A 123,391-nucleotide genomic window follows, 5' to 3' on the forward strand; every position below is an offset into this window, starting at 1 on the left:
AGAGACAGGGTGAGAAGTGGAATAGTCCAGATAGCTGTGAGAGTCAGTAGGCTTATAGTAGACATCAGTAGATAAGCTGTCTCCAGAGACAGAGACAGAAAGATCTAGAAAGGGGAGCGAGGTGTTGGAAATGGACCAGGTAAACTTGAGGGCAGGGTGAAAGTTGGAGGCAAAGTTAATAAAGTCAACGAGCTCAGCATGCGTGCAGGAAGCAGCGTCAATGCAGTCGTCGATGTAGCGAAGGAAAAGTGGGGGACAGATACCAGAATAGGCACGGAACATAGATTGTTCCACAAAGCCAACAAAAAGGCAGGCATAGCTAGGACCCATACAGGTGCCCATAGCTACACCTTTAGTTTGGAGGAAGTGGGAGGAGCCAAAGGAGAAATTATTAAGAGGAAGGACTAATTCCGCTAGACGGAGCAGAGTGGTGGTAGAGGGGAACTGATTAGGTCTGGAATCCAATCACCTGTCCAGCTCTTGGCTCCATCCCTCCCCCTCCTGTCTTCTCCTATCATTTTGGATCTCCCCCTCCCCCTCCCACTTTCAAATCTCTTATTAACTCTTCCTTCAGTTAGTCCTGATGAAGGGTCTCGGCCTGAAACGTCGACTGTACCTCTTCCTAGAGATGCTACCTGGCCTGCTGCGTTCACCAGCAACTTTGATGTGTGTTGCTTGAATTTCCAGCATCTGCAGAATTTCTGTTGTTTGCGACACTAAACACTCGGTAACACTTCAAACTCAACAGGTACCTCATTAAATCTCCCCAAATTAAACCTTCAACAAACAGATACTTAGCTAAGTGTGAGCGTGTGCCCTCCTATATCTGCAGAGCTCTTTCCCAATGGTTCTTCAGCACTTCTGGCGATCTCAGTGTGAAGGTGAATGCCTGGAGACAAGGGAAACCCCTGAGGCCCCAGGAGCCAGACGCTGGTGAGGTGGCACACAAGGCAACCAATGGGAAAGAGCTGCTGCATCCTTCAAAGGGCCAGTCCGTGACCGACACCATAGCAGCACCTTTCGATGAGTAAACTAAGCCTTCACATCCTTAACTTGTATGCCAAACGACTCCTGTGCTCTGCTGTGCAAAAGCCTTTCTTGCCTGGGTTGACTGCACACACTATCTGTAAACTTATCTGGACACTCTCTTAACCCTTACCTCAGAATCAGAATCAGATTTATTATCATCGGCATGAGACGTGAAATCTGTTAACTTTGCAGCAACAGTTCAATGCAATACGTAATATAGAAGAAAATATAAATAAATAAATAAATAGATAGATAGATAGATAGATAGATAGATAGATAAATAAATAGATAAGTCAATTACAGTATATATCTATTGAATAGATTAAATATCGTGCAAAAAACAGAAAAACTGTTTATTAAAAAAAGTGAGGTAGTGTCCAAGGGTTCAATGTCCATTTAGGAATCAGATGGCAGAGGGGAAGGAGCTGTTCCTGAATCGCTGAGTGTGTGCCTTCAGGCTTCTGTATCTCCTACCTGATGGTAACAGTGAGAAAAGGGCATGTCCTGGGTGCAGGAGATCCTTAATAATGGATGCTTCCTTTCTGAGACACCACTCCCTAAAGATGTCCTGGGTACTTTGTAGGCTAATACCCAAGATGGAGCTGACTAGATTTACAACCTTCTGCAGCTTCTTTCGGTCCTGTGCAGTAGCCCCCCCATACCAGACAGTGATGCACCCTGTCAGAATGCTCTCCACAGTACATCTATAGAAGTTTTTGAGTGTATCTGTTGACAAACCAAATCTCTTCAAACTCCTAATGAAGTATAGACGCTATCTTGCCTTCTTTATAATACATCGATATGTTGGGACCAGGTTAGATCCTCAGAGATCTTGTCACCCAGGAACTTGAAGCTGTTCACTCTCTCCACTTCTCATCCCCCTCTGAGGATTGATATGTGTTCCTTCATCTTACCCTTCCTGAAGGCCACCATCAGCTCTTTCGTCTTACTGACATCCAGTGCCAGGTTGTTGCTGTGACATCACTCAACTAGTTGGCATATCTCGCTCCTGTACGCCCTCTCGTCACCTTGCTGACACCTTGACAAATTGCTTGGTATGTGAAGGTTCAGTCGGTGTGGTGCTGAGCTGGGTGTATCTGGGAGGTTGTGGTTCACCCTAGGGTCTACTGACGCAACTGATAGTGAGCAAACTTTCAATAGGCAGCCTGTCGTTTGTGTCACAACCCACAGCTCCAACGACCCTGGTTCAGCCCTGACCTCCTCTGCTGCCTGGGTGCTCCGCTTTCCTCCCACATCCCAAAGAGGGATTAGCTTTATTTGTCGCAGGTACATCGATATGAAGTGTGTCTTTTGCTTCGGGAATGTGCTGCGGGCAGTTCGCGAGTGTCGCCATGCTTCCGGTGCCAAAATAGCATGCCCGCAGATCAAACCCGTACGTTTGGGAACGCAGGAGGGAAATGGAGCATCCGGAGTGGTCATGGGGAGAATGTATAAACCCTTTACAGACAGCCGCAGGATCTGAACCCTGATCTTAGAGTTGGCACTGTAATAGCATAATGGTAACTGGTAGGGTGCTATTCTGCCCCCAAAGGCGTGCGGCTTGGTCAGATAATCTGGTCGCCTTGCTTTGGAATGAATGAATGAATTGACTTTATTACCTACATCCTTCATATACATGAGTAGTAAAAATCTTTACGTTAACATCTCTGTCTGAATGTGCAATGTGCAATTTATAATAAATAGTATATACAGCAGGATAGTCACTATAACATAGAAATACCATTGTATCAGCGTGAATTAATCAGTCTGATGGCCTGGTGGAAGAAGATGTCCCAGAGCCTGTTGGTCCTGGCTTTTATGCTGAGGTACTGTTTCCTGGATGGTAGCAGCTGGAACAGTTTGTGGTTGGGGTGACTCAGGTCCCCAGTGATCCTTCAGGCCCTTTTTACACACCTGTCTCTGTAAATGTCCTGACCAGTGGGAAGTTCACATCTACAGATGTGCTGGGCTGTCCGCACCACTCTCTGCAGAGACCTGCAATTGAGGGAAGTACAGTTCCCATACCAGGCAGTGATGCAGCCAGTCAGGATGCTCTCAATTGTGCTCCTGTAGAAGGATGTTGTTCAACTGAAAAGGGTGTAAATAAATTCACATGGGTGTCAGCAGGTCGGAAATGTCTGAGCTATAAGGAGAAGCTGAAAAGCTGGGACCCTCTCCCCTGGAATGAAGGATGACTTTACAGAGGTATATAACAGCATGAGGGAGTAGAGATGGTCAATCAGTTTCCCAGGATAGGGGAATCTAAAACTAAAGGGTATAAATTTGATGTGAAAGGCAAAAGGGGACCTTAGGGGAAGTTTCGCATACTGAGGGTGGTGGAATGAACTGCCAAAAGAAAGTGGTAGAAGCGGGTGGAACTGCAACACTTAAAATTCACATGGGCAGGTTTGTGGATAAGGAACGTCTGGTGGGATATGGGCCAATTGTGGGGGAAACGGGACTGGCTCAGGTAGATGAGTTGGGCTGAATACATTGGCACTCTGGGACCCCCTGAAGTTGTGGAAAGTCCCTCTTGTGCAACATTAGGATTGGGGTTGGAAACTTTGCATCTTCTCACTTCTCTTCGACAGGAGGTAACATTAAATAAATCTGCTGAAACATGGAACTTATTTAAACTCTAACTAATTATTGGCATTGGTTTATTATTGTCACGTGTACTGAGATACGGTGAAAAGCCTAGTGTAACAGCTACAGGGAAAGTGCAGGTGGAGATGAAGTGCAGGATCATAACGAGGTCGACTGTGAGATCAAGAGTCTTTCTAATAGTACAAGAGGCCCACTCAACAGACTGATAACAGCTGTCCTTGAGCCTGGTAGTACGTGCGTTCAGGCTTTCTTATCTTCTGCCTGATGGGAGAGGGGAGAAGCGGGAACGTCCAGAGGGAATGGGTAGCTTTACTGAGGCAGCGAGAAGGACAGACAGAGCCCATAGAGGAGAGGCCGGTTTCCCTGATACGCTGAGCTGTGTCCACAACTAACAATAAATTTGTGAGCCGCAGATGCCTTGTGGGGAAATTTCCACTGAGGTCCCCTTGTGGTATTGACTCATCTCAGTACTTCGGCTGGAAGAGTATCACATTGCATGAGGGACACAGGAGCAACTCCCCCCCCCCCCAGCTCTTTGCTCCTCACCGTGATGATTACTATAGGTACCGCAGTTACTGGAACTAGGGGACCTAGCCTCAAGATTTGGAGGAGTAGATTTAAGACGAAGATGAGGAGGAATAGTTTTTCCCCAGAGAGTGGTGAATCTGTAGAATTCTCTGCCCAATGAAGCCGTGGAAGCTACCTCAGTAAATATATTTAAGACAAGGTTGGATAGATTTTTTGCATAGTGGGGGAATTAAGGGTTATGGGGAAAAGGCAGGTAGGTGGAGATGAGTCCATGGCCAGATCAGCCATGACCTTATCGAATGGCGGAGCAGGGTCGACGGGCCAGATGGCCGACTCCTGCTCCTGTTTCTTGCGTTCTTATACTTTCTGCACCTCCATTTGAAGTTGGCGTGACCGAGAACGTTACTAACGCTCCCTGTTCCTTGCAGCCCTGATGGACATTCAGTTCACCAACACCGGCATCCTGATTAAAGGAAGAAAGAGTGCTCGCTTCCTGTGCTCACACACCAACAACACCCTGTACAGCACGGTGAGTGGCGGGCCATGCATCTCCTTTCGGTTGGGAAGTGCAGAATCTCATTGGTGCTTGTTTGATGGTCAGGTTATGTACTATATGAGGATGGTCCAACCTCAGTCTATTAATGGTTAACATGCAGTCTGGTTAATCAGTTTTATTAACTAATTATTAACAGGCTTTGACTGCAAAGGCATTGACAGAGTGCATGTGGAGAGAGTAGGGGAGCCTAGGACCAAAGGGTATAGCCTCAGAATACAAGGCTATCCCCTTAGAACAGAGATGAGGAGGAATCTCTTTTGCCAGAGGGTGGTGAGCCTGTGGAATGCATTGCCGCAGACGGCTGTGGTGGCCAAGTCATTGGGTATGTTTAAAGCAGAGATTGATAGGCTCTTGAGTAGTAAGGCCTTCAAAGGTTATGAGGAGAAGGCAGGGGAATGGGGCTGAGGAGGATGATAAGTTAGACAATAGACAATAAGCAATAGGTGCAAGAGTAGGCCATTCGGCCCTTCGAGCCATCGCCGCCATTCACTGTGATCATGGCTGATCATCCACAATCAGTTAGCCACAATGGAATGGCAGAGCAGACTCGATGGGCCGAACAGCCTAATTCTGCTCCTATGTCTAATGGTTTTAGAGAATGTTGGGTCCTCCCGCCTCAGTGCATGGAAGCACCTCAGTTCCTACACCCACTCTGCTGACAGCCATCTCTCCATCCCAATTCATCTCCCTTATTCGCCTCTACGTCCAAGAGGCTACAGAAATGAGACACGTCCCCTTTGACCCTCCCCGACTTTTACTGATGCGCCACAAAGAGCATCCTGTCCATGGCTTGGAACTGTTCGGCCCGCGACCGGGAGAAACCGCAGAGAGCTGTAAACCCAGCTCAGCGCATCACAGAAACCACGGACTCTGTCTACACTTCTCACGGCCTTGGTAAAGCAGCCAGCCTAATGATTACCACTACCCTGGATAGCCTTTCTTCTCCTTCTCCCACTGGGAAGAGGATAGAACAGCCTGAATGCGCACACCCAGCAGGCTCAAGGACAACTTCTGGCCGGCTGTTTTAAGCCCTCTCGCACTATAAGATAGACTCTTGACCTCACAATCTACTTCTACACTTTCTCCGTAACTGAAACATTATATTCTGTATTCTATTCTTGTTTCCCTTGAACTATCTTATGTGTGGATGGCATGCAAAACAAAGTTCCAAAGTTCTTCACTGTATCTCAGAACATGTACATAAACCAGTTCATCCTATTCTATTTCATCTGGATTTCTAGTAGCAATGGATGAGTAGATATCTCTTCTGATTAAACCTTTGTCTTTGCTTTCTGCCGAATTCTCCATTCCCGAATGCTGCCTTCATCCTTTGCCCAATCTAGGCATTCCACCTCTGACCTCTGACCCACTGTATCACCAAGGTGAGTGACTGTACTTGCACACCGCAGCCAACAGAGCCACAGCCTCACAGCTTCAGAGAACTTGGTTCGGTTCTGATCCCGGGCGCCATCTGGGTGGAATTCGCACTTGATCCCCATAGCCACACATTTCCCCTGGGAGCCCCTGTTTCCTAACCCATCCTGAAGTTTGGTGGGGTTGGTAGGCTAGTTGGCCACTGCAAATTGCCCCCAAGTGTGTGGGTGAGCAGTGGAGTCTGGAGAGAAGGTCAATGAAAATGCTCGGAGAACAATAAAACAGATTATTGTAGGATAAATCTAAATGTATTGATGGTCAGCACAGACTTAATGGGCTGAATAGCCTGTTTCAGTGGAGTATATCTCTCAATGATCTTTCAGTCTTTTCAGTACGGTGGCCTGTGAAGGCTTGATCTGCTCGGATGTGACATCTCCACTGATCGGTTGGAAACACACTTTTTCTTCAGAAACTCATCCAAAATGCTATTGTCCACCCTCACACTGCCACCAAGCCCCTTTCATCTGTTACTCCTCTGGTTTGGTCTTTCAAACTCTTGGATTTAAGATTCCAGTGACTTCAGATCTCCATGGGCCTTTTGTATAAACAAACTTTTCACCCATTAGAATCTACCTGCTTTTCCTGTTCTAGTCTCTCGATCTCCACAGGTCAGTCTAGACTAGAGTCTGAGTTTGGAGCCTTCTGCCTCTCAACCTCTCCGTCTTTAAAACGCCCCAACAAATCTGATTTCATCCAAACCGCTGGCCACTCGTCCAACTGCTTCCTTTCTGTGTCAGTTCTGCGTTGATTTTTTCCCCCTCTATTTCACTCCTGTAGAATGCTTAGGAATTTTATTGGCATCAAGGGCACAATTGGAATGCAGGTTGGTGATGTTGGCAAGATAAAAATAAAACAAAATACTGCACGTTTCCTGGTTTACGGTTTTGGCTCAGCATCACCAGAAGCAGGGAAAATCAAGATAAAATCTAGACTATGTAGCTGAGAAGCTCCACAGTATCATAGGGGCGGGGAGCTCTGTGACAGCCAGGCCATGTTTTTAAGACATTTTTATAAAACAATCTTAACAATATTAAGGTTTAATGTTCTTAACATGTTTTCTTTAAACCAGTTTCCTTTATGTGTTGAAAGCAAGGTGGCATTTTAGAAGCCTGACAGAAAGGATACCAGTCAGATTTTCCCAGTGGTTAGGGATTGGGGTATGTTGTCTGGTTAATATACAGGTACTTTGGCACAGCTGGTAAAACTACTGTCTCACGGCTCCAACAACCAGTTCAATCTGCACCTCGGGTGCTGGCTGTGTGGAGTTTCCACGTTCTTCTTGCGACCAGCTTCCGACTGATGCTCCCAATTTCCTTTCACTGAACGTGGCTGCGCAAGTGACCGTGGTAGTAAAGACGGCAGAAGGCACGCTTGCCTTCGTTGGTAGGGCTGTTGAGCACAGGAGCAAGGAATTTGTGCTGCAGCTGCAGAAAACGTTATTCAGGGCCTTGGAGTATTGTGTTCAGTGCTCGTCACGTAATTATAGGATGGGTATGCAGATTGTGGAGAGAGTGCAGATGTTTACCAGGATGCTGTCTGGCTTAGAAAATATGAGCCATAAGAAGCTGGACAATTCACAGTAGCGTAACAGTTAGCATGACTTGGGGCGTCGGAGTTCAGAGTTCAATTCCAACGTCACAAGGTACAAAGTAAATGGCAGGATACTTGGTAGTGTGGAGGAGCAGAGGGATCTCGGGGTACATGTCCACAGATCCCTGAGAGTTGCCTCACAGGTGGATAGGGTAGTTAAGAAAGCTTATGGGGTGTTGGCTTTCATAAGTCGAGGGATAGAGTTTAAGAGTCACGATGTAATGATGCAGCTCTATAAAACTCTGATTAGGCCACAATTGGAGTACTGTGTCCAGTTCTGGTCACCTCACTATAGGAAGGATGTGGAAGCATTGGGAAGGGTACAGAGGAGATTTATCAGGATGCTGCCTGGTTTAGAGAGTATGCATTATGATCAGAGATTAAGGGAGCTCGGGCTTTACTCTTTGGAGAGAAGGAGGATGAGAGGAGACATGATAGAGGTGTACAAGATAATAAGAGGAATAGATAGAGTGGATAGCCAGCGCCTCTTCCCCAGAGCACCACTGCTCAATACAAGAGGACATGGCTTTAAGGTAAGGGGTGGGAAGCTCAAGGGGGATATTAGAGGAAGGTTTTTTACTCAGAGAGTGGTTGGTGCGTGGAATGCACTGCCTGAGTTAGTGGTGGAGGCAGATACACTAGTGAAGTTTAAGAGACTACTGGACAAATATATGGAGGATTTTAAGGTGGGGGATTATATGGGAGGCAGGGTTTGAGGGTTGGCACAACCATGCTGTACTATTCTATGTTCTATGTTCTATGTTCTATGTCACCTGTAAGTAGTCTGCACGTCCTCTCTGAGAATGTGTAGGTTTCCCCCCGGTGCTCTGAATTCCTCCCACAGTCCAAAGATTCACAGTACATCTATTGTCAAAGTGGTTGGTTGGCATCCGTCTGTCTCAAAGGACAATAGGTGATGATGATCATCACAAGCCTGGGTGGAAGGTGTGGAGATCCTGAGATGCCCAGTCATCAAGATCCCCCTCTTGGCCTCACCAGTGCAGTCCAAAGGAAAGCTTATGAAGCCATACATCTGGCACCAGCTTGGCTGCAGGAGCTGCTGGAAGGAAGTTCAATGACGTCCGGCCGCTTTAGGGGCTCCACTCCGGATTTGCCATCTGGGCTTACTCCCGTAACCTTTGTCTCTCCTGAGGCTGCCCACAAGGCAGTGGGGCACTGGGGATCTGATTCACAAGCACCAGGGGTGTGTCCACACGTAGGTGGGCCTGGGCAAGGGCATGTGTGCAAGGGCCAGACCTCCTCCCCACACTCTGTGGTTCAGCCCAATTCCAAAAGGAGTTCGTTTATTGCCAGCAAGGAGGCACTACATGAGGCTTCCTGTTGGAGAGGGTATGCACTATATTATCAACGTATGTATGCGGTGTACAACCCTGAAATTCATCTTCCCCACAGACAGTCATGAAACAAAGAAGAACAATGGAAACAACCAAATATCAAACATCAATCCCCCCTTCTCACCCCTCGTGCAAAAAAAAGGGCAAACGGCAACAACAAAAAAGAGCGAAAGACACAGAATGTGAAACTCAAAATCAAAAGGCTTATTTCAGCTCAGTGTTTGTGGCCTGTAGGTCGTCCTGATTCAAAAATCGCCCAAACGCAGTAACAATACAGAAGCAGCCAGAACTAGAACTAGAACACGTTATAAACCTGAATTAGAGTCCAAACCTACATCCACACTGATCAAACCTCGCTCCGGCACCATCCCCTGACAGCATTGAGGGTTAAAAGGTTAATTGTCCCATGATTAGTCTCGTATTGCTTTTGTGGGTTGCTGGCAGCGGGGCTCAAAGGGCTGGAAGCGACTATTCTGTGTGGTATCTCTAACTAAATAAAATCTGGGTTGCTGTCCCTCAGAAGCTGAGTGGAGACCTGATGGAGGTTTTTAAGATTTACCATGCCCATGGTCTGCTCTTTATCAAATTATGGCATTGCTTTGCACTGTTGTAACTATATGTTATAATTATGTGGGTCTGTCAGTGTTAGTCTTTGGTTTGTCCTCTTTTTCTGTGATATCACTCTGGAGGAACATTGTATCATTTCTTAATGCATGCATGCATTTCTAAATGACAATAAACGAGGACTGAGTGTCCTCATAATCTAATCGAAAAAGATTATGAGGCATAGATAGGGTAGACAGTCAGAAACTTTTCCCCAGGGTAGAAATGGCAGATCACAATCAGAATCAGGTTTACTATCACCGGCGTGTGTCGTGAAATTTAACTTAGCAGCAGCAGTTAAATGCAGTACATAATACAGAAGAAGAAGAAATAATAATGATAAATAAGTAAATCAATTACAGTATATATATATATAGAATTGATTAAAAATTGTGCAGAAACAAAAATAAATATTAGAAAAGTGAGGTGGTGTCCATTCAACGTTCATTTAGGAATCGGATGGCAGAGGGGAAGAAGATATCAGAGGATATGCTGTTAAGGTTGAGGGGGTGAGGTGTTTAAAGGCAAGTTTTTTTACGCAGAGAGGGGAAGATGTCTGGAATAGGTTACCAAGAGTGGCCGTGGAAACAGGCAGTTTGGTGGGGATTTAGGGGTGTTCAGATGGTCATGAATACAAAGAGAACGGAGGTTTATGGATGATAGGAGGACATTTAGTATAAATTGGCATCGAGATCAACACACCATGGGCCAAGTGGCCAGTCCAGTGTTTAACTGCTCTAAGCAGATCCTGAAGACGCGTGGGTTGGTGGTTAATTGGCTGTTGTCAGTAGGTGGTGGGAGGCTCAGAGGTGTGTTGGTGGGATGTGAGAGAGACTAGCTTGCAGAGGAATGGAATAGCAATGGGTCTGCTGTTGTAAGGCGAAACGTGGAGGAGGTGGGAGACTACTACTTACATCAGAACTGATAAAGAGACACGGAAGCCGTGGTAGTAGGGTCACGGTTAGCGCGTCACTGTTACAGCTGTGGGGCAACGGGAGTTCAGAGTTCAGAGTTCAGTCCCTGCGGTTTTCCCCGGGTGCCCTGGTTTCTTCCCACAGTCCAAAGACGTACCGGGTAGGTTAACTGGTCATTGTTAAATTGTCCCATGATTGGGTTAGGGTCAAATCGGGGTTGCTGAGCAGTGCAGCTCGAAGGGCCTATTCCGCACTGTATAAATTGAAGCCGGTTGATCCCGAGTAGCACACGTAATAATAATAATAGGCATCCATTAGTCTCGTGAGACCATGGATTTGGAAGATTTCCAGGCCTGGGCAAGGTTGTATGGAAGACCAGCAGTTGCCCATGCTGCAAGTCTCCCCTCTCCACACCACCAATGTTGTCCAAGGGAGGGGCATTAGGACCCATACGGCTTGGCACCAGTGTCGTTGCAGAGCAATGTGTGGTTAAGTGCCTTGCTCAAGGACACAACACGTTCCCTCAGCTGGGGCTCGAACTCACGACCTTCAGGTCACTAGACTGACGCCTTAACCACCTGGCCACGCGCCAACACAGTAGCACACAAAATGCTGGAGAAACTCACTAGATTGGGCAGCATCTCTGAGGGGGAATGGACAGTCGGTGTTTTGGCTCGAGGCCTCTCATCGGGACTGGAGAGAGAGAGTGGGGGAGGGGAAGGAGATCGCCAGTGTGCAAGCGAAAAGGTGGAGGGAAGGGGCGGTGAGCAGGGAAGTGAGAGTGGGAATGGTCTCAGGTAGGTAGAAGTGACTATGGGTCAAAGATGACAGGACAGTGGAGCACGGGACAGAGCGAGGTGAAGATCAGAACAGGTGGGGGAAGTTTGCAGATGATGGACAGACGGAGGGGAGGAGAGGGGAGACAGACAGGTAATGGGGGCCGTTTGGATCAGGTGGGGGAGTTTGCAGGTGATGGACAGACGGAAGGCAGGGGAGAGGAGACAGGTAATGGGGGCCGTTTGGATCAGGTGGGGGGAGTTTGCAGGTGATGGACAGACAGAGGGAGGGGAGACAGGTAATGAGGGCCGTTTGGATCAGGTGGGGGGAGTTTGCAGGTGATGGACAGATGGAGGGGAGGGGAAACAGGTAATGGGGGCCATTTGGATGAGGAGCAGAGTGAAAAGAGACATTGGGGAGAGAAAGGGACGTTGGGGGGGGGGGGACTTTGTGAATTCGAGGTTGGAAACCTGAGCACTCATTGCAGTTTTACGATCTTCACAACTCTGAACCCTATGTCTGCTTTCAGCCCGAGCCAACAGAGAACTGCAAATTTACGGAGGGCACCGCCGGCAACCCGTTAAGTAACGACGACGACCTTCAACCACGCAGCCCTCCACAGGCGGAGAAGGACCGCGAATGCATGCAACCCGGAAGGCTCAATCCCAATTCAGCAGATCCGCTGGGAATGCTGGTGTGTTGAGATAGATACACATCACGGCTCTGAAGTTCAGCAATAGCCTCAGATATTATTTATTTAAACAGTTATCCATCACTATGAATGAATTGTTTTATTTATGCTAAGGTTATCTACATACTGTGAAAGGCTGACGCTGGTTTATTTTGGTAACCCTTTTTATATAAATGGTTGTTCGATATTTGCAAGGCGTCTCTGACTTCTCAGTTTCTTCTGGCACAAAATAGGGGACATCTCCCCGTGTTGGCTGCTGGGGTGGGGTGGGGAGAGGATTGGTTTAGTCACTGATATGGAAATTTGGACTGGGCTCCTGGTTAATCCGACTACTAAACCAGGACTAGTCAACCTCGTCACTGGTGAGAGGTGTAGAGTAATCCGGTAACAACGCCCTCCACCCCAAAAAAAAACAAGGGCTCAAGTTCCAAAAATAATTTTAAATCGGGTAAGAACCTCTCTAATCTACTGCCCATTACGCCACCGGAGTTGAGGGCAGCAGTGAAGATCCCCAGATCCCCATCGCTGGCGATGTTGGTTTTCACCACCGTCAATCATGCAAATCCCGGTTGGAGACTCAGGAATACCGTCGCACTCAGATGTAGAAGGCTTCATTCGCTAGTTCCGTAACGATTTTGTTTGACCAGTCAGGGTTGTTGGACTAGATTTGAACCCCCGAACTTGGAGGACTGGTGGACCACTCCTAGTCGGGCCTCTACCCTTTGACCTGTTTGGCATGGGTGACCCTACCAAGTCCCAAAGCGTAAATCCCTGACTCCAGCCAACATAGCTCTCCGGGTCACTCTGAGGCACGCATGCCTCCAACCCAACACAAGGCTGTGGTGCTCTTGGAGGAGTTAACAATATAAAACCTAGAATCTAGCTAACAAAAATACTGAACAAGATTTGATATCACCCACAAATGTTGTGAAATTTGTTAACATAGTGATTAATAACCACAAAACTGTGCAATTTTTGGCTCTAATGCTCTTTAGAGAAGACCAGGTTCAGCCTAACCGGAGACTGCCCCTGAAATGACATAATGAGGCATTCAGTCATATGATTGCATGGCCTCAATCTGAAACATTGACCTCCACAGATGCTGCCTGACCTGCTGAGTTCTTCCAGCAGTTTAGTTTTTGCTCCAGATTCCAGCACCTGCAGCCTCTTGTGTCTCCACAGAATGACCTACCACTGCATTCCTTCCATACGTTTAAGAAGTTCTGATTGGCCAGGTCATCAAGGGATATGGTGAGAGGGCAGGTGTATGGGGTTGAATGGGATCCGGGATCAGCCATGATGTAATGATGGAGCGGACTCAAAGGCGTAACTTCATGACTAAGTGATGAGGAAAATGCCAGTGTTTTCAAATAACTTTGTCAAGAGCGGACACTGGCATTACAGATAAGAACTGCACGTAGTAGCCACTTTACTAGGTACAAGAGGAAAACCTGGCATGGTCCTCCACTTTTGTAGCCCATCCACTTCAAGGTTTGGCGTGTTGCGCATTTAGAGATGCTCTTTTGCACACCACCGTTGTAATGTGTGGTTATTACAGTCGCCCTCCTATCAGTTTGAAATGGTCTGGCCATTCTCCTCTGACCTCTCTTAACAAGATGTTTTCACCCTCAGAACGGCCACTCAGTGGGTGCTTATTCCCCCCCCACCCACCCCCGCGCATCATTCTCTGTAAATTCTTGGTGATTGTTGTGTATGAAAATCCCAGGAGAGCCACAGTTTCTGAGATACTCAAACCACCCTGTCTGGCACCAACTGTCAAAGTTACTTAGATCACATTTCTTCCCCCATTCTGATGTTTGGTCAGAATGATGACTGAACCTCTTGACCATGTCAGCATGCTTTTATGCACCGAATTGCTGCCACGTGATTGGCTGGTTACCAGACAAGTTAACAGTACAGGGGTGTATCCAATAAAGTGACCACTGCATGTAGTTCCTAAGAACAATGTACACCAGCAACCAAGGGCTTGTCTGCACCCAGAGGACGGTACAGTAACTGACCTCTACTCAGTTACAATCACCAAAACTTCCTCAATAAGCAAAGCACAAAGCACATTTTAATACTTTTATTTGAGATTGAAGGAATATGGTGGATGTGATACTGGTGCAAGGATGCACGACAACCTTTGGAAATTAAGAGACGGTTATAAACCGCACTTGAAAGAAAAGGGCAACACTCAGAAAGGTGGTGCACAAATATTGTGTCAGATGAACAAAAATGCAATATGCAAGTAATGATCAGCCCCAAGTGACCATGGCAGTCACATTAATTAGGAAGCGGCCGACATCCACTAGCAAGAAATCAGGATAACATCAGGTGTAGCTTTGGCAGGGTTTACTGAAAGCCATGCTACTTTTAAATAGCTGTATTTCTGATTAAGCTCCCAAGGTACATGCTTTGGAGATGTTTTTTTTGTGTCATTTACTGACATTTTGTGGAGAATTAGAGCACAGCCCAGTCAGTTCCAAGTCAACAGCAGCACTGACAAGGCATTTTGTGAGTTAAAGGTACTGAAACAAGGATGCAAGCCCTTGGTAAAGACAAACACAACGTCACAATCTTTCAAGTAACACCGATGATGATATCAGGACTGGCAGAGGTTTTGAATTTGATTTGTGTGGGACGGACTGGGGGTGCTTGGTGTGTGTGGGCTGAACTGGGGGTGTTTGGTGCATGTGGGATGGGACTGGGGTGTTTGGTGTGTAGGGGATGGGATAGAGGGTGTTTGGTGTGCAGGGGATGGGACAGAGGGTGTTTGGTGTGTAGGGGATGGGACAGAGGGTGTTTGGTGTGTAGGGAATGGGACTGGGGTGTTTGGTGTGTAGGGGATGGGATAGAGGGTGTTTGGTGTGTAGGGGATGGGACAGAGGGTGTTTGGTGTGTAGGGGATGGGACAGAGGGTGTTTGGTGTGTAGGGAATGGGACTGGGGTGTTTGGTGTGTAGGGGGTGGGATAGAGGGTGTTTGGTGTGTAGGGGATGGGACAGAGGGTGTTTGGTGTGTAGGGGATGGGACAGAGGGCGTTTGGTGTGTAGGGGGTGGGACAGAGGGTGTTTGGTGTGTAGGGGATGGGATAGAGGGTGTTTGGTGTGTAGGGGATGGGATAGAGGCTGTTTGGTGTGTAGGGGGTGGGACAGAGGGTGTTTGGTGTGTAGGGGATGGGATAGAGGGTGTTTGGTGTGTAGGGGATGGGATAGAGGGTGTTTGGTGTGTAGGGGGTGGTTCAGAGAGTGTTTGGTGTGTAGGGGATGGGATAGAGGGTGTTTGGTGTGTAGGGGGTGGGTCAGAGAGTGTTTGGTGTGTAGGGGATGGGATAGAGGGTGTTTGGTGTGTAGGGGATGGGACAGAGGGTGTTTGGTGTGTAGGGGATGGGACAGAGGGCGTTTGGTGTGTAGGGGATGGGACAGAGGGCGTTTGGTGTGTAGGGGGTGGGACAGAGGGTGTTTGGTGTGTAGGGGATAGGATAGAGGGTGTTTGGTGTGTAGGGGATGGGATAGAGGGTGTTTGGTGTGGAGGGGGTGGGACAGAGAGTGTTTGGTGTGTAGGGGCTGGGTCAGAGAGTGTTTGGTGTGCAGGGGATGGGATAGAGGGTGTTTGGTGTGTAGGGGCTGGGTCAGAGAGTGTTTGGTGTGTAGGGGATGGGATAGAGGGTGTTTGGTGTGTAGGGACTGGGTCAGAGAGTGTTTGGTGTGTAGGGGATGGCATAGAGGGTGTTCGGTGTGTGTGGAATGGGACTGGGGGTGAGTCAAATGCCTCATTTTTTTGGGATATTTTACAGTAGAACAAGACAGTAAAGACATGGGCTAGACACTGTCTATCCAGGGTATCATCCCACGTGCCAAAGACGTACGGGTTAGCAGTTTAATTGGACATTTGGGTGTAACTGGGTGTCGCGGGCGGGGTCGCAGGGCCAGAGGACCTGTTACCGTGCTGTATCTCTACATAAAAAATAAAAAGGTCAGGGGGTGATCTAGTGGAAGTGCAGAAGGTGAAACAGTGTTTGTCTTTTTATAACTATCACCGGGTTAGTGCTGAGATTAATTAAGGAATATGTTTATTTAAAAAGAACTCCTAGATGATGTAAGTGGGACAGTTATTTCCGAACTGACCCAGTTCAACTTTAAAGCAACTCCAATCACAAACCCAGTTTGAATACCATGTGAAGACAGGGGCAGAGAGCAGCTGGAATTGGTTAAACCGACAGGTCCCACATCTAAAGGTTAAACTAAAATGCCGTGCTGCTATACAGCCCATGATGTCAGCTTGTTGTAATACCCAGACAGGCATACAAAGCCGTAACCATCTGAACGGAGAAATGCACCGACGCATCCTGTTCCAGATGCATGGATTCACAAGTCTCACACTAGATACATGCAAATACATACACACACAGACCGAGGAAGTGTAACCAAATATAGATAAACATGGACTTAATGAAATATTTGGGTCAGACAAGCAGATACATATGGATCAATAGTGAAGTTGATCCAAACTTTCTGAATCAAATATATCCCTGCACAGCATACAGTCCATGAACCACCACAGAATGAGGTTGAAGGGTAATCTTAAGAGTTTATTTGATACAAAGCTTCTGGATGGAGTTGGCTGCATTACATTATGAAGCACTGTCTTAGTAACTGGTCAGTTGGGGCAGTGTGACCTCAGTCCTATTCTTCTCAATCAATGGACGACAACACAAACAGAGAAAGTACTGAAAGTGGCTTTGTCGCAGGAAGGTCCAGGTTCTAGACTGGGAGAAGACTCCACATTGACCATGTATCCTTTCATGCCATCCTTGTTGGCCTCCTTCAGCACTGACTGCACGGATTCCCAGCCGCTCGTGTGCGTTTTCCTTATTCCCCTCTCCTCCCTCCTTGGAGCAGTCACTGCACCAGTCCCGAAAACAGAGATATCATTGTTATTACAGGCTGCAACTTTAAATTTGTTCACTGTGCACAGGAGGACGAGGTCTTCAGTACAATGGAAACCGTTTTGAGGAAAAAATTCACAACAGAAATCAATGAGAGATGTAGTGTCAATCTCCTTGCACCTTTAAGTTGAATGATAAACCGTTAGCACTGCCACAAGTCACAAATATATGCAAATGTTAAGTATTAAAACAAATGCAATAAATTAAAAAAGAAAAACTACCATATAATGCAGCAATACTTCCATTGTGCGTATAAACACTGATTTGTTCCGATTTTGAACCATTCAAAATATACGTGACTTCGTCTTGTGCATTCAGACAGCCAAAAAATGTAACACATTGATTAGAACAATTGACCTGGACTGGTAAAACAGAGATCTGGACCAACCTGACAGGGACCCAAGTTCAAATCCCACTAGGAGGAATTGAAATACTTTGCAGTGATGACCACATAGCCAATGGATTATTGTAGAAACTGATCTGGTTCACTAGCAACCTTTGGGGAAGGGAATCTGTTCACCATTAGCCAGCCTAGTTTGTGTGGGACTCCAGCCTGTAGCAATGTGGCTGACTTAGAAATGACCTAACGAGCAACATTGTTCAGGGGAGTTGATGCTGCAATGTCCACATCCCGTAAATGAATATATATTTAAAAAAAAATTGTCACAGTGACATTCTGGCAATGATGATCTTTGAGGTAATGGGACTTTAGTGAAGTGCAGTCAGGCTGACCGACTCACCAGAGCTGGGACAATGGGCCATCAAAGTGCCTGAGCCCCTACATCCATCCCCAAGTTACTTAGGACTCTGATCAAGCAGAGCCAAGAGATTTGTAAAGTGTCATAATACATGGAAACAAGTTCTCAGGCTCACTGGGTCCATGCTGACCTTTAATCACCCAACTACACTACTCCTATATTAATCTAATTTTTTATTCTTCTCATATTTTCATCAGCTTCCCTCCAGATCAGGGGTTCCCAACCTGTTTTATGCCTTTGACCCCTAACCATTAACCGAGGAGTCCACCGCAGACCCCAGGTTGGGAACTGCACTCCAGATTCTACCACTCATCTACACACTGTGGCAATTAACCCACCGACCCGAACATGTTTAGGATGCTGGGGGGAAACCAGGTCACCCAGAGGAAACCCAGGTGGTCACAGGGAGAACACACTGACAGGATTGAATCCAGACCTCTGGTGTCATGAGACAGCAGCTCAGCCAGCTCTGCCGCCTTTCGATTCAGACAGTTCCAGTTGACGCCTTTTGAGAAAAGTAAGATAAGAAACTGTAATGTCTCAACAGGGCAGAAAACGCTCAGCAGCTGATAGAAAGACTACGTTAACCGGTCAGTTCAACAGCACAGGTCAAGGCCATCGATTCATCTTTTACTGCTGCAGGTTCCGAGCATTTTCTGTTTCCATTTGCGACAGGAGCTGAGGATTAAACACTTCGGTTCTTCCTCCAACATCATCAGCTTCTCAAGTCAAAGTAATAACCAATTCCAGGGACTATGGGTCTCAACCGCATTTGGAGACTCACTGCTATCAACTACTATTCAAGTTGCAACCAGGAACATCCCATAAGGAGCAGCAACCTACTTGATAAGAACTTAAAGGCAGACCAGAGAACCTAAGAGACTACCGCAGAATCTACTTTCTGGACTAATCCTACAACCGTACAAGATTAATAAAGTTTCCAAGATACTTCCTTGAGAAGCAGCACAAAAAATTGAACGTATCCCCAGTGCAGACAGAGTAGTTTCTAGCTTAGTCCTGTGTGGACGGGAACCTGTTTTCCATTGTTCAGATGACCAACTTTGTCCACTCGCTGGATTTCCGACCATACTGAAATTAGAACAGAATTATATCTTTATAATGCCTTTTAGTGTTAGTCATAGTCATACTTTATTGATACTGGGGGAAATTAGTTTTTGTTACAGTTGCACCATAAATAATTAAATAGTAATAAAAACCATAAGTAGTTAAATAGTAATATGTAAATTATGCCAGGAAATAAGTCCAGGACCTGCCTATTGGCTCAGGGTGTCTGACCCTCCAAGGGAGGAGTTGCAAAGTTTGATGGCCACAGGCAGGAATGACTTCCTATGACACTCTGTGTTGCATCTCGGTGGAATGAGTCTCTGGCTGAATGTACTCCTGTGCCCAACCAGTCCATTAGGTAGTGGATGGGAGACATTGTCCAAGATGGCATGCAACTTAGACAGCATCCTCTTTTCAGACAGCACCGTCAGAGAGTCCAGTTCCATCCCCACAACATCACCAGCCTTACAAATGAGTTTGTTGATTCTGTTGGTGTCTGCTACCCTCAGCCTGCTGTCCCAGCACACACCAGCAAACATGATCGCACTGATGCACGTTAGAGCTCCTCCTCACCCTCTATCGCTCTCCTTAGTTATAGTGCTGACACAGTAAAGGACTACGTGTCAGTCCATGGCCTCCTCTACTGCCGTGATGAGGCCACACTCAGGCTGGAGGAGCAACAACTTATATTCCATCTGGGTAGTCTCCAACCTGATGGCATGAACATCGATTTCTCAAACTTCCGGTAAATGCACACCCCTCCCAACTTCTCCTTCACCATTCCCCATTTCCCTCTTACCTACCCATCACCTCCCTCTGGAGCTCCTTCCCCTTCCCTTTCTTGCATGGCCTTTTGTCCTCTCCTGTAAGATTCCCCCTTCTCCAGCCCTCCATCTCTTTCACCAGCTCTTCACTCTTCTCCCCTCTCCCGTTTCACCTCACACCTTCTACCTTGTACTTCTTCCACTCCTCCCCACCTTCTCACTCCGACTTCTCATCTTTCTCTCCCCAACCTGATGTAGGTCTCGGCCCGAAACGTCGACTGTTTACTCTTTTCCATAGATGCTGCCTGGCCTGCTGAGTTCCTCCAGCATTTTGTGTGTGTTACTTTGATTTCCAGCATCTGCAGAATTTTTCTTGTTTGTGAAAGGACTATTCTGTTGTTTATCTGAACTGCACTTTCTCTGTAGCCATCACCACTTTATTCTTCATTTTTATTGTTTTACCTTGTTCTACCTCGGTGAACTGTGTAATGATCTGATCTGTACGAACAGTAAGCAACATAAGATCACCACATGTTCACCTAAATTTGCATGAATAGAGTCCCAACCTACCCTGCCTTGCTCCATAACTCCTTGAGTTCTGGCAATATCCTTCTAAATAATGCACACAAAGTGCTGGGGGAAGTCAGCAGGCCAGGCAGCATCTATGGAAGAGTACACAGTCTATGTTTTGGGCTGAGATCCTTCATCAGGACTGGAAAAAAAGAGAAGAAAATTCAGAGTAAGAAGGTGGGGGGGGGGGAAGGGGAAGAAGAAGTACAAAGTGTTAGGTGAAATCGGGAGGAGGAGGAGGGACAAAATAAAGAGTCAGGAAGTCGATTGGTGAAAGAGATAAAGGGCTGGAGAAGGGGGAAATCTGACAACATAGGCCATGGGAGAAAGGAAAGGGGGAGGAGCATCAGGAGATAAGGTGAGGGGGGAAATGGGAATGGAGAATGGTTGTGGGGGGCAATTACCAGAAGTTTGAAAAATTGAAGTTCGTTCCAGCAGGTTAGAGGCTACCTTGTGTGTATTACTTTAATTTCCAGCATCTGCAGATCTTCTCTTGTTTTTGATATCCTTCTAAATCTTCCCTGCACCTCTGTTTTCACATGGGATAATAACAAACCAATTCCATTCCAAACTCAAACAACAGGAATTCTGCAGATGCTGGAAATTCAAGCAACACACATAAAAGTTGCTGGTGAATGCAGCAGGCCAGGCAGCGTCTCTAGGAAGAGGTGCAGTCAACGTTTCAGGCCGAGACCCTTCATCAGGACTAACTGAAGGAAGAGTGAGTAAGGGATCCCTTACTTCAGTTAGTCCTGACGAAGGGTCTCGGCCTGAAACGTCGACTGCACCTCTTCCTACAGATGCTGCCTGGCCTGCTGCGTTCACCAGCAACTTTTATGTGTGTTGCTCCATTCCAAGCTCCCCATTTTCCAGCCGTGTGTGTGAATTGATCCACTGTTATCCCAGGTCACAGACAGTACAGTCCTCTCTGGTCAGAGAGTCACAGAGTCATCATTCAGCCCAAATGATCCACGCCATCTAAACTGGTCCTGTTTGCTCACGGTTGGCCCATTTCCCTCTAAATCGCCCCTATCCACATATCTAGCCAAGTGTCTTTTAAATGTTGTTAATGTATCTGCCTCAACCACTTCCTTTGGCAGCTTGTTCCATGTACGCACCACCCCCTGGGTGGAAAAGTTGCCCCTCAGGTTCCTTTTAAATCTCTCCCCTCTCATCCTAAACCCATCTCCTCTAGTTCTTGATTCCCCAACACTTGGGAAAAGACTGTGCGTGTTCCCCCTATCTACTGTATACCCCACATGATTGTGTACACTGTAAGATTATACCCTAATCTCCTACACTCCAATCAATAATGTCCCAACTTTCCCTGCCTCTCTCCATAAGTCAGTCCCTTGAGTCCTGGCGATATCCTTGTAAATCTTCCCTGCATTCTTCCCAGCTTAATGTCAACTTTCCTACAGCAGACTAACTAAAACAGAGCATAATTGTATTGATGTTCAAAGCAAGGGAGACCGGTATTGGCTGCTGTGTATCCTAGTAGGTACCCTAATGGTGACTCCAATTCAAAGAAATTCTTCATCTGCTGTTCATCCTGAGGTTGTGAAGACACCATGGGTGTTCAGGTCTTACTTAGGTGGAGGCAGAGGAAGAAAGTGAAAAATCCCATCTCCACGAAGTAGCAACACACACAAAAGGCTGGAGGAACTCAGCAGGCCAGGCAGCATCTAGAAAAAGAGCGCAGTCGACACTTCGGGCCGAGACCCTTTGGCAGGACTGGAGGGAAAAAGGCTGAGCAGCAGGTTTAGAAGGTGAGGGAGGTGAGAGAGAAAAACACAAAGGAGATAGGTGAAATCTGAAGGTGGAGGGGATGAAATAAAGAGCTGGGAAGTAATTTAGTGAAAGAGACAGAAGGCCATGGAAGGAAGAAAAGTGGGGAGGAGCACCCGAGGGAGGTGACGGGTAAGCAAGGAGATAAGGTGAGAGGGGAGAAGAGGGATGGGAAATGGTGAAGGAGAGGAGTGGTGGGGGCGCTACTGGAAGTTCGAGAAATCCACGTTCATGCAATCAGGTTGGAGGCTACCCAGACGGAATATAAGGTGTTGTTCCTCCAACCTGAGTGTGGCTACATCACGACAGTGAAGGAGGCCGTGGATAGACATATCAGAATGGGAACGGGAAGTGGGATTAAAATGGGTGGCCACTGGGAGATCCTGCTTTTTCTGGCAGATGGAGCATAAGTGCTCGGTGAAGCAGTCTCCCAATCTATGTTGGGTCTCACCGATATCCAGGAAGCCACACCCGGAGCACCGGACACAGTATGTGACACCAACAGACTCACAGGTGAAGGGCCGCCTCACCTGGAAGGACTGTTTAGGGCCCTGAATGGCAGTGAGGGGGGAGGTGTAGGGGCAGGTGTAGCACTTGTTCCACTTGCAAGGATAAGTGCCAGGAGGGAGATCAGTGGGAAGGGATGGGAGGGACGAATGGACAAGGAAGTTGTGTAGGGAGCGATCCCTGCGGAAAGCAGAAAATGGGGGGTGGGGAGAGAAAGATGTGCTTGGTGGTGGGATCCTGTTGGAGATGGTAGAAGTTTTGGAGAATTATGTGCTGAACACGGAGGCTAGGGGGGGTGGTAGGTTGGAGGAACAACACCTTATATTCTGTTTGGGTAGCCTCCAACCTGATGGAATGAACACTGATTTTTCAAACTCCAGTAGTGCCCCCCACCCTCCCTCACCTTATCTGATTGCCTGCCCAACACCTCCCTCTGGTGCTCCTCCCCCATTTTCTTCCTTCCCCGGCCTTCTGTCTCTTTTACCAATTTACTTCCCAGCTCTTTACTTCATCCCCTCCCCCTTCAGGTTTCACCTATCACCATGTGTTGTTCTCTTTTCCCTCCTGGCCCCCCATCTTTTAAATCTACTCCTCAGTTTTTTCCCTCCAGTCCTGCCAAAGGGTTTTGGCCCAAAACAGCGACTGTACTCTTTTGTCCATAGACGCTGCCTGGCCTGCTGAGTTCCTCCAGCATTTTGTGCGTGTTGCTCGGATTTCCAGCATCTGCAGATTTTCTCCTGTTTATGATCTCCATGAATTGCACTTTTCCCTCGACAGAATTCCAGAGAGACTAATATCTCTGGTTATTAATCCTACAACCTGCTTGTCACTTTTTCTTCAGGTATCACCCACTACACACTGTCCTCTGTCTCTCAGCAAAGGGACTGACAGCCCAATCTCACACTGAATACCTTGCCCCTTGTGCTTCCTTATTAAAGACCCACTGTTCTGGGACTGAGATCCTGCCTGAGCCTTGACACCATCTGCCCTGTGTAACTTGATATCAGGACCAGATGGTGGCAGTCAGCTGTGTTCCTCAGTCACGTCCACAGGCTCTGAATCAGCCACTTAGTCTGAATGTGCATGAAGGAATGTTCTAATCCCACAGCTCTCTGCAGTAACATTCCACACATAGAACCCTTAATTCTATGCAATGTGGATCAGAATCAAAGTGTGACTTTAGACATGTGGAGTTACAGATATTAAAAACAACTGGTGCAGCAATGTCGTTTCAAGAAGTAAGCCTCGTGCCACTAAAAGGATAAATGGTTTGAAAACTAGCTTTGACTTGTTTCTGGTTGTCTGCCCTGCATGCCCACGAGATGGCTTCGGAGGATCATGGTGTGTAGAATTGACTGGTGCATTGACACTGTTCTGGCTGATCTGAAATGACTCACCGAGGAGTGTCGGACGCTCCCTCGGCAAATAATTGAGGAAGTGCAAGCAACCAGATGCAATTTTTAGAATGATGTCTATTTACGGATAATACATAGCCTAATATTCTCCTCTTTCTGGAAACACTTCATAAAATGCTGTGGGGTATATGATAGGAAATTGTGCCAAGAATTGGTGCGAAGATATGTGCAGTCACTAACTTCAGTTTATATGTGCCAGCATGATTCATTACAAGCTACTGTACACAGTCTTCTAATACCCCAAAACTTTACCTGAATATCCGTCAATTCTTTCAGGAATCTTTTAGCTATCTCAGGGCCATTCTCCATGGTGGGAATGTGGTAGTTCTAAAGAAAGAATAAAGGTCAGAATCAAAATCAGGTTTATTATCACCGGCATGAGTTTTAGAACTGCTTTCTCTACAACATTCAACCACCAAAGTCAAAGGTCAAAGTAAATTTTATTATCAAAGTACATATTTGTCACCATATGCAACCTTGAGGTTCATTTCCCTGTGGGCATACTCAGCAAATCTATAGAATAGTAACTATAACAGGATCAATGAAAGGTCAACCAGAGTGCAGAAGACAACAAACTGTGCAAACACAAATATAAATAAGTAGCAATAAATAACGAGAACACGAGATGAAGAGTCAATGACATCAGCGCCGGACTCCGGTACGAAGGTTCCCGGGTTCAAATCCAGTCGGGGCCACTCCCGAGTACGCTTTCCATCCGTGCTGGGTTGAGTGTCGAGATTGCAACTCGACCTCGTAAAATAAAGGGGAAAAATACTGCGAAATGTCTGTGAGGAGTAGCACACCACACAGTCTCTCTCTCTCTCGATCCGCGCCTTGTAAAGAATGAAAAAGACATCGTCCTGCCAACATCGCACACACACGCACGGACGCATGCACGCACACGCCAAAAATAAAGTCCTTAAAGTGAGATCACTGGTTGTGGGAAACATCTCAACGATGGGGCAAGTGAGTCTAGCTGTTCCCTTTTAATTTAAGAGCCTGATGGTTGAGGAGTAGAAACTGTTCTTGAACCTGGTGCTGCGAGTCCTGAGGCTTTCGTACCTTTTACCTGATGGCAGCAGTGAGAAAAGAGCACGGCCTGGGCGGTGGGGATCGCTGATGATGGATGCTGCTTTCCTGTGATAACGTTTCACGTAGATGCGCTCAATGGCTGGGGGGGGGGGTGCTTTACCCGTGCTGTGCTGGGCCGAATTCACTGACTTTTGTAGCATTTTCCATTCATAGGTATTGATGTTCCCACACTAGTCAATACACTCTCCATACGTTCAGTAGTGTGACTTCAAACTTCTAATGCTTGATTCTTTCATTGCATTTATTTGATTTCTAGTCATTGTTATTTGGGTCTTTGACTTCCTAGCACCAGTTGATTAATTTTTGTGCCTTTTTTCACCACATGATAACAAATCTACTGAGTGAAAAAGCCAACAAATGTCCTGTACTTTTCCGCCCAGCAATGAGACTCTGGTTACATTCAATCAGCTGCATTAGGGCAGGTCAAACCATTCACGTGTTTGACATAGACTCCAGAAATAGAAACATCATTCCAGGCTGTTACGGGGAGAGGTTACCAGGCAGAAGGAGAAAAGGATGCCAAGCCTCCACAAAGAAGTGCAAACATTCCCCACACACTCCTCGGATTCCCTGCACATGATTGCTCAATATAAACACAAGAGATTCTGCAGATGCTGGAGATCCAGATTAACACACACACACACACAAAATGCTGGAGGAACTCAGCAGGTCAGGCATCATCTCTGGAGAGGAATAAACAGTCAACATTTCAGGCCGACACAATGATCAGTCCCTTCTCCATCCATGGTCCACTCTCCTCTCCTATGTTTACGTTTTCTCCCTGTCACCTCCCAGCACTGAACTCTTCCCAGAACCTATGGAGTCACTTTCAAGGACTCTTCATCTCATGTTCTTGATAATTATTGCCTGCTTAGTTGTTTCTTTCTTTATTTATTTATTCATTCATTCTTTCTTCCTTCCTGTATTTGCAAAGCTAGTTGTCTTTGGCACATTGGTTGTCTGTCTGTCCTGTTGGGGTGGTCTTTCATTGTATTTACTGTGAATGCCCGCTAGTAAATGAATCTCAGGTTTGTAGATGGTGACACATACATACTTGATAATAAAAATAAAAATAAAAATAAACTTTCACTGCCTCCATTGCTTCCTTTCTTATCAATCATAGGATGGTGGTAAAGGCAGATACGCACATTAGGGGCATTTAAGAAACTCTTAGATAGGCACATCAATGATCGAAAGAATGGAGAGTTATGTAGGAATGAAGGATTAAATTGATCTTGGAGTAGGTTAAGGTTAAAGGTCGAAGAGCCTGTACTGTGCTGTAGTGTCCAATGCTCACAGATAAGAAACACAAAGAAGAGACAGGCAGATAGGATGGAATGAGCAGGAGGGAAAGGAAGAAACGACTAGCGGGAGAAAGAACCAGGAACACAAACACAGAAAGTCAGAGCATAGTCATAGTCATACTTTATTGATCCCGGGGGAAATTGGTTTTCGTTACAGTTGCACCATAAATAATAAATAGTAATAAAACCATAAATAGTTAAATAGTAATATGTAAATTATGCCAGTTAATAAGTCCAGGACCAGCCTATTGGCTCAGGGTGTCTGACCCTCCAAGGGAGGAGTTGTAAAGTTTGATGGCCACAGGCAGGAATGGCTTCCTATGACGCTCTGTGTTGCATCTCGGTGGAATGAGTCTCTGGCTGAATGTACTCCTGTGCCCAACCAGTACATTATGTAGTGGATGGGAGACATTGTCCAAGATGGCATGCAACTTAGACAGCATCCTCTTTTCAGACACCACCGTCAGAGAGTCCAGTTCCATCCCCACATCACTGGCCTTACGAATGAGTTTGTTGATTCTGTTGGTGTCTGCTACCCTCAGCCTGCTGCCCCAGCACACAACAGCAAACATGATCGCATTGGCTACCACAGACTTGTAGAACATCCTCAGCATCGTCCGGCAGATGTTAAAGGACCTCAGTCTCCTCAGGAAATAGAGACGGCTCTGACCCTTCTTGTAGACAGCCTCAGTGAGGCACGAAGCAAGTCCGAAGTAATGGAACACAGAAAATCGTCCAGCAGGAAAAGCATAAAGTCTCTCCATCGATAGTAGCTAACCTCAGCTGTGCCAGCACTGGTTCTCTCAGTGCTTTGAGCACTTTGAACAGAGAGCACTTTGTTCTCTCAGTGTAACAAAGCAGTACTCTGCCTTGTTACACTGAGAGAAGTTTACAATTTGACGATCTCTACTGGAGGTACCACTGTACATTCACGCAAAAGGAATCTCAGATAGTTTGTGATGACATCGACCATTCAGTATTTTGCAATCACTCATCAAACTCACATTTAAAGCGCAGCCACTTGCATAAGAACTCTGGACACACACAGAACACTATTTAGCACCCTCAGCTGGGGACGGTCAGACTGTACTTAGAGTATTGTGAGCAGTTTTGGGCCACCTAATCTAAGCAAGTTAAGTGTTGGTATTGCAGAGGGTTCAGAGCATGTTTACAAGAATGATCCCTGGATTGAAAGGGTTATTGTATGAGGAGTGTTTGATAGTTCTCGGCTTGTACTCACTGGAGTTTAGAATAATGGGGGTGGAATCTCATTGAAACTTAGTGAATATTAAAAATCCTGAACAGAGTGGACTTGGAGAGGACGTTTCCAATCGTGGGGAAGTCTAGGACCAGAGGGTACAACCTCACCTCATTACAGGAAAGATGTGGAAACTACAGAACGGGTGCCGAGGAGATTTACAAGGATGTTGCCTGTTTTGGGGAGCATGCCTTATGAGAATAGGTTGAGTAAACTTGGCCTTTTCTCCTTGCAGTGACGGAGGATGAGAAGTGACCTGATATGTATAAGACGATGAGAGGCATTGACCGTGTGGATAGTCAGAGACTTTTTCTAGGGCTGAAATGGCTAACACGAGAGGGCACAGTTTTAAGGTGCTTGGAAGTAGGTACAGAGGAGATGTCAGGGGTAAGTTTTTTTTACGCAGAGAGTGGTGAGGGCGTGGAATGGGCTGCCAGCGATGGTGGTGGAGGCGGATACGATAGGGTCTTTTAAGAGACTCCTGGATAGATACGTAGAGCTTAGAAAAATAGAGGCTATGGGTAAACAGAGGTCATTTCTGGTAAGTTCATGTTTAGCACAGCATTGTGGGCCAAAGGGCCTGTATTGTGCTGTAGGTTTTCTATGTTTCTAACCTCAGAAAAGAAGGATGCCTCTTTAGAATAGAGATGAGGAATTTCTTTTGCCAGAGGGTGGTGAATCTGTGGAAATTATTGCCACTGTCAGCTGTGGAGGCCAAGTCACTGGGTATATTTAAAGCTAAGGTTGATAGACTATTAATTTGTAAAAGCATCAAGGTTGTAGGGAGAAGGAAGGAGAATGGAATTGAAAGGGATAATAAATCAGCCAAGATCAAATAGCAGAACAGACTTGATGGGCTGAATGGTCTAATTCTGCTTGTATATCTTATGGCATAAAACTCCTTACAGCAATTTCCAACTACACGGAAATGTGACGTTAGTACGTATAAACCATTTAAGTTGGGGGGGGGGAACGTACAATGATACTGTGGGTTTATCATAAGGGATCAGGACGTTGACGGAAGAGAGTGTTAGGTTCAGTGACAGCCCACACCAGGGGAGTAGATTAATGAAACATTATCACAAAGTATACTTCTGTTGGGATTAATGTCAGGGCAGCCTGCCCTTGCTCACGTCCACATTTGGCTTAAGATATCGTTGTGTATTTAGGATATTCATCACCTCCCACAGCATTGAATCCTACTGAAATACAGCCTGTGTGGAGTATCGGTCGGAGGTTCAGTTTCCTGCTCTCCCTTGCAACCTGCTACTTGTAATGATGTCTGCAAAAACCACGGTAAGTTCAGAGAATATGACTCATCAGCTACACTCACCTGGCCCAGATAAAGGATTCGACTGACTGGACACACAACGCAGGCTGTACCGGAACCGAAAATTTCCTTTATTCGATTCTCCTGCAGTCCTTTGACCAGCTCATTCATTGTCATCCCTCGCTCCGAAACTTTAAACTCACCCTGGAAATATACAGTTGTTAATAAAGCAGAACTGCCTGATGACTGCTTGTTAATCTGCACGTATCCCCCTCTATCAGGGCAACGGTAATCACAGAATTCCACACCTTACTAGTGGAACTGGAGAGGATGGTTCCTATGGTGGGGCAGTCTAGGACCAGATGGCAGAGCCTGAGAATAGAAGTACTTTCCCTTTAGAACAGAGATGAGGAGGAATTTCTTTAGCTAGAGGGTGGCAAATTCATGATTTGAATGACTGTACAGGCCAATTCATTGGGTATATTTAAAGCCAAGGGGTTCCCAATCTAGCGTCCGTGGACCCCTCGGATAATGGTAGGGATAAAAACGATTGGGAACCCCTGTTTAAAGCAGACGTTGATAGTCCTTGATTAGTAAGGGGATCAAAGGTTACAGGGTGAAGGGGTTAAGAGGGACAATAAATGAGTCATGACGGAATGATGGAGCAGATTTGATGGGCTGAATAACCTAATTCTACACCCATGTCTTATAGTCTCATGGCCTTGTATCACTGTTTTAGCTTCCTCATCCAAAAAACCACCAGCACTGTCCCTGCTGCGTCCACCAGCAATTTTTATGAGCACTGTGTCAGGTTAAGTAGGGCTCACAGCATCTCCAATGTCCACAACTAAAGCTAAAGGTTCCTATCTTTGAAAAGGAATTAATGCCATCCCATCATCTACAGAGAGCAGATGGAGGGAGAGGAGGAGGATTTTCATCTCCCATCTCCCTGGATAAGAAATGAAATGTTCAACAGGTATAATTTTCGAATGGTAATGACACTGTTCAGTCAGTGTGATACATTGGCGTAAAGTCAGTAACTTCTATTTTGAAAATGTCTATTTTTTGCAAAGCTGGTGCTGTTCATTGATATTCCCAACAAAATAACCCGGTTTGTCAAGTTACAGCCGCACACAATGCCTCACTGAAATGTTTATCAGACAGTGGGTGGTGCCCATGAGCTAACAGCACTAGTGTGTAACATGAGGCCCAGATCACAACTTAACACCAGTGTGCACCACTGCACCCAGTGCAAAACTTTGGAGAAGACAGGGGAATGAGGTTGAGAGGGATAATAAATCAGCCATGATGGAATGGTGGAGCAGACTGGATGGGTCAATTGGCCTAATTCTGCTCCCATGGACTTACTGCCCATTATACTGCTGGTGTTTAGGGCAGCAATGACGGTCCTCCACCTCTGGTGGTGCTCAGGGTTTCCTTCATCACGTCAGTTTTCACTACTGTCAGTCGTAGTCTCTGGTGGAGACTCAGGAATACCGTCACACTCAGATGTAGGATTCTTCATTGATGTTTCCATAACAATTTTGTTTGACCAGTCAGGGTTGTCAACCTTGAGCTGAATCCCCAAACCTGGAGGACCGGTGGACCACTCTTAGTCTGGCCTCTGACCTTTGACCTGTTTGGTGTGGGTCACCCTACCAAGAGCCAAAGCATAAAGCCCCAACTCCAGCCAACATAGCTCTCCGGGTCACTGAAGCACGCAAGCCGCCAAACCCCATGACGAGGTTGTGGTCCTCTTGGAGGTCTGCTCCTATGTACTGTGGTCTCAATACAACTGGTATCTAATATGACACCTAGTGCACAATCAGGCTTTCAGTACACACAAGTGATCTCCCTCTTATGACTTATGAATCGGATAGGGTAAGAGTTCGGCACGGACTAGAAGGGCCAAGATGGCCTTTTTCCGTGCTGTAATTGTTATATGGTTATATGACTCGGGCACCGCACAATTGCTGAATCAGACATCAGGCAGGAAATCACAGTGGATACAAAGCTTGCTTTCTGGACTGACTGGTGATGCCTGACCAGAAATAATATCTAAAACACGCTGATTAGAAATTGATTCTTCCAACTTGCGACTAGCAGCTTGAATCCAACTGGCAGCAGCACCCCATACCCAGTCTGTCAAGCTCCAAGCAGAACCACACAGAACTAGCTCATGTGGAAGAGTGATAGTCTATCATTAAAGGAATCCCACCCAATGCAGAAGCGAGTGAGAGTGTCTAAGAGTCAGCGAAGAAGCACATGAAGATTTATTGATGAAATGCCATCGTACCCATTGTCGAGCCAGATCCAGCAAGCTCTGCCTAGTGACACCCGGAAGGATCGTCCCATCAAGTGGAGGAGTGAGCAATTCCAGTTCTAAAGAAGAAAATGTAAAACTATTCAAAAAGCATCAACATGTAAACATCAGCATTTCGAGCTAGGCAGTCCTCCCCAAGCATCTTCTGAACAGGGATTAAAGGTTTGGGAGCTCAGGGGATTTTGCAAGTGCTGGAAATCGAGAGTATCACAGACAAAATGCTGGAGGAACCCAGCAGGTCAGGCAGCATCTATGGAGAGGAACAAACGGTCACCATTTTGGGACAAGACCCTTCATCATGACTGAAGAAATGCGTTGAAAGTTTGCGAATTCCCTGTCACTAACACACTTAAAATCCACAACCCATCGTCAACAGATGTAGCTGAAAAGGCATGTAGTCTGAGAAAGTTGGGCAAAATGGTCTGGCCTTACTATGGAGGACAGGTAGGCAGGTCAAGCAAGAGGCAGAGGGAGAGAGTGAGAGCAAAAGCAAGAGACAGGGAGAAGGGGAGAAGTGTGTATATACACACACACACACACACACACACACATATGAAATTATAAAAGGGCAGCCTTGAGTCTTGTGGGTGATTTGGACCTGATACTGTATTGATGCCAATGAGCTGGGTGTGGCATTGGTGTTGCCCGTGATACGTACCACCCTGCTCGTTCTTCCAGTAGATGAAGATGTTCATGGTCCCCACCTCTGTGATCTCATGCTTGTCTCCGTAGAGCCACAGCACCTGCTGGCAGCCATGCTTCAGAGCTTCGTACTGTACATAAACTGTGGGGCCGTAATTACTGGGCAGTGAGGAAGCGAGAGGAGAATTCTGTCAGATATTGTGTAACATAACCTGATGGTTTTGCACGTGCGTTCACCTTGCACATCATTCCGCGTGGCGAGGGCCTTTCACTAGGGTATTCCAAGCTGGAATAGTCCAAGCCTGAGCATTTTAATTAAAGTTAAGATGTTAGAATTGCCTCGCTTCATCATGTCAGTCTGTCCCAACAAAACTCTGGCCTACAAGGAGGCTGCTACGCTCTGTGCTAGGAGCAATAGAACTGGTTTGAAAGGTTGTGAATACACGGCGTGGCACGGTAGCACAGTGGTTACTGCAATTGTTCTACAGTGCCAGTGATCAGGGTTCGATTCCCATCACTGTCTGTAAGAAGTTTGTACGTTCTCCCCATGATCATTCGGTTTCCTCTGGGTGCTCTGTTCTCCTTCCACATTCCAAAGACTTAGGGTTAGGGTAGAGTTAGTGAGTCTGGGCATATTATGTTGGTGCTGGAAGCACGGCAACACCCACAGGCTGCTCCCAGAACAATCCTCACACTGTGTCGGTCACTGACACAAAATGATTTATTTCACTGTATGTTTTGATGAAATAAAGCTAATAAAGCAAATAAAGCAAATAAAGCTAATCTTTAACATTTAAACTCTTTACACTTTCCAAGTTGGTAACTGGATATAAAAGTAGGGCTGGTTGAATTTTAACCTCCTCCCAGCACCAACAGTTCTTTGGAGTATGATCCTACTGACACAGATTTCCTACTCGTTGTCCACACACAAGTCCGGTATGTTGCAACAAAAAGATTATTAGTCCACAGCAGAATGCATTAACAATCAGCAACAGGAGACCATGCTAACGTTCACCCTCCTGAGTCCGTGGCTGATAGGAGCCGTGAACAGTGCTGGGCACTCCTTGTCGCTGTGGCCCACTGCTGGGAAGTCCACGACCCTTTAGCCCAGGGGTCCCCAACCTTTTTTGCACTGCAGACCGGTTTATTATTGACAATATTCTTGTGGACCGGCTAACCGGGGGGGGGGGGGGGGGGGGAGGGTTGGAGGGTTGCCAATGGACAAGAGTAGCAGTCAAATACATTGTGTTTACCCCAAGAAAGACTACCATGACCACGAAGCCTTGCGCCGGCACCTGTGTGCGTATGCATGGCGCGTACGTGCCGATTTTTTTCTACAAATCGTTTTTGGCGATTCTGTTCAGTGAAACTACACTGTACATACATTAATATCTACTTTATATAGGCTGTGTGTTTATCATATCATTCCTGCTTTTACTATATTACTGTTATTTTAGGTTTTATGTGTTACTTGGTATGATTTGGTAGGTTATTTTTTGGGTCTGGGAATGCTCAAAAATTTTTCCCATATAAATTAATGGTTACTGCTGCTTCGCTTTACACCATTTCGGCACGTAAGGTTTCATAGGAACGCTCTACCTTAGCAGGGGAAATACGGGACAAGGACAGTCTCGTATGGGACAAACCAATTTAGCCCCATGTCCTGGCTAATATGGGACAGTTGGCAACCCTGGGGGGTGGGGTGGAGTGTTAATCACAACCGGAATATAGGTGATAAGTCAACTATAAGTCACTTATAACTGGCTAATACACTCAATTTCGTTTCTAAAAGGTTTTATCTAACAAATTTAATATTAAAAACACAGCGCATATTTTCCTCGCATGAATATAGTGATAAGTCAATAGCATCATAACATTTTAAGTAACGTTTGGATATTAAACACACAACACATATTTTCCCCGTATGAACATATAAAATCATTGCAACACACCAATATCGCTGAATCAGTGGGAGCCCTGGGCTTGTTTCCCTGCAACAAGACAGTCCCATCGAGGGGTGATGGGAGACAGCGATACTCGAAGGGGGTTCCTTACGTCCAGTCTATTCTGCAATTTAGTTTTCGTTGCATTCATTGCAGAGATATGTTGGAAATGGAAGCAACGTTTTCAGTGCTTTCGTGGCTATCTCAGGATATTTAGTCTTGACCTTGATCCAGAATGCCGGCAGAGATGTTATGTCAAACATACGTTTCAGCCCGCCGTCATTTGCAAGCTCGAGGAGTTGATCTTCTTCCCGCGCTGATATGGATGACGCGTGGGTAATGACCTCGCGTGCGTTCAAGTTCAACAGTGCGTGACAGGGAATGAGGAAAGGTGCAGCTGACTCATATCGTTTCATATCGCCAAATCATATCGTTTCCTCGCGGCCCGGTAGCGCATACCTTGCGGCCCGGTGGTTGGGGACCACTGCTTTAGCCAATGCTGGGAACTCCTGGTCTCCACAAGCCCAGTGCTGTGAACTCCTTGTCCGCACAGCCCAAAGTTGGGAGATCCTGGTCTCCGCAACTCAGCGCCAGGGGTTTCCAAGTCTGGAATTCCTGGTCTCTACGGCCAAATGATTCTCTCCATTAAATTATATTTTTACCACTCGTATCTACGTGTCTACTTCATTCGCTTGAGCTCACTTACCCTCCCAACTTGCAGTCGCCCACACCTCCTTTCCAAGCACGCACAAACTGGGGGTCAGCGAGCAATGAGACAGGGTTGAAGCTTCCAGTAGCAAAGTAGGGTCCAACGGGCCCAATGATAACGAAGAGCAAGGCATGATTGGCTCGAGCCACCCCAAGTGAAGGCTGCGGAGAGATAAGAAACGCGCGATGATGAAAGTGTGCTCCCTTCTTATGAAATATTTAACTTGTGCAGCTTGCTGAGAAGCCAAATGAAGAAAATCAAGAGCAGGATGATATCGAGGTATGAAGACTTAGCAGTTGTGCTGCATAGAAGGATCAAATTTGTTCACCGTATATAGTTACGTGTATCAGGAATTTGCTGTGTCTGTTGGTCTGTGTAGGTCATACCACAAAATGCAACGATATTCAACAATACCTTGCAGGGGAAGCATGGTGCATAGCGGTAAGAGTCACGTAATTACAGTGCCAGCGACCCAAGTTTGATTCCCGCCACTGTCTGTAAGGAGTTTGCACGTTCTCTCTGCATAGGTTTCCTCTGGGTGCTCTGGTTTCCTCCCACATTCCAAAAATGTGCGGGTTAGCAAGTTAAATGGTCACGTGGGTGTAATTGGGGAGCGTGGGATTATTGTGCCAGAAAGGCCTGTATCTCTAATAAAATAATCTTCTAAAAATTCATTTATGGGATGTGGGCATCACCAGCTAAACCGGCATTCTAAAATAAAATGATAAGACTAAAGAATAAAGTTAGAGGTTAAAGTACGGATATGGAATAAAATGTTTTAAACTGTTTACAGTGCAGTGACAGGGGTAATAGAGAGGGGCAGAGGGGTAACTAGATCAGATTAACCATTGGAGTCAGAAGATGGTTAGAGAAGTGTGGAAAATGGGATCACAGTGAGTCTATCAGTAACAAAGGAACACATGGTTAAGGTTGATATTGAAAGCATATGAGGTAAAATCAAAGGGAATAAGTTTTACACAAAGAAACAGTGGGCAGCAATCGTTTTATGAAGGTGTGTAAATCACAGCACTGGAAAATAACAATTTGGCTTTATTTCATATAACAAGCAGCTCCAGATTCACATTCCATAAGGCTGATCATGTTGAAGAACATGGGCAAGGACTGAAGATGTACCCAAAAAGTGCATTTTTTTTCTATGTTTTATTCTTCAACTTCTACAACTCTGTCAGGCCAGTCTGTTAAAACTCACAGCATTAACCAGCATAACAAAGGTCTCTTACCTCTGTGCCAACGAAGGTGGGTCGGATATAGAGACTTGCTGCATCAGAATATGGAACCCATTCTCTGTCAACTTCGATAAGTTTCCGAATACATTCCAACAGCTCCCCCTTGTCAAATTCCTAATAAATACAGATAGGCATAGTCCTTGGAAGCTCTGGTAGAGAAGATTTCAATTTCCAAAGGGTAGCATGCAGAAAGGGTGTTGCATTGCAATAACATGTACAATTGTAACATTACCAACACCAAGCAAGCAGGATCAAAGAGGTTAAAAAGATGCAGTGTGCTAGGAATGGAAGTTCAAAAGTAGGGTAGCAATATTACCATATTCAGATAAAGTATCTGAGATTAGAATTAATAGGCACTGTCACAATGGAGCTTGTGTAGTTGATCCACGTTGGATTTGGCTTGAAATACCAAACAAGAAATTTTAATGTTCTATTCAAATAGTGACATCCCTGGGCATTGCATTGAATATTTGCAAGCCCTAGCGTGGAATGCTGGAAAGTGGCTGTCCACATTTGGCAATTTAACAAATAAAGCATTCCGAGCTTTCCTTTAGCTCTCTTTCATGCATTCAGCAGAGAATGTAATCAAGCGTGCTACGTACAGGCAGGCAAGTTCTGATCGCTGACCGGTGCATCCGCACCATGTTCAAGTCCGGTCGGAACATGCGAATCTTGTTGTCCACGCCACGGAAAGCCTTCATACCTTCAAACAGCTGTCGGTGAAAACAGGAGGGGAAGAAAAGAAACACATTTGACTTCAAATTGTCCCACACATTCAAGGGCAAAGAGACAGTTTCATCCGCTATAATTTTCATCCTCCGCACCCCTTCCACCAGCATCAACATCCTAAATGGGATTTGACTAATAGGTTGAATCGAACTGACGTCAGGCATTTGATATTCACGTACAAAGGTTCACAAGGTAACAGTGGGTCTGGTGCCAAATTTTCAACTAATATTATACAATAACTTCATCAGGATTAATGGACAACGCATCTGGCATAATCAACAAAACAAAGTCTCAGAGAATTCACACAAATTCCATTGGAGTCTATACTGTCATCTATTAATTTCAAATACAAACCTGGTGCTGGTAAAAACACCAGAAGTACTTACTCACTGCCCATTGCCCCAGTGTGTTTGGGGCAGCAATGAAGGTCCTCCATCTCTGGCGGTGTTCAGGGCTTCCTTCATCGTGTCAGTAGCTTCCTCTCGGTTTTCACTACCATGCAAGTCCCAGGTGGAGACTCAGGAATACTGTCACACTCAGGTGTAGAAGGCTTCTTCAAAGCTGTTTCCAGAACAATTTTGTTCCGACCAGTCAGGATTGTCAGCCCCAAACCTGGAGGGCTGGTGGACCACTCTTAACCTGGCCTCTACCCTCTGAGCTGTTTGGCATGGGTGACCCTAGCAAGAGTTAAAGCACAAGGCCCTGACTCCAGACAACATAGCTCTCCAGGCCACTTAGGTGAGTAAGCCTCCAAGCCCAATGACAAGTTTGCAGTCCTCCTGGAGGATAACACCAGAAAAAATCGGCCAATAATGCAGTTGTTTCTGTACTTTGGAATCTGATACATTCACCGTGTCTTTAGCCACATCCAAGCAAGAACACTGATAGAGGTAGCACAGTCACCTTTTAAATAAAATATTTATGTCCTTGCTCCTTCTGTTACATAGAATTTCTAGCACAGATACTCAGCCCAAGTAGTTCATGATGCTACACAGAAGACTCCTCCAAATTTCCATCTCATCCTGTCACCATACCCTCATTTTCAAATTTATATTTTACATGTTTTCTTACAACATAGGAGTCCATGCAGTCCATCGAGTTTAAGTCAACTTTTAAAGCAATCCCAACAAAAACGCCCCATTTACATCCCTGTAACCTATTCTTCCAGCTGGCCGGTGGTATAGTGCTATCAGTGCCGGACTTCAGGTCCCGAGTTTCAATCCAGCCAGTCCCTTTCACGCTTTCCATCTGTGCTGGGTTAAACATCGAGCTAACTACTTGGCCTGGTAAAAAGAAAGTCAAATGCCAAGGAAACGGCAGAAATGCCGCCCGATGCACCACAGGGCGCGGAAAGGAACAACAACCACCTATTCTTTGCACATTCCCATTAACACTCCCCAGATCTCCCACCAGCCACCCTCACCAGGGGTCATTAACGGTAGCCAACTAACCTTACAACTGGAATGTCTTTGGGAAGCGGAAGGAAACGGGAGTAACAAGGAGGAAATCCAGGTTCAGGGTGAACGTGCACACAGCTGGTGAGGATCGTAGCCAGGTGACGGAGACCGTGAGGTGGCAGTAGTACCTGCAATGCCAATGTGCTGCCACCCATGACTGCCCCATTACATCATCCTCTCCTTAAACTCACTCCGAATGTTCAAATTCCACATTGTAAACAACCTCTGAGTGAAGAATTGTTCCTCAGTCTCCCTGTTCATTACCCAAGACTGATGAAGTTCACGGTTACAGAGTCATTCAACAGTGGTGCCTGATGTTTAAAAGGAGCACTTCTTAGATCATCTAAGTCAAGTACAATGAAAAACTTGCTTTGTCTTTAGAAATTGGTTACCTCTATAGAATAATGCAGAGCCGAAGATGCCGGGTGAAATGACAGGTTCTGCAGAGGTTTAATGTGGGGTTTGCCCCAGCCATTCTCTGCGTCCCATTCCACCGTTAACATGTGGTCTGTGAACGACTTGCCAAACACCAGTTTGTTGCTGTCAGGCTTCTCCTTGGGCTGTTTAGTGAGTTCAATCTGCAAATCAGCGGCCTGTTTGAAGCAGAGAGACAAGGAGTCTGAGTGATGTGTTTCTGAAGACAAGGCAACCGCACGTCATAATGACTAATGTAGGACTAACCCTGCGTGACTTCCTGGGGTGCCCTTTCCTCTGCTGATGAACAGTCATCGAGCTGGAACAGTGACACTGCCCAACCTGCTGAATATGACTACCATTTTCTGTTTATATTCTCAGTATCTCAGTGCTTGGGTTTTGTATATTCATTTGGTAAGCATTTTCTGCTCCATCCTGTTTCACACCCTATTTTAGAGCATAGAACATAGGAGCAGAAATGTGACCGTTTGGCCCAGAGTCTGCACCGCCATTCTATCATGGCTGATCTATTGTCCCCCTCAACCCCATTCTCCCGCCTTCTCCTGTAACCTTTGACACCATTGCTAATCAAGAACTTATCAACCTCTGCTTTAAATACAGTGGATTCTGGTTAATTGGGCCATCAGTAGTCAGGGCAGATGCTTACTTGGGAAAACTCTTAAAGAACAAAAACTAATCAAGAAAATAGCCAGGATTCCTTTTGTTTACTTGGTACATTGTGCCACTTAATTGGGACAGGAGACTGTTGCCAAAGCTTCAAACAAGTGTCAGTTGCATTCTCTTGTGTGGCCGTTAAACACTAAACTGTCCTTAGACTGAACAGCTTTTTAAATAGTATCAGTTGTGTGTGTTTTATGACCAAAAAGCAGAGATTTTTGTCACTGATAGTTAGTGAGAAATAAGCAGTAAGACAATTCAGAACTGTTTTGCTCACTGCGGTTTCAAGCATTCAGGCTTAAAGATGCCAGAAACGGCTGGGAGTTAAAACAAAACCATTTCACAACATCAACAAGTTAGAAACTACAAATAATTTGAGGTATCAACAATCATCTTGAATATTACATTCAAAATGAAGATGAAGGTTCGAAGGATGCAATCATCAAAAACATTGTCTGAAGGCAATCCATTATCTATGCTTGGTGTCTGCGCTGATCTTGTTTATTTACAGTCAATCAAAAGAATGCAGCCATGTACACTGGATGAATTGCTCCATCGATGACTATTAGGAACTACAGTATTGTAGAGGTACTGTTAAGTGTTTTAATATGTACTGTATTTCATTTAACTACATAATTTGTTACTCAGGTAAATGGTACTTTGTCTTTTTTATAAGTTCAACAATTTAAACTATTTGCATAAAACTTCGTGTAATTGGGGCAACTGTTTAATTGGGCCAAAACGTACTGGTCCCGATGTTCCTCAATTAACCAGAGTCCATTGTATACCCAATGACTTTGGATCCACAGCTGTCTGTGGCAATGAATTCCACAAATTCAACACCTTCTGGCTAATGAAATTCCTCCTCATCCCTGTTCTAAAAGGATGTCCTTGTATCCTGAGATTGTGCCCTCGTCACCAAGTCCACGCTATCCAGGGCTTTCAATATTTGATAGATTTCAATGAGATCTGCCTATTATTTTGTAAATGACAGTATGAACCATCATCCTCTCTGAAATGTTTTCATTTTTCTACTAACCTCCTTCTGCACTCCCATAAATAACTCCGAAAATTCTTCCCATTCACTCCTTCCCAGTATGAAGCAACTATGAAATTGGCGTCCTGGTCTTTGCTTCTTCCCACAGGTTTCTAGCTATACAAATCGTTCCTGCCTGATTTGCTGCCTCCCCCTATGGACCTGTGACCAGCCACCAAAGGTGAGAAAGGTATTCCTGTTTTCTTCCATTCTTTCTCAATTGGACTCTGACTGCCAGGCACTCAAACCAACCTTAGCTCCCCAACTGAGTCAGAACCTCCTTTATCTGTTCTGCATCCATCCTCAGTGATTTTATAATCATATTATCCCCATCCTATGTGTGAAGTGAGACAACGTACTTATTCTGTTCTGTTGTATTGCTTTTGTATTAACGTTCTCCACATTACCTCCTCTATCTCTTTGTCCACCTTATTATGGACACTATAAACATTCTTTCATTAACTTATGCTGCTTTTTTTACCTTCCTACAAGTTAATTTTGGGTGGTGGGGTGGAGATACATCTCTACAAAAGGAGGGGTAATGCACTCCTTCCCCCTGCTAGCCTGCAGGTCACCCTTGGGCAATGTGTAGCACCAACCACCCCCCCCCCCGCCCCAATCAGGGTCACATGAAGCCATGGGAACAAGTTGTATGAGCATCTGGCTATGCGATCACTGACGCCAGGCAGACAATCTCTAAAGGGTATTGATAATGGCTGGGGTCACCCATCTTGTAAAGACACTGCCCAGAAGGCAGCAATGGCAAACCAGTTCTTCAGTTGAAGATCATGATCACCCATGTTATTGACAGGACACATAATGGTGATGACGACAAGTTCTTTGTCCTTGTAATCTTTACACCGTGTTTTCCAGTTCGCTGGCCTTGCTATGGCTTTCTTGTCCCAGTCAAGTTACATCCCTCCACCCAAAACCCGATCCAGCCTATGGCATGGACCATGTTCATTCAAAAAGCCACACTGAGATTCCAGAAGATGCTTGGTCATGTTCAGGATGAACCTGATTCTCTGTAAATGCAGCATCCTCCAGCAGGAAGCTGGGTGAGCTGGAGTGCGGACCCTGGGTCACCACACTACTCTGGCACTCCAAGATCCTTGCTGCTGTCCAGGATGTTATTGGTAAATACTACCCCAAGCAGAGCCACAGCCTGGTGTGCTGCTCCCAGCTGAACTATCGGGAGACTCTGGCACTGTGTATATTACTGCATGGAGGCCATATGCTTATATCTACACTATGTTAGAAAGGAGCTGTAGGTGCACCCAAGCTACATGAACCTGTCACAAGGTACTGCAGGACAGTACTGTATTTTATAGGCATCCGTTAGTCTTGTGAGACCATGGATTTGTGCCTTGGAAGGTTTCCAGAGCAAGGTTGTATGGAAGATCGGCAGTTGCCCATGCTGCAAGTCTCCCCTCTCCACGCCACCGACGTTGTCCAAGGGAAGGGCACTAAGGCCGATACAGCTTGGCACCGGTGTCGTCGCAGAGCAATATGTGGTTAAGTGCCTTGCTCAAGGACACAACACGCTGCCTCAGCTGAGGCTCGAACTCACAACTTCAGATCACTAGACCAACGCCTTAATCACTTGGCCACGCACCAACACTGTATTTTACCTCACCTTAAATGCTGTGCAAATTGATCTGCGGGATCCATTGGAAAAGCCATGAGGGTGGGTCAACTGCTTCCGTAAAACCTGCAAAACACAACATTAGCGTCAGGTGAAATGAGTGCTGAAGGGTAAAGCTGCACTCACTGCTGGGGCAGTTAGGGTGGGGGGGTGTGGAGGGGTGGTGGAATGGATATATATGCTTGGAGCAAGACTATAAGACTATCATGAGCTCTGGCGCAGACTGGTCTTGGCAAAACCCAAACTGGTCATTGGGGAGCTGATTATGCTGCTTTATCGCACTGTCGACCGTGCCTTCCATCTCTTCGCTGACGATTGAGAGTAGAGTGATTCAGCAGCAAGTGGCCAGACTGGATTTATCCCGATTTTTGCAAACGGGATATGCCCAGACTATGTTCCACACTGTCTGGTAGATTCCAGTGTTATATTTGTGCTGTAACACCTTGGCTAGAGGCAAAGGGTAGTTCTGGAGCCCAGATTTTCAGTACAGATGCCTGTGGAGGCCAAGCCATTGGGTATATTTAAAGCCGAAGTTGATAGGTTCTTGATTACTAAGGGTGCCAAATGGAAGACAGCAGTTGAATTAGGTTGGGAGGGATAATAAAACATGATGGAATGGTGGAACAGAATCAATGGGCCGAATGGCCTGATTCTACTCCTGTGTCTTATGGCCTACTACAAATGAGATATTATTTGCTCCCTGATGTCATGAAATAAACCAAAAAGGCACAATGTGGATATCAGTCCCAGATTCAGTGAAGCTCAATTGCGATTTGTCGGACTTTCCTTTCATTTCCCCAGGAAATATGAAATCCTGGTGAATAGACTGACTTGACTATCGGTCCACACAAGGTGCAAACTGATTCACCTACACAAAGACCGAAATCCTCAGATCCGGGGCGATACACTCTCTGACCAAAGGTTCTTCAATCTGAAATGTTAACTCTGCTTCCCTTCCCTCAGACATGGCCTGACCTGCAGAATATTTCCAATATTTTCTGTTTTTATACTCTGTTTTGTACTGTGCAAACCTTGATTGAATTAACTTGTCATTCATGTCAAGTATTGTTAACCTTGCACTACATACATATGGTGACAGTGTGCTCATTTGCCAAATATTTAGTTGCAGTCTTAGAATCAAAAGCTAAAGGTCAACCTGAAGAGCTGACTCGAAGACCAGTATCCCAGTCAACATTTCTCTTTCAAATATTTTCTTCTTCTTCCTTAATTTTTTTTTTGTGGGACAAATCTGTAGCTTCTACATTTACACAAGAGATTCTGCAGACGCTGGAAATCCAGAGCCACACACACACACACACACACACACACAAAATGCTGGAGGACCTCAGAAGGCCAGGCAGCACTTATGGAGAGGAATAAACAGTCGACGTTTCAGGCAGAGACCCTTCACTGGAACAGGAAAGGACAGGATAGGAAGCCCCCTGCACCCCCCCCACCTTTTTTATTGTTTATTGACATACTGTGTGGAATATACCCTCCCAACCCTTTCAGCTTCGCCACCCAACAATCCCCCAATTTAGTCCTAGCTTAATCACGGGACAATTTACAATGACCAATTAACCTACCAGCCAGTACGTCTTTGGACTGTGGGAGGAAACCAGAGCACCCGGAGGAAACCTATGCAGTCACAGGTACAAGGTACAAACACCTTACAGGCAGCGGAGGGATTATTTGGGCTTCTTTCCCCCTTCCTTTCTAGTCCCGATGAAGGGTCGCAGCCCGAAACATCAACTGCTTATTCCTCTCCATAGATGCTGCCTGACTTTCTGAGCTCTCACACTTATCTACACAACAAGTAATCATACTTAAAAGGAATTCATTCATTCACAAACAAGAGAAAAATCTGCGGATGCTAGAAATCTGAGCAACACACACAAAAATGCTGGAGGGACTCAGCAGGCCAGGCAGCATCCATGGAAAAAAACACAGTCAACATTTCGGGCCGAAACCCTTCGGCAGGACTTTCATTCAGTCATATGCATTGTAGGACAATTCCTGAGCCGACAACATCAGCTTTTTTAAAAAATAAGAACCTCCACAGGGTGCAAAAGTTTCAGAACCCAATCTGAACACTGAAGAAGTAAACTAACAGCATAAAACAGGAAAATACTGCAGAGATGAATCCTACACTAGATTGATTTTAGACGATGATCCAGGCACAACAATGCCGGTGAAAGCAGAATGCATTACTTTGAATTCCAACCTCCGCACAACACAGACTTTCAACAATCATTTATTGCTTGGGCACATTTGCATTTTGTTAGCTCAGCGACTCAAAGGTTAGAAGACGGGATCCTTTCTGATAATAAGCCTCCCAGGCCGGTTCAAAGTACATTGCTTTTGTTCACATTAAGAGAAACACTCACAGAAAGGGGAACTAGACTCGACTTGCTCTGCTTGAAGCTCTGTTACGTTCTACATTTTATTCTTGGGAATTCTTCACGAAAAGATCAAGGTAAGAAAATGAATGAGAAAGAAATGTTTTCCCTCAAGTTAAGGGGGTCCATGGACCCTCTTGGTTGATGGTACAGGTCTATGGCAGAAAAGAGGTTGGGAACTCCTGGTATAGTGTCATAAAGTGGAGGTTTGCGTGTAAGGTTCTGTTAGAGAAGGAAGCTTGTTCACTCTGCTCAATTTAGAGGTTGTAGTACATTGTCGCTACTGGAATTGCACATTGTTTCTTCAAAGTAAGACACAGCAACATAACTAAGGCGGACATGTTGGTGTGCTGTATTCCCCTCTCCTGGCACTTGAAAAGGTTCAGGCTGCTCCCTCCTGGGTAAACACAGAAATCTGAAGCCATGCCCGCTACCCCCACACATTCCTAGTCACAATCAGAGGCCCGATAAGGCCGTCTCAAGCTTTTCTGTGCTTCTCTCAATCCGCTAATTCTTTATCCCCACATCTATAGAAAGAGTCCTACCACCCTTCATCTCGGATCCATTCATGGGAAAGACTTTGGACCAAGTTTACACGCACAGTCATTCGTCCTTTCAGAGTTACATAGACAAGTCAGCTGATATCCTGAGGGACCCAAAGGGAATGCAAATCTCTTCATTATTTTCAAGAACAATTAATCTGGAGGGGATACAATGAAGGCTCACTGGACAGATCGCTGGGACTGACATACTCGGGGAAGACTGGCTTGACCAGGCCTACCCTCAGCATTGTACAGCAGCTAGCAGAGCCACTGACTCACACCACCAGAGACCCGGGATCAATCCTGACCTTGGGTGCCATCTATGTGGAGTTTTCATGCTCTTCCTGTGACTACGCCGATTTCCTCAGCATGCTTCAATTCTTGCTACATTCCAGTCTTGCGGGTTAATTGGCCACTGTAAATGCCTCTAATGTGTAGGTGAGTGGTAGAATATGGAGGAGGAGTGGGAGCAGGCGGTGGGGGGGGGGAGGAAGGAACTTTTAAAAACTTATTTATTGATAAACAGTGCGGAATAGGCTCTTCGAGCCCTTCCAGCCACACCGCCCAGCAATCTCCCAATTCAATCCCAGACTAATCACGGGACAATATACAATGACCAATTAACCTACATCTTTGGACTGTGGGGGGATACTAGAGCACCCGGAGGAAACCCACGAGGTCACAGGGAGAACGTGCAAACTCCTCGTAGGCAGCGGCGGGAACTGAACCCGGGTCGCTTGTACTGTAAAGCATTGCGCTAACCACTACACCACCATGCCACCCCACTTAATGGAAATGTAGGGTCCCCATCTACATCAACGGAGCTGTAGTGGAGCGTGTATCAAGCTTCAAATTCCTTGGTGTCCACATTTCCGAGGATCTCACCTGGCCCCTGAACTCCTCCATCCTGATCAAAAAGGTGCAACAGCACCTTTATTTCCTGCGGAGCACGAAGAAAGCTCACCTCCGTCCCAGGATACTGACGGACTTTTACAGCTGTACCATTGAGAGCATACGCACCAACTGCATCTCGGTGTGGTATGGCAATTGTCCCATATCAGACCACAAAGCACTCCAGCGTGTGGTGAAAACTGCCCAGCGGATTATCGGCACCCAATTGCCCACCATTGAGAACATCTACCATAAACACTGCCTGGGCAGGGCGAAAAGCATTATCAAGGATGCATCTCACCCTAACGATGGACTTTTTACTTTCCTCCCATCCGGTAGGCACTACAGGAGCCTCCGCTCCCGCACCAGCAGACACAGGAAGAGTTTCTTCCCTGAGGCTGTGACACTGCTGAACCTCTCATCACAGCGCTAAGCAGTATTGCATCCGTACTGTACTGTCTCAGTACTTTTATATTTGTGTGCTGTAGCACTCTTTTTATTTGCAGTTATTTTGTAAATAACACTATTCTTTGCATTTCTGGTCAGATGCTAAATGCATTTCATTGACTTTGTATCTGTACTCGGCACAATGGCAATAAAGCTGAATCTAATCTAATTTAATGTAAAATAGGATTCATGTCGGATTCAGGTGGTCAACATGGACGGGGTTGGTCGAAGGGCCTGGTTTCTTGCTGCATCTCTCGATGACTCTACTTCGGAATAATCAGGAGATTTTGATGGATTATACAAAATTCTGGCAGACTGGATGCAGGGACGCTTCCCCAGTCTGGGATTGAGAGGAGGGGACATGATTTTCAGCACCACAGACCAAAGACACCGGTACGCAGTACAGCACCTGGGACTGAGGTAAGAAATTTCTTTACTGAAGAGGGTGGTTAACATGTTGGAATTATCAAGTATAATAGAGGCCAAGTTGTTGAATATATTTGTGAAGGGGATAGAAACAGTTCTGAAAGCAAAAGGCATCAAGGGGTATGGAACTAAGACAGAGGATCACAATTGAACTGATTGGCAGAGTACCCTCAAAGATCAGTATAGCTCTTTTCTATTCATATTCCTATGTTTCTAGGTTCTAAAACACAGTATCCGGTGAGACCTTCTCTGCCAAATGTGTAGAGTTAAACATTAAATAAAGACTGGAAATTGATGAGCCAAGTGTATTAAGAGGCAAATACATTAGAGGCTTTTAAAAAACACTTAGATAGGCACAAGAATGTGAGGAGCATGAAGGCATTAGTAGGACTGATTAGCTTTTGTTTCTTTTTTATTTACTTTTTAGCTGGTTCGGTACAACATTGTGGGCCGAAGGGCCTGTCCCTGTACATAAAGGCATATATGTATATAAAGGCACTGTCAGTTCTGCACCGTCTGTAGCAACCGTCCCTGTGTGCTATCAAAACCAGATTGCAGTCAGCACCCAAGATACCTATGCTCCCGTTATCATTATGCAAAAAAAAATCTTGATAATGCTGTTAGTAGAGCCAGAGAATGCAACGTACAATACTAAATTAGCCATTATCACCATGGCAACCAGTAATCGTGCCCCAAAAATGCATGGGAATATAATAAATAATTCAGTCTTCATTCCAGTGACTACAGGAAGCTGGCTTTGTTAGCCAGATTGGTGAGGCAGGTTATTTTTTTTGCCCATTCTTAATTATTCTCAAACAGAATGTTTTGCTGGATAACTTCAGAAAGTCGATAAGATTCGACTAAATTGATGGCCTGGAGTCAAATATTGACTAGATAACACAGGAATGGTATTTATCCCTCCCTGAATACCTTGTGAGACTTGAACACCCTGCTACCAACCAGTACACATTATTTGACAGTGCCAGTAGCAGTATACTGCTGTATGTTTAATTACCTGTCACATATGCACTTTACAATTTGTAGACTCCAGAATATTTCTCCCTCCCCGTTCCCCTCTTCCTCTATTCTCAACTCTGGCCTTTCACCTCTTTTCACCTGCCTTTCTCTCCCCTTGGGTCCCCTCCTCCTTCCCTTTTTCCTGTGGACCACTCTCCTCTCCTATCAGATCTTTCCTCTCCGGCCCTTTATCTTTCCCACCCACCTGGTTTCACCTATCACCTTCTAGCTCTCCTCCTTCCCCTACCCCCAACCTTTTTATTCTGGTGTCTTCCCCCCTTCTTTCTTAGTCCTGAAGTAGGGTCTCAGCCTGAAATGTCGACTGTTTATTCATTTCCACAGATGCTGCCTGACCTGCTGAGTTCCTCCAGCATTTTGTGTGTGTTACTTTCTTTTATCTGTTAATATTATTTTACGTGCTGTATGTGATATATTTATTTATTGAGATAAAGCCCAGAATAGGCCCTTCCAGCCCTTTGAGCCGCACCGCCCAGTAATCCCCGATTTAATCCTAGCCCAATCATGGGACAATTTACGACTTACCAACCAGATAGTGTGGGAGGAAACCAGGGCACCCGAAGGAAACCCACGTGATCACGGGAAGAACGTACACAATTACCAAGCAGCGGCGGGAATTGAACCCAGGTCGCTGGTACTGTAAGGCGCTGTGCTAACCACTACGCTAGCTTAGTTAATTACGTAATTAATCTGTTTCCACACCATAGTCCAGGCTTCTGCTGACTACCATGCCTCTATGCTACAGAACAGTACATGGTTTGACAGCAGCTAATTGCTCAGTGAGCTGAATACTTACCAGAGGTACATTTCCCAAAATCTCTAAGCAAGACACCGGGGTAATAGGACTGAGAGTCCGAACATCTCGGGACATTTAACAATTAGCTTTATTTATGACAAGGAAATGGTCACACACAGTGAAATGCATCATTTGCGTCAAATCAAATCAGTGAGGATTGTGCTGGGCAGCCCACAAGTGTCAGCACTCTTCCGGCACCAACACAGCAAGCCCACAATTAACCCTGAACGTACAGCTTCGGAGTGCGGGGAAGAAATCCACGTGGCCATGGGGAGAACGTACAAAATCCTCACGGGCAGCGGCGGGAGTTGAACCCCGACCTTACCGCTCACGCAGTAATAGCGTGACAATAATGAGTACACTACCGTACCGCCCTGCACAGGTCAAGTCTCAGATCCGACTAGTCAGTGCTACTTGAGTTAACTGATCTCATTGTGGAGATTGGTAGGAATAAAACCAAGTTCAGTAAATAATGAGGCAGGGGAAAAGCGGTGCAAAGGGAGAGTTCATGTTGGAAGGGAAGGACGCAGTGAGTCTGCATTAGCCACTTTGGATAAATATTTTGTACCTGAAGAGATCAACAAAGAACAGGGTCAAATAGATTCAGTCACACAGACCCTTTGGCACTTACACCAATCCACTAACACCTTTTTTATGTTATCTTACCCCATCCCACAAATTCCAGCCACAGTTCCTGGAATGAGGAAAGAATGCCTGGATTTCAATAATAATTAACCCTCTTCAAAGAGAGAAAAAATTTGCAGAAACATCAGTGAGTTATGCTTCACTAGTTTAGAGGATTGTGACTGCTTTGTTAACAAATGTTTCTGGCAATAGACAGAACAATTGTTAAAGATACCATTGCAGAAACACTCCATGCCAAAATATTCACGGCTTCCTCTACTGTAAAGATGAAGCCACACTCAGGTTGGAGGAACAACACCTTATATTCCGTCTGGGTAGCTTCCAACCTGATGGCATGAACATTGACTTCTCAAACTTCCGCTAATGCCCCACCTCCCCCTCGTACCCCATCCGTTATTTATTTATATACACACATTCTTTCTCTCTCTCTCCTTTTTCTCCCTCTGTCCCTCTGACTATACCCCTTGCCCATCCTCTGGGTTCCCCCCTCCACTTTCCTTCTCCCTGGACCTCCTGTCCCATGATCCTCTCATATTCCTTTTGCCAATCACCTATCCAGCTCTTGGCTCCATCCCTCCCCCTCCTGTCTTCTCCTATCATTTTGGATCTCCCCCTCCCTCTCCCACTTTCAAATCTCTTACTAGCTCTTCTTTCAGTTAGTCCTGACGAAGGGGCTCGGCCTGAAATGTCGACTTTACCTCGTCCTAGAGATGCTCCCTGGCCTGCTGCGTTCACCAGCAACTTTGATGTGTGTTGCTTGAATTTCCAGCATCTGCAGAACTTCTTGTGTTTGCATGCCAAAATAAAAGTCACTAATCAAATATTGCTTAGACAATAAATTCCAGAGATACCTTAAGTTATCTGTAACCCTTGTTTCAGGGTTCTTACAATCTCTGAAGTTGCTAACTGCAACTTATTTTCATATTGTACACAGTGTCCCAGTACACTTCACCAAGTGCCAGCAAGCAGGCAGGAAACACTGAGCTAGGAAGGAAAGTTTCAATTAATCTTAAAGGACTCGGTGATAAGGTGGAAACTCGAAGCTTTTCTCCCCCTCCCCAAGTAGGAAATAAACGAATAACTTAGAATGCCAAAGTATGGGAAGAACCATATCTCAGCCACCAGATTGAAGTTCAGATTTATTTATCAGGCGAACATCGAAACAGTCATTGTTTGCATTGCCCAAGAAACCAAAATAAGGAATGCACGCTAGAGGCCAATCAAATCTGAAGATACTAGAAAACTCAGGATCCTTGGGACTTTGATGGTGCTATGCTGATTTCCTGGCTGGTAGATGTTACCCCTAATAATGCCAAAACACAATTCCATTTCACTATTTTTACACGTATTATACAATCAGTGGCCATTTTAGTAGTTACCTCTGGTTCCTAATAAAGTGGCCACTGCATGTATCATCCTGGCCTTCTGCTGTGTCGTGTTTGACATGTTGTACGTTCAGAGATGCTCTTCTGCACACCACTGCTGTAACGTGTGGTTATCTGAGTTACTGTCACCTTCCTGTCAGCTTGAACCAGTTCTGCCCATTCTCCTCTGACCTCTCTCTCATTATCGAGTCATTTTCACCGACAGAACTGCTGCTCACTGGATTTTTTTTTGTTTCTTGCTCCATTCTCTGTAAACCCTAAAGACTATACCGTGTGAAAATCTCAGGAGATCTGAGATATTCAAACCACCCCATCCTGATGAACAACAATCATTCCACGGTCAAAGTCAGTTAGATCACATTTCTTCCCCATTCTTATGTTTGGTGTGAACAACAACTGAACCTCTTGATCGTGTTTGCATGCTCTTATGCTGCTAAATGATTGGTTGATTAGATATTTGCATTAACTGGCAGGTATACCTAATAAAGTGGCCAATAAGTGTACACAATAAATTTTGCAGTGAACCAAGTAACTTTAAGGTGGTGAAAAATACACAAGCTCAGGACACCAGCCCTGGTACAAATCCACCAAAGTTCCAGATCCCTGGTGTTCTGGATTCCAACTCCAGCTACAAACCTGACTCACGATCCAGACCGCTGGCTCTGGCCACGAACCCTTGCCTGCACTCTGAATCTCTAGATTACATTTATTGATTTATTTAGATACAGCACAGCCCAACGGGCCCACGCTGCCAAATTACACCCACGTGATTAATTAAGCTGTACGTCTTTGGAATGTGAGAGAAAACCGTAGCACCCGGAGGAAACCCATGCAGCCACGGGGGCAAACGTACAAACTCCTCGCAGAGAGTGGAGCTGGTCTAATAAGCGAGCCAATGCTGGATTTCAGAACTATTGGATACTGGATTACAGAAGTCTTACTGCAGTTGTAAAAGCAAATTGCAGTCATACCTTGATGGCAAAGATAAGTATTTTGAATTTGCAATGCACAGAGTGTAAACCAAAAGGTAAGGTCTAATGTAGAAAGGAAGCAGCATTGTGTAAGGTATAGTCAGGCTGAAAGCAGACACTTCAGAGTTTACAGAGGGTCAATAAAGACAGATAAACAGAACAAAGGGTGACAGGGTGGAGATACATCTCTACCAAAGGAGGTGTAAGACACTCCTCTCCGCTAGCTTGCAGGTCACCCTTGGGCAAGGTGTCACACCTGCTTAACACCCTCCCCTCGCCCCCCCCCCCAGATCAGGGTCATATGAAGTCATGGGACTAGGTGGTGGATGGTCGTATGAGCAGCTGGTCCACATCACAAGTCCTGGTTATGTGACCACTGACGCCAGGCAGCCAATCTCTGAAGAGTATTGATCATGGCTGGGGCCGCCCATCTTGTAAAGAGACTGCCCAGAAAAGACAATGGCAAACCACTTCTGTAGAAAAATTTGCCAAGAACAATCATGGTCACGATACCACGATCGCCTACATCATGTGACACGGCAGATAATGATGATGAAATAAAATAAGCAATAATTATTTATGGTCATGACAAAATAGGGCTTGGTGGTTGGTGGTATAGAGGCAGGCAATGAATAAGTAAAATATGATGGAGAGAATACAATATACGGCTAGAGCTGCCCTTTTCTGGGTAGTGAAGGTTCAGGAGAAATTTGATCCAAAGCAGTTCAAAATCATGATATGATTTATAAAATGAGGTTATTTGGTTACCCGTTATTCGAGTAGCAATAACCACATAACACAGATGGAAGTTCGCAAACACGAGGAATCCTGCAGATGCTGGAAATTCAAGCAACACTCATCAAAGTTGCTGGCGAACGCAGCAGGCCAGGCAGCATCTCTAGGACACAGAGATGGGAGTCAGGACACAGGGTCTCAGCCCGAAACGTTGACTGTACGTCTTCCTAGAGATGCTGCCTGACCTGCTGCGTTCACCAGTAACTTTGATGACAGATGGAAGTTCAACAGCTTCTTCCCCCATTGCCATCAGGTTCTTGAACCAAGCCTATAAACCCTAACAGGACTGCGGACTTGATTTCTTTTTCTCCCTTTCTCAATTTGGACCAATGTCATTATGCTTATTTTGTTGCGTAAGTTGTGTATAATTTATAATTGAGATTTATAGTAGCTTATGTTTGTCACGTCTGGAATGTACTGTGCTGCTGCCAAAAGCTACTTGTCACAGAATTTAGACCCTGTGTATGTCTATGACAATAAACTTGAACTTCAGGTAACCGGCAAGGTGAGGCGATGCTGCCTGAAAGGATGGCTTATAAAAGGGAACTGGATAAAGAACAGCAGAGCGCAAAAAAAAGTCTATTATGAACACTAGACCATAGGGAATACCATATGGTAAAGAAAAACCTCCTGAGGAAAAATTTCAAGGACAAACTCTTGGATCCGAATAGACAAAAAGAAAATATGCATATCAAAACTGATCCTTTTGACATTGTGTATTGAATATTTCAATAACATTTGAGTAATTTTGCATATATATTGCTCGATTAATCATTAATTATTTTAATAAATAATTATGGGTTATAAACATGTGAACTGCATACGTCATCATGCTGCCACATGATACATGCACACCTCACTGAAAGTAAGACTCAAAGTTAGACCTATACTTTCAGACTCCTGCGTCTTCCTTTGAATTAGTCTACCATTTTGAAGTTATAGAACATAACACCAAGGGCTAAAAGTGAAGTTTTCCATCCTGACTGACAGTTCGATATACAAAGGTACTTCACATATAAAATCAACAATTTTAGTATTGCCTTTTCAACGCAATGATCAGTTTGTAATCAAATTGTAATAGAAGAAAAATTTCAAGGCAAACAATGCTTCACTTCATGTCAATACAGTTCAACTTAAGGTCAAAATTCCTCCAAAGGACCACAACCTTATTGTAGGGTTTGGAGGTTCGTGTGCCTCAGTGACCCAGAGAGCTATGCTGGCTGGAGTCAGGGCTTTATACTTTGGCTCTGGGTAGGGTCACCCATGTCAAACAGGTCAAAGGGTAGAGGCCAGACTAAGAGTGGTCCACCGGTCCTCCAGGTTCGGGGGCTCAGCTCCGGGCTAACAACCCTGACTGATCAAAAAAAAGTTACTGAAACAGCAGTGAAGATTTCTTCCACACCCATATGCAGTGGTACGGGCAGACAGGTGGAGGACCTTCACTGCTGCCCTAAATGCCAGCAACGTAGCAGACAGTAAGATCATCTCAGCAAAAAGTGATCAGTGAGAGGATTTGAACAAAGTCAAGCTGAACTGAGAAGATGCCAATGAAATCTCACTGAAGAGCTACTAAACAAAAAGAGGCAAAATGAGAACCACTAAGAGAGAGACATCAAAGTTGCTGGTGAACGCAGCAGGCCAGGCAGCATCTCTAGGAAGAGGTACAGTCGACGTTTCGGGCCGAGAGTCTTCCTCTAGTCCTGACAAAGGGTCTCAGCCTGAAACATCAACTGCACCTCTTCCTAGAGATGCTGCCTGGCCTGCTGCGTTCACCAGCAACTTTGATGTGTGTTGCTTGAATTTCCAGCATCTGCAGAATTCCTCTTGTTTGCACCACTAAGAGAGAGATAGGGATTTGGAAAACAATTCAACTAATATTAGCTAAAATATGAAGTTTGTAAAGGGGGATAATAACAAAATGGGAGAGAAATTAAATATTTTATGTTTATTTACTACCTGAGAAAATGGGAAAATATATAACACAAACATAAAGTCTGCAGATGCTGGAAATCCAGAGCAGCAACACACACAAAATGTTGGAGGAACTCAGCAGGTCAGGCAGCATCTCTGGAAATGAATAAGCAGTCAACTTTCAGGCCGAGACCCTTCTTCAGGACGGAGAAGGAAAGGGGGTTAGATGCCAGAATAAAAAGGTGGGGGGAGGGGAAGGAGGCTCGCTGGAAGGTGAAGTCAGGTGCTTGGGAAAGATCAAGGGCTGAAGAAGAAGGAATCTGATATGAGAAGAGAGTGGACCATAGGGAAAAAGGGAAGGAGGAGGGGACCCAGGGAACTACATAATAGTTATCTCATATCAGTAATACAGGAAGTCCTGTAATCTATCAAGAAGTAATTGTTAGCAGGGTACTTAGAAAATAAAAGCATGATTGGACAGAGTTGACAAGGATTTATGAAGGGAAATCCATATTGGCTAATTATTTCCGGTGTTTTTCAGACTGTAACTTAACAAGCAGATATAGCATGATTGGTGTAGTGTTTTTGGCTTTCAATATGAAGCCATACAAAAGACAATTAAACAAAATTAGAAAATACAGTATGCGATTGGGGACAATATATTGGAGTGGGTTGGGAAATGGTTAGTGGAGAGGGAACAGACAGTGTGATAAACAGACCACCTCTAGTATGTGAAACCATGGCTAGCAATGCTGAAGCCTTAACTGTTCACAATCTAGATCAATGATTTGGATGAGGTGAACAAAAATCCAAGTCTGTTGATGATACTGAATTGAGTGACAGCGTGGATTGTGAGGAAGATGTAAAAAGGCTTCAAGGGGATAAGACCAAGTTAATGGAGAATAGGTTAAATGGAATAAAAAAGGAAAGATACGTCACATCCGGAGTTTCTCCGGTTAGCGGACGATTTCCCTCCACGCCTCTCTGACGTAGTGGGGAACCGCGTACGAGGCAAGTTACAGCAGTGGTTTATCATTGCCTTCTGCAGAGTGAGTTTCCAAAGAGATCACCAGCTCGTAACCCAGTACGGATGGAAAGACGGCTGGCTGGATTCGAACTCAGGACCTTTCGTCCCGAAGTCCGACGCTGATGCCACTACGCCACCCAATGTGGAAAAACTGTTAAGTCATCTGGTCTGGCGGAAAGGGATGGCATGGTTAGTATAATTGTTTTATAGTGCCAGCAATTGGACCAATTCCCGCTGCTACGTTCTCGCCGACCTGTGTGCTCTGGTTTCCTCCCACACTCCAAAGAGATGCGGGTTAGGGTCAGTGAGTTGTGGACATGCTATGTTGGTGCCTGAAGTGTGGCAACACTTGCAAGCTGTCCCCAGCACAACCTTCACTGATTTGATTCGACACAAATGACACATTTCACTCTGCGTTTCGATGTACAATGTGGCAAATACAACGAAGTAATCTTTAAGAAACAGTAACAAAAGCAGAATACTTTTTAAAACTCAAGTATTGTACATTGGTAACTGCAATGTAACATTCAGGTACAGCAAGAAAGCAGAAGGGCAAATTGAATATTTACTTTTATTGTGGCATCTGCAGAGATATTTTTATATCCATTTTGTGACTAAATTAACGTAATAGACAAAATGCCAGTGTTTCCAAGCTGTTGGCAGGAAGGAATTGACTGGCTTAATGCAGTAGCATAACATCCTTTGGATGAAAGGAAATAGAAAGAAGTAAATGCGTGCTTGGAAATGCTATCTAAAGGAACTTATCCTTGCAGAATTCATGCTTCAATTTTATTTTGAAACCATCCCAAAAGCAGATTGCCAAAGCTTGAAGTTCAAAGTCAGCATTACTCATGAGCCGTAAATTCCCACATTTGGTTTGATGCACAACGAGTTGCAAAGTTAATGCCAATTTGCATCAGGCCTTGTCACCCTGGGCCAAGGAGGAGGACATAGAGTCTGTCCACATCCGGAGACCTCTGGGCAAAATGAAGTCTTGTGAATGGAAAAGAGGAGACAGGGATGGGGGAAATGGAAGGGGAAAGGGAAGGGAGGAGAGGGAAAACAGTGGGAAAAGGAAAGGGGGAGAGGAAATAAAAAGAAAGGGAGCGGGTGAGAATAAAGATGTCTGAAGGGGTAGAGCGGGGAGGAGGAGAGGTGAAGCTGTAATAAATTTTCCAGCATCTATTGACCCTCAGATTTCCACATGCATCCTCCCCCTCTCTAGTATCTTTGATTCACCCTTTCTCCTTCAATTCCTCAGAACTTCCTCCTTGTGATTCAAAACCCTCTTCCTCTTTCTTTGTTGCCTCAAATTTCCAGTCTTAAGCTCCCTCTCTCCTTCCCTCTCCAGTGTCATGACCACCCCTCTTTCTTCTGTGCTTCAATTTTCACTGATATCCCCCTTCCTCTCCCGTGTCAGAGAGATCTCTTCCTTCCACCCGCACCTCCACCTCCAATATCTCAGATCTTCTTCCATCCCTGCCTCGCCAATGTTTTGATCTCCCTTCTTCTCCAGTAGCTCAGATCTCCTTCTTTAGTGCCTTGGATCTCCCTCCTTCCCAGCATCTCAGATTTCTCTCCCTCTCCAGTGACTTGCAAATCCCTCCTTCCCTCCCTTCCAGTGTCTCGGACCTCCCTCTCCATCTCCAGTGCCTTGGATCTCCCTCCTTCCCAGCATCTCAGATTTTTCTCCTTCTCCAGTGCCTTGTATCTCCCTCCTTCCCAGCATCTCAGATTTCTCTCCTTCTCCAGTGCCTTGTATCTCCCTCCTTCCCTTCCTTCCGATGTTTCGGATCTCCCTCTTTCTCTCCATCTCCAGTGTCTCGGACCTCCCTCTCCAGTAGCTCAGATCTCCAGTGCCTTGGATCTCCCTCCTTCCCTCCCTCTGCAATGTCTCGCATCTGCCTCCTTCCCTCCATCTCCAGTGTCTCGGATCTCCCTCCTTCTCTAAACTCGCCCCGCAGTCCCATACATCTCTACTTCTCTTCCTCCTCTCCAGTGTCTCAGATCCCCCTCTTCCTCATGCTCCAGCGTCTCGGAGCTCCCTCCCTTCATTCACTCACTCACTCACTCACCCTCAGCTGCCGCGCTGCAGCAACCCTCACCGCCGCCATCGTTCCCGTCTCGCTGGGAAATGGGACTGCCTTCCCCTGCAGCCCTGAAGAAAGGTTCCGCCTTCGCAGCCCGAACAGGTTCAATCCCGTGACTTCAACGGCGCAGTGAAGCGACGGGGGTCGGGTACAGGCAGAGGGGCATTAGCTAGGGAAAGGGTTACAGAGAGGGGGAATTTCAGCCCGGGAAATTAGTGCAAAAAAAAAGATGGATTCATCAGGGAGATAATGCAAAAGGAGGGGAGTTGGCTTAGAGGTGGTGTAAGGAGAGCTGCAACTGGATGCGTTATAATTCCACATTTCCTTTTGTAAACTGATTTATCTGCTGTTCAGCTGGCGTGTAAGTTGGTTGAGTGAAGTGTTTTTAACCACCACACTTTATTTTCTGATTGTCTCTAGGCAATGTCTCTGGAGATGGATTTAGAAGGAAATCTGCCCTCAACTGCTGAAATCCATTACACAAGCCGTATATACAGTATATAATCCCCTTACCACACACCCCAACTATTCCCGGCACGCAATGACGTGGCATATTCACTGTAAGAGGTTACCACATCCAGAGTTCTGCAACACAGCTGTAAGTTATTTTAAAAATTGCTCCCTCTTAATCATGTAAAAGTTCCTCGCACTGTTTGGTCAGCTGACCGCTGCGCCAGAAAGTGACTGCGGTAATAATCTTGACAGGTGATATTCCACGCGTTAACAAAACCACCTTCTGACTGAGAGCTAGAGTACAAGGTCATTGAAGTTAAACACCAGACGTGAGTCGAGTTTTTTTTTCGATGCACGGTTTAGTTTCTACTCTGAGTTAAAATCGTCGCTGTAATTCTAAAACCACTCTCTGTAACACTGTTAGCACCTAGGGAGAAGAGCCTGGAGTGTCTAGAACCATGGAGATGGAGGTGTCACTGCTCTGGATGTTGAGCCAATCAGTGTCACTCTCATCTACTGAAAAAAACAGATATCAATTCTGTGACAAAGGTTGAGAGGCCTTTGGAAAGGAAACGTCTCCATTCTCCTCTGACCCCTTTCGTTAACAAGGTGGTTTTGCCCACAGAACCGTCACTCACTCGATTTTTACCCCACTATTCTCTATGAACTCTAGAGACTGTTGTGCATGAAAATCTCAGGAGATCAGCCGTTGTTGAGATACTCAGACCACCCCATCTGGCACCAACAATCATTCCACGGTCAAAGTCACATTTTTCCCCAATCTGATGTCTGGTCTGAACAGCAAATGAACCTCTTGACCATGTCTGCGTGCTTTTATACATTGAGTTGCTGCCTCACGATTGGCTGATTAGATATTTGTATTAACAAGCAGGTGTACAGGTGCAGCTCATAAATTGTTGGTGCCAGATAGGGTGGTTTGAGTATCTCAGAAACTGCTGATCTCCTGGTATTTTCACACACAACAGTCTCTAGAGCTTACGTAGAATGGTATAAAAAACAAAAAGACATCCAGTGAGTGGCAGTTCTGTGGGTGAAAATGCTTTGTTAATGAGAGAGGTCAGAGGAGAATGGCCAGAGTGGTTCAAGCTGACAGGAAGGTGACAATAACTCAAACAGTCATGCATTACAACAGTGGTGGGCAGAAGAGCATCTCTGAGCACATAGCACATCGAACCTTGAAGTGGATGGGCCACGGCAGCAGAAGACCATGAACATACACTCAGTGGCCACTTAAGTTGGTACAGCTAATAAAGTGGCCACTGTGTGTATATGGAATACTTTGACAATAAGTTTTACTTTGACTTTGTCAGTGCTTTACAGTGCATGATATTTCCATGCTCTGTGCCTTGTTCTGAGATGTATAGTGCACTGATCAACTGCAACCTCAAGCAGGGAGCAGTCTGGTCATGCTCTGGATGATCATTTCCAGAATTGCAACCTCCAGCTCAGTGGCAAAACAGGCACTGCAATTTTCCACCTAATTAAAAATAGAATGGAAAAACATTACTCCAAAACAGTAAGGCCCCCAACCCCAAGATCCCTCTGTTCCTCCACACTGCTAAGAATCCTGCCAAGAACCCCATCTTCTGCCTTCAAATCCGACCTTCCAACTTGATTCGCTTCATACTTTTCACACTTTTCTTTCTGTTGATCTGTATTAAAGATCAACCAAAGGACAGCACGGCCAGAGCGCTTTACTGCGCTAGCAACCCAGGTTCGATTCCCGCCGCTGCCTGTAAGGAGTTTCTCCCCCAGGACCGCGTGGGTTTCCTCCGAATGCTCTGGTTCCTCCCTCAGTTCAAAGACCTACCGGCTGGTAGGTTAATTGGTCAATGTAAACCCTCCGCGTGATTAGGCTCAGATTAAAATTGGGAGATTGTTGGGCGGGTGCAGCTGGAAGGACCTGTTCTGCACTCTATCTCAATAAACATAAATAAAAAAATAAAAATAAATACAAGTAAAGTTCTCATCAGCAACACTCCCCCAGCAATGCCCAGCTGGGTGTCAGATCCCCTACCTAAACCACTGTTGGCATATGGAAGAGACTCAGAGAGTCATACAACATGGAAATAGAGTGTAAACCAAGATCTTATCTCCATTAATACAATTTTGCTCTCCCCTATGATCCTCATCTCTGTCCCCCTCAGAATCTATTACTCAGCTCTGCCCAAGATCTGTGACTCACTTGTACAATGTACAGTGGCCAATTAACACCATCTACTGTGGAACATAGAACACTGATCAGTGCAGCACAGTACAGGCCCTTTGGCCTACAATATTGTGTTGACCCTTTCACCTATTCAAAGATCAATCTAACCCTTCCCTCCCATATAACCTTCCATTTTTCTTTCATCCATGTGCCCATCTCCTCCAAAGGACCACAACCTTGTCGTAGGGTTTGGAGGCTTGCCCCCTTCAATGACCTGGAGAGCAATGTTGGCTGGAGTCAGGGCTTTGGCTCTTGGTAGGGTCACCCATGCCAAACAGGCCAAAGGGTAGAGGCCAGACTAAGAGTGGTCAACCGGTCCTCTGGGTTCAGGGGTTCAGCTCAGGGCCAACAACCCTGACTGGTCAAACAAAACTGTTACGGAAACAACAATGAAGAATCCTTCTACATCTGAGTGCGACGGTATTCCTGAGTCTCCACCCGGGACTTGTATGACTGACAGCAGCGAAAACAGAGAGGAAGCTACTGACATGATGAAGGAAGCCCTGAACACTACCAGAGATGGAGGACCTTCACTGCTGCCCTAAACGCCAGATCCATAATAGTCGGTAAGTAACTGTGCCTATCTTAGAGTCTTTTAAATGTCTCCGATGTTTTTGCCTCTGCCATTGCCCCTGGCAGTGACTGACTACCCTGTAAAAAAACCTACCCCTGAACCCCCCCCAACCATATTTTCTTCCAATTACCTTAAAATTATGCCCCCTCATATTAACTATTTCTGCCCTGGAAAAAAGACTCTGGCCGTAACTGCATGACATCCTTGGGATGTGGGAGGATCGCCATGTAGTCACAGAGAGAACGTGCAACTTGCACGTGAATGGCAAAGGAGCTCAGGGTTGAAGCCGTGTCTCTGTTGCTGTGAGGCATTGGCACCAGCACCTGCTCTAAAGCAGCGGTCCCCAACCACTGGGCCGTGGACCGGTACCGGGCCGCAAAGCATGTGCTACCGGGCCGCGAGGAAACGATATGATTTGGCGATATGAGTCAGCTGCACCTTTCCTCACGTACTGTCCCTGTCACGCACTGTTGAACTTGAACATAGGGTTACCAACTGTCTCGTATTAGCCAGGACATCCCGTATATTGGGCTAAATTGGTTTGTCCCATACGGGATCGCCCTTGTTCCGTATTTCCCTCGCTAATGTAGAGCATTCCTATGAAACCGTTCGTAAGCTGAAATGGCGTAAAGTGAAGAAGCAATTACCATTAATTTATATGGGAAAATTTTCTGAGCGCTCCAGACCCAAAAAATAACCTACCAAATCATACCAAATAACACATAAAACCTAAAATAACATTAACATATAGTAAAAGCAGCAATGATATGATAAATACACAGCCTATATAAAGTAGAAATAATGTATGTACAGTGTAGTTTCACTTAACAGAATCGGGAAGATTAAGCCAAAACTGATTTGTAGAAAAAAAATTGGCACGTACAGGTGCCCGCGCAAGGCTTCATGGTCATGGTAGTCTTTCTTGGGGTAAACACAAGTGTCCCGTATTTGACTGCTACTTTTGTCCCTTATTTGGGAGTGAGAATACCCCCCACCCTGGTTGGCCGGTCCACAAGAATATTGTCAATATTAAACCGGTCCGCGGTGCAAAAAAGGTGGGGGACCCCTGCTCTAAAGGATACAGTTCGAGGTTCTGGTTCCATGACTGCTTTCCATCACCACCCCCTAGCCTCTGCCTGAATGCCCTTTGCTTCTCTGAGCTGTCTCAGCCATCTTGATGTGTTCAGAGGTCTATAAACTACTGTGGATACCCCAAGGTCTCAGAGATGCTCAAGACTCTTGGTTGTGAGGCCACTGAGTGAACAAGGGATCAAGGAGCAAAGTTGAGATTGATTGAGCTGTGCCATTAATGAATGGTTCAAAGTAAATTTATGTTGTATGTATGTTGTTGTTGAGTGCAGTCAAGCGTTGTCTATGAATGGCGACCCCGTAGGGTTTCCATGGCAAGATAGTGGGGCTACCCAGGTTGGGACCTGGCCGGATTCGAACCCAAGACCATCTGTCTTGAAGACCAGTGCTGATTCCACTACACCACTGGCCGGCCCAAGTATATACATGTCACCATATACTACCTTGAGATTCATTTTCTTTCAGGCATTTTCAGGAAACAAAGAAATACAATAGAATTTTATCAAAAAACTATATATAAACAAAGACTGAAAAAAAATCAAAGTACAAAAGAAGACAAACTGTGCTAATAAAAATAATACTGAGAACATGATTTGTAAAGTGTCCTTGAAAGTGAGTCTGTAGGTCATAGCAACACACATCAAAGTTGCTGGTGAACGCAGCAGGCCAGGCAGCATCTCGAGGAAGAGGTGCAGTCGGCATTTCAGGCCGAGGTCCTTCGTCAGGACAAACTGAAAGAAGAGCTAGTAAGAGATTTGAAAGTGGAAGGGGGAGGGGGAGATCCGAAATGATAGGAGAAAACAGGAGGGGGAGGGATGGAGCCAAGAGCTGGACAGTTGATTGGCAAAAGGGATATGAGAGGATCATGGAACGGGAGGCCTAGGGAGAAAGAAAAGGGGGAGGGGGGGAAACCCAGAGGATGGGCAAGGGGTATAGTGAGAGGGACAGAGGGAGAAAACGGAGAGAGAAAAAGAATGTGTGTGTATATAAGTAAATAAATAACGGATGAGGTGGGGCATTAGCGGAAGTTTGAGAAGTCAATGTTAACTGACTTCTCAATGTCATTCCGCTAATGGTTTTGCTTTCTACCTATCAATTGTTGTCAATGGTCAATACTCTGGGCAAGCTGCATCACCGTCTGTTACGGTGGGGGGTGGGGGGTGGGGAGACTACTGCACAGGATTGAAAGAAACTGCAGAAAGTTGTGAACTCAGTCAGCTCCCTCATGAGCACTGGCCTCTGTAGCATCCAGAACATCCTCAAGGAGTGACGCCTCAAACAGGCGACACCCATCATTGAGGACCCTCTTCACCCAGGACATTGCTACCATCAGGAAGGAGGTACAGGAGCCTGAAGCCACACACTCAGTGATTCAGGAACAGCTTCTTCCACTCTGCCATCCAATTTCTGAATGGACATTGAACCTGTGAACATTAACTCACTACTTTTTTTCTGCACTGCTTATTTAATTTAACTATTTTATATATATAATTTTCCCTCACCCATTATGAGTGCTATGTATGTGTATTTTCCCCTCAACCTCGGGTCCTCTACCAGAGACCTGGGGGCTTGAGGATTCAGTGCAGTATCCTCGCTGATCCTAGTAGTGCGCTCTTCTGGACCAAGATCTCAGATGTTGTTCCCAGGATTTGTTGGAGCCACTCTCCTGGTTCAGGTGTCACAGCTCCAAGTGCTCATGATGGAGCTGACTGAGTTCACAACTTTCTGCAGTTTCTTTCAATCCTGTGTAGTAGTCTCCCACCGTAACAGACGGTGATGTAGCTAGCCCAGAGTATTGCCCATTGCTAATATTGTTGCACCACTGGGATTACTCTGGCTTTAACTTTCCACATCCTTTCTATCTGCTCTTTCAAGCCCCGGTATTTCTCCAGCCTCTCATATTCTTTCTTCCTGATGTTACTGTCATTTGGGATTGCCACTTCCATTACAATTGCTCTCTTCTGTTCCTTGTCCAGAATCACAATGTCTGGTTAGCTGGTCAGTGCCTGATTATCGGTCTTTATTTGGAACTCCCACAGGATCTTAGCTCCGTTATTCTCCACTACCGTCTTGGGTGCTTCCCATTTGGACTCTGAAGTGTCCAACCCATGCTCAGCACAGATGTTCCTGTGCACAATTCCTGCCACTTGGTTGTGCCATTCAGTGTATGCTGTCCCAGCTGCATCTTGAAAATATAAATTTATCTAAGTATCTATCCATTTATCTATCTATCTATCTATGTATTTATTTGCTGTAATTCAGTTTTTAAAATTTTCCATTATTATGTATTGCATTGTACTGCTATCAAGAAAATAACAAATTTCACGACACATGCCAGAGATATTAAACCTGATTCTGATTCTTTTCCTCCATAATCTATATTACAGTTTTGTTCCTCAACATTCTGATTTCTGAAGCACAAAACAGTATGAACTGACAATTTGTAATAAATATCATGATCTTTTGGACCGGTTTACAAAGTCACTGTTTTCCAGCTTTGTCTATTCCTTTGTTTATTTTTGTATCTGTGTTTATAGTGCATGTTGCAATGCTTCACGGGATTAAACCACGACGTGAGGTTATTTTTGTTTCTGGTGAAACTGTTGAGCCTGCTTCTAAGTATGTGTGAGTTACATAAGGAAGTTTTGAACAGTGTATGAAACTCGTGCGGAGCAATGGCATGAGCATCCTTCCAGTTTATTGGTTCAGCAAGGGGCGGAGATGGAGAGACGGCAGCTGATTGGCAGTGTGGGGAGACAGGTTCTGGTGAAGGGTGAAAATGTACAGCCCAAGTAAAACCAGTTTTATGAGGACAGAAAGGAAGGCTAAATTAGAAACATGAAAAGGCAAACCTGTGATTAGTTTTTCATTTTAACTCTTTTGTTACTCATGCTGAAGTTTAACAAATCATTATCAAAATTCTATGAAATTGAACAAGTTACAATAATAGCATCTTACACTTTTCTCCCCAGCTTTTGGGTTCTTTAATTACCCCAAAAGTTTTCTGTTTTCAAAGTTCAAAGTACATCTGTTATCAAAGTACTTATATGTCATCACGTACAACCCTGAGATTTATTTTCTTGCAGGCATTCACAGTAGAACAAAGTAATACAATTGAATCAATGAAAACTACATATGAACAAAGACTGATGGGCAACCAATGTGCAAAAGTAGTCAAACTACAAATACTAATAATAATAATAACAATTTTATTAAGCATTGAACACCTGGTTCAGAGTTGGAGACCTTTTTGCAAAAACAGAGGGGTTCCATGTGGCAATACAGGACTAGGTAGTTAACACACACACACACACACACACACACACACACACACACAAAACAAAAATACATAACAAAAAGACAAACAAATTCAAGGTGATAAATGCAGAAAATGCCAAGAGAAACCAGAAACAATCCAACACATTACAGGATTCTGTAGCAGTTTAACTCAACCTGATTGCTTGCAAAAGCACAATCAAGTGGCAAACATCATTCACCAAAATCTTGCTTTAAGATACAAACTCATAAAAGGCACTATACAGTACCGTACTATAAATACAAGCCTGATCCAGTTTAAGAGTCAGGGCTTACAAATTATATTATGACTAATCCATTATTTCAGATAGGACAATCCGTAGCAAATATCTAGATATAATATTACAGGATAAACAAGCAAGAACAACTTACTTAATAGATGTAGCCATTGCAAGCACAGATAACATACATAAATCAATAAGCAAAAAACACCAGAAATATGCTGAATTAAAAGAGGAAATTGAAAGACTATGGAACATGTACAGGATGGTGGAAATCTAAAACAGTACACACAAATGCTGGAGGAAATCAGCAGGTCAGGCAGCATCTATGGAAAAGAGTGAACAGTCAACGTTTTGACCCTTCATTAGGACTGGAAAAAAAGATGTGGTCAGAGCAAGAAGGTGGGGGGAGGGGAGGAAGAAGTACAAGGTGGTAGGCGATAAGTAAATCCGGGAGTGGGGAGGGGGTGAAGTAAAGAGTTGGGAAGTTGATTTGTGAAAGAGATGAAGGGCTGGAGAAGGGGGAATCTGATAGGAGAGGACGGAAGACCATGGAAGAAAGGGAAGGGGGAGGAGCATAAAAGGAGGTGATAGGCAGCTAAGGAGGTAAGGTGAGAGAGGAAAATGGGAATGAGGGAATGGTAAAGGAGGGGAGGGCAATTATCAGAAGTTGGAGAAACCAACGTTCATGCCATCAGGTTGGAGACCACCCAGACGGAATATAAGGTGTTGCTCCTCCAACCTGAGTGTGGCCATTTGCGGCAATAGAGGAGGCCATAGACTGACATGTCAGAATGGGAATGGGAAGTAGAATTGAAATTGGTGGCTATTAGGAGATCCCGCTTTTTCTGGCAGACGGAGCGTAGGTGCTTAGTGAAGTGATCTCCCAATCTATGTTGGGTGCCCCAATAGTAATATCTACAATAGCTTCAATCTCCTTGGCTTACACATCACCAAAGATCTCACCTGGACTGTTGTGCTCTTTTTACCTGTGTGGCAAAAAGAGCACAACAGTATCTCTTCCATCTCAGGCAACTGAAGAAGTTCAGCATGAGCCCCCAGATCCTCAAGACCTTCTACAGTGGCACCATTGAGAGCAACCTGACTGGCTGGATCACTGCCTGGTACGGGAACTGCACCAACCTTGATCGCTGGGCACTGTAGAGAGTAGTATGGACAGCCCAGCACCTCTGTGGATGTGAACTTCCCTCCACTGAGGACATTTACAGGAATAGGTATGTAAAGAAGGCCTGGAAGATCATCGGGGACACCAGTCACCCCAACCATAAGCTGTTTCAGCTGCTTCCGTCTGGCAAACGGGACCACAGCATTAAAGCCAGGACCAACAGGCTATGGGACAGCTTCTTTCTACAAGCCATTAGACTTTTAAATTCATGTGTCTGTACATTGCGAGAGAGTCATAACACAAAGATTTTTTACTCCCTGACGTTGTGGGACAGACGTAAGATTTAAATAAGTTCAAATTCAAATTGGTATCATTCCAAAGTCACTACACCATAGTATTAAACAATTAGGCCTACACAGCAATATCTTTGTAAATCTCAAGAAAGCCACAATACTAAACACCACTAGAGTAGTGTGAAAGTTCCCAGTAATTGAGAAATGAGTGTGCTTGGTTTTGCCTGTATCTCAGGTTTTACCAGCTTGAGCTGAGAGAGATAATAAATAAATAAATGGTGCTGAAAACATAGAAAACCTAGAGCACAATACAGGCCCTTCGGCCCACAATGTTGTGCCGAACATGTACTTACTTTAGAAATTACCTCTGTTTACCCATTGCCCTCTAATTTTCTAAGGTCCATGTACCTATCCAGGAGTCTCTTAAAAGACCCTATTGTATCTGCCTCCACCACCGTCGCCAGCAGCCCATTCCACACACTCACCACCCTTTGAGTAAAAGGCTTACCCCTGACATCTCCTCTGTACCTACTTCCAAGCACCTTAAAATTGTGCCCTCTCAGGTTAGCCATTACAGACCTGGGAAGAAAACCTTTGACTATCCACGTGGTCAGTGCCTCTCATCATCTTATAACATGTGAGAACATCATCTGAGAACAGACATCCCACCTCTCCCGGAAGTTCTGGGAGTCTCCCACAAATTGATGGTGCTACCTCCCTGAAATGAGTTTTTGCAGGGTGGGATGTCTGTGAGAACATGTGTTGTAGAATCCTTGAAAGTGAGTTGGGAAGTTGTGTTCAGTGTTAACCATTCTGAATTTCCCTCATTCACAGGTTTTTCTCTTGATTTTCTCAGGGTGTGGGAGACAAAAGGAGATCAAGATGCAGAAGAAGGTGATTCCTCCTTTGTGCCTTCTCTGTTATTCTGTAACTATCACAGTTAATCTTTTAATTCAGTGCAACTTTTCTCTCCTAACCTCATATTAATTGATTCCCTTTGCATCTAAACATCAATTGATCTCTATCCTGAATATACTCAACACTCTGGGTAAAGAAATTTCTCCTCATATCTGTTCTGAATAGGTTGAGACTGTGACACCAGAATCTGGAAATCCCAGCCAGAGGAAAGATTAACCTCGAACAGCCCTGTGAAAAATTCAATCAGGTCACTGCTCCTTCTTCTAAATTCATGAGGATATAGGGCCAATCTACTCACTGGAATTCAGAAGAATGAGAGGAGATCTTATAGGAACATATAACATTATGAAAGGGACAGATAAGATAGAGGCAGCAAAGTTGTTTCCACTGGTAGGTGAGACTAGAACTAGGGGACATGGCCTCAAGATTCAGGGGAGTAGATTTAGGACGGAGATGAGGAGGAACTGCTTTTCCCAGAGAGTGGTGAATCTGTGGAATTCTCTGCCCAATGATACTTCAGTAAATATATTTAAGATAGGGAATTAAGAGTTATGGGGAAAAGGCAGGTAGATGGAGATGAGTCCATGGCCAGATCAGCCATGATCTTATTGAATGGCGGGGCGGGCTCGATGGGCCAGATGGCCGACTCCTGCTCCTATTTCTTATGTTCTTATGTTCAATCTGCCTTTTCGGTCTGGATATGAGAAATCAGCTCAGGAATCAATATGGAACACCTTGGCTGCATCCTTCTACAGCAAATATATCCTCCCTTAGGAAGGGAGAATAGACCCAAACACAATATTCCAGACACAGTCTTACCGGCAACCTAAATACTTGCACAAAGATATCTCTGCTCTTGTACTCAAATCCTTATGTAATAATGATCAACACATTCAGCTCTCTCTGAATACCAACACCTTTCAATCTTCTCCTCCTGAAAAATATTTCTCCGTGCTTGGCTGGAGGCTGCCTTCCCGAGGTCAAGCAGTGGAATGACAGGCTCAATTGTATGTGCCTGTGCATTGCTGGGAGACTGTACCATTGACTGCAGGACATGTCGTTAAGGTTCTTGTGTGTGTGTGTATATATATATATATATATATATATATATATACACACACACACACATACATATATATATATAAATTTATTTATTTAAGTGGATATGCTTCATTGCTCACTATTTTGAATATTTGCTTGCTATTTAGAATAAGCTTTTTTGTACGTTTTGCACCTTGGTCCCAGGGGAACACTGTCTCATTCGGCTGTATCCATGTATAGTTGAATGATAATTAAACTTGACTTGATTTGATATTGCTGTCAGGATTTTAAGTGCTCCTTTGTGATGGAATGCTGTACTTTTGGGAAGAACTGGGAGCATTCAAATTTCCAGTTCTGGCGAAGGATCTACAATCTCTCTTTGTATTATACACGCCAGCAGTCCTGTTGTATGACTCTGGCAATTTAATTTAGCCTAATTAATGCATTCCTCGAAGAGGACCACAACATTGTTGTGAACACAAAATAACCTGCAGATGCTGGGATCAAAGCAACACTCACAACATGCTGGAGGAACTCAGCAGGTCGGGCAGCATCTGTGGAAACGATCGGTCAACGTATCTGGGCCGGAACCCTTCGTCAGGACTGAAGAGGGAGGGGGCAGAGGCCCTATAAAGAAGGTGGGAGGAGGGTGGGAAGGAGAAGGCTGGTAGATTCCAGGTGAAAAGCCAGTAAGGGGAAAGATAAAGGGGTGGGGGAGGGGAGGCAGGGAGGTGATAGGCAGGAAAGGTGAAGAAGGAATAGGGGAAAACACAATGGGTAGTAGATGGAGGCGGAACCATGAGGAAGGTGATAGGCAGCTGGGGGAGGGGGCAGAGTGAAATAGGGACAGAGGAAGGGAGGGGGAGGGAATTACCAGAAGTTACGTGCCTCAATAACCCAGAAAGCTATGCTAGCTGGAGTCGGTTCTTTATGTTTTGGCTCTTGGTAGGGTCACCCATGCCAAACAGGTCAAAGGGTAGAGTGGTCCACCGGTCCTCCAGGTTCGGGGGTTCAGCTCAGGGTTAACAACCCTGACTGGTCAAACAAAATTATTACGGAAGCAGTAACGAAGGATCCTTCTGCATCTGAGTGCGACGGTATTCCTGAGTCTCCTCCCGGGACCTGCCAGTAGTGAAAATCGAGAGAAAGATACTGACATAATGAAGGAAGTCTTGAACACTACAACAGATGGAGAACCTTCATTGCTGCCCAAAATGCCAGCGGCGTAACAGTCGGTAAGTAATTAATGCTTGGCCACATATCAGAAAAGCACAGAGGGTCTGAGATAATTTGGTAGTTGGAAATGATCTTGAAGTTCCCCAGGGGACAGATGAATATAACTCCTCCCACCCTTCTGCTAAACCAGAAAAACTTACGTCACCTAAAGGCCAGAACTAAAACTGCATCATATAATTCATTACTATTTAGATTTAGCAATAGGAGGTGCAGCAATGCTAAAGGTCATTGTTTTCCTAGCCTGGGTGAAGCAAAAGCAAATCTTCTTTCCTTTAGCTATACCCACAGTGTTGCAGGAAATACCGTGGCGAGAAGTTGTTCCACCACATGGTGTTGTGGGTCAGATGTTAAATTATAGCCATTCTTGCGATTTCCTTTTGTAATAACATGCTGAAAATGACATCATTAGTTTCCAAAACAAGAGAAAATCTGCAGGTACTGGAAATCAAAGTAATGCACACAAAATGTTGGAGGAACTCAGCAGGCTAGGCAGCATCTGAGGAAAAAGAGTAAACTGTAGATGTTTTGGGCCAAAACCCTTCATCAGGGCTGGAAAAAAGATGAGGTCAGAGTAAGAAGGTGGGGAGAGAGGAGGAAGAAGTACAAGATTGTAGATGATAGGTGGGACCGGGATTGGGGAGGGGTGAAGTAAACAGCTGGGAATTTGATTGGTGAAAGAGATAGAGGGGATGGAGAAGGGGGAATCTGATAGGAGGGGACAGAAATCCATGAAAGAAAGGGAAGGAGGAAGAGCACCAGGGAGAGGTGGTGGGCAGGTAAAGAGATAAGGTGAAAGAGGGAAATGGGAATGGAGAATGGGGAAGGGGAAATTGGGGTGGGAGTAATTACCAGAAGTTCAAGAAATCGATGTTCATACCATCAGGTTAGAGGCTATCCAGATGGAATATAAACTGTTGCTCCTCCAACCTGAACGTGGCCTCATCGCGACCAGAAGAGGAGGTCATGGACTGACATGTTGGAAGTAGAATTGACATGGGCGGCCACTGGGAAATTCTGCTTTTTTCTGGTGGATGGAGGGTAGGTGCTTTGGCGAAGCGGTCTCCCAATCTACCTCAGGTCTCACCGATATACAGGAGGCCACTCCAGGAGCACCGGATACAGTAGATGACCCCAAAGGACTCACAGGTGAAGTGTTGCCTCACCTGGGAGGACTGTTTGGGGCTCTGAATGGTAGTGAGGGAGGAGGTGTTGGGGCAGGTGTGGCACTTGTTCTGCTTGCAAGGATAGGTACCAGGAGGGAGATCAGTGGCGAGGGATGAAAGGACAAGGGAGCGATCGCCGCGGAGAGCGGAAAGTGAGGGTGGGGGAAGGGGAGGGAAAGATGTGCCTGGTGGTGGGATCCCATTGGAAATGCCGGAAGTTACAGAGAATTACATGCTGGACGTAGAGGCTGGCGGGTGGTAGGTGAGGACAAGAGGAACCTTATCCCTGGTAAGGTGACGGGTGGATGGGGTGAGGGCAGGCATGTGTGAAATGGAAGAGATGTGGTTGAGGGCAGTGTTGGTGGCGGAGGAAGGAAAGCCCCTTTCTTTGAAGAAGGAGGACACCTCATTTATTCTGGAATGAAAAGCCTCATCCTGAGAGCAGGTGTGGTGGAGACGGAGGAATTGAGAGAAGGGGATGACGTTTTTACTAGTGACAGGATTTCAGTCTGTACCTTCATAACGATGTGAGGCAAGTTCTCGTATTTATTAGACATGAAGACCTGAGTTATAGGGAAAGGTTAGGACTTTATCCCCCAGAGCACAGGAGTGGAGTCATTGGGACGCTGTCATGACGGTGTTTTTTTTTAGCAGGTTTTCTTATTTTTATGAGGCCGAGTTGCTAGCTTGACAGCACGGATGGAAAGCGTGCAAGGGAGCCGGCTGGATTCAAACTCAGGAGCCTTCGCTCCGAAGTCCAGTGCTGATGCCACTATGTCACCGGCCGGCATTGAAGGGTATAGGCAGAGTAAATTCAAGCAGGAAGATCCTGAGGTTGGATGAGACTCTATCTAGAGGTCATGGGTAAAATGTTTAAGGGGAACATGAGGGACCTTCTTCAGTCAGAGGGTGCTGAGAGTGTGGAACAGTCTCCCAGGGAAAGTGGTGGATGCAGGTTTGATTTAAACATTTAAGAGAAGTTTGAGCAAGGACGTGGAGGGGAGGGGTATGGAGGGCTTTGGTCTGGGTGCAGGTCAATGGGAGTAGGGAGAATAACAGTTCGGCATGGACTAGATGGACTGAAGGGCCTGTTACTGTGCTGTACAGTTCTATGACTCTATATTGCAGAGTCACACATCTTGTGCTACCTTTCTCTTAAAGGAACAAAGCATTGTGTAAGCAGACACATGCGTTTAGCACGGAGGGGCATAGGGAGCCTCTAACACAGGGGTTCCCAACCTTTTTTTAATGCCATGGACCAATACCATTAAGCAAAGGAGTCCATGGACCCCAGGTTCCAACAGCACAGCCAAAAGCCCCGACAGGAAATTGCCAGGGAGACCTTGTTGAGAGATGTCTACGAATCCCTGCACTTTGAGGAATCTGACAAATGCCCGTGCCTCTTCTTCTTGCTGCAGTATAACTAACAGACCTCAAATCATGTACTGTTAAACCAGGGGTTCCCAACCTTTTTTATGTCATGGACCACTACCGAGGAGTCCATGGACCCTAGATTGAGAACCTCCCTTTTGGTGTCATGGTCAACAAGGACACTAAATCATTGTCCTTTCCTTGTACAGGAGCAATAGACTTGGTGGAAAAAGTTTATTTGGAGGCTGATAGTTTAAACGTCTGCCACGGGATGGTTGTGTGAGTGTGTTGTCCCAGAAATCAGCTCCTACCTCTCCCAGTAACATAAGATATAGGCTAGACCAGGGGTTCCCAACCTTTTTTATGCCATGGACCAATACTATTAAGCAAGAGGTCCACAGACCTCAGGTGGAGAACCCCTGAGCTAGATGCAATCTCAATTCTGATACAGAGTCTCAACCCAAAACAGTTGCCGCCTGACCTGCTTGGTTCCTACAGCAGTTTGGATTTTGCTCCAGGTTACAGCAGATTTTGACCTCTGACCTCCTCAACCACGTGCTAGTAGACAATGCATATCTTGGGCCCAGCACAATTCTCAGGGGCACAAGTTTTTACGGGGAGCCAGTGATAAAACAAAGATCACATGTTAGGACAGGAATTTCAGAGAAGATGGGTGGAATTAACACAAGGTGTGTTGATGTGACGATCCATATTGATCCTGTGGTCTGAGACTTAATGAGGATTATGGAACAGCTGAGAAGTGGCAGATACGAAGCAAGACTTGGGGCACCTAGTGATGTTTTGGACATTGGAGTTTATGGAAAACAGAGATTGGGAGGGTGATAATGAAGACTTCAAAAAATTAAATTCAAAGGACTAAAGCTGTGGGTCCTGAGGTGTGAACTTTATTTTTCTCTCCACAGGTGCTGCCTGACCCACCATGTGTTTCCAGTATTGTCTATTTTTATTACAGAAGATATCGGAGCAAAATTAAGCCATTTGGCTCATCGAGTTTGCTTTGCTCATATATCCAACCAACAGTGTTTCCTTTAGCAGCAGTGTAACAATATGGTGGAATCTTTCCATGCACCTCGCAGGGGCTCTTAACCTTTTTTTATGCCTTGGACCCCTACCATTTACCAAAGGGTCCATAGACCCCAGGTTGGGAACCAAAGGAGTATGCCACCATATAACCACCCCTTCTGGTAAGAGGGAGTGTTGCCAATGAATGAAAGGATACTGCAATGATTGGGAGAGGAGGTGGACAATTTGGGAGATCTTCTAGTGTAATCAGAGGAAACGGACAGTGTTCACAGGAAGCATCTTTATGCAGGGAACCATAGAGAGTGTCTGCGGCCACAGCCAGGGGCTCCTACAGGTCATTTGCCAGGGAGGAAACAGAAAAGAGTTAAATTTGATTACTCCTTGGTATAACTAAAATGGGTAAAACAAAATGGCAGCTTGTAAGACAAAATGGTGTTAGTCTATAATGTGGGAATGTTTTCAGAAAGTACAAGGGAACCAGTCCACAGCATTGTTTTGGGAATTTAGTGTGAGTGTCAGTCTACAGCCTTGAGAGTAGATACTGGTGAGAAACGTGCTTGTCTGGAGAAGTATTAGAGAGTAAAGCATCTTGAAGGGTATTAAAAGAGGCAATTTCTTTGTTTGAGGGGGAATCTTCTCTTAGGCTGGTTCTGGTTCATGACTTAGTTCCAAGAGTTGGAGAGAGAGAGGGAGAGGGGGAGGGAAGGAGAGAGGGAGGGAGGGGGAGAGAGAGAGAGAAAGAGAAAGAGAGAGGGGGGAGAGAGAGAGAGAGAGAGAGACTAATCTAGAGCAACACACACTCTAGAAGGTTTGAAGAGCTCAGAGCTGATGCTTGAAGAGGGAAAAACACCATCACCACGGATGCAGCTATGTTCCAGGGCAGAGGTTCCCAACCTGGTCTCCGCAGACCTGTTGCTTAGTGGTGTTGGTCCATGGCATAAGAAAGGTTGGGAAACCCCGTTCTCGGGTGAAACAGAATGACTCGTTTATGTCAGAACTGACTCAGTAAAAATGGAAGATGTGCAAAATCAAGAAATACCACTGTTGATATGTTGAAATAGACGTTGTGATCAAAGCTGCTAGTTGTAAAATAATCTCAGACCCTGTAAATCGAGGAGCGTGTGGCATGAAATTTGCTTAGCAGTACAGTGCAAGACATAAAGAATTACTTAAGTTACAATAAGAAATGAAAATAAATATAATGCAGAAGAGGTGGACTGTTGCGAGATCTGATAGTGGAGGGAAGGCACTTGCTCTGAAAACGTTGAGGGTGCACTTTCAGGCTCCTGGACTTCCTCCTTGATAGTAGTAATGATAAGAGGGCATGTCCAATTGCATCACCACCTGGTACTGAAGCCCCCATTCACAGGGTCAGAAGAGGCTGCAAAGGGCTGTAAACCCAGCCAGTTCCATCATGAGCACAAGCCTGACCACTATCAAGGACATCTTCAAAAGCCGTTGTCTCAAGAAGGTAGATTCCATCATTGAGGACTCTCACCATCCAATAAATTTCATTTTCTTAATCTATGAAGGAGTGTGTTTACTAATCAGGCATGATGTTTAACTTCTTCAACACCTGTCTGCAGTAGCACATTTTTTTGTGGGAGCTGTAAAAGAAGTTGGGCTGATAAGCTATCACTTAAGATTAGGCCAGGCGACTTGGCGTTCAGCAGACATGGGAGCAGAATTAGGCCATTCAGCCCATCGAGTCTGCTTCACCATTCCATCATGGCTGATTTATTATCCCTTTCTTTTTTTTTGTAATTTATTTTTTATTGAATTTCATCATCAAACAAACATTTCCATAAGACATATTTCAGATACTGTACATATATACCATATAATCATATTTGTCACAAATCTCCACATAATATTTATCAGAGGTATACACTTATAGAAAGGAGAGGAAAGAAAGAACAATCGAAAGAAGAAAACTATGTACAGAGTAGGGAGTGATTTTTTTTATAACATATTCATTGACTTGTGAGAATAAAATCAGGCCTATGAGGTGTTATGTAGTTAAACCACTTTTTCCAGTATCAATAAAATTGTTCCAACTTATGATTAACAGATGCTGTTATCTCCTCCATTTTGTAAATGTCCATTGTAATTTCCATCCATACATTTAAACTTGGGCTCTCCTGTGATAACCATTTCCTGATAAGGGTCTTTTTACCAGCCACCAGCAGTACATTCATTAAATATTTATCTCTTTTCAACCATTCATGAGGTATATACCCAAAATATATGGTCTTACTCTCTAAGGGTATTTCACATTTAAAGATGTCTTGTAGGGCATTATGTATCCCACTCCAATAGTATTTGATAACAGGGCATTCCCAGAAAATAGATAATGGTTTCCATTTTGATTTATTATCCCTTTCAACACCTTTTTCTTGCATACTCCCCCATAACCTTTGATGCTCTTACTAAAAGGAACCTATTAACCTCAGCTTTAAACGATGGTTCCAACTTGAGGTCCATGGACCCCATGCTTAGTGGTATTGGTCCACATCATAAAAAAGGTTGGGAACCCCTAACTTTAAATAAATCCAATCATTTGGCTTCCACAGCCACCCATAGCAATGAAATCCACAGATTCACACCCTCTGGCTAAAGTAATTTCTCCTCATCCCTGTTCTAAAGGGATATCCTTATATTTTGAATATATACCCTCTGGTCCTGGACTCTACTGCTACCCATGTCCACTTTGCCCAGGCTTTTCAATCACAAGCTCTTTTGCCCATGTCAAGTGCGTAGACCTTGGCTTCTGTAATGTACAGAACATGTGATTGACTTATCCAGAATTGTGTTGTGTGCCTTTCACTAGGTCCTATAACAAAGAACCAAAAAAAAAACAGAGTGGATCTGTTCAGAGACACCTTAATTGCTAGCAATGAGAAATACTTCTAGTCCTCATGGATGGAGGCTGCTTCTGATTTACAGCACGCAATATTCATTTTTATACAGGTTTTCAGACTATTCTTTGGCTGATATCTGTTTTGGAGGTCAGCTCCTCTGCTGCAGTACAGCTGCATTTCTCAAGGTCAGCAGTATATCACCCTTCCCTTAAGGCGGATTTATACCTCTGCGTCAAATTGATGCTGTAGGTACGGCGTAGCCGCGAACCCTACGCAGAGCCTACGCGGATCCCTACGCTGTAGCCTGACACGCACCTCTCCCAAAATGTAACTACGCATCGCGGCAACACAGACCGCAACAACTGTGATTGGTCCGCTTGGTAGCATCGCATTTCCTCCTACGCTGCAATAGCTTCCCATTGGGCGACTAAAGGGCAGGGAAGGAACTCTGGCTGCAATGCTTTCCATAAGGCTTTACGGACCTCCAAAATTATGGAGGACACATTTCGCTTTTACGAAAAAGACACTCACTTAATCTTGTTTACCCCGAGGAAGACTACCATGACCATGAAGCCTTGCACGGGCAGGTGTGTACGCATGCGTGACATGCCTGAATTGCAGAGCAACACAGACACACCAATGCACAGGTATAAATGCTCACAACGCGCTTAGGCCACTTGCATAGGTTACGGCGTCCATTTGACGCACAAGTATAAATCAGCCTTTAGTTACACAACGAGCAATAATCAGGACATTACATGCCTCTTGACACGTACACATTTAACTTATAGCAAAGCACTTTGGGGTTATACAGGTTCCATTTTATTACATTACAAGATTAAATACATAAAGAATTACAAAGTTTCAAATATATTTCCACAACTACTATTTGGGAACTTAAACAAAATAATTCTCAAGCTGTGAGTGTTGTTGCTGACGTCAGCATTAACACCCATCATCTCAAGTGATTTTCAAGTCATTCTGCAGAGCGTCTTTTTGAACTGCAGCAATCCATGAGGAAAGATGCAGCCATGTGTACACAGGACATGGTTAAGAAAGTATTGTATATAGGATTCCGGGATTCATTCATAGAGATATATAAACATGAAATCACCTTTAACAAAGTAATAGGAAACACGTTCATCTTTAACATCATTGGGTTAGAGATTTGGAATTGTCTACCTAATCCTTTAGTGCTCAGGTATCTAGAAGTTCACTTTGGAAAGCCAAACAGTTTACTGACATTGATTACTGACAGGTTTTTAGCTCTTTGTCTGGCTGGACTACACAAGGGCACAAAATGCAGGGTTATCGGGAACTGAGTAAGAATCTCAAACCTAGTCAGGTGCACCCTCCAGTTTCTACTTTTGATCCATACCTACTGGTCAATCATTAATGATCGCAAATTGAATTAGTAAATTCAAAAATCCAAGTGTTTATTGACCACTGATAAATCCCTGAGATTATTGACATCTATAATTACATCATGTGATTGTGATGACACAACCAGTTTTATGATTGAATCGGTGCATAATAAGAGACCACCGTGTACAGCCTGGTGCAGAAGGCCCACGCTTACTTTAAATTCAGTTGAATTATTCTATTTCGTACCAATTTTATTCAGAACTGTCTTGTCATTATATTATTTTGATCTGGATTTCATCAGAGGTTCCAGACTTGTATGAATATTCTTCCGCCCGGCTTCAGTTTTCTGGTAAGTTAAACACATTCTCCATTCCTGAGCATGCATTGCTCAGTATCAGCTGCCATGTATAGTAGAAATGCTTCCAGAATGATTTAATCTATAGTCTTGACGTGCTCTTGTTGTGAAGGTATTAGATCACCTGTACGAGATACTTCAGCAACACGGTGCTGAGATCAATACTATTATGTTTTGTAACTTCAAAACATTAAACTAATTCAAAGGAAGACAGAGGAGTCTGATCGTACAGGTGTAACTTTGTCTTTAAGCGAGGTGCGCACCTATCAAGTAGTAGTGTAATGACATGTGCAATTAACTTACTTCAGAATCAGAATCAGGTTTATTATCATCGGCATGTGTCGTGAAATTTGTTAACTTAGCAGCAGCAGTTCAATGCAACACACAGAAAAAAAGTAAAATAAAATAATGATAAATTAATCAATCAATTACAGTATACGTATATTGAATATATTAAAAGTCATGCAAAAAACAGAAATAATATATAGTAAAAAAATGAGGTAGTGTCCAAGGGTTCAATGTCCATTTAGGAATCAGATGGCAGAGGGGAAGAAGCTGTTCCTGAATCGCTGAGTGTGTGCCTTCAGGCTTCTGTACCTCCTACCTGATGGTAACAGTGAGAAAAGGGCATGCCCTGGGCGCTGGAGATCCTTAATAATGGATGCTGCCTTTTTTGAGACACTGCTCCTTAAAGATATCCTAGGTACTTTGTAGGCTAGTACCCAAGATGGACCCGATTAAATTTACAACCCTCTGCAGCTTCTTTCGGTCCTGTGCAGTAGCCCCTCCCCCCATACCAGACAGGATTGCAGCCTGTCAGAATGCTCTCCACAGTACATCTATAGAAGTTTTTGAGTGTATTTGTTGACATACCAAATCTCTTCAAACTCCTAATGAAGTATAGTCGCTGTCTTGCCTTCTTTATAACTGCATTGATATGTTAGGACCAGGTTAGATCCTCAGAGATCTTGACAGCCAGGAACTTGAAGCTGCTCACTCTCTCCACTTCTGATCCCTCTATGAGGATTGGTATACATATAACCTGCAATTAATTATTTAAATGAATAAGAATGCTTAATCAAACAATATATATGCAAGATCACTCAGATATCATTGGAATATTAAATACTCAACAAATATGACACCATATCAAGAAAGCTTTGGATAAAATTACTTTTCTCAATTCTGTGACAAGTTTACCACCAAATAGAAGTCAAAGTTTTAATCGCTTTTCTAGAGGTAAATTATTTTTGTAGGAAAATTACAGAAACCCATTTTTAACAACTAAGGAGATAGATTTGACAAAACTAGCCCAAAATAAAGTCTTAGCTTCTTCTGCCAGGGTTAAATCAAAATTAATTAACAGCATTCCAAACTAACTTTGGTAAGTGCAACTGCTATTCAAGCACAGATCCTAACAGCAAATTAAAACCTCAAGCATGAATATTGTGGAGGAGTAATATAAGACTAAAAAAGGCTGGGAGTTTATGGGTAAAGTACAGTTCTTACTGGATAGTGGAACTAGCTCAAGAGGCCGATGGCCTTGCTCTCATTTTCCATCACCACAATAAGAATATAGCACTTTGGCTAATTGCAAAGTTCAGAAGCAACGCACACAAAGTGCTGGAGGAACTCAGCAGGTCAGGCAGCATCTATTGAAAAGAGTAAACAGTTGACATTTTGAGCTGATCCCTTTCATCAGGACACTTCATCGAAACATCAATTGTTTACTGTTTTCCATAGATGCTGCCTGACCTGCTGAGTTCCTCCAGCATTTTGTGTGTGTTGCTTAGATTTCCAGCATCTGCCGGTCATGACGTGTTTGTGTAAAGTTAAGAATATAGGTGTCAGGAGGAGAGGGACACATTCCCTTATGATAGCTATTAACAACAATAGACAATAGACGATAGGCAATAGGTGCAAGGGTAGGCCATTCGGCCCTTCGAGCCAGCACCACCATTCACTGTGATCATGGCTGATCATCCACATCAGTATCCAGTTCCTGCCTTCTCCCCATAACCTTTGATTCCGCTATCTTTAAGAGCTCTATCCATTGCTTTCTTGAAAGCATCCAGGGACTTGGCCTCCACAGCCTTCTGGGGCAGAGCATTCCATATATCCACCACTCTCTGGGTGAAAAAGTTTTTCCTCAACTCCGTTCTAAATGGCCTACCCCTTATTCTTAAACTGTGGCCTCTGGTTCTGGACTCGCCCATCAGCGGGAACATGCTTTCTGCCTCCAGCGTGTCCAATCCCTTAATAATCTTATATGTTTCAATAAGATCCCCTCTCAGCCTTCTAAATTCCTGAGTATACAAGCCCAGTTTCTCCAATCTTTCGACATATGACAGTCCCGCCATCCTGGGAATTAACCTTGTGAACCTACGCTTCACTCCCTCAATAGCAAGAATATCCTTCCTCAAATTTGGAGAGCAAAACTGCACACAGTACTCCAGGTGTGGTCTCACCAGGGCCCTGTACAGCTGCAGAAGGACCTCTTTGCTCTTATACTTAATTCCCTTTGTTATGAAGGCCAGCATGCCATTGGCTTTCTTCACTGCCTGCTGTACTTGCATGCTTGCTTTCAGTGACTGATGTACAAGAGCACCTAGATCTCATTGTACTTCCCCTTTTCCTAACCTGACTCCATTTAGATAATAATCTTCCTTCCTGTTCTTACCACCAAAGTATATAATCTCACATTTATCCACATTAAACTGCATCTGCCATGCATCTGCCCACTCACCCAGCCTGTCAAAGTCACCCTGCATTCTCATAACATCCTCCTCACATTTCACACTGCCACCCAGCTTTATGTCATCGGCAAATTTGCTAATGTTACTTTTAATTCCCTCATCTAAATCATTAATATATATTGTAAACAGCTGCGGTCCCAGCACTGAACCCTGCAGTACCCCACTGGTCACCATCTGCCATTCTGAAAGGGACTCGTTAATCGCTACTCTTTGTTTTCTGTCAGCCAGCCAATTTTCAATCCATGTCAGTACTCTGCCCCCAATACCATGTGCCCTAATTCTGCCCACTAATCTCCTATGTGGGACTTTATCAAAGGCTTTCTGAAAGTCCAGGTACACTACATCCACTGGCTCTCCCTTGTCCATTTTCACAGTTACATCCTCAAAAAATTCCAGGAGATTAGTCAAGCACGATTTCCCCTTCGTAAATCCATGCTGACTCAGACTGATCCTGTTACTGCTATCCAAATGAGTCATAATTTCATCTTTTATAATTGACTCCAGCATCTTTCCCACCACCGACGTCAGGCTAACCAGTCTATAATTCCCTGTTTTCTCTCTTCCTCCCTTCTTGAAGAGAGGGACAACATTAGCCACCCTCCAATCCACAGGAACTGATCCTGAATCTATAGAACATTGGAAAATGATTACCAATGCATCCACGATTTCTAAAGCCACCTTCTTAAGTACCCTGGGATGCAGACCATCAGGTCCCGGGGACTTACCAGCCTTCAGACCTAACAGTCTATCCAACACCATCTCCTGCCTAATATAAATTTCCTTCAGTTCATCCACTACCCTAGGTCCTTTGACCATTATTATATCTGGGAGATAGTTTGTGTCTTCCCTAGTGAAGACAGATTCAAAGTACCTGTTCAACTCGTCTGCCATTTCCTTGTTCCCCATAATAAATTCACCTGTTTCTGTCTTCAAGGGCCCAATTTTGGTCTTAACTATTTTTTTCCTTTTCACATACCTAAAGAAGCTTTTACTATCCTCCTTTATATTCTTGGCTAGTTTACTTTTGTACCTCATTTTTTTCTCCGCGTATTGCCTTTTTAGTTACCTTCTGTTGCTCTTTAAAAGTTTCCCAATCTTCCAGCTTCCCACTTGTCTTTGCTATGTTATACTTCTTCTCTTTTATTTTTATACTGTCCATTACTTCCCTTGTCAGCCACGGCCTCCCCTTACTGCCCTTAGGATCTTTCTTCCTCTTTGGAACGAACTGATCCTGCAGCTTCCGCATTATTCCCAGAAACACTTGCCATTGCTGTTCCACTGTCATCCCTGCTCGGGTGTTGTTCCATTGAACTTTGGCCAGCTCCTCCCTCATAGCACCATAGTTCCCTTTGTTCAACTGTAATACTGACACTTCCGAGTTCCCCTTCTCCCTCTCAAATTGTAGATTAAAACTTATCATATTATGGTCACTACCTCCTAATGGCTCCTTTACCTCGAGCTCCCTGATCAAATCCGGTTCACTGCACAACACTAAATCTAGAATTGCGTTCTCTCTGGTAGGCTCCAGTACAAGCTGCTCTAAGAATCCATCTCGGAGGGACTCCACAAACTCCCTTTCTTGGGGTCCAGTACCAACCTGATTCCTCCAGTCTACCTGCATGTTGAAATCCCCCATAACAACTGTAGCATTACCTTTGCGGCATGCCAATTTTAACTCTTGATTCAACTTACACCTTACATCAAAACTACTACAGCATATCTCCTTTCACAATTTTCCACGTTTTCATAGATGGCTTCATTATTTAGCCTTAGTATCTAGTTGGGTGGCAGGCTGGAGATATGTCTACCAAAAGAGGTGTAAGGCGCTCCTTCCCTCCACTAACTTGCAGATCACCCTTGGGCAAAGGTGTAGCACCTGCTTAGCTCCCCGATCAGGGTCATGTGAAGTCATGGGAGCAGGTGGTGGACGGTTGAATGAGCAGCTGGTGCACATCACAATTTCTGGTTATGCGACCACTGACACCAGGCAGACAATCTCTAAAGAGACTTGATAATGGCTGGAGGTCACCCATCTTGTAAAGACACTGCACAGAAGGCAGCACCGTGTTAACCTGGTTACAACGGCTTTCACACCTCCATAAAATCTTACTAAATTGGCATTTGTAGTTGCTTTCTCTACACTTTCAATTTCTGTCATCTGGAGATCATTACTCCTGTGGAGAATCCTGTGGAGTTTTGGGTTTCAAATAATAATTGGTATCTAAGCTTGTGTGGAGAACTGGTGTGTTATGTTAACCAAACGGACATCAGCACCATTGAAGGAAAAGGAATAAGTTAGCAACAACAGATAAGACAATAATTTTTAATCCATATCATTGCCTTCCTCTGGACTCTACCTCTGTGATCTCAGGAAGTTCCTCAAGTTCCACCTTCCTTAAACAGGGAGTCTCTTAAGACCTTTCCATCTTTGTGTTAACTGACTTCAAGTCTAAATAATCAATCACTCTTGTTCTCAGAGTCCTTTTGAGCAATGTATTTATTTAAAATAGTTCTTCTTTTCAAATCCCATTCTAGTCCCACTCCTCTATTTTTATAGTCTCCTCCAGCCCCATATACTATACTCTAAGATAGTATCTGTACTCCTTTAATTCTCATTTCCCAATAGTTAGCCATACCTCCACTAACTGATGCCTCAAACTCCCCATCATTGAGGACATCTTTGAAAGATGATGCCTCAAAATCTATTTATTTCTTCATTGAGACACAGCACAGAGTAGGCCCTTATGGCCCTCCAAGCCGTGCTGCCCAGTAACCCCTGATTTAGCCCTAGCCTTATCATGGGACAATTTACAATAACTAAGTAATGTACCAACCAACACATCTTTGGTCTGTGGGGGGAAACTACAGCACCCAGAGGAAACCCACGTGGTCATGGGGAGAACGTACAAACTCCAGGCAGTGGTGGGAATTGAACCCAAGTCGCTGGTACTGTAAAGCGTTGTGCTAACCACTACACTACCATGGCAACATCCATCATTAAGGACTCCCACCACCCACACATGCCTTCTTCTCATTACTATCACTATTTTGGCTCCCTTTTTGCAGTACTTATTTATCCTTCTAAAATATATTTCTTATTATAATTTATAGTATATTTTATGTATTGCACTGTGCTGCTGCTCCAAAAAAAACTAATTTCATAACATATGTTAGTTATAGTAAAGCTAATTTTGATTGATTCTCTGGAATTCCTTCTTTAAGTGTCATTATTTCTTCATCTTCTTTTCCTCCTTTGAGCTGGTTATCAATCTGTGTGTACTGTAGAGAGCATTCTAACTGGCTGCATCACTATCTGTTTTTTTTGGGCGGGGGGGCTACTGCACAGGATCGAAGTAAGTTGCAAAAAGTTGTAAACTTAGTCAGCTCCATCATGGGCACTAGCCTCCGTAATATCCAAGACATCTTCAAAGAGCAGTGCCTCAGGAAGGCAGCGTCCATTATTAAGAAACCCAGGACATGCCCTCTTCTCATTGTTACCATCAGGATGGAGGTACAGGAGTCTGAAGGCACACACTCAGTGATTCAGGAACAGCTTCTTCCCCCTGCCATCCGATTTCTAAATGGACATTGAACCCATAAACACCACCTCACTACTTTTTTCCCGTTTTTGCATACTTATTTTAACTGAACTATTTAATATACATACATATATAATTACTGTAATTCAGTTTTCTTTTCTATATTTATCATGTATTGCATTGTACTGCTGCTGCAAAGTTAACAAATTTCACGACATATGCTGGTGATATTAAACCTGAATCTGATTGAAGAACTTTACAGAGAAGCACATTGGAGGTGGTGTACAATAGGATAGCTTTCTGGAATATATTTGCTGATAGCGTTTTCTTAGCGACAAACAATGGGTGCCCAAGAAAATACAGCCATCTAAAGATACTGCTGACAAAAAAAAAATCCAAATGGTAGAGATAATATGATTGCCAGAACAAATTATGGGGGAACTGATTGCTTAAACCTGTTACAATGTCAAACATTAATACTAGATCCAATAGAAATAATGAGTCCAAATAGTTTCACAACTGATTCTAATAGCAGCAGGTAGGTTGAAAACGATGAACATGATCCAGTTATAAAATGAATTCATCATTTAGAATATTGTTATGATGACAGATAACTGGTCACCGTAACTGAGTTAAACATCCATAGAGAAGTTAGAGAAGACTCTTATCACAGAGAGCAAGGAATTTGGTTGATATAACCACCAGGTTCTTAGCCAAATGGACACTCTGGAAATATTACAGTATAGCCATACACCTTGGAAATACTTAAACAACTGAATCCACACTGCACTTCAAGCACCTATTTTATTAACCCCAATTTCCCATCAACTGTCCATTTTCTGCAGCTCCCCATCCCCTTCCCTTCTCTCCCTTCCTTCTCAGCCCAACTTTCTTCCCTGCCTCATGGCCCTCCCTTGCCTCTCCTTCCTTCCCTGTTCCCTCTTTCCCCTTCTACTTTCCAGCCATCCCTTTTCCCTCCCTACCCTTCTCACTCCCTCTCTCTCCTTCCCCCTCCCTCTCCCCTTCAACCTTCCCCCTCCTCTTTTCCCTCCCTCCCTTCTCTTCCCTCCCTCCTTCACCCCTACTCTCCCCTTCCAGTTTCCCTCTCTCTCCATTCTTTCCCTCCCCTTTCTTTCTCTTTCCTCCTCTTCTTTCTTTTCCCTCCCTCCCCCTCTTTTACCTTACCTTCCCCTCTCTTCGCTCCCTACCCTTCACCCTTACTCCCTTTCCAGCTTCCCTCCTTTCCCTCTATTCTCTCTGTTTCCTCCCCTTCTCTCTTTTCCCTCCCTCTCTCTTTCCTCCTTTATTTCCCCTCCCCCCCCCACCTTCTCCGACTGGCTCCCGCGCGGCGCGCGCCCATTTAAACGCAAACGGCGTGCACGTGTCTGCGCGCGCTCACCCCGGCTCGCTGTCAGGCGGTAGCCGCTCCGGGAGTTGCGGCGGATGAAACCGGGGAATAGGTAAATCCCGCCCCCTCCCCCGGAAACCGCAGTCGATGGAAGTGGAGAGCGGCTCTACGGCGTAAGACGAGGTGTGATGAGGTGAAGTTGGAATAGAGTGAAGGTAGGATGAGGTGAAGTTGAGATGGGGTGAAGATGGATGGGGTGTTGATGAGATGGGGTGCGGGTAAGATGAGGTGAATGTGAGATGGGGTGCAGGTAAGATGAGGAGAATGTGAGATGGTAGAAAGGTGAGATGGAGTGTAGATGAGATGGGATGAAGGTGAGATGAGGTGTTGGTGAGATGGGGTGAAGATGAGATGGGGATGAAGGTGAGAAGGGTGTAGGTAAGATGAGGTGCTGGTGAGATGGGGTGAAGGTGAGATGAGGTGTAGATGAGATGAGGTGCTGGTGAGATGAGGTGCTGGTGAGATGAGGTGTAGATGAGATGAGGTGCTGGTGAGATGAGGTGAAGGTGAGATGGGGTGTAGATGAGATGAGGTGCGGGTGAGATGGGGTGAAGGTGAGATGGGGTGTAGGTGAGATGAGGTGTAGGTGAGATGAGGTGCTGGTGAGATAGGATGTTGGTGGGATCGGGTGTAGGTAAGATGAGGTGAATGTGAGATGGGATGAAGGTGGGTTGGGGTGAAGATGGATGGGGTGTTGATGAGATGGGGTGCAGGTAAGATGAGGTGAATGTGAGCTGGTAGAAAGGTGAGATGGAGTGTAGGTGAGATGGGATGAAGGCAGTTGCTTATGGAGTAGAGAGGGTGAATAAATGGGATAGGAGTTGAGGATGGGTGGCGTGGTTGGAGAAGGTGAGCTGGTAGTTGATAGGGCAGACAACGCAAAGTGAGTGATGGTGGGTAGGTGTGGGTAGACAGGATGGGAGTGGGGCTGGCAGGATGGTGTGAGAGGAGCAAGTAAGTGAGCTGATGGGATGGGTTGTAGGGTGGGATTGGGCTGAGTAAGACAAAAAGAAGATAATGGGAAGGGTAAGGTTAGTCAAACAAAGTTCAGATTCATAGTATATAGTATACTGTATATATGTCTGGGTGCAGTGAAATTCCTTGCTCATGTGAGCACCCGGAAGGAGCTGTGAAAGAGATTATCAGTGCAGAAATTTGATAGCAGTAGTTGTTAAGAAGGCGTATGGTGTGTTGGTCTTCATTAACCATGGGATTGAGTTCAAGAGCTGTGAGGTAATGTTTCAGCTATGTAAGACTTCAGTTAGACCCCACTTGGAGTACTGTGTTCAGTTCTGGTCACCTCATTACAGGAAGAATGTGGATGCTATAGAGAGAGTGCAGAGGAGATTTAGGTAAGACCAAGGTAACGTGTCTGAACGACTGGCGTCCTGTCGCACTCACCTCAGTAATAAGCAATGCTTTGAGAGGCTGGTCAAGGATTACATCTGCAGCTTGCTACCACCCACACTGGACCCCCTACAGTTCACCTACCGACACAACTGATTGATAGATGACGCAATAGCCACAGCTCTATACACCATCCTTACACATCAGGAGAAGAAGGATGCTTATGTGAGAATGCTGTTCTTGGTCTACAGTTCATCATTCAACACCGTAATTCCCTCCAGGCTTGACAAGAAGCTCAGAGACCTCGGCCGTCACCCTGCCTCGTGCAGCTGGATTCGGGACTTCCTGTCAGATCACTGGCAGGTGGTAAGAGTGGGCTCCCTCACCTCTGGCCCTCTGACCCTCAACACAGGTGCCCCTCAGGGCTGTATCCTAAGCTCCCTCCTTTACTCTCTGTATACCCATGCCTGCTGCCACCCACAGCTCCGATCTGCTAATTAAATTTGATCACGATACTACATTGATTGGCCTTATCTCAAATAATAATGAGCCCACCTACGGAGAGGAATTCATCACCCTGACACAGTGGTGTCAAGAAAACAACCTCTCCCACAATGTCGCAAAGACAAAGGAGCTGGTTGTGGACTACTGGAGGGATGGAGACAGGCTAACCCCTATTGACATCAATGGATCTGGGGTTGAGAGGGTGAACAGCTTTAAGTTCCTCGGCATACACATCACCGAGGATCTCACGTGGTCTGCACATATCAGCTGAGTGGTGAGAAAAGCACATCAGCGCCTCTTTCACCTCAGACGGTTGAAGAAGTTTGGTATGAGTCCCAAATCTTAAGGACTTTCTACAGGGGCATAATTGAGAGCATCTTGACTGGCTGCGTCACTGCCTGGTATAGGAACTGTACTTTCCTCAATCGCAGGTCTCTGCAGAGAGTGGTGCGGACAGCCCAGCGCATCTGTAGATGTGAACTTCCCACTATTCAGGACATTTACAGAGACAGGTGCATAAAAAGGGCCCGAAGGATCATTGGGGACTCGAGTCACCCAACCACAAACTGTTCCATCTGCTACCATCCGGAAAACGGTACCGCAGCATTAAAACCAGGACCAACAGGCTCCAGGACATCTTCCACCAGGCCATCAGACTAATTAATTCACGCTGATACAATTGTATTTCTATGCTACATTGACTGTCCTGTTGTACATAATATTTATTACAAATGACTATAAATTGCACATTGCACATTTAGACAGCGATGTAAAGATTTTTACTCCTCATGTATGTGAAGGATGTAAGAAATAAAGCCAATTCAATATAAGACCTTAGTTAGACCTGGACTACTGTGTTTAGTTCTGGTCACCTTGTTATAGGAAGGATGTGGATGCTAGAGAGAGAGTGCAGAGGAGATTTACAAGGATGTTGCCTGGATTGGAGAGCATGCCTTATGAGAATGGGTTGAGTGAACTTGGCCTTTTTTCCTTGGAGTGACGGAGGATGAAAGGTGACCTGATAGAGGTATATAAGATGATGAGGAGCATTGATTGTGTGGATAGCCAGAGGCTATTTTCCAGGGCTGAAATGGTTAATATGAGGGGGCATTATTTTAAGGTGCTTGGAAGTAGGTACAAGAGGGATGTCAGAGGTAAGTTTTTCACACAGAGTGGTGGGTGCATGGAATGCACTGCCAGTGGAGGTGGTAGAGGCGGATACAATGGGGTTTTTTAGGAGACGCTTAGATAGGTACTTTGAGTTTAGTAAAATAGAGGGCTATGCGGTAGGGAAATTCTAGGCAGTTTCTAGAGTAGGTTTTATGTGGGCCGAGGGGCCTGTAATGTGCCGTAGATTTTCTATGTTCTATGTTCAAAGAAGCTATTCTTGAATCTGGTCATCTGAGTTTTCAACGTTGCTGTAAATCAAAGGGAATAGCCAGGATGGCAGACATTCTTGATGATATTGTTAACCTTCCTAAAGCAAGTTAATTAGCGATAATACTCTGAAGGAGGATTTTCTGTAGTGTGTATGCAATGCTTATTTAGACCAATACATTGCGAAACAGACCAGGGAAGAGAAAATCATAGACTAGGTATAGTACAACAATAAATAAATAATCAACAATCTTGTTGAGCATGGTTCTCAAAATGGAGAGTGAAAAGAGAATCAGAGGCTATATTCCTGGATCTGAAAAAAGGAAACAAACACCAAGAGGATGAGGTGTGAATTGCCTATAATTGGAAAATTTTACTGAATGGTCAGTGGTGGAAAAATTATATGTGCATGACTTAAAATTATTATTTATTTGTGTTTAGCACACAGTAATTCAGAAAAGAAGACTCAGCCATGACTTCTGAAGGAAATTAGTGATCCAAAGAGAAGGCATATAAAATTGCCAGATAAAAAGGCCTGAAAACTGGGAGCAATTTAGAATTCAGCAAAGGAGGACATGAAAATAGATATAGAGGGGGAATTGGAGTGTGAGAGTAAGTTTCCAGGGAATATAAAAGAAACTGATAATAAAACCTTCCATAATATGTGAAGAGAAAAAAGTTATTGAAATTACATGTAAGTACATGTAAGTTCCCTACAATTAAAATATAGCTGGGAACAAAATTAATTATTAAATGTACAAGGAGGGATCTTATGGTACAGTGTTATAAAACTTCGGTTAGGCCACAGCTGGAGTACAGCATGCATTTCTTATCAATATGATGTGATTGCTTTGGAGACGTTACAGAGGAGCTTCACTAGGGTGCTGCCTGGGGTAGAGTGTTTCATTTATGAGGTGAGATTACTTTGGCTGAGTTTGTATTACTTTGAATGAAGAAGTTGAGGGGAGACCTTGAATTGTTATGCGAAATAGTGAGGGGCATGGACAAGATAGATAGATACTTTTCTCCATAAAAGAGAGGCCAAAACTTGGAGGACATGCATTTAAAGAAAAGAATAAGAGATTTAGAGGGAATTACATGAAGTTTTTTTTATCATTCAAATGGTGGTTAGATTCTGGCATGACTACCTGAAGGCCTAGTGAAAGGAAAAATTACGAGGTATCTCAGAATCAGGTTTATTATCACTGGCATGTGTCGTGAAATTTGTTAACAGCAGCAGCAGTTCAATGCAATACATAATAAAGAAGAGGGGAAAAAAAATCATCATAATAAATAAATAATATAATCAATTACAGTATATGTATATTGAATAGATTAAAAATTGTGCAAAAAACAGAAATAATATATATTATAACGGTGAGGTGGTGTTCAAGGGTTCAATATCCATTTAGGAATCAGATGGCAGAGGGGAAGAAGCTGTTTCTGAATCGCTCAGTGTGTGCCTTCAGAATTCTGTACCTCTTACCTGATGGTAACAGTGAGAAAAGAGCATGTCCTGGGTGCTGGAAGTTTTTAATAATGGACACTGCCTTTCTGAGACACTGCTCGTTGAAGATGTCCTGGGTAATTTTTAGGCTAGTACCCAAGATGGAGCTGACTAAATTTACAACTCTCTGCAGCTTCTTTAGGTCCTGTGCAGTAGCAACCCCCACCCCATACCAGACAATGATGCAGCCTGTCAGAATTCTCTCCACGGTACATCTATACAAGTTTTTGAGTGTATTTGTTGACATACCAAATCTCTTCAAACTCCTAATGAAGTATAGTTGCTGTCTTGCCTTCTTTATAACTGCATCGATATGTTAGGACCAGATTAGATCCTCAGAGATCTTGACACCCAATAACTTGAAGCTGCTCACTTTCTCCACTTCTGATCCCTCTATGAGGATTGGTGTGTGTTCCTTCGTCTTACCCTTTCTGAAGTCCACAATCAGCTCTTTTGTCTTACTGCTGTTGAATGCCAGGTTGTTGCTGCAACACCACTCTACTAGTTAGCATATCTTGCTCCTGAATGCCCTCTTGTCACCATCTGAGATTCTACTAACAATTGTTGTATCATCAGCAAATTTATAGAAGGTGTTTGAGTGATGCCTACCACACAGTCATGGGTATAGAGAGAGTAGAGCAGGTGGGCTAAGCACGCACCCCTAAGGTGCACCAGTGTTGATCGTCAGCAAGGAGGAGATGTTATCACCAATGCACACAGATTGTGGTTTTCCGCTTAGGAAGTTGAGAATCCAATTTCAGAGGGAGGTTCAGAGGCCCAGGTTCTGTAACTTCTCAATCAGGATTAACAGTTCAATCTGGATGAACACTTGCTAAGGGAAAGAAGGCTACAGTCCAGAGATGATAAATTGGATTAGTGTAGATGGATAGCTGATGGTTGGGCTGGATCTGGTGGACCAAAGGGTCCTTCTATGGTGTGTGATTCTAGGAACATGGAGAGAAGGCAGGGACAGTGTACTGAAATGGATAATCTGCTATAACTACATTGAATGGTGTAGCAGGGCCCAAAGGCCCACTCTTGCTCCTATTTTTACATTTCTGTGTGAGGCATGGGTGGCTGGGGTAGGTGAGTTATGTGTGGGTTAAGGGTAAACTGGATGTGTAAGATGAGGTAGTTGAAGTGAATGGTGTTGAGTGCAGGTGAGTTGGAGGATGGATGGGCCAGGTTAGACAATAGACAATAGGTGCAGGAGTAGGCCATTCGGCCCTTCGAGCCAGCACCGCCATTCACTGTGATCATGGCTGACCATCCACAATCAGTATCCAGTTCCTGCCTTATCCCCATAACCTTTGATTCCGCTATCTTTAAGAGCTCTATCCATCTCTTTTTTGAAAGCATCCAGAGACTTGGCCTCCACAACCTTCTCAGGCAGAGCATTCCATATATCCACCACTCTCTGGGTGAAAAAGTTTTTCCTCAACTCCGTTCTAAATGGCCTACCCCAATTCTTAAACTGTGGCCTCTGGTTCTGGACTCACCCATCAGTGGGAACATGCTTCCTGCCTGCAGCGTGTCCAATCCCTTAGTAATCTTATATGTTTCAATAAGATCCCCTATCAGCCTTCTAAATTCCAGAGTATACAAGCCCAGTCGCTCCAATCTTTCGACATATGACAGTCCCGCCATCCTGGGAATTAACCTTGTGAACCTATGCCTCTCGATAGCAAGAATGTCCTTCCTCGAATTTGGAGACCAAATCTGCACACAGTACTCCAGGTGTGGTCTCACCAGGGCCCTGTACAGCTGCAGAAGGACCTCTTTGCTCTTATACTCAATTCCCTTTGTTATGAAGGCCAGCACGCCATTAGCTTTCTTCACTGCCTGCTGTACTTGCATGCTTGCTTTCAGTGACTGATGTACAAGAACATCTAGACCTCGTTGTGCTTTCCCTTTTCCTAACTTGACTCCATTTAGATAATAATCTGCCCTCCCGTTCTTACCACCAAAGTGGATAACCTCACATTTATCCACATTAAACTGCATCTGCCATGCATCTGCCCACTCACCCAGCCTGTCCAAGTCACCCTGTATTCTCATAACATCCTCCTCACATTTCACACTGCCACCCACCAGAGGGTGTAATGAAAACGGATGGGCTAGATCAGAGGGCCAGTGAAGGTGGGTGGGTAGATGGGCAGGGTCTTTGGGTGGAGTGAAGGTGGATGGGTGGATGAGAAGTTAGTGGTGGGGTGGATCGGATGGGTGGTTAGGTGAGATGAGGGTGAATGGGGGTGGGTGAAGTGAGGTTGACAGAAGAATGTGATGGGTGAGGTGATAGTGGGTGGGATGAATGGTCAGTAAGGCAAGCTAAGAGGGGAAGAAGTGAGGAGTTGAAATCAAGGTAGTGGTTTAGGATGGTGGGTTTTGACCACCATTTTGGGAATTCAAAAGGTGGATAAGGTGAGGGTCAGTTGGTTGAAGCTGGTGAAGGGCAGGTAATGGAAGGGTTGGAACTACTGTCTTAGGTAGTAGAGAGGGAGTGTGGGTGAAAGGATGGTGCATCATGTCAGTGAGTGTAGAAATGGTCTAGAGTATGTTATGTGGCTGGATTGGAATAGTGGGCGAGTGATTTGGGGTTAGAGGGGTGTGTATGGATGGGACACAGTTCAGTGAGTGATGGAAGGATGTGAGAATCTTTTGCTGAGTATGAGTGAAAGTGTTGAAATGGAAATTGTAGCAATTCAGAGATGATTGTTTTCAAAGTTAAAGTTATGGTAAATCTCTGGTAGTTCAGTATCCTTTGGACTTCAGTGATTCTGGATTGGCAGATATTTAGATGATTGTATGTTATCCTATTAATCCACCAGCACACTTTTGACTCCCCTTTTTTTTAAAATGTCACGCAATATTTACAATTTTTTTTTTAGTGAACAAGTTCTATTTGAGGAGAATGTAGGAAAAGGGGCCCAGATGAATTTCAAGGGAGCTTGAGAATGAGCATGAGAATATGGTCTGTGTTTAAAGGACTACTATAAGCTAGGCCCTGGTGAGCCTTTACGAATGTGGGAACCCAGGGAGTTTAAGAAGAAGAAGTCATGACAGCATTTTCTTTACCAGGCTTTTTTATTTTTATGAGGCTGAGTTGCTAGCTCGACGCTCAACCCAGCACAGATGGAAAGTGTGCAAGGGAGCCGCTGGATTCGAACTCTGGAGCCTTCGCTCTGAAGTCCAGCGCTGATGCCACTACGCCACCAGCTGGCTAGGGAGTTTAAGCAACACAGGAAATATCATCTAGTGAAGATCAAGATTTCCAAATAATTGGATGGCACGTTATCAGAGTTTTACTGCATGTCAAATGCAACTGTGGACCATTTTAGCACCTGGAAAACTGTGGATAGAGCTTAAAAGTGTGAGCAGTCCCAATTCTGCCCAAAGTCACAAGACATTCATGGAAATTTAGAAAGTTCTTTTTTTAAAAGAAAGCAGCCTAATCAACATGCATTCTGCACAGCTGAAGCAGGAAATAAATGTAAACCACAATACAGACTCTAGGTGTACCCTTGTAATAAATAGCCTGGAGGTTCAGGAACAAGCATTTCTGACTATAACTCTCATCACTATCTGAAGTTGTACGCCAAAATGTAACTTGTGTTTTGATTTATTGTAGCTTTACAGATTGTAGATATTTTAAATTTAATACTTCTGTTCAGCATATTAATTAATGTAATTTAGATGTACACTGAGTTACTTTTTGTGTTTGTATGTTAAACACAACCTTAAATCTGACATTTATCTGCTGTAACTCCCTATGCAGATACTTACGTTGATTTTATATGTAATATATAGGAGTTTTCTAATTCAGTCATGGAGAAATGGTATCAGGGTAACTGGAATTCATCAATGCTGCCTGATTATTGTTGGACACTTAAGCGAGACACCTCAGACACTGAGTATAAACAAAAAGCATCAACGAAACATTTTTAGCTTAGTTGAACTATTGCAAAGCATCAGTACCATTATGCAAATAAATGCATAATCCTCAATAAGTTAATTTCTTGTTTCTTCAAATTCCTACATGATACAAGTAGTTATATTTGTGTTTAGCTTCAAATGATCTGTCATAAACATAAAGAAACACTTCTGAGGAAGCAACACTTTTGAAAAAAATTGTTGTCCAGTAAAATTGATGGTTTTTCTTCTGATTTGATCCTCATGAATTCTAGATTAAATACAAGTCTGAAGATTGCTAATATTTGTATGGGTATTTGTGAGGTGGGTGACTATCTTTTAGAGTCACAAATGGATGCAGCACATAACAGGCCCTTCAGATCATCATGTCCATCCCAACCAAGAAAAACACATTTACACTAATCCTGCATTATCTCCTGTTCCCTACATTCTATTAAATCTCCACAGATTCTACCATTTACCTCCATACTGGGAGCAATCTTCAGTGCCCAGGTAACCTACTGGCATGCATGTCTTTGAGATGTGGGAGGTAACCGGAGCACCCAGAGGAAACCCACATGGTCACATAGAGAACTTGCAAACTCCACAAGGAAAACACCCGAGGTCAGGATTAAGCTTAGCTGTGCCACTGTACATTTTTTGAAGCTCTTAAAATTGTTCCGCTGAAGGACTTAGGCTAAAGATAGTTCTTTTTCAGACAACAAAGATTATTAGCGATCTGGATAGCACGATCCACAAAAAGGAAGAAGGAAAGCAGTCCTTCAGTGACTATTATGGTTTACGGGCAGTTAAGTATTTTGTAGAAAATCAAGTACATACAAGTGCATTTCTTTTACCACTTGGAATTAAAATATGTTGACTAGGCGCAAGTTTCTTGATATTCCACAGTCACTAATGATAATTGTTTTTTTTTACTTTCATTGAGGTGTACAGCAGCATCTCAACTAATGTCTTCTTCACTGCATCCTGAAAGTCGGGCTGGAGGCAGCATCAGCAGCAGTAACAAAAAGATCAGGTATAATGAAGGAAGGGTCAATAATATGTTGAAGCAATAATTAAATTCAGAGTGTGTTCATGTATTTGTAGAGTAGAAAATCAGACTAACTACCTGGGTAATGTTCAGGAGTAAACATGGAACAATATACAGATCTGTATAAAAGCTGCCAGTCAAATTTCAGTTATTTTTCAAACATTGATTCACATTTTTGTTTTACACAGCCTCATTTGGACTTAAACTTTATAATGAACAAATGTAATCAGATTAATTGGGTCAATTCTTCTGGTCTTTATATATTGTATATGAGGACAGAAGAACATTATCTGGGCACTTCGGTAGCACAATGCTATTACAGCTTGGGACATCAGAGTTTGGAGCTCGATTCTGGCACAATCTCTAAAGAGTTCATACATTCTTTCTGTAACCGTGTGGGTTCCCTCCCAGAGCCTAAAGATGTATCAGTTATTAGGTTAATAGGTCATTGTAGAATTGTCCTGTGATTAGGCTGGGTTAAATAGGTAGATTGCTGCGCAGCGCCATTTGTTGTGCCAGAATGACCTGTCCTGTGCTGTATCTCTAAATAAATAAATGAATAAATGGATGAATGAATAAATGGATAAATGAATAAATGGATGAATGAATGAATGGATAAGCAAGTAAGTAAGAAGTCCCAACAATGTAAGGGAATTGTATTGCCCATTAAGTTTTCTTCTCCTGGCATGATATTCTTCTATTTTAACATTTGAGTTTTTTTTCTTAATGCATCCTATTGAAGATAATTGCTGGCACATATTTGAGTTCACCTGTTCTTCCTTGTGTCTCTTTCAAATTTGGACTGAGAAAGTTTTTAGCACAATACCCCCCAAAAAAAACTGGATTGCACAGATGAAAACATATTTATGTAGTGTTAACAAATTTTGCCTACATTTTCAGTTGAGTTTACACTAGTCTTACAACTTGGCTAAATTGTAGAATGAAGTTCAAAATGATGCCGCTGAGTTTCAGGCAAGAGAAAGCAGGAGGAAAGTAGTAGAATTTTATCACCTTTGCCACCAACTTTCACCCTGCCCTCAAATTTACCTGGAATATTTTTGACACTTATTTTCTGGATCTTTCTGTCTCTATCTCAGAATATAAACTATACAGCGATATTTATCATAAGCCTGCAGACTTCCACGGCTATATTAACTACACCTCCTTCCAACTTGTCTCATGTAAGAGTGTCATCCTGTTCTCTCAGATCTCCATCTCCATTGCATCTGTTTTCAAGATGAGGATTTCTACTCTGGTACTTCTGATATTCAAGATTCAAGATTGTTTAATGTCATTTCCAGTACACAAGTGTAGATAGATAGATATACTTTATTGATCCCGAGGGAAATTGGGTTTCGTTACAGCCACACCAACCAAGAATAGAGCATAAATATAGCAATACAAAAACCACAAACAATCAAACAACAAAATGCAAACTATGCCAGATGGAAAATAAGTCCAGGACCAGCCTATTGGCTCAGGGTGTCTGAGCCTCCACGGGAGGAGCTGCAAGTTCGATGGCCACAGGCAGGAATGACCTCCCGTGCCGCCCAGTGTTGTATCTCAGTGGAATATGGCCGAAGTCCAACAGCAAAAAGTTCAATATCCGGTCTACAAACACGTTCCTCGATCGTAATATGACCCGGATTGCACCATCTGTTGTTAACCAGAACAGTGAGCACCGAACTCCTTTACGCTTACTGCTCTCAGTGCACTTCTGGTCAGCCCGAACGGTCTGGAAGCCCTCCATGGAGAAGTTTTGATTGGGTATGTCCTCGTGCAGCCCCGTTCCAGTGAAACACATAATACTGCACTCCCGAAATGTTCTCTGATGCCTGGCTAGCGCCGTGAACTCATCCATTTTATTACCCACCAAACTCCTCTTCTCCATAAGTCTCTGTTGTCTCGACCCAGTCCTCTTTCCTCGCCTTTGTGATCCCCCTCTGCATCCTCTGTGTATTTTCCTCCAGATTTCAGCAGGGGTGTCCGCTGCTCTGCTCGCTAAACCGGCCGGCATAAGCTCAATCAGTTGGTCCCTGGAATACACAATGCTCCCGCTAATGAGATGTGTCAGAATGTAACTATTTCCAGTGCTAAAAACCCAAATAAAACTCTCTCTACCAGCATGTTAGAAAGGGTGCAGCTTGGACGTGTTACCGTGCAAAAAAAAATACAAAACATAATGTAAGTTAAAAAGTAAGAAGAAAAAGTAATAATACTGGTCGGAACGGCTGTAACAGGCTGCATGCACGACCGGCGCGTGCGCACTAAAGGAGAACAAAATAATTGTTACTCCTGATCCGCTGCGGCACAAAAAAAGCAGAATAAGATAAAAAAGTAATAAAAATACAATATATATAAATACATAAGATAGCTTCTGAAATGTCTTTTTTCTTCAGGAAATGTGGCTTTCCCAGTGGCACAGCTGATAGAGTGCTTACATGCGTTTCCTCATTTCTCACATGTCTGCTTCACCACTCTCCTTAAAAAGAACACATGTAGAGTTTCCCTGGTCTTCACCTTTCAATTCTACTACATGCACATCTACCATATCACTGCTTCCACCAGCTCCAGTAGGATCCCACCACCAGCCACGGCTTCTCCTCTCCCTTCCCTTTTTGCTTTCTGGGGAAACTCCTGGTCAGATCATCCCATAAATCCCACCACTTGCTGTCCCTGGAACTTTCCCTGAGGTGCAACATTTGTCCCTACACCTCCCTCACCAACATCCAGTGACTTAAACAGTCTTCCTAATTCTTATGTACCTCCTCCAACCTGGCCCATGAGGCCAAAATGTGGCCTCCTCCACACTGAAAAGACTAAGCATAGACTAGGCAATGGTTTTGCAGAGCACCTGTGCTCTATCTGTAATGAGCACCTTGAGATTTGGATGCATGTGATTTCAGCTTCTCATCCTACACCACACCAAAACATCTGTTCTTTGGCCTATTGCCATGGTAAAGTAAAGCTAGTGTAGAACTATTCCCTGTATTCCTCTTGGGTAGCCTACAGCCCAATGTTAACATTTAATTTTCCAATTTAAGATTAACTCACTTTCCTTCTGACCTCCTTCACCATCCCATGTTCCTTTTCAACTCTCACTAATCCACCCAGGATCTCCCTCACTCTCTTAACCTTTTGAATTCCTCCCACCCTCATTACCTAGATTCATCAATTCCCCTATCTTGTTCTATCTCCCATTTCCCATTCACCTATCCATCTGGGTTTCTTCTTCCCTTCCCACTTGGTTCCATCTGCCCCTCATTTCCCCTTCATCTGGTTCCACCTATCACCTACCAGTCTCTATATTAAAGTTATTATAAAGCTTTGTGGCACACTATCTCCATCACCATTTCCATTAAACCAGTTCTGGTTCAATTTGAATGTAAAGGAGCATGCCTGGAGCTGCAGGTGATGCATCTAAAAATGAGATGCTGCTAAAATTATAAAGCAGGACTACATGTATTCTAAAAAGCAAAGGCAGTATTTTGTAATCACAACAAATAAAGCTCTGTAAGCTTGCTACATCCAATTCTGAAAGTGGCAGACCACTAACAAAGAGGTTTCATGAACACATTTATCCTGAGTGTTGGCAGAGCCCAACACACAAGTGCTAAAGTCAAGTGTGCATTTTTTATACTGAGCAGCCTGTAAGGTGAAATAAAATAATTGGATACAGCAGTTATAGAAAAAAGCCATAATACAACAGTCATTTGGAATTAATGCTCAAGTCATAGATGAACTTTTATTATTAATATAGGAAGAAATTTGGTGCAACTGCTCCACAATTTATTGATTATCTGAAAGAGATACTACGTCGATACCCCGATGGAGGCCAGATTCTTAAGGTAAGTACTCAATTTTGAGGACCAGTTTTGTCCCTAACAAAGCTTTTGCTTTTAACATACCTGTAGAATCCCTTAGGATTCTCCTTCACCTTGTTTGCTAGAGCAATTTCATGCCTTCTTTTAGCCCTCCTGATTTCTTTCTTAAACGTTCTCTTGCATTTCTTGTACTCCGTGAACACCTCATTTGTTTCTACTTGCCTATACCTACTATGTACCTCCTTTTTTCTCTTAACCAGGGCCTCAATATCTCTTCAAAACCAAGGTTCCCTACACTTGTTACCTTCACCTTTTACTCTGACAAGCACGTATAAGCTTTGTTCTCTCAAAATTTCATTTTTGAAGGCCTCCCACCTTCCAAGTACAGAAGACAGCCTGTCCCAATGCACATTGCCAGATCATTTCTGATATGATCAAAATTGGCCTTTCTAATATTTACAATCTCAACCCGCAGACCAGACGTATCATTTTGCATATTTACTTTGAAAATAATGTCATTGTGGTCACTGGATGCAAAGTGTTCCCCTACACAAACTTCTGTTGCCTGCCCTGTCTCATTCCCTAATAGCAGATCCAGTAGCACACGCTCTCTCATTGGGACTTCTATGTACTGATGAAGGAAACCTTCCTGAACACATTTGACAGACTCTATCCCATCTAGTCCTTTTACAGTATGGGATTCCCAGTTAATATAACAACCTTATGTTTCTTGCACCAGCCTGCGATCTCTTAACAAATTTGTTCCTCTAAATCTCTGGGATTGTTGGGTGGTCTGTAATATAGCCCCATTAACATAGTCATACCTTTCTTATTTCTCAGTTCCACCCATAGTGCCTCACTAGTTGAGTTCACTAGTCGGTTCTGACGGAGCACTGCCGTGACATTTTCCTTGACTAGTAATGCCACCCCTCCTCCTTTAATCCCTCCTGCTCTGTCACATCTAAAAAATGGAACCCTGGAATATTGGGCTGCCAGTCCTGCCCCTCCTGCAACCAAGCCTCAGTAATGGCTACAACGTCATAATTCCAGGTGTTGTCCATGCCCCGAGTTCATCTGTCTTTCCTATGATACTTCTTGCATTGAAATATATGCAGTACAGGACACTAGTTGTACCATGCTCAACCTTTTAATTCTTGACTTTGTCTGGGGTCTTACCAACGTATGCCTCTATAACCCCTCCACACTCTGACACTCTGGTTCTCATCCCCCTGCAACTCTAGTTTGAAACCCACCGTGAAGCCTTCCTGCTAGGATATTAGTCCCCCTTCAGCTCAGGTGCAAACTGTCCCTTCAGTACATGTCCTACCTTCCCTGGAAGAGAGCCCAATGATCCAAAAATTTTATGCCCTCCCTCCTAACTCCTTAGCCACGTATTAAACCGTATAATCTTCCTAGTTCTAGCCTCACTAGCATGTGGGATGGTGAGTGATCCTGGATCACAACCCTGGAGGTCCTGCCTTTTAACTTAGCACCCAACTCCCTGAATTCCCTATGCAGAACCTCGTCACTTATCCTGCCCATGTCATTGGTATTTACATGGACCACGACCTCTGGCTGTTCACTTTCCCACTTAAAGTACTGAGGACTCACTCTAGGGATGTCCCGGCATGGCACCCAGGAGGCAACATACCATCCAGGAATCTTGTTCTCACCCACAGAACCACCTGTCCACTCCCCTAACTAACAAATCTCCTATCACTACAGCATGCTTCTCCCCCCTTCCTTTCTGAGTCATGGAGCCAGACTCAGTGCCAGAGACCTGACCACTGTGACTTTTCTCTGTAAGTCAACCTGCCCCAACAGTATCCAAAGTGACATACCTGTTGTGGGGGATGGTCACACGAGTACTCTGCACTGGCTCCTTAACCCCTTATATGTCCTATCTTCAGCCTCCCGAATGATCCAGTGTTCATCCAGTTCCAGATCCAACTCCTTAATGCAGATTGTTAGAAGCTGAAGCTGGATCTACTTCTCGCAGTTGTAGTCGTCAGGGACTGCAACCTGTTGCTTCCTTTTTTTCTACCCGCATATGGGACTCCAGTGAAATTCCGTACTCTCAAACTTATGATGTCCTCCAGATTGGTCACTGGTCAAAGCTCTATTATGCTGCCATGACCCTCTGCTCCCTTTTTCTTCTTAGGCAGTGGACCTGAGTGAAATCCCCTCCCCTCAAACTTCCGATGTCTAGATTGAACACTGGACAAAGCTGTAATATGCTGCCGCAACCCGCTGCTCCCTTTTTCTACTCGGGCAGTAGATCCGATGTCTGACTGGCCGCTGATCAAAGCTCTCTTGTCTACTTCTCATTGTCATTGAACATCATAAATTGTTTGGAGACAATTAACTGGAGAACTGAAGGGAAGGGATTGCTTATCCATACACTTGATTTTGCTCTCCTTGTTTCTAAGGAATTGCTTCAAAATGCAGATGATGCTGAAGCAAATGAGGTGGTGTTTATATTTGACGAAAGAACTTATGGGTCAACATCTTTGTTTATGAAGGATCTTAAAAAGTTTCAAGGTACGTGAATTTGGGAGGTTAAACTACTGAAGAATGAGAAATATTCTAAAGCAGATTTTGATTTTGATTTTCTCAAAATAACTGATTACGTTTCAAACCAAATAATGTTTAAAAGGTACAATCCAGCCCACCGATGTCCAATATGTTGAGTAGCAAGTTAATTTTGGTAGATTTCTAGTCCATCCTGTGCACATTTTCTCTTGGTTCTGAAATATTTTTCCTTGGTTTAATAGACTCAGTTTTTCAGTCACTTTCCTATTGCTTTCTTAGTAAGAAGACAACCTAACAGTTTGGAATTCTTATGAAATTTCACATCACTTACTCTTATTTTCCATGCTGGAATCTCCTTGTATCTAACTGGATGCAAAATGCTTATATTCCACACAATCACATTACTTATTGGTGTCATATTACTCTCATAGCAATATGAAAATAAGCATCTGCCAACAGATGTAAGAATAAAATAGGGCTATTAATAGCACTGGAGACATTTGTGATTTGTTGAACTAGCTGAAAAAAATTCAGTGGGCTGAATGGTCTTCTACATTGTAAGAGGGTATGAAAAACATGACAGTTTATTTTGACACCAAATACGTATCAAATGCTAATGCGTATCATGGAAGAAAATTTAGATGACTGGTTCTTTGAGAAAAGATTAAATTTTTATTCTGATATTGAGTGATACTGGCCTGGATAGCTTTTAATATCTGTTATTGCCCTTGAGAATAAGGCAGTGTCTTCCTGGACTATTGCTGCAAGGTGGGACAGAGAAAGAACATATCTAAATCAGAATTGTCAGAGACAGCAGGAAACCTATAGGTCATCATAGCTTTTCACACCAGACAGCCAGCCACTCTAGTGTTGTTTGGTTGATGTTGAGCAGGTTAGTGTCAGCTAAATCAGGTGAGAGTGGGCAGTTGTGCAGAACATGTTCAATGTTCTGCACCCTTTTGTCACATTCACAGGATTCGCTGGTCTTTAAACACCACTTCACCATATTGCCTCCCATCCTACAAACTCCCACTCTCGCTCTGTTGAGAGTGCACCACTTCCGTCTGTCAAGCAGTGCCCCGTCTGGTAACATTTCTGTGGGGTCTTGCACTGTATTGTTTAGTGGGGTTCTGGCTTCTGTTTGTTGCCAGATGTCAATCCTGTATGTTTGGGGGGATGTTCCGTGTGGTAGTTCCTCTACTGTAGCAAAGTTTTTCCTCGATTTTAGGCGGTTGGAAACTGGCACATGATGATGTAGTGGGTGCCATGGATCTGAGTTCTGTTTACCTTTTTCAATTTTTGTTGAAGTGTGTCTTCGGATCTCTGGGGGAGCAATGCCTGCAAGTCTGTAAATGATGTTAGTGGGTGTGGGGCGCAGTGTGCCCATGATTATTCAGCAGGCTTCGTTAAGCAACGGGGTCTATTTTCTTCGCATGGGCTGATCTGCCCCACACAGGTGCACAGTATTCTGCAGGTGCATAGCAGAGTGCTAGGGCAGTTGATTGAAGTGTGTGAGCATCAGCTCCCCATTTCATGCCTGCTAATTTTTTTAAGAGAGAATTGCGAGAGCCCACTTTCCCTCGGAGTTTTTGGATGTGGGTGGCAAATGAGAGCGTCCTATCCAGTGTCACGCCTAGGTAAATTGGAGTCGGACGGTGTTCGAGCTTCTTCCCACACCAGAAAATCTTGAGTTTCTGAGCTACTTCTCAATTCCTCAAGTAGAATGCACACACTTGAGTTTTTGATGGATTTGGGTTCAGAGACCATTTTTCATAATACTGTTTTATTGCCTCGAGCACTGCTGTAAGTCGTACTTCAACTTCTTGGAAGGAGTTAGCTTGTGTTGCTATGCATAGGTCGTCTGCATAGATAAACCTGCGTGTGTTAGGAAAGGTTGGTTGGTCATTTGTGTAGATATTAGATACAAAACGTTTGTAGTAGAGGTGCCAGGACTGATCCCTGTGGTAGTCCGTTCTTTTGTGGACACCACCTACTCTTAATTCAATTAATTTCTACATAAAATCTATGATTTTCTAGGAGGCTTCTTATTACTTTGACTGTGGTTTCGTTCCTTAACATTTTAGATAATTTCAGTAGAAGGTCTCTGTGATTCACAGTGTTGTATGCTGCTGTGAAGTCAACAAATGCTGACCCTGTAATTTGTTGCATTTCAAAGCCATCCTCAGTATACTGGGTTAAGCTCAGGACTTGACCGCAGCAAGAGCGGCCTGGCCTGAACCCGGCTTGGTCTGGTGTTAGATCTTCGACTAAGGGGGATATTCTTTTCAGTATGAGTCTTTTGTAGAGTTTATAGAGGGTGCAGAGCAGGGAAATCGGTCTGTAGTTTTTAGGAATGTTGGGGTCTTTATTGGGTTTTAGGAGAGCAACAACTTTGGCTCTTCTCCACTTTTTAGGTATCCTTAATGATCTTAGGCAACAGTTAAAAAGGGACAGAAGCTTTAGGTCCAAGATGTTTAAGGAGTTCAATAAGAATCCCATCAATGCCAGCAGCTTTGTTGGATTTTAGCTGTGATAATTCATCCTTTAATTCGTCCAGGGTGAGAGGTGGGAAGTTGTTATTCCCGTTTGAGAGAGCTGACTCCATCTCCTGATGTTGCTTTTTCTTTTGCCTCCATTCCTTGTTATTTGGTCGACCATTTAGTATCAGTTGGTGGGCAACCTGATTGGGTGTTACGGCAGCAGTTCTCTGTGGTGGTCTATTGTCTTGAGTTTCTGAACAATTGCCTATGCCTTCTTACTGTTCTTGGTCATGTCTGTGTTTTCTATCAGGTCCTGCCAACGCTGTTGTCTCTCTTGGCTCAGTAGGGACAGAACTGACTCTCCCATTTCAATTGTGTCTTGACCAAACTGGTCTTGGTTGTATAAGTTGACACACTCATCATAACTTTGCTTGATATCACTAGTTAATCCCTGAATATATTTGGTTCTGCAGCCTCTAGGTATGTTCTGCTGTGCTACTTTCCAGATTAGTTGGACAAATTCATCATAATGATCAGGTTCTGGTAGGTATTGATAAGTTGGTCAAGGGATTCTGTGAAAGATGTCCAATTTTCTCAGGTTACAGGTGGTCCCCATGTACCTGCTGCCATTGTCCTTCTGAAGTTAAAAATTTGTGAGATGGTTGCAAATAAACTTTGTTGAGTTATCTTTTTGTAAATGGTGCATGCTACTTTCACAAAACATGAATACTGGAAGAATTAAATCATTGTGAAATGGTTGCCAATTAGACAACTGTTCTGTCTTGAAAGGTTTTTTTCCTTGTACAGTATTGATTCCCATTCCTGTCATAAGCCTAATCTGATAGCTGCATTCTTCTAGCCTTGGGAGACTTGATGAATGATGTGAGGAACGAGCTTCTCACATTGAAAGATGCTGAAGTAGCCTACGTTCAGTTCCTTTGTTTCTCTTGGAGTTTCTTCCATATAGTGTTCAATAGTGAGGACTACTATTTCATTAACTACAGCAGGATGGTAATTAGCAGTGTGTTTTCATGTCAGTCATTGCCTGATGCCCTGAGGATTCATGTATTCTCAAATGAAAGATGTTGACTCCATAATGACTGTATTCCATTATCCGCAAACAGGAGGAAATCTGCAGATGCTGGAATTTCAAGCAACACAAAAGTTGCTGGTGAACGCAGCAGGCCAGGCAGCATCTTTAGGAAGAGGTTCAGTCGACGTTTCATGCCGAGACCCTTCGTCAAAGATGTGCCACCCCACTAGGAATAGGGTTCCCCTTGTCCTCACCTACCACCCCACCAGCCTCCGGGTCCAACATATAATTCTTCGTAACTTCTGCCACCTCCAACAGGATCCCACCACTACGCACATCTTTCCCTCCACCGCCCCCCCCCGCTTTCCACAGGGATCGCTCCCTAAGCGACTTCTTTGTCCATTTGTCCCCCCCATCCCTCCCCACTGATCTCCCTCCTGGCACTTATCCTTGTAAGTGGAACAAGTGCTACATATGCGCTTACACTTCCTCCTTCACTGCCATTCAGGGCCCCAAACAGTCCTTCCAGGTGAGGCGACACTTCACCTGTGAGTCAGCTAGGTGATATACTACGTCCGGCGCTCCCGATGCGGCCTTCTGTATATTGGCGAGACCCGACGCAGACTGGGAGACTGTTTCGCTGAACACCTACGCTCTGTCCGCCAGAGAAAGCAGGATCTCCCCGTGGCCACACATTTTAATTCCATGTCCCATTCCCATTCTGATATGTCTATCCACGGCCTCCTCTACTGTCAAGATGAAGCCACACTCAGGTTGGAGGAACAACACCTTATATTCCGTCTGGGTAGCCTCCAATCTGATGGCATGAACATTGACTTCTCAAACTTCCGCTAATGCCCACCTCCCCCTCGTACCCCATCCATTATTTATTTATTTATATACACACATTCTTTTTCTCTCCTTTTTCTCCCTCTGTCCCTCTCACTATACTCTTTGCCCATCCTCTACTCCCAGGCCTCCTGTACCATGATCTTCTCATATCCCTTTTGCCAATCACCTGTCCAGCTCTTGGCTCCATCCCTCCCCCTCCTGTCTTCTCCTATCATTTTGGATCTCCCCTTCCCTCTCCCACTTTCAAATCTCTTACTAGCTCTTCCTTCAGTTAGTCCTGACGAAGGGTCTTGGCCCAAAATGTCAACTGTACCTCTTCCTGGAGATACAACCTGGCCTGCTGCGTTCACCAGCAACTTTTATGTGTGTATTCCATTATCCACCACCTTTGGGAATGCCTTGGCTATGGGACAAGATGTGTATAGGGACATTGTCTGAACTATTGGCTGCTAGGTATGTTTTGTGACTATGAATCTCAGATTTTTGCTTGGCTGGTATGCGGGTCAATACTCTATTTAACTTACCAGTCCTTGGGTACTAAAGACAGAAAATATGCAAAGAGAACCAGTCAATGGTTCAAGTCAATGAGAGAACACAAGTTAGGTTCGGATTGCAGAGAAAATCCAGTATGGATGGTTATGACAAAGGGAAGTTCTCTAATAGTCAAGGCCATGTCTACCTGGAAATATGTTGTAGATGTCCTTCAGAACACAGGTTAATGAGGTTTAATGAATATTTCAGTGTGTTCTGTTCTTATTTCAGATTTCTACTTTTTGAAGCTCGTAGATTTTTGCCTGTTATTGGATGCCTGAAAGGAAGAACTTATTGAGCTAGGTGTGGTGTAGTTATTGCATTTGATATCTGGATCAATTCTTGGGAAGTTCTCTCATTTTATTTTTGCAGTTAGATAGATAAATGGATTTCTTAGCTATTTCATCTAAGAGTTAGCCATTGCAGTGACAGCATGGAGTCATGCAATTCCGCTCGATCCTTATATGGCAGCAGATTTCCTTTCCTGAAGGGTATTAGTGATTCAGGGGGATTATTTTTCTAGTTAAATCTTAATTTCATGGTCAATGTTAGAGGCCAGCTAATTCCATATTATTTAATTACCCATTTAAATTCTGTAATTCCTGTGATGGAACTTGAACTCGTGCCTGAATCTTTAATTCAGGCTCCAGATCAATGGTATGATTAAACCACAAAGCATCCCTAATGAGTATGTTGATTACTTTTCCAAAACATCTGCATAAGCTAATGTTGTAGTTGCCTTTTTTATGTGTGTGTTTCCTCCATTAGGTCCGGCTCTCATAGTATACAATGATTCAGTGTTTTCAGAAGAAGATTGGAATAGCATTCAAACTACAGGAATCAGTAATAAACGTAATGATCCCAGCAAAGTCGGCCAATTTGGACTGGGATTCAATACTATTTATCATATCACAGGTGAAAGATTTTGAGTTATAACAGATAGTATAAAGTTGTGATATAACCAGCTAAGTTCCATTTAGTATATGTTCTTTATAAAAAGGTAACTATTTCACTATTTGAATGTATTATCTAAATAATATATTTGAGTACAACATCATGAAAATTATATTTATATTTGTTGAAGAGCCAAACAACTTTGCTACTTGTTTCAATATTCATCTGGCATGTTCAAGGTAGTTAGTAATTTTAATTGAATCTATCATTTGTGTGTTGTTTATTTTCAGGAATTAAAAGTTAAATTGACAACTGAGTTTATACAAGAAGCATTATCATCTCTTAAAATATTTATGTGTCATTTTTGCAGATGTACCAAGCATATTCAGTGGGAAGTATATTGGTATATTCGACCCTCAGCAAAAGCTGTTTGGTGAACAGGAAGCTGGATATATATGGACTCTTGATGATAGAGAAGACAGAAATGTTTTTGAACACTCAAGGGATCAGTTTAGACCATTCAAATGTGCCATGGAAGCGATTGGAACAACAACATGGAATAATGCATTGAAAGAGAATTATTTCAAAGGAACATTGTTTAGGTTTCCTTTGAGAACTGAACCTTCAGAGATATTAGCTAGCTCGTATGATAGAGATAAAATCTTTGATCTTTTTGATTCCTTTAGAGCAGATGAAGATATGAATCTCTTATTTCTAAGAAATGTTGCATCCGTCTCAATAAAGCATATTGACACCAGTGGAAATGTGAAGGTCCTTTCAAAAATAGCAACTTTGCAACCTGAACACTTCCCCAGTTTTAATTGGAATCTCAATGTTCAAAATCAAGAACTGTTCTGCAAGGTTAAAACTTCTACCTGTATCAGAGCTATTTCTCAATACTTTGTCAACGAAAAACATCATAATCACTGGTTAATAACAAACTGCATAGGCATTGCAGGTGAATGGGGTAAATTAGATGATCTGGCTGAGAGGCTGAGTTATACACCATGTGTTGGATTGGCTTTTCCATTGAATAAAGTAGAATCTTCAGAAACTAGCGCAGAAACAGACTTTGAAGGCCGTCTTAGTTTTTTTCTGCCACTTCCAAATAATGAGGCCAACAGGACAGGATTGCCAGTCCATGTAAATGCCTTCTTTGGACTTTCAGATAACCGGAGACATATCAAGTGGATTGAATCGGACCAAAAATATGATGAAGCTGCCCAGTGGAATGAGCTACTGATAGAAAAGATCCTTCCTTATGCATACTGCCAACTGATCCTGGATGCTATTACTCTGGCTAAAGCCTCAGTGCTAAAACCTTTTTCGGTGTATCATATCTGGCCAGACCTCGAGAAAATGAATCATAAAGACCGTTGGGTTAACATAGCTAAAGAAATCACTAAACATTTGATGAAACTTAATACTCTGTGCTTGGCTGCCTGTGAAGATAACTGGATAACTGCTGGCAAAGCCATCTTTTTGCATTGCTGTGATCGGCCTGATATGAAGAAGGCAATTGAGAATGTTTTGATAAAAGAGGCTCAACCATTGGTTAGAGTCCCAGTTCATGTATTTAAGGCCTTAGAATTTGCATTAGAAAATCAAAGTGCCTTAAATATTATCACTCCAGCATACTTACGAAACATTCTTCAACATTGTGATTTGTATACTTTGCCATATGAACAAAAATTACTGCTTCTAGAGTACGTTTTAAGCGATGAGCAATATAGTTCCCTCAACAACCTTCCACTACTACCACTCACCAATGGATCCTTTGTAAGATTCCAAATCAGTTCATGTGATGAGCCTGTATTTACTGACTCAGCAAAATTTCCAAGGTAAGCCATTTATTTTCGTATTTCCTTATGACTAGGCCATTTCAACTCATTGAGCCTCTGTGAGCAGTCCTATTCCCCCAAGAGGTAAAGAAGCCTGAAGTCCCGTAACATCAGGTTCGTCGTCGTTAGGTTGCATCTGGAATTTCCAGTTGGCAGACGATTTCCTTCCATGTTGCCCTGTCCCGACACTTGTCCACAACATCCCTAGTCTTGTTCAGCTTGGTCCAATCCTTGATGTTATCCAGCCACATTGTTCTTTGCCTTCCCCTTCCTTTCTTTCCCTCCACCTTTCCATATAGCAAGTTCGACAAGATGTTATTTCTCTGCGTAACATGTCCACAATAAGCAACTTTTAACTTCATGATCTCCTCCAGCAGTATCCGTGGTCTATCAACTTCGGACAAAGCCCTCTCATTTGAAACTTTCTCGACCCAGCTGATCTTCAACATTCGTCGATAGCACCACATTTCAAAACCATTAATTTGTTTCATGTCATCCTTCTTCAGGGTCCATGTTTCTGATCCATACCTCAGCACTGACCATATGTAACACTCGAGGAAGCGGATTCTACTTTGAATGTCTACTTTCCGATTGCATAGTAGATCTTTTAGCTTCATGAACTGGGTCTTAGCCATACCTATTCTCCTTCTGATCTCAACTTCACATCTCCCATCACCTGTCAGACAACTGCCAAGATATTCAAACTTTCACACCTGTTCAATGTCTTGTCCATTCATTTGTAATGATACCGTCATGAATGAGTCTTTAGTGTTTGTTTTGCTTACCACCATCAATTTTGTTTTCTTAGGGTTGATTTTTAGTCCGTATTCAAGGCTTTTCTCATTCACTTTATTCGGCATAATTTGCAGTTCGCACTCACTGTCAGCTAACAACGCGGTGTCATCCGCATACCTGATGTTATCCACCTTCCGGCCTCCGATTGGAATACCTGTCTCCTGATGGTCGCATTCCCAAAAAATCCATTCTCCATAGAGGTTGAACAAATCCAGCGAGCCAACACAGCCTTGCCTTACGCCTCGTTTAATACATGCCCATGGTGATAGCTCATTTTCTACCTTGACTGCCGCTTTGTGTTTCCAATACAAATTCCTTATTATTTGCACATTCTTCCATCCCAGATCGTACCTGTTCAGCACTTCTATTACTTTCTCGTGTCTTACTTTATCAAAAGCCTTTTCATAGTCAATAAAGCGTAAGTAGATGGTCTTTTGTGCCTCAATGCATCTCTCCATGATGTTTCTCAAAGCAAATATTCCTTCCCTTGTTCCTGAGGCTTTACAAAAACCAAACTGTGTTTCTCCAGTTTCATCACTGATTGTACCTTTCATTCTGCCGAACACTATTTTCAACAGTAACTTGACGCAGTGAGACATTATGCTTATTGTCCTGTGTTCGTTACATTTTATCGTCCTTGGCTTTTTTGGTAAGGTGATAAATACCGATTTGAGAAAGTCCTCTGGAAGATTTGGACTGGGTTCAATGAGAGCTAATTCCTTGAACTTTTCAGTAAAACCCTAATTACTACCTTAGTAGAGCAACACTAGGACCACTTTGATCACTTTGCACTAAAATGGACTTTGTTTTTTGTTGTAATTATGTTCTTTCTTGTAAAAGTCCTGGATAATTTATGTTTAATTTATCTTTTTACCTGTGAATGCTGCTTACAATTTGCTATGTGCCCACGATGCTGCTAGAAATAAATTTTTCATTGCACCTGTGTGCATGTGTGCATATGGCTACATTTATGACTATGACTAACCTACTTTGCCCCTAGATTCTCCCCCGCACCTACACACTAGGAGTAATTCTTTGTTACAAATCAATCTGCTAACACACGTTTTTGAGAGTTGGGAGGAAACCAGAGACGGTAATAGGAAGGACATGCAAACTCTACAGAGAAAGCGTCAGAGTAGCACAAACAGCTCAGGAACGAGAATGATAATAGCTGCACTCAGGATCGGTTGTGAGATTCCCGTTTTTTGAAATACAATTTAACTCAATATCCTGTTGACAATTTTTGAATATGGTAAAGAAGAAATAGCAATCAGATAGTTTTTTGTGTTTTACTCTGGAAAGGAAATGCATGTTAATATCAAAAGAAGGCAGAATTCTGCTTATCTCTGATGTTTGTCACCATGCATATTATTTGTGAATCAAAACTCCATGTGAAGTAAGAGAAGAATGTAGTTATACTACTTTTAGAGAAGGAAACATTTATTTGTTGGAAATGATGTTTTTCCAATATCAGGGTTTAAAATTATTCACAAGCCTCAAAACAAAACTTTTTATAATGGGACCTTTATTTAAAACTTGGGAAGTTTTTCCCTCAAAGGCAGTACCAGTCAGGGAAAGCAAAATCAAAAGCAGAAAAAATGTGAGTCTCTTCCTTAATGGGAAGTAGAAGGAATAGAAGTAGAACTTCTGAATACTATTAAAGCATCAGTAGATAGATAGGGATGAAAGTTTACCAGGATGTGAGCAGGAAAGTGGAATTGAGATTACAGTTAGATCACTACAATCTTATTGAATAGATTCAAGGGATTGGGTGGCCTACTCCTGCTCCTAACTCATGTGTTAAAAAGCAAAGTGCTGTGGATTGATTGAAAAAATAGTCAGGATTATAGACCAATTTAGCAATGGATTCATCTACACATACTGCAAGAAGAATATTTTTAATTATGCTCTCACTATTTTTTCCCCTGATCCATTGGATATTGTGTCTTTAGTCAGAAGAAGATGTGCAATTCTGTAGCATTTTTATACTCTTGGAATGTCCAAAGTGATTTAAAACACAATTAAATGAATACAGCAGCCAATGTTATACTAAGGAATTTCCCACAAACGAGTGGAATCTAGAACACAGGGTATATGATGAAAGCAGAAACCTGTACTGAATCATGTTTCTACAGACGCTAGATTCAATGTATCCAATAAAATATTTATCACTATTGAAGAATTTACTAAGACTTGACTTTATTTTACAAATAATTTTCACAAAACATATACTGTATTCAGTATACAGAGTTATAAATTATACAGCATGGTAACAGGCCATGGTGACCAAGTCTTGCTGAGTTAGTCCTATTTGCCTGCATTTGGGCCCATATTCCTCTAAACCAAGGATTCCCAACCTGGGGTCCACAGACCCCTTGTTTATTGGTGTTGTCCATGGTATAAAAAAGATTGGGAACCCCTGCTCCAAACCTTTCCTTTTCATATACCTGCCTATATGATGTAATTGAACTCACATCTATCATTTTATTTGACAGCTTTTTCATTATACCCACCACCTTCTGTGTGGAAAAACTTCTCTTCATACATTAAACTTGTGTCCTCTAAGATAATCTCTACCCTGGAAATAACAATGGGACAATCCACCTTACCTATACTACTCTTGATTTTATAAACAGAAGGGCCTTTGAATGAACCTGTATGTGATCAGATGCTGTTACTGAAACTGCAGAACATGCACAGAAGTGGTTACCTGCAAATCTTCTCAAAGTCCACATATACACACATACTGTTAAATGTGCTTGAAGTCACTTTTAGTTTCAAGAACTTGCTGGGAATCATAAAAATACAAAATACTGAAAATTTTAAAAAACTAAATGTTGGAAATGTGAAATAGAGGAAAAAAATGATTGGAACTCTGGACAGGTCACACAGCAAAAAAAGGGGAGAAATTCAGCAAGAGTGGAATTTTTAGAAGGGAGCTTGATGGCAGTGATAAGAAATGAAATAACGTCCTGGTTAAAAAATATTTGGTGCTACCAAGATAGCTCAGTAAATAAACATGATGCAAAATGTACTACTATGCCATATATAATGTTGGAAAGTCTGCAACAATGTCTGTCAAAGAGAGAGCATTGTAGGACTGAACATAATAAGATGTAATAGATATAAAGCAAAAAATGCATAAGATTCACATTGCTGAAACAAGAGGTTGATATTATTTAAAATGCTTTTGAATCTTTTTGGGACATTGTAAGAAATCATGAAAGCTCTCAAAATTCAAATCTTCCTTCTGATTAAAGTAGCAGCTGTTGGGTGAAATGGAAAGGGAATAAAGTCAATAGGAAAGAACAGTGAAAAATATTCTTACAGTATGTGTAAATAAAGACACTATTATATTACTCCATAATCCTGGTTATTTTACTTGTGAATTTCAAGCATTTTACATTTCCAGCTGTTGGTTCACATTTATTCCAATACAAAGCTTAGTTCATTAAACATCACTGTGGTTTCTTTCTCCTCATTGTAATAGGCATATTGCTAAAATGTATGAATAATCACTAGTATTTTATGTTTATAGGATTTTACTTCCAGGACTTGAGGAGAGATTTTTGCCTGAAGATCTTTGTGATACTTTGCTGGATCATCTAAAGAAGATTGCTTATAGTCGTAAGATATTTACTTCTGCTTGAGTATAATGATACCTTATTTTTGTGTATTTAGTACTGAAAACAAAAGGACTATTGAGATAAGATTGGTCTTCACTGAAAGCATCTTATTAGCAACAGTTAATCATCAGCCTGTTTATGGGCCAAGTATACAATGTTGAGTTGTTTTTATAAGAAGCAGCAGCAGTTTACACTTAAACCCAAAAGTAAATTCTGCCTTTGGGGTCTTTGAAGATGCAGTTTACCTTATTTCAGTTTGACATAACTATATTTGTGAATCGCAGCCGTATAATCTTGGAGTCAAAGGTTAGTTGGAAATCAACTCTTCTTTAAAGTAACACACATCAAAGTTGCTGGTGAATGCAGCAGGCCAGGCAGCATCTCTAGGAAGAGGTACAGTTGACGTTTCGGGCCGAGACCCTTCGTCAGGACTAACTGAAGGAAAAGCTAGTAAGAGATTTGAAAGTGGGAGGGGGAGGGGAAGATCCAAAATGATAGGAGAAGACAGGAGGGGGAGGGATGGAGCCAAGAGCTGGACATGTGATTGGCAAAAGGGATATGAGAGGATCATGGGACAGGAGGCAGAGAAAGCAGGATCTCCCAGTGGCCACACATTTTAATTCCATATCCCATTCCCATTCTGATATGTCTATCCACGGCCTCCTCTACTGTAAAGATGAAGCCACACTCAGGTTGGAGGAACAACACCTTATATTCCATCTGGGTAGCCTCCAACCTGATGGCATGAACGTTGACTTCTCTAACTTCCGCTAATGCCCCACCTCCCCCTCGTACCCCATCCATTATTTATATACACACATTCTTTCTCTCTCTCTCTCCTTTTTCCTCCCTCTGTCCCTCTGACTATACCCCTTGCCCATCCTCTGGGCTTCCCGTTGTGTCTTTCTCCCTGGGCCTCCTGTCCCATGATCTTCTCATATCCCTTTTGCCAATCACCTGTCCAGCTCTTGGTTCCATCCCTCCCCCTCCTGTCTTCTCCTATCATTTTGGATCTCCCCCTCCCCCTCCCACTTTCAGATCTCTTACTAGCTCTTCCTTCAGTTAGTCCTGACGAAGGGTCTCGGCCCGAAACGTCAACTGTACCTCTTCCTAGAGATGCTGCCTGGCCTGCTGCGTTCACCAGCAACTTTGATGTGTCTTGCTTGAATTTCCAGCATCTGCAGAATTCCTCGTGTCTTCTTTAAAGTACTTTCCTTACCTAGTTGAAATATCCATGTTTAATACAATGGATATTTCTAATTGGGACCTTTGATCTACAGCGGTGCTCAAAAACTGCAGTTCTGCATCATGACAATAAAACCAGGGGAGAAAAGGAACAGAACTGCTTTAAGGATTCGAAGTTTTGATAAGCTCTCCTTTCATTCTTTTAAGGGCTTGACAAGAGAGATGTAGGGAGGATGCTTCCCCAGCTGAAAAGGCATGAATCTGTGTGCACTTTTTGAAATTAAAGGGTCAATATTTAGGATGGGCCTTTAGAATTCTCTGCGATGGAGGCCTGTGGAGGCTTGATTGTGTTTAGTCAATCGAGTAATATAGGAGTTGTGCTGGAAAATATTGTTGCAGTAGAAAATCATCTTAATAAATGGTAGAGCAGGCGTAAGTTACCAGATGGCATTTTCTGTCTGTTATTTCCAATGTTTAATCAGATGATTCATTAACTGTGATAAGTTTTAATGTACAGTATGATATTGGAAACAAAGCACTGGAAATTCTTTATTGTGTTCTTCTTCCAGAAATATTTGCCAATGTCATCTGTTTGGATGTGAATACTGTGAGGCAGTACATTTGGAAAGCTCTTCCAGAGGCCTGGAGTGGAACATTAGGTCCCGTAACATGGGATATTTTAAATAGGCAGCACCCACCAGTGCATTGGCTTGCAGAATTTTGGAATTTCTTGAATAACAATTGTAAAACATTGGATAAGTTTGAAGGATTACCACTCATACCACTCAACTCACTAAAAGATTGTGCAAACAGTATTCAGCTAGCATATTTGTCAAAAAACATCACCACAATATTTCAAATGCAAACTGGTTACAATTTACCAGGTACAATTGCAAGTATAATTTCAAGAGCTGGGGGCAGCATAGTTCAGAGCACTGATGAATTTCTAAAGCATCAGCAGTTATCTGAGTATGTGTTTTTACCCAGTCCAAATAATGTCTTAAAGGTTTTTTTGAATCTGGGTTGTGATCAGGTAGTAAAAGAGATTGACTGTATGTCAACCGAAGACAGAAGATCTTTGAGAAGTTTTCTTGCAGAAGCATCCATTTTTGAGACTGATGAGATAAATATGTTATTCAAGTTACCAATCTTTCAACAGATGACTTCCCTTAGGCCGTCAGACAAAGGGTTTATCACAGCTGGACCACATGGAGCCCTGAGTAATGATGTCTACCCTGAGATCCCAGATGATGTGCCTCTACCAGAAACTGTACTTAAATGTGTAGATGAAAATGACAGGAAACTGCTGCTGATGAAAGGAAAATTACTGACAGCAGCAGATGTTGCTTTGCTCATGTTGAAGGGGGTAGAAACCCAAAAGTACGAGCCTGAGCAAATTGAAAAGGTAATGCTCTGGATTCTAAAACATAGTGAGATACTTTTTAAACAGAAACCAGAATTATTCAACAAATGTAAAACACTTAAATTTTTAACATCAAAGGACAAGGTTGTACCAGCTTCTTCTTTATTTGATCCAAATAATGTGGCGTTTCAGCATCTCTTTCAGACAGAGTATCAGCACTTTTTTCCGCCCCCACTTTATTGTAAGGATGAGAAAATTTTGCAGGCATTACAAAAACTGGGGCTGAAATCAGAAGAAGAGAATATTTCACCAGAAGACATTATAAAAGTTGCACAATTGATAGATAAACAACACAGCCATACTAGTGACATTGACAGTCTTTGTAAAAAAGCAGACGTTTTAATTCAATTGTGTAATACAACTTCAGTTTTGGCTATTTGTTCATATCAAACCATTGAACAATTACGCTGTTTGCAGTGGGTGCCCTGTAACACTTGTCCAAAAACACTGACAGAACATAAGAAAGTAAAGATTAATTTTTATAAGCTTGAAAATGTAAGAGATTTGAAATACGCTAACATCGTGGGGCTAGTGATGCCACTTACTGACAAGTTCATTGAGAAGGCAGGCAAAATCCTGGGGCTACTGAACTTACCACCAGCTGAAAAGGTGGTTGAAAACTTCCTACTAATGGTTAACCAGATATCCAACTCTAGTAACACTCGTCGTAATTTTCTGGCAGATTTGCAAAACATCTATGAACACATGCAAAAAAACCTTAGTCAATTTAAACCACTTCTCCTGACTATAGAGCTGCCATGGGTATGGAATGGGGCTGGGTTTACACATCCTTACAATATTGTTTTCTCCTATCCTGAAGATTTGGATCTCAGTTGTTATGTAAAAAAAATCCCACAGGAAATCGCTCAGTATAGAGAGTTACTACTTGAATGCGGGGTGAAAAATGGTTACAGCAGCAATGAAGTTATTCAGATACTGTATAAGATAAGAGATAATGCAGTTAAAATGAACACTGGCTGTGGTAGCCCAAGTGAATTGAAGACCGTTATTTCCATACTGGATTGGATGCGCAGAAATAACTTTTCACCCAAGAGTGACCTTCCTGTCCCTGTGCGGAAAGGTACCCAAGATGGATTCTGCTTGAAACCATGTTCCAAAGCTGTTCTGTGTGATTTAGATAAGGGAACAATGGAGGCTTTTAATAAATGTGATGAAAATATTCATATTCTTCATAAAGATATAAGCATCGCCATTATTGAATGGCTTAATGTGCCCCCTTTAAGCAGCAAAATGCTGCAACCTGAATTAATTGGAATTGAGCAATATGGACAAGTAGAACCCATTGTACTGAGAATTAAGAACATTTTGAAAGAATATGATCAAGAACATGACCTGTTCAAAGAGATGCTTCAAAATGCTGAAGATGCTGGTTCTACAGTCTGTAGTTTCCTAGTAGACATGAGACAACACAAAGATTCACCTGAAAGTCTAATTGATCCTGGTATGGCTTCATGTCACGGACCAGCACTCTGGTCATACAATAATGAGTGTTTCACTGATGAAGATTTCCACAATATAACTAGAATTGGGACAGCTTCCAAAGAAAAACAGGTTGATAAGATTGGAAAATTTGGACTTGGATTTAATTCTGTTTATCACATAACTGATGTCCCATCCATCCTCAGTGGAAAATATTTGCTTATTTTTGACCCAAATGTTACTCATCTTAAGAAATATATTCATTCTGTAACTAACCCTGGAATAAAACTTAATCTGTATGAACATAGACGATTAATTCAAAAATTTCCTGGACAGTTTAACCCCTACAATGGAATATTTGGATGTAATTTTAAGATTTCCACTGGGGAAAATTTTTACTATGAAGGAACCCTCATTAAGTTGCCCTTTAGGACTCCAGAGGAGGCTGCAGTGTCAGGGATCTCCAGCAAGTATTATAATCAGAAACACATCATGGCCTTGGTGGATAGTTTCAAGCAGACATCAAAAGATCTCATCATATTCTTAAAGAATGTAAGAAAAGTTTCTCTAAAGTTCATTAGTGAGCATTCAGTTCATGAAAACCAGTTAATCTCTGTATTCAAAATGGAACGGCAAATACTTAACATAATTGAGATGGCAGATAATTTCCCACTGAAGAAAATGCAAGAAAACGCTATAAGCATATTGGAAAGCACAAATAAATTTTCCAGAAAAATCAGAAGTCTAAGAATTTCAACTATTATACAGGTTACAGAAGAAACAATAGATAATCCCAGTCATAGAAAATATTGGTTAGTTCATACATGTTTTGGAATGGCAAAAGCCTTGCAGTTTTCATGCAGTAAAGCAACAAATACTTATTTTGCCCCTCCTCTTGGAAGCGTGGCCATTCCACTCAAAAAGAAGAAAGAAACAGGACACTGGACTCCGAACACAGAAGCTCAGGTGGGGCAAGTGTTCTGTTTTCTGCCTCTTTCCCTTCAGTGTGGTCTTCCTGTTCATATTAATGGAACGTTTGCTGTCACATCGAATAGGAAGAATCTTTGGAGCTCTGGACTAAAAGGAGAATGGAATCAAGTTCTTTTGGAAGATGCAGTTTCTGCAGCTTACATCACATCTATTTCACTCATGCAGCAAATGTCTCAGAAAGGAGAATTTGAAGATTATGATTACTACACATTTTGGCCTAATGTGAAAAATGTGGATAACCAATTTAGAGTTATTGTGGAAAATTTCTACCGAGCAATTGCACACGGAATCAATGGTGTTAGAGTCAAAGCATTCAGCAATGGACAAGGCTGGTGCACAATAAACCATGCTCGTTTTTTGGATTCTTCCATTGTTGAAAACAAAAGGGTCGGAGAGATTGCAATTACTGAATTTTCCAAATACCTATCAAAGCCCTTAATTTCAGTTATGTTACCAGATTGGGTTAGGCACGGTTTCGTTGCCAGTGGATTTGGGCATTTGATTGAACAAAACACATATACTTGGGAATCATTTTACAAGGAAATTGTATTTCAGAACTTAACTACACTAAGTCCCATTACCAGAAATATCTTTATTATTTATGCAATTGATATGAGAGATACATATATTGATGAGATGCTAGTGACAAGACCTTGTATTCCATCTAGCGGGAAGAGAGGCCTCCAATACATTAAAAATCTTGTGCATCCAGAGGGCAAAGTTGCTTGTCTTTATGATGAAGAAGAAGGACGGTTTCCCCTAGGACATACTAAGGATTTTCTCCATCCTGAGAGATTGTTAAGATTGGAAATGCTTGGGATGGTAAAAGACAGAATTGCTTTCCTTGATTTAATTGAAAGAGCAGAGACAATTGAGAAAATATGGCCCCTTGAGAGGAACAAAGCATATCAACGAGTTCGCCATATTTTGGATTTGCTCAAAGATTTGAATAAACTCAGCAATGAAGACCAACAAAGTTTACAGAGTATTTCATTCCTCCCAGCTTTTCTCCCACATAGTTGGGAAAAAGATAATACTTTAGATGCCGTAGTTTTACAGAAAGCAAAGGATGTGTACAGTTGCAAGTACTATGCACTAGTAAGTATGATGGAAATGGTTTTAGACAAAGAGCTGTTGAAAGGGATCAAACTGTCTGCAGAAGCAATTTCTTATCTAGGTTTGAACAAACAACCACCTGTTGAGATTGTGTTAGAACAACTAAAGCAGGCATATGTGCGTAATAGTCTAACAATTAATGAACTGAAACGATTAACTAAGGAATGCTACTTCTACTTGAATAAACAGTTAAAGGGAGATTCAGAATTAAAAAACACAATCTTCAGTGCTGCTCAAGAATTTCCTTTCATTTTAGTACATGGACAGTTTGTCCCTGTTGAGTTGGTTGCTTGTAAGGTTTCATTTGATGCTGCTCCATACTTATATGAACTTCCTAAAGAATACATAGAGTGCGAGGAATTATGGAAGTGCCTAGAGATCAAGGAACATTTTAAACTGCAAGACTATGTCTCTGTTCTGACAAGAATGTCAGAAAAATACAGTGGGACAAGGCTCTCTGATAATGATCTTGCTGTGTGTCTTAGAATTGTAACTACAGGATTTACAGAGGCCTCAGAACAGGAAGATATCTTGCAGAATGTTCTCCTGCCTAATCAACATTGTGTCCTTCATTCTGCTCAAACATTACAGTACAATGATACACCATGGCTTGTCGTTGGAGATGACGTCAATCTCTGCCACAATCAGATTGCTAGAGAAACAGCTATCCGTTTCCACGTTCAGACAACAAAACACCGTGCAATGAAAAACCTTGAAGTCAAAGATTTGTCGTTATGGGCACAAGAATTTGGCCAGCAGGAAAAATTGACAGTCCGTTTAAAAAATATCATAAAGGCTTATCCATCCAAGAAAGATATACTGAAGGAGTTGATTCAGAATGCAGATGATGCTGAGGCCTCAGAAATCCATTTTATTTGGGATCCCAGAAAGCATGGCAACACAAAGACCTTTGGTGAGGAATGGAATGCACTTCAGGGACCTGCGTTGTGTGTTTACAATAACAAGAAGTTCACTGACAAAGACATTGAAGGTATACAACAGCTTGGAGAAGGAGGAAAGCGTAACAGCCCAGAGAAAACTGGAAAATATGGGCTTGGTTTTAATTCAGTGTATCACTTGACGGACTGTCCTTCTTTTATATCAGGTGACAGCATGCTGTGCATCTTTGATCCACATTTAGCTGTGCTGGCCACAGCAAAGCCACATTCCCCAGGAGGTATGTTTACAGTCAATCAGAAATTTAAAAATACATTTGAAGATGTTTATACTACTTTTCTCCCTACCTTCTTCAATCTCGAATTGGGTACCATGTTTCGGTTGCCAGTGAGAACAGCAGAGATGGCGGAAAAATCTGATATCTCAAAGCAAGCAGTCACAAAGGATGTAATTCTAGAATTGCTGGAAGTATTGAAAGAAGATTCTGATAGTCTCCTTTTGTTTTTAAATAATATTAAGAAAATCAGTTTTCATAAAGTGGAAAAGAAAACAAGTGACCTGCATGAAATCTTTACTGCAGAAGTAGAAATGTCACTCGAAAGCATTGCCAAACAGGAACACCTGAAGCATTATATCCAGAAGTGTTCAAATTACAAGGCTGTAGTATCCAAAATGGAATTTCACCAAGTGATATATGAAATGGAGATTCAATCTTCGGTCAAAAATCCAACCAGATGGATTTTGGCAAATCAAGTGGGTGTTCATGAAGCAGGATTAACTGAGTCAGTGCAGAGCTTTTGTTCAAAACTGGGCCATCTATTTTTGCCCCGGAGCTCTGTTGCTGCCTGTATTAACTGCAGTAACTTTCAAGGTAAAGCCTTTTGCTTCTTGCCTTTGCCCATAGAAACTGGTCTGCCCGTACACATCAATGGAAACTTTGCTGTTGACTTTGCCAGGCGAGATCTTTGGAAACAAGATGGCCAAAGTGGAAAGATGAAATGGAACAACTTTTTAAAATTACACTTGATTGCACCTTTGTACGCAGATTTACTTGATTACATTCGGATACATTTACTTGGTAATAGAGTAGGTCCACTAAAATCTGACAGTTTGGAATTATGCCTCAACGTCATTGAACCCAGTTATCTATGCTTCTTCCCCCATGTCTCTGAAGAAGTTCCTCAAGAATGGCAGTTAATGATAAATCAAGTTTACAAATGCATATATCAAAAAAGCCTTTGTCTGATCCCAATAGCCAAACATGAAAGTAATAAGTTTCGTAATGAGAAGAACATTATTAATATTTTTTGGTCCAGCTTGAGCAAGGAAAAGAGAGATGAAGTTCCTCATTTTGTAACTACTCACATCACAGTGAAACTGATAGAAATTTTGGAGGATATTGGTATGAATTTAGTCTTACAATCTAACTTTATGTACAAAGTTTTGAAGAGTTTAGAAAGAGCTTGTTTGGAGGTTTCTCTTTTAAACCCAGGAGCAGTCAGGAAGTTTCTTCAAATCCATCCACTGAACAATACAGAGGTAACAAACAGTAACTACCCATTCCCACTCAGTGAATCCTTGATTAAAGATGGTGCTAGATGCATGACTCTTTTAGACTACTGTCTCTCTGATGTCAAGGAAGGAAATTATAATGTTATAAATCACTTACCTTTATTGATCACACAAGATTATATGCTGGGAAAATTTAAACGAACCTCTCCCAAATATATTACTAAATTCCATGATTTATTTCCAGAATTTCAGCCACACTTTGCAAACTATGATGTCAACAAAAGATACAAGGATCTTCTTATTACAGCTCTTTATTTAGAAGATTTTACTATTTCAAGAGCAGAGCAATTTATCCGAAACAAACTTGGATATAGATTTCAGATTAATTCTACAGACCCACATTCATGGCTAAAGTTTACTGAAAATGAACAGTATTCAGAGTGGCTGAAGAAATTGTGGAAATATTTTGAGAGCCAGGTAAAATATGATGATGATACTGAGAACACATTTAATAATCTCAAATTAATATTCTCAGACCTTGCAATATTACCTGTAGTATGTCCAATTTATCATGACCAGTGCCTACTTGCACCTGTGGGATCATTAAATAGTGTTATTTGTGAAATGACACAAACAAGCATAGCACAAATTCTGTTAAAACTTGGGTTTGCTAAAATTGCTGCTGATTACTTTTCTATGAAAGTACTATTTAATTGCGTTAGACCTCACTCATTAAGGACTGATGACAAAGCCTCCATTTTACAACATCTGCGTTTGACAAAATTAAAGTGGAATAACTTAAGTGAGTGGGAAATTGAAACTATTTTGAGGTTCCTTCATTCTGGAATGCAGACAAGTGATGATAGACATAACTATCAGGACCAGCTAAAAACTCTTCCACTTTTTGAAACAATGGAAGGGAGTTTTGAGAATATTGAAATGTACAATGTGATTTACATTCTAAATACACAATTCATTAATACATTTCCACACTTATATAAATTAGACAGCTCATGTATATTTTTGAAAAAAACGAGGATAAACATTGAGGTGTCAGAAGATTTGGGGATACGGATAATTGATGATTTGCAATTCTTCATGGATTATATCCTTCCTAATATTGAACAAATATTTAATGATCAAAAGCTGGATGTCATACGTCTCTTGTATAATATCATCTGTTGTTATAGTGCAGAGTATGACCTGAAGAAAGAAAAGATTGTGTCTAATCTCAGAAACATAAAACTTATCAAAGCCAACAGTGGAATATTTCAAAAAGTTTCTTATTTCTATGAGAAGAGAGAACCATTATTTAAAATTATGATTCCTACAGAAAAGTTTGTTCCTGAGAACTTTTTG

At 43.5% G+C, this 123,391-nt stretch overlaps 2 protein-coding genes and 1 long non-coding RNA gene across 4 annotated transcripts; 2 read left to right on the forward strand and 1 right to left on the reverse strand.

Moving 5' to 3' along the window:
- Positions 1-16,641: 16,641 nt before the first annotated feature.
- Positions 16,642-57,305, reverse strand: LOC134354050 (branched-chain-amino-acid aminotransferase, cytosolic-like). Its single transcript, XM_063062760.1, has 11 exons — positions 56,994-57,305; positions 41,640-41,714; positions 38,268-38,468; positions 36,292-36,402; positions 35,684-35,803; positions 34,440-34,603; positions 31,807-31,949; positions 31,122-31,207; positions 28,889-29,029; positions 24,154-24,228; positions 16,642-18,881 (listed from the first exon to the last, which is right to left on the reverse strand). Exons 1-11 carry the CDS (start codon positions 57,030-57,032, stop codon positions 18,840-18,842), a joined length of 1,197 nt encoding a protein of 398 aa, XP_062918830.1. The 5' UTR covers positions 57,033-57,305; the 3' UTR covers positions 16,642-18,839.
- LOC134354051 (uncharacterized) lies at positions 43,955-68,824 on the forward strand. 2 transcript variants are annotated; one of them, XR_010019716.1, is made up of 6 exons: positions 43,955-44,124; positions 46,112-46,347; positions 54,940-55,107; positions 57,429-57,606; positions 65,895-66,125; positions 67,166-68,824. It is a non-coding gene; the product is annotated as an uncharacterized LOC134354051 (long non-coding RNA). The 2 variants fall into 2 exon arrangements; XR_010019715.1 differs by having other exon boundaries at positions 43,964-44,124; positions 65,895-68,824.
- A 16,568-nt stretch (positions 68,825-85,392) lies between these two features.
- On the forward strand, positions 85,393-121,517 carry LOC134353518 (sacsin-like). Its single transcript, XM_063061517.1, has 10 exons — positions 85,393-85,418; positions 94,957-95,046; positions 98,822-98,909; positions 101,315-101,426; positions 107,082-107,228; positions 107,578-107,972; positions 115,814-116,059; positions 116,936-118,069; positions 119,813-121,273; positions 121,425-121,517. The coding sequence occupies exons 1-10, from the start codon at positions 85,402-85,404 to the stop codon at positions 121,515-121,517; spliced, it is 3,783 nt and encodes a 1,260-aa protein (XP_062917587.1). The 5' UTR covers positions 85,393-85,401.
- Positions 121,518-123,391: the final 1,874 nt, after the last annotated feature.

The sequence above is a fragment of the Mobula hypostoma genome, chromosome 11, assembly GCF_963921235.1.
Source record: "Mobula hypostoma chromosome 11, sMobHyp1.1, whole genome shotgun sequence".
Taxonomy (NCBI): domain Eukaryota; kingdom Metazoa; phylum Chordata; class Chondrichthyes; order Myliobatiformes; family Myliobatidae; genus Mobula; species Mobula hypostoma.

Excerpts from the sequence above, each read along its gene's own strand:
- LOC134354050 (XM_063062760.1), bottom strand. The coding sequence starts at position 57,032 with ATGGCGGCGGTGAGGGTTGCTGCAGCGCGGCAGCTGAGG. Across the intron at positions 41,715-56,993 it reads CTGCAGCGCGGCAGCTGAGG|GTTTTACGGAAGCAGTTGAC; the intron begins GTGAGTGAGTGA and ends TGTGTTTTGCAG. Across the intron at positions 38,469-41,639 it reads CAATTTGCACAGCATTTAAG|GCCGCTGATTTGCAGATTGA; the intron begins GTGAGGTAAAAT and ends TGCTTCAAACAG.
- LOC134353518 (XM_063061517.1), top strand. Across the intron at positions 95,047-98,821 it reads AGCAGTAACAAAAAGATCAG|GAAGAAATTTGGTGCAACTG; the intron begins GTATAATGAAGG and ends TTATTAATATAG. Across the intron at positions 107,229-107,577 it reads TACTATTTATCATATCACAG|ATGTACCAAGCATATTCAGT; the intron begins GTGAAAGATTTT and ends TCATTTTTGCAG.